Source organism: Bos javanicus, chromosome 15 (genome assembly GCF_032452875.1).
Source record: "Bos javanicus breed banteng chromosome 15, ARS-OSU_banteng_1.0, whole genome shotgun sequence".
Lineage (NCBI taxonomy): Eukaryota > Metazoa > Chordata > Mammalia > Artiodactyla > Bovidae > Bos > Bos javanicus.
This window is the reverse complement of record NC_083882.1, coordinates 63,324,163-63,468,341: the sequence shown is the minus strand read 5'-3', so window position 1 is coordinate 63,468,341 and position 144,179 is coordinate 63,324,163. Positions and strand designations below refer to the sequence as shown.

The following is a 144,179-nucleotide window of genomic DNA, read 5'->3' as shown; positions in this document are numbered from 1 at the left end:
TTTATGATAAGTTTTAATTTATGATTTTAGCATAGTAAGAGATTAACAACAATAATAAAACTGAACAATTATAATAATGTACTGTAAAACAGAATGTGGTCAACCTTGGAATATTTTAATGCCCCTTTATCTGTTGAGGATGTAGAATCAATAAAATCATGGGCTTTTTTTCTTAGCAGCTCAAATGATGCAAATGTATTAACTTAGAGTTCTGAAGTTCTACATAAACTTATGTACAGGTAATACATATCAGAAGTCTGATGTGTGTCTCACTGGGCTAACATCAAATTGTGGCAGGACTGGGTTTCCCTCTGGAGTACTGTGCCTAGTCACTTCAGTCCTGTCTGACTCTTTGTGACTGCATGGACTGTAGCCCTCCAGGCTCCTCTGTTCATGGGATTTCCCAGGCAAGAATACTGGAGTGGGCTGCCATTCCCTCCTCCAAGGGATCTTCCCGACCCAGGGATCAAACCTGTGTCTCCTGCATGGCAGGCCAAGTCTTTACTTCTGAGCTACCAGGTCCTTGCTTATTTAGGTTGTTGGTGGAATAGAATCCTTGCTGGGATCTCCATTTTCTTGCTGGGTGTCATCTGAGGGCTGGTCCCAGCTTCCAGAGTCTGCCTGCATAGCCACATGATTTAGCCTATGGCCCCCTTTCCTCTATTTTCAAAGAATCAGGGGCACTCTTAGCATATCAGAAACACTGGCAGGTTTGGAAGTATGGAGTAATAAAAGTCAAATATATGCAATGAGTTCTTAAAATGGTGAGAACATGAAAGTATTAACTAAGGATAGTGATATTAAAGCATCTCCCCAGATGCCTTATTAAGAAAGCCATTCTTACATCCACCATGAGAACTGGCAAAAGGTCAGTTCATGATTTCAAGACATATTGATAAATCACATGGGCATTCGACACTAGAAACCAAGACAAGAGATCTGGAATTTAGGACAAAGGTATAACTCTTGAAAAGGCTCTGAATAAATGAAGAGAGATTCTTTAATCAGTTCTCACTGATTCCATAAAAGACATATAACTTTATGATTCTTATCACAAAGTGCAGCCACTCAAGTCTCAGTCACTTCAGTTCAGTCGCTCAGTCATGTCCTACTCTTTGCAACCCCATGGACTGCAGTACGTCAGGCTTCCCCATCCATCACCAACTCCCAGAGTTCACTCAAACTCACATCCATCGAGTCGGTGATGCCATCCAACCATCTCATCCTCTGTCATCCCCTTCTTTAATCTTTCCCATCATCAGGGTCTTTTCCAATGAGTCAGTTCTTTGCATTAGGTGGCCAAAGTATTGGAGTTTCAGCCTCAGCATCAGTCCTTCCAATGAATATTCAGGACTGATTTCCTTTAGGATGGACTGGTTGGATCTCCTTGCAGTCCAAGGGACTCTCAAGAGTCTTCTCCAACACCACAGTTCAAAAGCATCAATTCTTCGGTGCTCAATTTTCTTTACAGTGCAACCCTCACGTCCATACATGACTACTGGAAAAACCATACTTTGACTAGATGGACCTTTGTTGGCAAAGTAATGTCTCTGCTTTTTAATACGTGGTCTAGGTTGGTCATAGCTTTTCTTCCAAGGAGCAAGTGTCTTTTAATTTCATGGCTGCAATCACTGTCTGCAATGATTTTGGAGCCCCCCAAAATAAAGTCTCTCGCTGTTTCCATTGTTTCCCCATCTATTTGCCATGAAGTGATCGGACACGATGCTATGATCTTAGTTTTATGAATGTCGAGTTTTAAGCCAACTTTTTCACTCTCCTCCGTCACTTTCATCAAAAGGCTCTTTAGTTCTTCTTCACTTTCTGCCAAAAGGGTGGTGTCATCTGCATATCTGACGTTATTGATATTTCTCCCAGCGATCTTGATTCCAGCTTGTGCTTCTTCCAGCCCAGCGTTTCTCATGATGTACTCTGCATATAAGTTAAATAAACAGGGTGACAATATACAGCCTTGACATACTCCTTTCCCAGTTTGGAACCAGTCCGTTCTTCCATGTCCAGGTCTAACTGTTGCTTCTTGACCTTCAACAGATTTCTCTGAAGGCAAGTGAGGTGGTCTGGTATTTCCATCTCTGGAAGAATTTTCCTTTGTTGTGATCCACACAAAGGCTTTGGTGTAGTCAATAAAGAAGAAGTAGATGTTTTTCTGGAACTCTCTTGCTTTTTTGATGATCCAATGGATGTTGGCAGTTTGATCTCTGGTTCTTCTGCCTTTTCTAAATCCAGCTTGAACTTCTGGAAGTTCATGGTTCACATACTGTTGAAGCCTGGCTTGGAGAATTTTAAGCATTACTTCGCTAGAATGTGAGATGAGTGCGATTGTGCAGTACTTTGAACATTCTTTGTCATTGCCTTTCTTTGAGATTGGAATGAAAATTGACATTTCCAGTCCTGTGGCCACTGCTGAGTTTTCCAAATTTGTTGGCATATTGAGTGCAGCACTTTCACAGCATCATCTTTTAGGATTTGAAATAGCTCAACTGGAATTCCATCACCTCCACTAGCTTTGTTCATGAAACTATGAGCCATGCCGTGTAGGGCCGCCCAAGATGGATGGGTCATAGTGGAGAGTTCTGACAAAACGTGGTCCACTGAAGAAGGGAATGGCAAACCACTTCAGTATTCTTGCCTTGAGAACCCCATGAACAGTATGAAAAGGCAAAAAGATAGGACACTGAAAGATGAACTCCCCAGGTCGGTAGGTGCCCACTATGCTTCTGGAGAAGAGTGGAGAAATAACTCCAGAAAGAATGAAGAGATGGAGTCAAAGCAAAAACAACGTCCAGCTGTGGCTGTGACCAGTGATGGAAGTAAAGTCCGATGCTGTAAAGAGCAATATTGCATAGGAACCTGGAACGTTAGGTCCATGAATCAAGGCAAGTTGGAAGTGGTCAGACAGGAAATGGCAAGAGTGAACATCGACACTTTAGGAATCAGTGAACTAAAATGGATTGGAATGGGTGAATTTAACTCAGATGACCATTGTATCTACTACTGTGGGCAAGAATCCCTTAGAAGAAATGGAGTAGCCATCATAGTCAACAAAAGAGTCTGAAACGCAGTACTTGGATGCAGTCTCAAAAATGACAGAATGATCTCTGTTCGTTTCCAAGGCAAATCATTCAATATCATAGTAATCCAAGTCTATGCCCCAACCAGTAACGCTGAAGAAGCTGAAGTTGAACAGTTCTATGAAGACCTACAAGACCTTCTAAACTAACACCCTAAAAAGATATCCTTTTCATTATAGGGGACTGGAATGCAAAAGGAGGAAGTCAAGAAATACCCAAGAATAACAGGTGAATTTGGCCTTGGAGTACAAAATGAAGCAGGGGAAAGGCTAACAGAGTTTTGTCAAGAGAATGCACCCATATCTGGGAGAAGGCCGTTCCTCAGGCAGGGTGTGCCTACTGGGTTTATGGACTCCCTGAAGGCCAGGGTGGCCCAGGTGACATGAACGAGGGGAGAGTAGGAAGAGATGAGGGCAACTGAGGAGCAGGAACAGTAAAATTGAAGTTCAGGGAACACCTTCTAGAGGAAAAGGTAATGGTGGGAGAAAAGTAAACGCTAAAATTAGATGACAGGCTTTGCTCATAGGCTAGATCTCAAGTCAAATCTACATATTCAAGGGCTTCCCAGGTAGCCCTAGTGGTAAAGAACGTGCCTGCCAAAGCAGGAGACACAACAGACGTGGGTTTGATCCCTGGGTCGGGAAGATCCCCTGGAGGAGGAAATGGAAATGCATACCAGGATTCTTGCCTGAAAAGTCCCATGGACAGAGAAGCCTACAAACCATGATGTCACAAAGAGTCAGACAGGACTGAGCAACAGCATGTACCCACTACATATCCCACATTCACTCCACAGCCAGGCAGGTGCCAGGTGTAAAAGATGAATGAATAGTCTGGATGTCTAACAGGTTCTGTGTGGCTCACAGATCCATCTTCCACGAAATACCCCAGAGGTTTTCAACCATCTTATAGATACAACTAAAACTCAAGCCACCCTTTTAGGGGCTGGGAGGCCATGGTGTAAGGCTGTATCAGCAAAAAACCAATTTAAACAGGGTCATCCCCTACTTGCCCTCAATGAAACATCTCCTTGGAAGGAGATGCGAGGCCTGGCTTTGGATGCCCCCAAACTCTTGGAGCTCTGGGGCTCTACTTCCGGGCCCCACGCCAGGGTGGAGCATATGTGAGCTGCTGTGCGAGGCTCCCGGAGTTCAAGGGCAGGCCTGGCTTTCTTTTCTAAGCTTGCTCAGATCTTCAGCCAGCTTACCCACTTAGGAAGTTCGCCTTGCCCTTGTGGAGAACAAACATTTACAAAAGATGGCCTGGAATTCTGCTCCGGTGTCATTTAGGGAGGCCAACTGTTCCCAAGGCTGCCGGCCAATTTTTCCTCAGTGAGAAGGCCCCTCTGTGTGGGCCCCTCATGACAGAGCTCAGGGTGCAAATGAGGTTGACGGTTTTCTGTTCTCTTCCCCTTACCCTTCTTATCTCCCATAGAAAACAAGATTCACGGTGTTTTCCCTCATTTTGCCTTCATTAATCTTACTAGGCGTCGGCAAAGCTTGTTCCCTGAACGCCCCGATGGGGAATGTTTTCTTTACTGAAGTTCACGATTCTCCTATTCAAATCACTAATTTCCATGGTTTCACCTCAGTGCTTTAGTGCTCTCAGGCCTTTCAAGAATGAGCTCAATTATCAACCCTGAGTGAATCTGAAACCTGATTCCGTCTTCTTATGATCTGATGAAAGGAATGGGGTTTTATAAATGTCACTAAAGAAACAGTCAAACCTAGACTGCTAGTGGTTGGCGAGGCAATAATTCCCCCCTGTGAATTTGTGGCTTATTAGCTTTCGAATATTTGAAGCAGATCAGTGGTCCGGTGGTCATTGTGTGTCTTAGGGGGTTAAGATTTTACCCTGAAAAACATTCCTTATAATACTTGGCATGCACATTCCAAAAAAAAAAAAAAATCCTATCACAAGACTGGCAGTTTTTAAATTAATTATTTGAGCTTGAACAATTCAAAAGCATCATCAAATTAAAACAAGGTAATTTGGCACAGAGGTTATTGCCCATCATGTCTTCTAATTACTTTTCTGTATTTTGAAAAAACAAAAACAAAACATTAAATGCTGAGATAATGAACTTTGGGGGCGGCGTTCCGCAGCAATCCCCTTGGTGATGGAAAAACAGGGCTGACTTCCAAACAGACCCAACTCATCTTTCCCAGAAAGATCTGTTTGTAGGAAGTGGCAAGTCAAAGACTCAGGCTCCTTAGGACATCTTTACAGCACCACAGCCACAAATTGCCCACACAGTTATGGAGCAAGGAGAATTTTTAAAAAAATAGACACAAGGGTGCTTTACAAAAAATTCAACTTTTAAAAGTAGAATTTACATATTATTAAGTAGATCTATTTCAGGTGTGTAACTTGAGTTTTGACAAATGTACACGGCTGTGTAGCCACCAGTGCGATCAAGATAAAGCACAGTTCCATCACCCTCCAAGTCTCCCTGTGTCCCTCACAGTCCGCACCCTCCCCCACTCCACTTTTCAGGCCCAGGCAACCACTGATCCATTTTCTGCCACTATAGATTAGGATCTCATATAAATGGAATCATAGAGTATGTACTCTTTTGTGTCTAGCTTCTTTCATTCATCAAAATATTTCTTTAAAAATCTGTCCATATTTCTATGTATGTCCATAGCTTGCCCTTTTTATTGCTGAACAGTATTTTATGGTATGCATGTACCAACATTTATTTTTCCCCCCCATGTTTTCTGTTTTAATAAAGTTACTATGAACATTTGTGTACAAGTCTCTGTGTGGACACAAGTCTTTTTGCAAGAATAAATGTAAGAAACAGAAAAGGTTTGTGTAGAGCCCATAAGTTCAGTTGTCAAAGGGGAGAGGTGGGTGATGTAGATGAGGAAAGCAGGGTAGGTATAAGCCAAAAGGGGTGGTGGGGACTCCAAAAATTTACCGTAGGAATAGTTTTCACTCCTGGTGTGTAGAAATCATGTTAAGAAATATGAAACAGTAATGGATTAAAAATGAGAGCTTTACAGATCAACTCATTCCTTTGGGTCAAGGAACAAAGCACATTTTCCAGACTTTCCCTTTCCCACAAGCATCATGGCATTAAGAATCAAGAACATAAAATTTGGGCTTAGACAGTCTTGGGTTTGAATTCCTGATCCACACCCACTAGCTATTCATATGATCCTGAACAAGTCTCCCAACTCTCTGAATCTTACTTTCCTTATTTGTAAAATGGGGGTGATTTGATAACAGCTGTCTCATAGAGGGTGATAAAGAATAAATGAAATAAAAGCTTATTGGGGTTAGTCTAAACATTTCCAGAAAACACTGATTCTCTCCCTCACTTTGGCATAAGTTGCATGCCAGTCCCAGACACATTACTCCATCTTCTGTTATTAAATCCTCATTCTATTTTATTAAATAGGAAACGAGTTTCAGAGTGATGAGAATGCAATGATGAGTCCAATGATGAGGGTGGAGGAGGAGAACCACCACCTCTAGCTGGACTTTGTGATGCTTCCTGAAAGCACAAGCCCTGGCCCGACACTTTTTGAGACCCTGGATGTCTGTCCTCACACATTTGCCGTGAGTCTCACCTTTCCCGCATCACTGCAGCCTCTGCCACTGTCCACAGCCCATATGTCCAATGTTCTCAGGAGTAACTGGAGGCAGAACTTCCCTAAGAGCAGCTCTCAGGCTAACCTGAACCGGGCTTTCAACTCAATTACTGCTCTATACCGTTTTCCCAGGACCTGGTTCAGTGCCTGGCATGTGGTAGGACCCAGGTCTACGTGCCCTGAAGGAAGGAAGAAAGGAGGAAGGGGCATTCTGGGAACAACATAGCTGCTCCTAACGAGAACATTCTTCCTACTGCCTGTGTGTGTGCATTCATGCGTGTGCACACACACACACACACAGCTTGAACCCATGAATGATTGCAATAAAATATAATTATATCCCAGTAAAAGGACAATTAGGCAGATTATTTCTATAGATGTGGTGTTGCTTTTGGGCTTATATAGTCTCTATTGAAATTTTTAAAGTCTATAGTCGTTTGCTTTAAATTTTATATATTTTATATGTGTACACACACACACACATACACACACACCCACACACACACGTGTCTGTCTGAGCTGACTTACCAGAGAATAAAAGTTCAACTAATAAAAAGATTATATTTAGTTAGGATATTAAGGAGTATCTGTGTGCTAAACATTTTCATTCTAATGAGATAACTTTCAACTCTAATATTTGTTGTTTGGTTTTCATTTGCTTATGAAAATTTGGGAGCAACTCCTACAAAGAACACATTTCTAGGAGTTTTTTTCTTCCCACATTAATGGTGGATATAAAACAGTACCAAAATTTTCAACTCCAGGCTGTGTTTGGCAGGAGAGGACCCATTACAAGAAATAGACCAAAGATCTTAAATGACCAGGCATTTGGTGACATGCTCAGCAGAACAATTTTTTGAAGAAACAGTCTTAGAAACCAGTAACTTCTTTCTGCTGTCCCTTCTTATCATGCTGGGGCTAGGTTTTTCAGTGTTGTAAGAGATTGACTTGTGAGTAACACAATCACACCTAGAGAGCTAAAAGAGACTCAAGGCAGCCCTGAGTTCCAAAGCTTCACTTTCCTGAAAAAGAAAGTGAAATATGGACTCTAAAAAACAAAACAAGTGAATGAACACAAAACAGAAGCAGACTCACAGAGAACAAACTGGTGGTTGTCAAAGAGGAGGCAGAATGGGAGATGAGTGACATATGTAAGGGAATTGAGAGGTCCAAACTCGTAGTTATAAAGTAAACAAGTCCCGGGAATATAAATGCAGCAGAGGGAATATAGTCAATAGTATTGTAATAACTTTGTATGGTGACAGATGGTAACTAGACTTATCATGGTGATCATTTCATAATGTCTAAAAATATCTAATCTCTATGTGGTGCTCCTGAAGCTAATATAATATTGTAAGTCAATTATATTTCAATAAAAAAAAAAAGAAAGTGAAATGACTCCTTTAGTTCACAAAATAAATAAGTGGCACTGGTAAGTCCAGAAGCCCAGATCTTCTAATAGTTATGCCAGTGTTAACAAATGTTATACACCTTTCATTTCGAAAAGTTTCAAACACAGGAAAGCAGAAAAAAGTAGTACAATGAACAATACACACTCCATATACATTCAACAAATGTCAATATTTGCCACACTTGCTTGATATTTTTCTCTTTCTGTCTGTACACCTGAGAAAAGTGTAAGACTTACATACAATTCTTTTTGTCCTTACAATATATCCCATTAAAGAATGGTGGATGGTGGTTTAGTCGCCAGGTCATGTCCAACTCTTGCGACCCCGTGGACTGTAGCCCACCAGGCTCCTCTGTCCGTGGAATTCTCCAGGCAAGAATACTGGAGTGGGTTGCCATTTCCTTCTCCAGGGGACCTTCCTGACCTAGGGATCGAACCTGCGTTTCCTATATTGCAGGTGGTCTCCTCACTGCAGGTGGATTCTCTACTGCTGAGCCACCAGGGAAGCCCATTAAAGAATACTATACTCAGAAGTTACCTTAAAAATTCTTTTATCTGTATGGTTATGTATCAGTTTGATGCACAGTTAAGATCATTTATTCCTGTTTTGATTAAATTTGAGGGCTTGTTTCTTTCCATTTGATATAAGAATTTTTTAGAATATAAGCATTTACAGTGTTCAAAAGTCCAGGTGATACAAAAAATGTCCTTTCCTTTTTATATCCTTATAGAAGTCTCACTCCCTTCCTCAACCCCTCTCCTTCATAAGTAGATATTTTAATCCTACTGCAGTTTGTCCTTCCTGTAGTTCTATTTTAGAAAAATAAGCAAATACAAATATCTTAATATTAAGTCTTCCTTCTTTCTTACATAAAAGGTAGAAATTACTATTCCTATAATGCAGTTCTGCATCTTCATTGTGTTTCATTCAACAATATATCCTGGAGACATCTCTGTATTGGTTCATCGTTCTCTTTTATGGCTGCAAAACTTTCCATTATGTGGATGATCCTGACAGCTCCCTTTTAATGGACATGTGGGCCATCTCTGATCTTTTGCCATGAGATAATGCTGCAGTGAATAACTATTCTTTCATGCATATGCTGTTTCAAATTTGTGGAGGCTTGTTTTCAGAGCAGACTCTTAGAATATTGCTTGCCAAAGGGTAAATGCATGTATAATTTTAATAGATATGGCCAAAGTCTCCTCCATAGGAACATAGCATTTTGCATCGTACCAAAACTGTATGAGAAACTTGTTTCCACACAGCCTCACAGTGTTATCAAGCTTTAGGATTTCTGCCAGCTATGGATGTGAGAGCTGGACTGTGAAGAAGGCCGAGCGCCGAAGAATTGATACTTTTCAACTGTGGTGTTGGAGAAGACTCTAGAGAGCCCCTTGGACTGCAAGGAGATCCAACCGGTCCATTCTGAAGGAGATCAGCCCTGGGATTTCTTTGGAAGTACTGATGCTAAAGCTGAAACTCCAGTACTTTGGCCACCTCATGCGAAGAGTTGACTCATTGGAAAAGACTCTGATGCTGGGAGGGATTGGGGGCAGGAGGAGAAGGGGACGACAGAGGATGAGATGGCTGGATGACATCGCTGACTCGATGGATGTGTGTCTGAGTGAACTCTGGGAGTTGGTGATGGACAGGGAGGCCTGGCGTGCTGCGATTCATGGGGTCGCAAAGAGTCGGACATGACTGAGCGACTGAACTGAACTGAATAGGTAAGAAATGGTGTCTCAGGGCAGTGTTAGTTCAGAGCTCTCTTATTATGAAAGAACTTGAGCATTTTATTGTGTACTTAAAGAGTTATCTGTTTATCTTTTCCTATAAATAGTATGGTCATGTTGTATGCCCATTTTTTATTAAGTTTTTCTCTTTTTCTTAAGAGCCCTTTATTTTTAGAGAATTAGTCCTTGTTATAAATAAAAGTTGCAAATATCCCCACCACCATCTTTGTCTTTTGTTGTTATTACTGATGTAGTTTTCCTACGGTGTTATTTTGTTACTCAATAAAAAGTTTTTAATGCATTTAAATTTATTATTTTTCCTTTTATTACTTTCAGCCTTTGAGACATAGTTAGGCTTTCTTCACTGCAGATTATAAAGGAATTTCTTTTTGGTAGTGCTCTGGCTTTATTTTTTATTGATACATGTAGATCTTGGGTCCATTTAGCATTTATTCTGGTAACACTGTAAGTTTTTATACAAATTTCATTTTGGCATTTGACTTTTTCTCTATTTCATAGCATTTTTAAGATTAATCAATCAAATGTTTTTATATTTTATCATTGGCATCTTTTCTGCTTTTAAAAGTATAGTATACATTAACTGTGGTCAGAATGAAAAGCAAAGTATAAAGAAGCAGAGAAATCACTTTTAGGACCATGCAAATTTTCATTTTTTCAGTAATATTTTTTATTATTGTGATAATACCACCTATATAGCTTTTTTGGGAATCCACTCCAGTATTCTTTCCTGGAGAATCCTGTGGACAGAGGAGCCTGGTGGGCTGCTGTCCATGGGGTTGCATAGAGTTGGACAACACTGAAGCAACTTAGCATGCATGCATGCATTGGAGAAGGAAATGGCACCCACACCAGTGTTCTTGACTAGAGAATCCCAGGGATGGAGGAGCCTGGTGGGCTGCCGTCTATGGGATCGCACAGAGTTGGACATGACTGAATCGACTTAGCAGCAGCGGCAGTAGCATACAGCTTTGTATCCTCCTCTTTTTCACTTAACATTCTAGCATAAGCACTTTCTGATGGTCCTAAAAGTGATATATTATTATGTACTTACCCATTTTCACCTTGTTGATATACATTTTTTGGTTCAGTTTAGTTCCGTCACTCAGGTGTGTCCACCTCTTTGTGACCCCATTAACCACAGCACTCCAGGCCTCCCTGTCCATCACCAACTCAGGGAGTCCACCCAAACCCATGTCCATTGAGTCGGCGATGCCATCAACCATCTTATCCTCTGCTGTCCCCTTCTCCTCCTGCCCTCAATCTTTCCCAGCATCAGAGTCTTTTCAAATAAGTCAGCTCTTCACATCAGGTGGCCAAAGTATTGGAGTTTCAGCTTCAACATCAGTCCTTCCAATGAACACCCAGGACTGATCTCCTTTAGGATGGACTGGTTGGATCTCCTTGCAGTCCAAGGGACTCTCAAGAGTCTTCTCCAACACCACAGTTTAAAAGCATCAATTCTTCGGTGCTCAGCTTTCTTTATAGTCCAACTCTCACATCCATATATGACCACTAGAAAAACCATAGCCTTGACATGATGGACCTTTGTTGACAAAGTAATGTCTCTGCTTTTGAATATGCTATCTAGGTTGGTCATAATTTTCCTTCCAAGGAGTAAGCATCTTTTAATTTCATGGCTGCAATCACCATCTGCAGTGATTTTGGAGCCCAGAAAAATAAAGTCAGCCACTGTTTCCACTGTTTCCCCATCTATTTCCCATGAAGTGATGGGACCAGATGCCATGATCTTAGTTTTCTGAATGTTGACCTTTAAGCCAACTTTTTCACTTTCCTCTTTCACTTTCATCAAGAGGCTTTTTAGTTCTCTTCACTTTCTGCCATAAGGGTGGTGTCATCTGCATATCTGAGGTTCTTGATATTTCTCCCGGCAATCTTGATTCCAGCTTGTGCTTCCTCCAGCCAGCGTTTCTCATGAGGTACTCTGCATACAAGTTAAATAAGCAGGGTGACAATATACAGCCTTGATGTACTCCTTTTCCTGTATGGAACCAGTCTGTTGTTCCATGTCCAGTTCTAACTGTTGCTTCCTGACCTGCATATAGGTTTCTCAAGAGGCAGGTCAAGTGGTATTCCCATCTCTTTCAGAATTTTCCACAGTTTATTGTGATCCACACAGTCAAAGGCTTTGGCATATAAAAAGTCAATAAAGCAAAAATAGATGTTTTTCTTTGGCATATAAAAAGTCAATAAAGCAGAAATAGATGTTTTTCTGGAACTGTCTTAGTTTTTTGATGATCCAGCGGATGTTGGCAATTTGATCTCTGGTTTCTCTGCCATTTCTAAAACCAGCTTGAACATCTGGAAGTTCAGGGTTCATGTATTGCTGAAGCCTGTCTTGGAGAATTTTGAGCATTACTTTACTAGCATGTGAGATGAGTGCAATTGTGCAGTCATTTGAGCATTCTTTGGCATTGTCTTTCTTTGGGATTGGAATGAAAACTGACCTTTTCCAGTCCTGTGGCCACTGCTGAGTTTTCCAAATTTGCTGGCATATTGAGTGCAACACTTTCACAGCACCATCTTTCAGGATTTGAAATGGCTCAACTGGAATTCCATCACCTCCACTAGCTTTATTCGTAGTGATGCTTCCTAAGGCCCACTTGACTTCACATTCCAGGATGTCTGGCTCTAGGTCAGTGATCACACCATTGTGATTATCTGGGTCGTGAAGATCTTTTTTGTACAGTTCTTCTGTGTATTCTTGCCACCTCTTCTTAATATCTTCTGCTTTTGTTAGTTCCCTACCATTTCTGTCCTTTATCGAGCCCATCTTTGCCTAAAATGTCCCCTTGGTATCTCTAATTTTCTTGAAGAGATCTCTAGTCTTTCCCATTCTACTGTTTTCCTGCATTTCTTTGCATTGATCACTGAGGAAGGCTTTCTTATCTCTCCTTGCTATTCTTTGGAACTCTGCATTCAAATGGGTATATCTTTCCTTTTCTCCTTTGCTTTTCGCTTCCCTTTTCACAGCTATTTGTAAGGACTCCTCAGACAGCCATTTTGCTTTCTTGCATTTCTTTTTCTTGTTAATGGTCTTGATTCCTGTCTCCTGTACAATGTCACAAACCTCCATCCATAGTTCATCAGGCACTCTATCAATCAGATCTAGTCCCTTAAATCTATTTCTCACTTCCACTATATAGTCATAAGGGATTTGATTTAGGTCATACCTGAATGGTCTAGTGGTTTTCTCCACTTTCTTCAATTTAAATCTGAATTTGGCAATAAGGAGTTCATGATCTGAGCCACAGTCAGCTCCCAGTCTTGCTTTTGCTGACTGTATAGAGCTTCTCCATCTTTGGCTGCAAAGAATATAATCAGTCTGATTTTGGTGTTGACCATCTGGTGATGTCCATGTGTAGAGTCTTCTTTTGTGATGTTGGAAGAGGGTGTTTTCTGTGACCAATGCATTCTCTTGGTAGAACTCTATTAGCCTTTGCCCTGCTTCATTCTGTACGCCAAGGCCAAATTTGCCTGTTACTCCAGGTGTTTCTTGACTTCCTCCTTTTGCATTCCAGTCCCCAATAATGAAAAGGACATCTTTTTTGGGTGTTAGTTTTAGAAGGTCTCATAGGTCTTCATGGAACTGTTCAACTTCAGCTTCTTCAGCGTTACTGGTTGGGGCATAGACTTGGATTACTGTGATATTGAATGGTTTGCCTTGGAAATGAACAGAGATGATTCTGTAATTTTTGAGATTGCATCCAAGTACTGCATTTCGGACTCTTTTGTTGACTATGATGGCTACTCCATTTCTTCTAAGGGATTCCTGCCTGCAGTAGTAGATATAATGGTCATCTGAGTTAAATTCGCCCATTCCAGTCCATCTTAGTTTGCTGAATCCTACAATGTTGACGTTCACTCTTGCCATCTCCTGTTTGACCACTTCCAATTTGCCTTGATTCATGCACCCAACATTCCAGGTTCCTATGCAACATTGCTCTTTACAGCATCGAACCTTGCTTCTATCACCAGTCACATCAACTCCATCTCTTCATTCTTTCTGGAGTTATTTCTCCACTCATCTCTAGTAGCATATTGGGCCCCTACTGACCTGTGGAGTTCCTCTTTCAGTATCCTATCGTTTTGCCTTTTCATACTGTTCATGGGGTTCTCAAGGCAAGAATACTGAAGTGGTTTGCCATTCCCTTCTCCGGTGGACCACATTCTGTCAGACCTCTCCACCATGACCCGTCCATCTTGGGTGGCCCCACATGGCATGGCTTAGTTTCACTGAGTTAGACAAGGCTGTGGTCCGTGTGATCAGATTGGCCTGTTGTCTGTGATTGTGGTTTCAGTCTGTCTGCCCTCTGATGCCCTCTCTCAGTGCCTACAGTCTTACTTAGGTTCCTCTTACCTTGGACGTGGGGTATCTCTTCATGGTTGCTCCAGCAAAGTGCAGCTGCTGCTCCTTACCTCTGACGTGGGATAGCTCCTCTCAGCCGCCGCCCCTGACCTTTTGGTTACTGTTTTTTTGGTTACTCTTTCAATTGTATAATTAACTCTGTGATGACTGTCTACATGGTTCAATTTGGAAGAGAGGTTCCAGAAGAGGAATTACTATGTGAAAACTTAAGCACATTTTTTTAGACTCCTGATTTATAGTTCTGAATGCTTTCTAGAAACTTACAGCCATTACCATTGCCACCAACAACATATGATACTATCACTACAGCATTTTTGAGAAATATCTTTTCCCTTCAACAAACTTTTCTTTTTTAGATCATAGAGGAAGTGACATTCTTAGCATGGAGCAGATAAAAAAGTATTATTTAGAATATCTTTGCATTGACCAGTAAATTTAGTTTTATCTTCCTTAAATTTTGTATAATCCATTATAGTGATATTTACATAATCAAAGGGCTTCCTGGTAGTTCAGCTTGTAAAGAATCCGCCTGCAATTCAGGAGACCGCAGTTTGATTCCTGGGTCAGGAAGATCCCCTGGACAAAGAGGCTACCCATTCTAGTATTCCTGGGCTTCCCTGGTGGCTCAGCTGGTAAAAAATTCACCTGCAGTGGGGGATACCTGGGTTCGATCCCTGGGTTGGGAAGATCCCCTGGAGGAGGGCATAGAAACCTGCTTCAGTATTCTTGCCTGGATAATCCCCATGTACAGAGGAGCCTGGTGGGCTACAGTCCATAGGGTCGCAGAGTCGTACACAACTGAGCGACTAAGCACAGCACATAATCAAAATACTACTAAAATTTCAGATGTATAATTTGCATCCAACTAATAAAAAATGTCTCATATTAATTCTTTTAGCAAATATTTATTGTTTTCTGTGTTCCAGGAACTACGTGGGTCATATGAGATACACCAGTACACAAAAGTCACCCCTTCATGTATTTAAGTTACTGGGCCAAGCCTTGAGGCATCTGAGTTTGCTACATCTTTTATACATCAGGCTGTCTTGCATTTATTCTTTTGCAAATATGTATCATTTATTTATCAAACACATATATGTTGACTGCTTCCATTGTGCCAGACACTCTTCTGGGATCTCAAGATAAACCAGTAAACAAAGACCCTCCCTCAGAGAATCTGTCTTCTAGAAAGGGAGCATGCAGTAAACACTAAATGTAACGAAGAAGTAAGCTACATAATATGTTAGAAGGTGGTAAGCATATGGGTAAACAGAGTTGGAGCTGTCAGAAGCAGCTTTCTACTATGTAGGCAGAGTCCTAACCCCCAGTCTCCTCCACTATTATTTCCCACTAAGTTCTCTTTGAGGGCAAAAATATTCTTACATCTTTTTAAAAACTTTTGTTTTTGACTAGTTTTAAGCTTATCCAACAAGTTGCATGAGGAGTGCAGCGTGTTCCTAGTTTCCTCAGATGTTAACATCTTACAGACTCACAGGGTAATCATCAAACCCAGGAAATTAACATTGATACAATTTGAATTTCACCAGTTTCCCTCCCCAGTGTTCTTTTTCTGTTTCAGCATCTTACATTGCACCTGGTTGTTAATTCTTAGCCTCCTTAAGTCTGTAAGAGAGTATGATAGGCTTTCTAAATCTTTTATGACCTTAACATTTTTGAAGGATAGCCGTTGTTTTGTAGAATATCTTTAAATTCGAATGTCTGATGTTTTCTCATGATGAGAGCAAGGTTATGAATTTTTGACCAGAACACTAGAAATTATGTGATGTCCTTCTCAAATCAAGGGGACCATGATGTCAGTATATTTTTATAACTGGTAATTTTAACTTTGATCATTTGGTTAAGGTAGTATCTGAAGAGTTTCTCTACTGAAGAGTTACCATCTTTCCCTTTGAAGTTAATAGATATCTTGAGGGACATGTTTTGGGACTTTGCATTTTTTCCCATTTGTATTTTCCCTGCCCTCGCCTAGCCACTTCTCCAAGGAGCCTTGGTTCCTCTTTCTGGAGGATGATGTTTAGAGATCAAATTGCCAACATCTGCCGGATTGTGGAAAAAGCAAGAGAGTTCCAGAAAAACATCTATTTCTGCTTTATTGACTATGCCAAAGCCTTTGACTGTGTGGATCACAATAAACTGTGGGAAAGTCTGAAAGAGATGGGAATACCAGACCACCTGACCTGCCTCTTGAGAAACCTATATGCAGATCAGGAAGCAACAGTTAGAACTGGACATGGAACAACAGACTGGTTCCAACTAGGAAAAGGAGTACATCAAGGCTGTATATTGTCACCCTGCTTATTTAACTTGTATGCAGAGTACATCATGAGAAACGCTGGGCTGGAAGAAGCACAAGCTGGAATCAAGATTGCCGGGAGAAATATCAAGAACCTCAGATATGCAGATGATACCACCCTTATGGCAGAAAGTGAAGAAGAACTAAAGAGCCTCTTGATGAAAGTGAAGGAGGAGAGTGAAAAAGTTGGCATAAAGCTCAACATTCAGAAAACTAAGATCATGGCATCTGGTCCCATCACTTCATGGGAAATAGATGGGGAAACAGTGGAAACAGTGTCAGACTATTTTTTGGGGTTCCAAAATCACTGCAGATGGTGATTGCAGCCATGAAATTAAAAGATGCTTACTCCTTGGAAGGAAAATTATGACCAACGTAGATAGCATATTCAAAAGCAGAGACATTACTTTGTCAACAAAGGTCCATCTAGTCAAGGCTATGGTTTTTCCAGTGGTCATGTATGGATGTGAGAGTTGGACTGTGAAGAAAGCTGAGCGCAGAATTGATGCTTTTGAACTGTGGTGTTGGAGAAGACTCTTGAGAGTCCCTTGGACTGCAAGGAGATCCAACCAGTCCATCCTAAAGAAGATCAGTCCTGGGTGTTCTTTGGGAGGACTGGTGTTGAAGCTGAAACTCCAATTCTTTGGCCACCTGATGCGAAGAGTTGACTCATTGCAAAAGACTGACGCTGGGAGGAATTGAGGGCAGGAGGAGAAGGGGACGACAGAGGATGAGATGGCTGGATGGCATCACCGACTTGATGGACACAAGTTTGAGTGAACTCCGGGAGTTGGTGATGGACAGGGAGGCCTGGCGTGCTGCAATTCATGGGGTCACAGAGTCGGACACGACTGAGTGACTGAACTGAACTGAACTAAACTGATGTTTAGAAACCAAGATCTAGGCACTGGATGTGAATGTTGAGACTGGGTACCATCATTTCTAGGTCCTCTCACAGTTAACTAGGAAATTATGTAACTATAAACCATTCATATATACTCATCAGTACCATTTATACCCACCTATATTTCTGTATGTATCTTTCATCAGGTTTTGATTTGTATATATATACATATATGAAAAAAAGTAAATGTTAGTAGCTCAGTGGTGTCTGACTCTTTGTGACCCCATGGACTGTAGCCTGCTAGGCTCCTCTGTCCATGGAATTCTCCAGACAAGAATACTGGAGTGGGTAGCCATTCCCTTCTCCAGGAGATCTTTCCCACCTAGGGATCAAACCCCAGTCTCTTGCACTGCAGGAAGATTCTTTACCGACTGAGCCACCAACATTGATATAAAATTATCAGTTTATACTGATAGCTTGGATTTCAATTCAACACCACAGGGTTCATGTTAACCCTTTCCTTTTCTTTATTTGCAACGGCTTTCACTAACAGTGAGAAATCAGGCCATGATTATCTATAACCTATTTATTTATTTGTCTCAGTAAACTTTTAATAAGACATCTTTACTAAATAGAAGACAATATTTACAGGTAGTTCTCTTTGTCTTTGGCCTGACAATATTCAGTCAAGATACTGTTTTCCATGGTTACTTAACTCAGCTCTTTTCATCCTCCTTCCTATAGTGTAGTTACACAACTCATTTGTAGTATTTGCAATCTACTTTTCCCTCTATATCCTGGTTAGTTTTTGTTTTATTTTTTAGGGCATATAAAAAAAGATATCTGAAATATTACTACGGTTTTAAAAACACGGCTATAGGAAAAGGTAGACTCAGAGATGCTATTCATCTTTTAAAATTCCTTTCTTGGTACCATATTGGCAGTTCAATCAACATTTGCTGAATAAAAGAATTAATTTATAACGTCAGTGCAAAATGTTGATGTTCTGAAAGCACAGTTATGATAGTATTTGAAACTAAAATGATGGTATTGGAAAAACATGGCTGGGAAAGAAAAATTTAGAAGGAAAAAATATTAACAGAATCAAGCTAAATCAGAGGGTAAAATGGCTTAAGAGTCTCACTTTGGCTTTTATGATTTAATTCTGTAGCTTTTCAATCAAACACTTCTAAGGAGTCATACACGAATTTGAGACGTGCCAAATTTGTTAAAGACGTCTCAAAAACTGAATAACAATCATATCAGAGTTTAAGTTAGCCAGAAAGCAGTTACCTGCAATGCCATTTTTTAATCCATGTATATATATAGATTAAATTTCTATAGAATCTCAGATGTCTTCTTTCTGTTTTCTGTGTCTCATTGTAGAATTTAAAAAACTTTCAAACAAAAGAACACATTTAATTATTTAACATTATGAATCTGCATGCTTCCTCTAAGTAAATGTCATAACAGGCCACAAATAATTTAAATTACCAAATAATTTAAATTTCATTATTCAAAAAGTGGGGGGTTGGAGGACTGGGCAAAAGTTTTATTTCTTTTTGTTATCAGCGTTTGTGGGACATTTTCTATTGTCATTTGTTTTTCTAGGTCATGTTCAAAGAAAGTCAACATAGGATTCTTCATAAAGTCTGTAAGTGTGTTTTCTTTTTTTAGAGTGGGGAGATGAGGAACTAGATATAACAAATTACAATACATACTGTAGAATAGGTTTTCTGAGGATAGTCGAATTAGATCCCTATCAGCTAGACTTTTCTTGAATATGTTCATCCTGGCTTAAAAGCATCAAGTGGCTTTGAAGTTGCAGCCATTCATATGTGTACTTTTTTGCAGGCAAATTCACCAAAACAGAACCATTTCCCCAGCTCCTCACTAATGCTCTTCCTGGGCCCTCATCCCTCCTCCTCCTGCCAAATTGAGCTCTCAGAAAGAATCTGCATCAGTTTACTCCAACTTCCACGCATTAAAGTCCACAGGGTAGGGAAAAGGAGAAGGAAACCAGCCCTGGGGGTGGGGGATAGGTGAGGGTATTTGTATATACCAGGCACTGTGCTGGGGTATATTTACTCATATCTTAAGCCTCATGTCAAAAATGAAAAAAGAGTAGAGATTTCATCATCACGTTAAAAGAGTGTAAATGGGAAAGTAAATATATATATATATATATATATATTTTAATAGAGTCATCTCTTTTGTGAAAACTGATCTACTCAATCTATTGTCAAGGTTGGAAACAGCATCTTCTTTAACTTCTGCTTGACTCTTTCTTGTGTCCTGGCTGGTCTTGTCCCTGAATAATATTCAGACTCGGAACAGTGTTAGCTGAAGATTAGGTTGTTTTCACTGACAATCAGAGAAGATTCCATTCTCTGAGAGAGTTCACTTCACAGATATTTCCTGAGCTCCTGCTTCATGAAGCTCGTTTCCTGTGAAGGGGTACATGGGAGAAGATGCACATGGAGTAAACCATCAGCCCTATTCTCAGTTAGCTCACAGTCCAGTGGTAAACATACTCAGAGCATGCTTGGGGAGTGTGCATGTGTGTCTACCAGAGTGGGTCTCCACGCTGTGCGATGTTTTCTTTCTAGTCTCCATCAGCTCCAGGAGTCTCACAAACCCCATGTTCCAATTTCCCTTTAACCTGCCATAAACATGGTCACTTTCTCTCTCTCTCAGACAATAATAAATGCAGTGGGCCAGTGATAAGTAACTATGTGAGGGCTGCCTCTTTCTAGCTACAGGAAGCTTCCTTATCCTTGTTAGTGCTGGGCAGGATTTAGGGGCTTAAGCTTGGTGTCAGAGCACCTTTTTCTCTCCCAAGATACATTACTTTTTTCTCAGCTCTTATCTTGATTCACTCAGCTGTGTCTCTTTATCTATGCTCTTGTCCCAACGCAGGGTGGATATAAGACGTGTTGGTCTCTTGTCCCTAAGAGTTGAGAGAGAGAACCTAAGTCAGTCATCCTAAGAGCAGTCTCATTCCTTTAGATGGTTTTTTCCTGCCAGGATTGCTGGGGATGAATTCAGAGGAAGGGAAGACGACCACCATGAACGTCTCCTCTTCCCTTCTGTGTCTCTCTGAAGTCCTTGGTATGGGGCAGGATTTGGCTTGATGCTCATTTTCTCAGAAACTGCCTAGGACTTGATGAGAAAGGTGACTCCTAACTACTCTTGGACTTGCCCAGCCAGTTTCATTAAAATGCCAGCTGTTTCAACAGCTGAATGTCTCGGTCACACCCTGTTTGTTGTGATGTGTTTTTCTGAAGGGCCCTGCGCTCCTGGCTGATGAGTTTGAGGGCTGGATCAGGGTAACCACAGAGTGGGCAAAACTTGTCTGCACACTCGTTTCCTCATTCTCAGGTAGGACCATGTGTTGGTAGTTGCAGAGATCTCTGAGAGGGAGATAGTGTCTTTTGCTGCGAGCTTTTCTTTGCACATGTCTCCAAATCTACAAAAAAGTTGAAGATAAAGGGAATATCTGAGGACAGGGCTATAGTGAAGTCGCTCAGTTGTGTCTGACTCTTTGCGACCCCATGGACTGTAGCCTACCAGGCTCCTCTGTCCATGGGATTTTCCAGGCAATAGTCCTGGAGTGGATGCCATTTCCTTCTCCAGGGGATCTTCCCAATTCAGGGATCAAACCCCGGTCTTCCACATTGTAGACAGATGCTTTACCATCTGAGCCACCAGGGAAGTCCAGAAATGACTTTCAAACTTGCTACTAGAGTGACTCTCAGAGATAGTCCATGGATTTCTCCGGGCCAGAATACTGGAGTGGGTAGCCTTTCCCTTCTCCAGGGCATCTTCCCAACCCAGGGATTGAACCCAGGTCTCCCGCATTGCAGGCAGATTCTTTACCAGCTGAGCCACAAGAGAAACTCGAGGACAGGGAAATGGACCATAAATAGCCACAAATACTCTGGTTTTACAGAGAAATAAAAGTTATGACTCTTTGATTTACTTCCCCCATCTCACAGGTTTTTGGAACTTAAAGCCTTGGACAGAAGAGGTTGAAACCTAAGAGGTAGTCACCAGGAAGACAAAGCTGATATTTCTATTTACTTTTTGAATGTTCTGCAGAACTTGTGGGTAAAGAACTCACAGCGCTGTCTAGAGTTTCTAGGTATTAGTCACTCAGTCATGTCCGACTTTTTGTGACCCCATGGATTGTGGCCTGCCAGGCTCCTCTGTCCGTGGAATTCTCCAGGCAAGAATATTGGAGTGGGTAGCCATGCCTTCTTCCAGGGGATCTTCCAGACCCAGGGATCCTGTGTTGCAGGCAGATTCTTTACCATTTGAGCCACCAGGGAGGTAAAGATGTCCAAAATATTTTGGACAGTATGGGAAAAGAAAGCAATATTGCAGATGTAATACTTAATCATCAAACTATATGATTGCATGTATTTGTATAAACACTTCAAAAGTATTTTTATGATATTTACAAGTCATGGGAGGACATTCACAGAATAATTTCCACTTGTTACCTTAGGATGGGGGTAGCAAGGAGAGAGATAAGGGGGTGGAGGTAGGGAGATTATTAATTTTTCTCTTATACCCTTCACATCTGTTCAAATTGTTATAATAAGCTTTTATGTTTATATTTATAATTAGAAAATAAAGCATTCTATTGTAAAAAGGAGCTGGAAGGTTTGCTTGTGCATCTGAGGCTGGCTGAAGTGGGGATTAAATGAGAGGCTTGCTAATCAGGTGGAAGAGTTTTGAGCCTCACTGAGCCCCTTGGACAGAGCAGGGGCTGCCCAATGGGCTGTGCTACCCCAGGGAGGAGGCCAAGGAGGCTGTGGGCAACAGGACTGTGGGAGCCTGCACTTCCTCAGGCCTAACCTCCAGTACGTGTTATTGCAGACACCCTCAAGAGTCTGGTTAGACCTGGAACTGGAGGGAGCATCTTGAAACCAAAGTGAGCTGATAAGCAGGGAGCACTATGGCAGGGCCTAGAGTCCGGTATTGTTCTTAGTTATATATAGCCAACACTGAGCAGGCGTCAGGGGCCAGAGAGCATGCTGCTGCTGCTGCTAAGTCGCTTCAGTCGTGTCCGACTCTGTGCGACCCCATAGACGGCAACCCACCAAGCTCCACCGTCCCTGGGATTCTCCAGGCAAGAACACTGGAGTGGGTTGTCGAGAGCATGTTAGTGCTTGGCAAAGCTCTCCTTTCATCTGGGTTTCCCTGTAGGGTCAGATGGTAAAGAATCTGCCTGCAATGCAGAAGACCTGTGTTCGATCCCTGGGTCGGGAAGATGCCCTGGAGAAGGGAATGGCTACCCACTCCAGTATTCTTGCCTGGAGAATCTCATGGACAAAGGAGCCTGGTGGGCTACAGTCCATGGGGTTGCACAGTCAGAGACAAGGGAAGCAACTTAGCACACACGCACGAGCACATATAGCCTCCTACTTTTTCCAGCACTTTCTCACACCTGGTTAATCCTCTTTGGTCTGAAGTTTCCTAAAAAGCAGCAAGCATACTGCATTTCCTTCAGTCCTCCACAGGGTCTGATGTATCACAGCCCCTCACTAAATGTAGTTAGCTGTATTTATTTGTCGGACACATTACTGACAGGACTCAGACCCCAAAGAGGGTGTAATAGAAGCTCCCCAGGTCAAGTAGGGGAAACCAGAAGCAGATCAAGCCTTGGGGAGAGCCCTGGGAACACTACTTTGTGTGGAGAAAGAGTTCTAAATTCTTCAGCCCACTCTTTCCTCATATCATTCTCCTCTTCCTCTTCCTTTCCTTATAAAAACATCTGAGTTTGTGTCCCAGGATAAGAGAAAAATGCGGGTCCTACCCAATTTAGTTCTTCCTCTACTGATCTGATTAGAATAAACAAGAGCCTCCTAGGACTTGTAAAAAAAAATCCTTACTCAGATCTTGGATGAATTATTGCTGAGAGGTTTTAATTGGCTGTGGTTGGCTTCTGACCTCTTGTACAGATTGATTTATGAGGTGAATTTGCAATCAACTGTTGGAAAAATTGATAGCTTGGTAACAGACAGAAGTTGCTATTTGAATAGGGCTTGGAAAATATTTATGCCATCTCAGCCCCCACCACAAACACCCACTTTCATATCTGAAGACAGCACTCCCTAGGAAACTGATGCCCTAAGCTAGCCTTATGTGTTCTGTTTATAAAATCAGATACATGTTGCTATTTTCAAATCTGTAGGGAGGGAAATATTCAGTTAATATGTAGGATTATCTGTTTTGCTTTTCCTATAATTGTTTTTAAGCCTCCTACACAATTTTACATATAAAAGTTTCTCTTTCAACACAAAGTGCTTGCTCTTCCCCCCGCCCCCCACTATTTTAGTGTATTTCATGTGGTTCTTTAGGAGACACGACTTCTTGTGAATCACTCTCTCAGGATTTGGACAGATTTGGACACAGTCCCTCAGACTGCAGGACGGCAAGTCCTCTTTCTTTGCATAGAGGAGGAAGTCAGATTTTGAGGGACTGTGTGAGGCAAAAGAGGCTGTGAGTCCATGCAAAGTGGTGCAATGACTCTGCATCAGTCTATGTGCCTGGCCCTAGATTCTTTTAGAAAGTGGGAGATCTGTGCTCAGGGATATTGCTCTCCAGTTCACATTTCTTCTAGGATGCAGGACACAGTTCAGATCCAACGAGCCATTCTTTGAAAATGGTTTAGAAATAAGTGAAGCATTTCCTTGCATGACTTCCTATAGCCTGTGTGCTACACTGATTCACATTGATTATTAGCCACCTGTTACCTTGTCCCTGTCTTCTTTAGCCAATAAGTTTCTATGTTCCCAGCACTTTGCTAGATACAGAATCAGAGGCTAATGACTTACTGTTAACTTTGTTCATTTATTCATTCATTCAGCAAGTCTTTGAGTGCCTACCATGAATAACCTCTGAGCAGGCATCTGGTATACAGTGGTGAACAAAACAGAGGTGGCTCTTAACTTCGCGGGGCATAGCTTCTTTGGGAAGGCAGACATGGAACAAATAAAACACATAAACACACCGTGACAGATCATTACACATGCTAAAAAAGAAAAAGAGCAGGAGGCTGTGGGGAACAATAGCAGAAGATGCTGACTCTACACTTCATAGTCAAAGAAAGACTCCCCGAAGAGGTGACGTTTAAGCTGAGACCTGAAGAAAAAAGCCAGCCATGAGAAGAAGGGGAAAACCATTCCAAGCAGAAGGGACAGCCTGTGCAAAGGCCCTGCATCAGAGTAGGACTGAGCAGGTACAACCAAAGAACGAAAAAGGACCTGTATGCATGGAGCATAGTGAGAAATGCAGAAAGATGGATGATAGATGATCAGAGACCAGTCATTTAAGGGCTATACAGCCCAAAAGTTAAGAAGTCTGGACTTTGTTCCCTGAGCAATGGGAAGATGTATTCATCCTTACAGAACCTCACAAAGACACTACATTGAATTTCTGGCTAAGATAGCCTCTTGCCAGACTTAAGCCAAATTAAATGAGGTCATGTCTTTTCAGGGAGAAGGCAATGGCACCTCACTCCAGTGTTCTTGCCTGGAGAATCCCAGGGATGGGGGAGCCTGGTGGGCTGCCGTCTATGGGGTCGCACAGAGTTGGACATGACTGAAGCGACTTAGCAGCAGCAGCAGCATGTCTTTTCAGAAAGTTTACTGTATTTCTTTTGGTGTGTGTTCAATCCCTATTATATACCATATATATATGCTAAGGTGCTAAGTCACTTCAGTCGTGTCCGACTCTGTGCGACCCCATAGACAGCAGCCCACCAGGCTCCCCTGTCTCTGGGATTCTCCAGGCAAGAACACTGGAGTGGGTTGCCATTTCCTTCTCCAATGCATGAAAGTGAAAAGTGAAAGTGAAGTCACTCAGTAGTGTCCGACCCTCAGCGACCCCATGGCCTGCAGCCTTCCAGGCTCCTCCATCCATGGGATTTTCCAGGCAAGAGTACTGGAGTGGGGTGCCATTGCCTTCTCCACCATATATATATATGTATATATACATATATATATATATTGCACAATTTAGATAGTACTTGCTTGTGTTCACAATGTATCTTGATTTTTAATGACTTCATATTATTTTAATTGGGATGTGCCATAATGGATCTAGCCTGGTTCCTGTTAGACATTTGAATCAAATAACACAGTAACAATATTAATAATTTAATGATAAATACATTACATACAGAACATAAATACATACAACATACAGAACTTACACATTAATATTGGCCCACAGACACCTTATTACTTTCTTGGGGAAAATTCCTAGGAATGAAATTGTTGGGCCAAAAGAATATGTTTACTTTTATGATTGAATCAAAAGCACCAGACTGGAAAATACCAATTTACATGCTCATGAGAGAAACTTGAGAGTAGCCATTTCAACAGTTTTCAAATGGTATGTATTGGGCTGTAGAGAAAATGAGGAGTACTCATGTTCACTAGGGTTGGAATCCTGGGTCTCATAAGCTTCGTGTAGTACAGGTAGGTACACAAACCTTACCCTGAAAGACACTTTCTTCATCAGTAAAACAGGGGAGATAATAGTATTTGCTTCATAGGACTGATGCAAAGTTTAAGAGAAATCAAGTCTGGAAAATGCTTAACAAAGTACCTACCCAGAGTAAGCATTTATTACTCTCTCCCCCTCCCTTCCTCCCTCCCTCTCTCTCTTTCTCTCTCACACATAGATACACACACACACAATCTTATGTTATGTTGTGAATTTGGATACTCTTTTAAGCAAATAGTAAAAAGAAAATTCTAGTCTTTGTTATCACATCTTTTAGGCATGAATAAAGGGTTTTTCTACTTTCTCTTGCAAACGAGAGTGTAATTTCCATATTCAAAGGTGAAATTTCTCCCACATGGATATTTCCTTTCTAAAGAGAAGACAAATCATCTTTGCCTACCACTGTGCTTAGAGACTCTGAGAAGGCAATGGCACCCCACTCCAGTACTCTTGCCTGGAAAATCCCACGGATGGAGGAGCCTGGTAGGCTGCAGTCCATGGGGTCTCGAAGAGTCGGACACGACTGAGCGACTTCACTTTCATTTTTCACCTTCATGCATTGGAGAAGGAAATGGCAACCCACTCCAGTGGTCTTGCCTGGAGAATCCCAGGGACGGCGGAGCCTGATGGGCTGCCGTCTGTGGGGTCGCACAGAGTCGGACACGGCTGAAGCGACTTAGCAGCAGCAGCAGCAGTGCTTAGAGACTATCTGTTTTGGGTTTGAACCTTTCACTATTTGCTCACGTTAAAAGGCAAAAAATGTGGCACAGAGTTAAGAGCCCCTAAAGACCTGGGTGGGAAGGCTAGTTCTTGTCACTTCCAGGCCCAAGCGTGGCCTTGGGCTGGTTGCTCACCCTCTCTGAGCCTCATTTCTTCCCACTGTAATATAGGTAATGCCACCTCTCAGTGTTATGAAGATTAAATCAGAGCAACACAAAGAAGGCCTCTTAATCTCTGCTGTGTAGGAAATCAATAAATGTTGAATCCAAATCTCATATTTAGCTTCCAAGCAACAAGTACTGAAGATGTTAGCGCAAACTTCCTACATTCATGAGAAAAGACATCTGCTCTTGAGTCTAGCTCAGTCTTTTATTCCTACGATGATCAACTGCTTCTTCCCTTTCATAGGCTGACTTATAACCAAGATAAGAAAACACAAGTGATAAGGACACCGATGAATCTCCTGACACATCGCGGAGTTATTTGAATGGTTGGGTTGACCTGCCATCTTCCTCTTTTGTCAACCTAGAAAAACTCTGAAATGGCCAAGAGGTCCAAGGCAGCCAGTAGCCCAATGAACTGAAGAGTGGAAGGAATGCCTGAGTTCCTGGTGGTCCTGAAAGAGTGTCAACAAGCAAAGAACCACCGTTTCTCTAAAGTTTACTGTGGAAACCTCCATTTCAATTGGGAGTGATGGCCAGAATCAACTTGGGTACATACAGAGTTAATTTGAGGTGGCAGGCTAGGAAAAGGCCTATAAGAAAAAGCTTGGATCAGGACTTTAAAAATCATAACTCAAACCATGACTTTTTTGGAGATTTTTCTAATTAGGTTTTTCATTCTTGTAACTTCTAGAAAGCTCTTCTTTCACACCCATAAACAGGTAGAAATTCTCAAATTCCAAGTTCTTAAGCTATTGGCTAGCGAATGGGCTTTGAGACCAATTTATACCTGCAGCCCAGGTTGCTCTACCTTTTCTTGAAGTGTAACAACCATTTTGAACCTCTCTATCCATCTCTATTAGTGACAATTCCATTCTTTTACTTGCTGGAGCAGAAAACTTCAGGGTTCCTCTTGTCTCCTGGCTTTTTGTCTTATATTTTTTTCTTATATCCCTGCTCAGTCTGCTTGGAAATCCTATTTGCTATACCTTGAAAATATATCCAAGCCAATAAGACCCTTTTAAATGAATTATTATCATTGCTACCCCTTGGCTATAACCATCTCCTTCCTGATTATTACCATATTCCCATCATTGTTCGCCCTTGTTTCATCCTGATTATTTCAGTCTATTTTCAACACATCAGGAAGATGAACCTGTTTATCTGTCCACGACAGAAAATGTCAGAAACCTCCAGGGGACTTCCCCAGTGGTCCAGTGGTTGAGAATCTGTCATGTAATGCAGGGAGCTGGTTTTGAGGGACTGGTTGGAGGACTAAGATCACACATGTCTTGGGGCAACTAAGCCTCAGTGCAGCAACTACTGAGCCCACCTACACCCTCTGGAGAGAACTTAGACTTAATTTAGGTGTGGATTCCCATCCTGGCTCTGCCAGTTCAGGCATGGGTGGCCTGCCCATGTTCCCTCCATAACATCTGTCTCCTCATCAGAAGATGAGGGCTGTAAAAAGCGTTAGCCCAGAAAAATTTAAAACATCTTTAAGAAGATGTCTAGCACAGTTTTCAGTGAACCGTAACTATTATTTTTCTTGTCCCTAAGCTTCGAAATTTCTATCAAAAAGGACAATGACCTTTTGGAATACGTTCCCTTGTGAGCTTGTCTGGGACTTCCTGGACCATGAACCTGTCCCACTACATCATGTCAAATGAAGCTGGATTGTGAGATTTATATGAAGCTGGATTGTGAGACTTCTGTCCTCTTGGAACTATGGAATACACATTCTTAAATATATTCAGGACCAAGGATTCTAGGGAGAGGCTATGAGATCGAATGGAAGGGATAAAGTGAAGGCTTCTGATTACTTCCCAATTGCTACTTTTCATCCGGCCTTCCTTTGTTTGTGTCCTCCCTCCCTACTCCTCAAAATTTGAAGGCTTATGAAAATGAGCTGAGAGATCAAGGAAAATATTTGATAGACTTAGATATATCATGTAGTATTTATAGATTCTTTCAAGTCTTCAACATTTAAAACTTGAGTTTACTGTTATTAGTAAAACATCCCTGGTTGATTCCTGTTGGCTCACTATATATATATCTATGTATTACAGTTAGAACATGAGACAAAACCTTATATTAAAATGCTGACTATTCATTCAGCCTTTCAGATGTGGGTTCTTAGATGCTGATTTACAACTGCTTGATTTGTAAGTTGACTTTTTACTAGCAAGTTCAAAGATCATCTCTCACTGCTTTTATTTTTTTATTTCATTAATTTACAATTATGGAGATGGAAAAATCAATAAAATATGGGTCTGTCCCTCAAGAAACTTTCATCTACCTACAATATGATCTGCTGAATCATAATAATCTATTGTTACAGATTGTCTTGATTTTTGTGATGTATTTGAATACTGTCCTCATTTAAGAATACTGGGAAACTTTTTATCTACCAAAGGAGCATGTGTGTGTGTTTGTGTGTGTGTGTGTGTGTGTGTGTATTCACTGCCCTCAAATCATTTTTTCGTGTTCTAGACAACCTTTTAAAAAAGTCCCTAAGTCCAGCTTAAGGTTTGGGAAGACATGTCCACTTCGGTTTCCTATGATGTTTTGTATTGCAGTATTATAGGCTAGATTATTAAAAGTTTCTTAGTTGTTTCCATAGTTTTGAAATGCAAAAGTCTTCTTATACCTTATGAATATTCTTTTATAAACTAATCCTTTTGTTCTTGGAAAATGTTTATAGTATAGATAAATAGACCCATAGGAGAACTTAAAGACTCTTAGTCTCTCACATAATGGAAAATATTTTATCCAGCTATTTTATTTATTATTTTATGAATTTTAATACTGTGTGCTTATTGATTTTAATTGCTTTTCTAGGTGATACACATAATTTGCAATGAATAAAAATTATTTTCTAAACTTTATTTCTCTTATTTATGTTTTATGTTTTGCTGCATTGTACAGAACAAGGTTTTGCAAGCTCAGCACTGTTGATATTTTAGGCTGGAGAGTTCCCTGTTGTGGGGGCTGTCCTGTGCATTGTACGATGTTTACCAGCATCCCTGGCCTCTACCCACTAGACCAACAGTTTCCCCAAAGTTGTGACAACCAAAATTGGCTCCAGACATTGTCAAATGTCCCCTGGGAAGCAAAGTTACCACCAGTGGAGACCCACCGGTCTAGAATATCCAAAACATTCTGTAAAGGTAGCAGTGATATGGGTATCCCTAGCTTGCTTCTGATTTTACAGAAAATAATGCTTCCATTATAATGTTTTTCCATTAAATATATGTTTAACATAGGTAGTCTTTGTGAAGTGAAGGAAATAAAAATTTACCCTTAAAATAAATAAAATGTAAATTTGCGATGAGTATTGATTGTTAATAATGTAGGATAAATTCTTTGCAATCAAAAAGAATTAGTACACTTCAGTAGACCCCTAAGGACCCTGTCAGCTCAGATGGTAAAGAATCTGCCTGCAGTGCAGGAAACCTGGGTTCAATCCCTGGTTCGGATAGATCCTCTGGAGAAGGGAATGACAGCTCACTCCAGTATTCTTGCCTGGAGAATTCCATGGACAGAGGAGACTGGTGGGCTATAGTCCATGAGACTGCAAAGAGCTGAACACAACTGAGCGACTTAACATTTTAGGACCAAGGCTGGGTGGGGAGTATGGGTGTGTGTGTGTGTGTGTGAGTGTGAAGGAGCTGGATAGGGAGTGTTTGTTGTGTAACTCTTGATTCTAGACACTTGATCACAAAAGCAGAAAAGAATCTGTGCTAAGAGAACACAGCCAAGGCTCTTGCACAGTGAAGGGAAGGAAACCAAATACTGGATTATTGCTATAATTGAGAAATAGCCCCCAGGTATTTTGAGTAAAGGAGTTCTTTAGCCACTCCATTCAAATGATAATTTATGGCTCTTTTTGTTTTTCTGAACTTATTTTATTAGGCTTCTGCTTTCAACATTTCAAATATAATAATGAAGCTGACAGTCCCTGTTATTCACTTCCAATGGCCTTGAGAAGTCTGCTTCTGTGACTAAGGTGATGATGGCAGACTTGGCGAGGAGCTGGAAGGTTCTAATCAAACCTTCAAAAATCGCCCAGAGTCGGGGCCGCAGACAGACCGCACAGGTGAGAGGAAGCATAAATTCTGCGCCTTTGCTGCTCAGACTCCACTTGGCCTGAAGGGCCTCCCTCTGTGGGGGGCTTGGAGGCCCCCTGGGCTGGCGGATTTATGTCAGCAAGCGCAGCGCAGTAGAAAGAGATTAAGAACACTTTCAAAGGGTGCGGGAGTGGGCTGCTCCTCCGGCTGAGCGATCTGGGACACAGAGCTCAGTCTGTGAGGACCTGGGCGGATGCCAGCGAAGGGAGTAGGGCAGGCCTGAGGAATGGAAGGCCACTGGCCAATTGGGTGTTGTGATAATTATATCCTTGTTTCCTTGAAGGTACCAGTGTCCTTGATTTTCCAGCTTCAAAGAGCGCTGCCTCTGAAGTGGGGGGACGTTCACACCTGCTTTGCCACAGTGATTTCTGCCTTCCTGGCTGCAGACTCAACAAGACAACAATAGTTCAACAATAGGACATTCTCAAGGCCATATTCATGCACTAGGCAAAGCTTCTTTCCCACCCTTTCTTCCTAAATGGAAAGGAAAAGGTTAGTGTACTCCGCGAGAATTCAGCAATGAATACAACAGAATAGTTTTACCTTAAATTTAGATACTTTGGAGGTTGTTGTAGTTGTTTAGTTGCTATGTCGTGTCTGACTGTGACCCCATGGACTGTAGCCTGCCAGGTTCCTCTGTCCGTGGAATTCTCCAGGCAAGAATACTGGAGTGGGTTGCCATTTCCTTCTCCAGGGGGTCTCCCCGACCCAAGGGCTGGACCCATGTCTCCTGCATTGCAAGCAGATTCTTTACCGTCTGAGCCACTAGGGAAGCTAGGCACTCTAAATCATCGCACGCACCATCTTTATCCTCCCACCCTCTGATTCTCACCCCTCACAAAGGGACTATCACAGGACCAGAAGTCTAGCAATAACTGGAGGTCTCAGTATACAATATACCTGGAATGTTTTGGTCTTTTCTTTTTCTCTATCTCATTCATCTTCAGAGAAGCTGTGCAAACGATATTTAAGAAGTATCAGCATAGTTCTACCTTCTATATTTTTCTTAAAGCATTTAGATTTCCACGAGACCTTTCAAGAGGAAAGTGATGTATTTATTTATTTTTAATGGGACCCTGTTTGTCTACCAGGTGCAATGAATGGGATCTAGAAGTGGGGGATTTCCACTAAATATACATTTACTGCCTCCCACCTAATCTTTCCACCCATCATCTGAACCCTCCCATCATTCAATGTACAAATTTAAAACCATATTCTGATTAATAAATTCCCTTTGTTAAAGATGAGATGACTGGTTTCTGGCATATAAAACTTTCCCAAGAAGTAGACTGGATATTACACATAACTCCCTAAATCCTGAGCTCTAATGTTTCTCTGCTGTTGCCATCAGTTCTGGAAACCAAACCTTCCTTCTCCATACAAAGGCGGGTGCTAGTCAAAACCTGGAAAGAAGAATGAGGGAAATACAGTCTATTTTTGAAAGTACTTCTTGTTCTGACCCTTGAGAGTGATAAACAGTGGTCCTGTATACAAAGTATTCCCGCTTTTTAACTTTTGCTCTGAGATGGTGCAAATAAATGCTGTTAAGTTGATGAGTTTACAACTTGGTGTTATGTAAGTAATTAGTCTTTCTTCGTTGAAACATGCAGTCAGTCAGTCTGTCTCTCTTCCTCCCTTCTTCTGCCCTACCCTTCCTTTATCTCCATTGTATTAAGAGTGTTTCACTTCCAAGGATCTGAAGTAATGACTGCTGTGATACCTGGGGGCAGCAAAAGCTCTGTCCTTCAGTCTGCTCCTACCCGTCACTTGGGACCCTGGGATCCTGAGCTCTTGCCTGTGATTTAATAATGAGACCCAATGGGGCAGCCCAGGTGCTGTATCTCATACCCTTGCCGATTGCCAAGGGAACATTTAATCTGTTGGCTTTATTCAGTTATGCTAGTCTGGCAAACATACCTGGAGCTATAAATTATTTAGATGTTTAATTTATTTGGTGTAGAAGGAACTCTCTTATACCTTAGTTATCTAATAGCAGATGAAAAAACACTTTGTTTGCAAATCATAAAAGCTTTAACAGACTTGTGCCTTAAAGAGTAAAAGAGACTTTCCTGACCTGAGAAGTGTAACAGGGATCCAAAAAGCATTGTTAACACATTATCCTCTAAGATAAAAATTATGGTATAAATTCCTCTGGATTAGAAGTGAAATGTGAAACAAATGCCTTCCATCAGATGCTAACAGACAACCAGTCTGAAGTGAATTCGAGTGTGAACTGCCAAGAGGGATCAGGAGGGGCACAGCAGGGTCCTTTGTCACAGTGCCCATCTCCTCTGTGACAATGTATATTCATTATAAGGACCCAAGGGAGGGGGATATTTTAAATTGTTGGAAATATGATATAACCTAAACCCTATTAGTATACAAAATTACCATCTAACAGTGAAACATATCATTGCTTTATTTATTCTTTGACTTTGCACCTAGCACATTTCATTAAATTAGAAACTCAGTACATGTTTCATTAAAATAGAAACAGATAGCACAAAGATATTATCTTATAGAGCAACCATTGTCACATCAGATAGGTCCCCCACCCTGTTTTACCCATTCTCTTGATGAAAAATGACTGATCTGAAGCAAAAATAAATTATCTATAGCAACACAGAAATATAAACAATATAATAATAAATAATTACAATTAATAATATAATACTAAATATAATAATAATAAACAATGGGAGTACAGAAATTCTTTGTAAAATTTTTCTTTTATTATTGCTTTGTTTTCAAGTTACATCTTGAATCAGGGAGTATTATTGGGCTTTTGTTTACCATCATCCAAATATTTAAACAATTTTCCTTTCTCAGTAGGAAGCAGCAGAGTTTTTAGATAAGAATGTGGTTTCTGCAGTAGCCTGAGTCTGAATTCTTCACTTTATTAGACGTGACATTGGAGAAATTATTTAACTTCTCTATGTCTCCATTGTCTAATCTGTAAATCAGGGACATTATCTTTCTCATAGAGTTCTTACGTAGTAAAGTACATAAAACAGCATCTCACCTTTAATAAATGCTAAATTGCTGCTATTAGTCACTCACTAACGTGCTTTGGATTCATTTCTTCGTATTCATATAATAAACAATTCTATGAGGTAGTTATTATTCCGTTTTACTGGAAAAGACATTTACTCCTGGACCCACAGTTAAGCACATCCAATTCACGTCTTTAAGTCCCTGTGGCGTTTCTGATTTCTGGAGCCGATTCTGAGACACAGATCTTGGTAACCGGAAGTATAAGGGGCGTGCTCGGGGGCGACATCTGTTGGCCGAGGGAGCAGATGCACGATTATGCAGCACCTGTGGCCGCAGCCAAGGCCACCCTACAGGAGCTCCAGCACAGGCCTGGCCCACCAGCGTTAAACCTCAGTGGGGCAAGAGGTTGGCTGTTTGGCGGAATCTGCCGTCCTTGGATGTAGGCTGCTCCGAACAGGGGTGTGGGTTTGGGCAGAGCAGCTCTCTTCAGCCAAGGGCTATCTCCAGAGAGGGTCTCAGTTGAAGGGGCGAGCAGCAGCCAACACTTGCAGCAGCTGGGGGCGTAAGCACTTGGGTCTTCAGGGCAGGGATCTGAGCAGGGGGTCAGGAGGGCCACACCTCTTCCGTCTTTGGAGGGTGCCCAAGGTCGTCTCATTGCCCATGGCGGTTCTTTTGCCCAGAATCTCTCAGACCCCATTGGTGTTGGGGGAGTCTAGGAAGCATGTGGATGGACTGTCTTTGTGAACTCCACCAGGTGCTTGGTGACTTGAGATAGCACAGCTGCTGCCAACCAGCATCAGACCTGAGTAAACCACCCATAGGCCCTGGCTGCCCAAGTTCATAGTCTCCTTACAGCTGGCTATAGGACTGCTCATTTAAAAATGCTTAAGTAAAACAAATTTTAAAAAATCCAATCTTCGAGCAAGCACTTTTTATGGTGTTTATGTCATGATCCATAGGCTAGAACTACAGAATTTTAAAACCGGAAGGGGCCGGAGAGATCCCATTCCTCCATTTGGGTTGGGTTGGCGGGGAGTGATTTAGTCAAGGTCACACAGCAAGTTAACTGTTACACACAATGGGATTGGGACCATGAGCATGAAAATTGATATTCTCAAGTAGAGGTTAGCTGTTTGCCAAAGAAATTATAAAAACAAATTCTTGGCTGAAAACTTGAAAGGATAGGTTTGGAATGTTATCTTAATGCACACTACAATCTTGAAGTTTCTTGTCATATCCTAGATAAAGCACTGTGTTTATATTTTACCCATTTCCATGCAAAATGGCTTCTAAAACTAAATGCCAAGAATTCTCACTGACACTGTGTGGTTCACGTTTCATTGATTGTATTTTGTTGTTTTACTATTTTACAATTAAAACCATCCTCTACTCCTAGCGCTATAGTTTTTCTCTATGTAATTGATACAATACCATAAATACTATGTGGTATTGGCAATCTTTGAGGAATGAATTTTAAGTTTGAGAGTGGAGTCTTATCTTAAAATTACTTTCAGAAAACGTATCAGACACACAGAGCTGTCAGGTTTAAAACTGTACCACCAACTTTATGTTAACTTATTATCTCAATATTCTCTGGCACATGGATACACTTACAATCACAAAGATTAGTGCTCAGCCCAAAAAAAAAAAAAAAAAATTTTTTTAAGTTTTCATTACCTCCTCAGTACACTACCTGGTTGGAGTTAGACGTTTAAAAATCCCATATGATTGCTCAGCTCTTCAGCAATGTTAACCCTTAAATTTTCAGCAGAAAACCTACTGAACAGTATTTGATGACTAGGAATAGTAAGAGTTTAAAGTTGAGGTTCAGAGCACAGACTGCCAATCCATACTGCCTGAGGTCAAAGCCTAGTTCTACCAGCTGTGTAACTTTGGGCAGGTTATTTAACCTCTATAAAGTGGGAATAATATTTGTACTTGGTTTTTGGGTTTCTTGTAAGGATTATATGAGATAATACATGTAAAGGGCCTAGAATGGTGCCTATATACAACAGTGCTCAGTTGATGCTCTGTCATTTAGAATTGCTTTTTAAACTATAGAGGATTAAGCCTTTTAAAGGAAAGTTAAAGATGCAGATTTGAAGACTAGATACATCTAAGTGATCCTGTTCAGTTTTTGATGCTTACAATGGAGCTCCTAGGTGAAACAGAATTATAAGCCTCGTTAAGATTCTAAAGATTCATTCCACAGCCTGATGTACATAATTTATGAAGCAGTAAATTCCCAGCTTTTAACTGTAAGACATTTGATTCTGGAAATCCAAAAACCACGTTCTAATAGTGAGCTCTAAAAATCATTCTCAATGTAACTCCATGAAAGCAGTGACTGCCAACCTTGTTCACCAGTGCATGCCCAGCCTTTTACATACTGGCATTAGTACGAATTTAGTATGTGTAGAATGACTGACCAATTGACTATAAAAGGTAATGCCCTTTAATTCATAGAATTTTAGAGTTAGAGGGGGTCACCTGCTAATGGAGTCATAAATAAGGAATCTGAGGATAAATGACTTAGAACTAATTAAACAATTAGCTGTGTAGAAGCAGGATCCAAGATGTTGACTCCAAACCTTGGACACTCAAACAAGTAATTTCCTTCTGCAGGTTTTTGCTAAATGTATTCCTAGAAACACCAGTCTCTTGGGATAGTCACGGAGTAAAGAGTGGAAGGAGTTGTACTGTGGGCAAAACTTTGGGGAAGTGTGGGGTTAAACTAATTAAATTGTGAATTTCAGCATTCTGGAGAAGGTTTGGCTATAAAACCCCTTTAGAAATGAGGATCTTTCGGGATTGATGGTCCATGAAACACATGGGAGAAGACTGACCAGTAGGTTTCAATAAATACTGATCATGCCCTGACTATATGCATCATGATAGAAACTATACAAAAAGTTAAGGTGAGTTAGACACCAAAGAGGTCCTGGGGCATTTCTGGGAGTGGAGCAGGGTCAGAGAAGTGGCAAGGGCAAGAGAGAATTATAAAAAGGCATGTATAATTTCAGTCTATGTCTGAATTTGGGAACAACCATGAGAAAGGCTCAAATAAAAATGCTACAGGGATTCAAAGTTGAGAGTGCCATGGAAGAAACAGCATTTGAGATGAATCTTGAAAGATGGATGTGAGTTTCTTCAGTAAATGTGTGCTAGTTTTTGTTTATCTGAAACTAACTTTATTTTACTCTCATTATGAAATGTGGCTTTTCTGGATGTGCAATGGATAGTTATTTCTCTTCAACACTTTGAATAATTATTCCACAGACTCCCTGCATCCACTATAACTCTTGATAAGCCTGACAGTCTAATTGTTAGTCCTTTGCAGTCCTTTTCTCTGCAGGTTGCTTTTAAGATTTTCTCAGTGTCTCTGGAGTTCCCCAGTTGCCCTATAACACATCTAAGGCATAAATTTCCTTTTTAATTTATCTTTCTAGGGATGTACTGTATTTCGAAAGCCTAGGTCTTTCTATTGGTTCTGAAAAATTCCCAGCTATCTTTGTTTCAGATATTATTATATTATCCAGCCTCTCTACTCTCTACTTTCAAACCTGCAATTAAAATTTTAATTATTAGGTTATTAAATTATTAGAACATCTCATTCTATCTTCCATATCTTTAAATTTCTCTTTATTTTCCATTCCTTTTTTCCTGTGCTACATTTTGAATGTTTTCTTCAAATATTCTTGAATTCACCAATTATCTCTTCAGATATTTAACATGTTCATTAAATGTTTACTTTCAACCATTTTATTTTGTCTCTTTTTTATTCTTTTCCAAATCATCTTTTGTTGTTTTCTTATCTTTGGTTTTCCACTTCTTATTTATTTAAATTTGTCAAATGTAGACATTCTATGTTAGTAAGTCAACAGAATGTAGTGGGAAGAGTGCAGACTCTAGAACCAACTGTCTGAATCCAGATTGTAGCTCTACCACTAAAGCTACCCAGGTGGTGCTAGTGGTAAAGAACCCACCTGCCAATGCAGGAGACATAAGAGACATGAGTTCGATCCCTGGGTCAGAAAGATCACCTGGAGCAGGGCATGGCAACCCACTTCAATATTCTTGCCTGCAGAATCCCATGGACAGATGGGTGGGCTACAGTCTATGGGGTTGCAAAGAGTTGGCCATGGCTGAAGCGACTTAGCATACACACACCATTTAAGAAAAGTTGACCCGGAATAAATTACTTAGTCTCTCTGTGCCTCAGTGTTTTCCTTTATAAAATGGGGATAACAGTAGTACTTGCTTCATAGTGTTGTTATGGGAATTAAATAAGTTAAAATTGGGAAAAAAACTTTACAACAGAGCTAGCACTTAACTGAAGAAGTGAAGTGAAGTTGCTCAGTCGTGTCCGACTCTTACCGACCCTATGGACTGTAGCCTACCAGGCTCCTCCATCTATGGGATTTTCCAGGCAAGAACACTGGAGTGGGGTGCCGTTTCCTTCTCCAGGGATCTTCCCAACCCAGGGATCGAACCTGGGCCTCCCGCATTGTAGACAGACGCTTTTACCGTCTGAGCCACCAGGGAAGCCAGCACTTAATAATTGCTCTAAACACGTTCATAAATGAAAATATACATCCAAATTTCTCGGGATCTAAACTAGATGCTTGTTTTTCCAGTGACTCACTCTCTCTTGGTGGTCTGCCTCCTTCTGTGCTTGGTGATCTTGGATTCAAACTCATACCTGGTGACTCTTGGCTTTCCCACTGAGTATTTGATTCTGTTGGGAACAGAAGGAAAACACCAACCTGAGAACATACTTCACCCTTTTTGGAGGGTCCTGGCCTAAGGAGGAAGTGTCAGGCTCTTGGCTTCCCGTTCTTCTGATACTTTCGGGTTCATGCTGTGCCACAATGGTTCCAGCCCTTAGGATAACCCAGTATTCTTATTTTCTTAGCCCTCTTGGTTCCCAGTTCTGGTTTCAGCTCATATTTGAGGATAAGAGCTGTCCCTGGACAATGACTTTACTACTTACAAACCCAACAGTCCATTTAAAAAGTGATCCAGGAAATTCCCTGGTGGTCCAATAATTAGCACAGCACTTTCACTGCCATGGCCTGAGTTCATTCTCTGGTTGGGAAACTGAGATCCTGCAAGCCATGTAGCAAAGAAAAACAACAACAACAAAGAAACAAACAAAAAATCCAGTTCTTTTGTACTTGGAAGGGCTTCTGAGTATCTAGTTATCTATACTGCCAGAAATTACCTCCTGCTTCGAATCAGTCAGCATAGGTTACCTTATGCTGCAGCAAAAAACAATCTCCGGTGGCTTAGAAAAACAAAGGTTTGTTTCTTTTTATGCTACACATCCATCCCAAGTCAGTCCCGTCTCTGCTCCATGGGATCCGTACTCAGGGATTCAGACTGATGGGGCTTTGATTCTCTGGAAGAACATCAATCCTGTAATGGGAGCGAGAAAATACGGTGACTCATACTCTGGTTGTTATGGGCTTCCATCTGGAAGTGACCCACATCATTCACTTTTAACTAGTCAAGGCAAGTTCCCCCCAGCCACACCTAACTCCAAGGAGGTGCCTAGGAAGGAGAACTGGAAATATCAGTGAACATCACTCACAATTACTACACGCTTTTTACACCTAATATTATAAACATCCTTATCATACGGGCTGCCCTGGTGGCTTAGCGGTAAAGAATCCATCTGCAATGCAGGAGACGTGGGTTCAATCCCTGGGTCAGGAAGATCCCTTGGAGAAGGAAATGGCAACCCACTCCAATATTCTTGCCTGGAAAATCCTGTGGAAGAGAAGCCTGGTGGGCTACAGTCCATGGGGTAGCAAAGAGTCAGGACACAACTTAGCAACTGGCCAACAAGAGTTCTTATATGGATCTGCTAACTAATCTTTAAAAATATTATTATGAAGCTCTGCAACTAAAGAATGTAAAAATATTATAAGGTGTGTGTGCTCAGTCACTCAGTCCTGTCCAATTCTTTGCAACCCCATGGATTGTAGCCCACCAGGCTTCTCTATCCATGGGATTTCCCAGGCAAGAATACTGAAGTGGGTTGCCATGCCCTCTTCCAGGGGATCTTCCAGACCCAGAGATCGAACCCACGTCTTCTGCATTGGCAGGCAGATTCTTTACCACTGACCCACCAGGGAAGCCCCAAACATAACATTTATTTTAAAGAGATGATGAAGGATGTTCTAGAGAGAGAGGGCAGAGGGAGGATGTCTTTGAGAACTGATGAGTCTGCAAGAAGAAATTCCCTGTCAGGAAAAAGTGCAGAATCATCTAGAGGGGATTCATCCTCTGCCTCCTGGCAGTGTCTGGAAGGTCAGCATCTGGTGGGGAGGGGCTGCACATGTTCCCAGGGAGGCTGGACCCCAGCTTCCCTGGAGTCCCTCCTGAGCCCCAGGGGAAGTACAGAAGTACCTGGTCGGCCTGGATCAGAGGGCAGGGATTTGACTTATCAGCAATTAGAGCAGGTCTTAGCATGAGGTTAGGTGTTCAATAAATATTTGTTAAGTAAATGAATGATGATGATAAGGTCAGGCCTTGGTGTTGCATAAAAACCTGGACTTCTGCATGAGCCTGTGGATTGCAGAGAGGGAGGTGGCTACCTTTCTCATAGACTAGGCAGGATGGGGACTTGGAGTTAGAATTAGCCTGATTTGGCTTCCCCAGTGGGTTAGTCCTAAAGAATCTGCCTGCAATGCAGGAGATGTAGGAGACGTGGGTTTGATCCCTGGGTTGGGAAGATCCCCTGGAGGAGGAAATAGCAACCTACTCCAGTATTCTTGCCTGAAAAATTCCACGGACAGCAGAGCCTGGAGGGCTACAGTCCATGGGGTTGCAGAGTTGGACACGACTGAAGGACTGAGCACAAGCATGAAGGAAAATAATAGCAACATCTTGCACACTTGTTAGGCATTTTTTAAAACTATTTCCCTGAATCCTTTGTAATGTGTTATGTAATATATCATATTTGTAAATGTAACTTATTTGCAAATAAACAATAGATATTTATTGACTACTGGATAAAGAATTTTCAGCACATTACTCATGAACAGGGTGAAGTGAAGTGAAGTGAAAGTTGTTCAGTCATGTCTGACTCTTTGTGACCCCATGGACTATACAGTCCATGGAATTCACCAGGCCAGAATACTGGAGTGGGTAGCCGTTCCCTTCTCCAGGGGATCTTCCCAACCTAGGAATTGAACCCAGGTCTCCCACATTGCAGGTGGATTCTTTACCAGTTGAGCCACCAGGGAAGCCCCACTCATGAACAGGGTAAGAGCTGTAATTCTCAAAGTGAAGGTACAAAGCTTCAGACATGCTTCCCAAGGGCAGCCTTGGGTGTGAGTCTAGTCTGTGGTAAACCAACAGGCGCCCCGCTGGTCTTACCCAGGCTTTGAGGCCTCAGGTCGCAGTAGAGAGGGTTAGGGGATGAATATAGCAAACCTGGGTTCTACTCTTAGCCCTGCCACTACATTGTCTCAGGTAAATCCTTCCATCTCTTCTGTAAAACAAGTGTTGGGTTCAATGGTCCCTAAGACAAGTTTGAAGTTCAGCCTATATGCACTGGGTCTGGCCATTCCAATCATCCCCAACTGGCTCAGGTATCTACTATCCGCTGCTTAAATGTTTTGAATGTCATCCCTACTCTCAAGTCTTTGCCATGTGAGGACAAGTTTCTCTCAGGTTTGCAGCAGACAGAGGTAACCTGGCTTGTCAGAAACAGAAGAATCGCAGGAACCCATCCAAAACATTAGCTTATCCTGATTATAAATATTACTCCTGATGATTCCAGGAGCAATTGCTACGTGTCATATAAAACTGACTTCTTATCACTGACTCTGTGCTTCAATTTTCCATTCTCTAACCTCCTCTAAATTTTTTCTTTCTCCCTTTACTATAAAGTAATATTTTCCTTGGCTTCAAAATATGTGACACCTTCCCCATAGTTGTGGAAATAATGGGAGGCTTGAGCCCAGAGCATCTGAGGTTCTCTCATGGAGCCTCACTGTTGCCCCTTGGGAGAAATCAAAACACGAAAAGAAGGCGCTGCTGTAGCCAGACAGCCAAAGAGTAGTTTGCATTCTTTCATCTCCCCGTATCTTTGCCAATATTGTTTCCTCTGCCTGAAAAGTCCTCTCTACACCCTTTCTTCGGTTAAGTTTCTATCCACTCTTCAATGTCCTCAGTCTATGGTTATTTTTTCCATAACATTTGCATACCTTGATATTACAGAACTTAGCACTCTGTAGTATAAGTACTATTTGTAAGTCAACTTCCCAACTTGGAGAATCTACACCATCTGGAAAACCTGTGTTCATTTTTTCTTTTTATTTTTTTTTTAATTGGAGGATAATTACTTTACAAGTTTTGTTGCTTTCTGCCATACAACAATGTGAATCAGCCATAAATATATTTGTGTGTGTGTGTGTGTGTCTGTGTATCTCCTCCCTCTTGAGCCTCCCCCACCACCCAACCCATCCCTCTCTTCTTCACAGAGCTCTGGGCTGGGCTCCCTATGTTATATAGCAGCCATCTATTTTTTAAAAATTTACTTATTGTACATATTTTGGGCTGTGCTGGGTCCTCATTGCTGCGTGGGCTTTTCTGTGGCTGTGGTGAGAGTTCCTCTCTGGTTGCAGTGCGTGGGCCTCTCACTGTGGTGGTTGCTCTTGTGGGGCATGGGCTGTAGGGTATGCGAGCTTAAGCAGTTGCTGCATGTGGACTCGGTAGCTGTGGCTCCCAGGCTCTAGCACACAGGCTCAATAGTTGTAGTGCTCAGGCCTAGTGCTCAGCAGCGGGTGAGGTCTTCCTGGATCAGGGATGAAACCCGAGTCTCCTGCGCTGGCAAGCAGATTCTTTCCCACTGAGCCCCCAGGGAAGCTCCTGCTCTCTCTTTCACACACAGCAATGCTAGTCTCACAATTTGTCCCATCCTCTTCTTCCCCCTCTGTGTTCACAAACTCATTCTCTACATCTGCATCTTTATTCCTCCCCTGAAAATAGGTTCATTGGTACCATTTTTCTAGATTCCATATATGTGCGTTAATATGCAATATTTCGGAGAAGGCAATGGCACCCCACTCCAGTACTCTTGCCTGGAAAATCCCATGGATGGAGGAGCCTGGTGGGCTGAAGTCCATGGGGTTGCTAAGAGTCGGACGTGACTGAGCGACTTCACTTTCACTTTTCACTTTCATGCATTGGAGAAGGAAATGGTAACCCACTCCAGTGTTCTTGCCTGGAGAATCCCAGGGACGGGGAGCCTGGTGGGCTGCTGTCTATGGGGTTGCACAGAGTCGGACACGACTGAAGAGACTTAGCAGCAGCAGCAGCAGCATGCAATATTTACTTTTCTCTTTCTGACTTCATTCTGTATAACAGGCTCCAGGTTTATCCACCTCAGTTCAACTGGCTCACATTCATTCCTTTTTATGATTGAATAATATTCCGTTGTATACATGTATCATAACTTCTCTATCCATTCATCTGTTGATGGACATCTAGTTTGTTTTCATGTTCTGGCTATTGTAAAGAGTGCTGTAATGAACATCGGGATACATGTGAAAATCTGTGTTCTAATATCTAGCATGATACTCTCCCTTTTATTTCTTTACAGTAGACACAGTCTTATCACCTATGCTCCTTTGGTCAGCCAGTCCGGGTCATAACATTGCCAGAATACAAAAGCAATGGCAGAAAGGGAGCCCAGAACAGAATACACAACATACACTGCAGGACCCGTGCAACTCAGCTCACCAGCTGGAAGCAGCCACAGTACTGTGTTAAGAACGCTCAGAAAAGCTCCTTTGCTCTAGATCTCATTGGCTGACAGCAACTGATGACCCTCAAAAACTGGGACACCCACTGCAATTTTATTTTGGAAAATATCTCAGATATAAGTAGTGTTATAATGAATTGGTTTTGAAGGGGGTACCACTAAATATTAAAATTATTTCCTGGTATTTGATTCTCAGAGGTTCTATACCTGTCAACAGTAAATCTCCTTTATTTAAATTACCTTGACAGGCTTTTTGTTCCTGTGCCACCAGGCAGTCCTGTGCAAACAGTATGCCACCTGTATTAGTGTTCTCCAGAGAGGACCAAAAAGATGTCCATGTATACACAGAAAGAGATTGTAATGAATAGGCTCACATGATTATGAAGACTGGCAAGTCCAGAGTCTGCAGGGGTGGTAGGCCATATGCTGGAGACCCAGGGAAGAACTGCAGTTTGAGTCCAAAGGCAGTCTGGTAGCAGAATTCCATCTTCCTTGGGCAAGGTCAGTCTTTTCTCTATTGAGACCTTCAACTCAGTGGTACAGACCCATGTAATCTTTTTTGAGACCTACCCACGTTATAAAGGGTTAGCTGCTTTATTCAAAGATTTAAATATTAATCTCAGTTCAGTTCAGTTCAGTCACTCAGTCGTGTCAGACTCTTTGCGACCCCATGAATTGCAGCACGCCAGGCCTCCCTGTCCATCACCAACTCCCAGAGTTCACTCAGACTCAAGTCCATTGAGTCAGTGATGCCATCCAGCCATCTCATTCTCTGGCTTCCCCTTCTCCTCCTGCCCCCAATCCCTCCCAGCATCAGAGTCTTTTCCAATGAGTCAGCCCTTCGCATGAGGTGGCCAAAGTACTGGAGTTTCAGCTTTAGCATCATTCCTTCCAAAGAAATCCCAGGGCTGAGCTCCTTCACAATGGACTGGTTGGATCTCCTTGCAGTCCAAGGGACTCTCAAGAGTCTTCTCCAACACCACAGTTCAAAAGCATCAATTCTTTGGCGCTCAGCCTTCTTCACAGTCCAACTCTCACATCCATACATGACCACAGGAAAAACCATAGCCTTGACTAGACGGACCTTTGTTGGCAAACTAATGTCTCTGCTTTTGAATATGCTATCTAGGCTGGTCATAACTTTCCTTCCAAGGAGTAAGCATCTTTTAATTTCATGGCTGCAATCACTATCTGCAGTGATTTTGGAGCCCAGAAAAATAAAGTCTGACACTGTTTCCACTGTTTCCCCATCTATTTCCCATGAAGTGATGGGACTGGATGCCATGATCTTCATTTTCTGAATGTTGAGCTTTAAGCCAACTTTTTCACTCTCTACTTTCACTTTCACAAGAGGCTTTTTAGTTCCTCTTCACTTTCTGCCATAAGGGCGGTGTCATCTGCATATCTGAGGTTATTGATATTTCTCCCGGCAATCTTGATTCCAGCTTGTGTTTCTTCCAGTCCAGCGTTTCTCATGATGTACTCTGCATATAAATTAAATAAGCAGGATGACAATATACAACCTTGACATACTCCTTTTCCTAGTTGGAACCCGTCTGTTGTTCCATGTCCAGTTCTAACTGTTGCTTCCTGATCTGCATATAGGTTTCTCAAGAGGCAGATCAGGTGGTCTGGTATTCCCATCTCTTTCAGAATTTTCCACAGTTTATTGTGATCCACACAGTCAAAGGCTTTGGCATAGTCAATAAAGCAGAAACAGATGTTTTTCTGGAAATCTCTTGCTTTTTCCATGTCACAGAAACATCTAGAATGATGTTGACCAAATATCTAGGTACTGTGGCCTAACCAAGTTGACACAGAAAATTAACCATCACACCCCCTCACATTCAATCATTAGCAATGTGCCTTGAGGACCACATTGCCTATGACTGAAGCCACATCCAGGCTTAACAGGAAAGCACACTCTTATAAACTAGTGATGTCTGCTCTGAGCACAGAAGGGAAGAGAGGCAACCTGGGTCATATATTTCCTATTCCTACAACAGAAGTTTGGTTTGTATTTACTGAATGAGCAAGTGACAAATCTTGTCCATTTTGCCATTCAACCTCGGACAAGCCTCGATTCAAGATGTGTTTAAATTGAATTGTTTGACATCAATCAGGCAAGCTGACCAAATTCTCATGCTCCCTGTGTATATGCACAAGAATGCTCCCAGCAGCTTCATTATCAACATCTCCAAACTAGAAATAACCCAGAGAGTTCATCAATGGTACATGGCTAAATGAAAAATATTGTGCTATAATAAACACGAACTATAACTACATACAACCTGGATGACTCTTACAAACACGAGGTTGAGCAAAAGAACAAAAAGAACAAGGCATTAATTCCATTTATCAAGTTCCAACACATAAAATTAAACTCTGTTCTATGTAGATGCATACTTAGGTGCTAAATAATTGTTTTAAAAAACAAAGCTATGATTCCCATAAAATGTCTGATAGTGGTTATCTCTAGGAGCATGAGAGATGCTGTGAGGAGAGAATTCACAATATTACACTTCTTGATTTGGGTTTTAACTTTAAAACTACACGTTAAAATGCTTTTTTGCATGAGTGTTAAACATTCAAAAAGTTTAATTCTTCCCCCTAGGGTTCCCTTATGCCAATTCCTAAAAAAAAAAAAAAAGAAGAAGAAGAAAAAGAAACAGGCTGGTGTAGAATTAAAAGAAAACTCAGCTACAATTAGTGGCAGTTCAGGCCTATAGGGGGCGCTCTCATGCCCTCCAGGGATCCTTAATTACCTCAAACAGGAAGAGACTACCCTTATAGCTCTCCTACATCTCCCACAGGCAAGTGTAGCCTACTTCACTGTCCAACGGGAAGGAAAAAACCTCTCTCCCTGAAGGATTGTGCAGCCAATCCCAGACTGGAGCAGTCCAACCAATGAGAAGCTTCCACGCTTTGACTCCCAGCTTCCTCCCTCCCAAGTCTCCCCTTTCCCCTATAAAAGCTAGTTTCCCTTCTTTGTTCCCTGGGTTTGCCTACGGTCTTCCATAATTTAATACTCTGAGTTGCAATTCCTCTGGCTATTACCGAAAAAACTCACTTTTGCTGATAAAATAACTGGTGAAAAGTGAAAGTCGCTCAGTCATGTCCGACTCTTTGTGACCCATGGACTATACAGTCCTTGGAATTCTCCAGGCCAGGATACTGGAGTGGGTAGCCTTTCCCTTCTCCAGAGGATCTTCCCAACCCAGGGATTGAACCCAGGTCTTCCGCATTGCAGGAGGATTCTCTACCAGCTAAACCACCAGGGAAGCCCCAAATAACTGGTGGTTTTATATTATTAAAGCTGACGCAGGGAACCCCAAGAAGCTGACCCAATCCCTGTTTAGCCCCTGGCCAAAGAGACCAGTGCATTCACTCTCCAAACTACTTCCCCACTGGTGTCTACTATAGAGCTTTTTCTGTTTTGCTTCTTTCCCCAGAACAAATGTCTCCATTTTAGTAATGATTAGATTTACAATATAACAAATTCAACAGTTGAAAGTCCTAAAATTCATCCTCAGTGAAACTTGCAAAGCAGCTGCAAAAAAGATGAATGTCACTCATGGGATCAAAAGCCTAGAAGGATTTCGTGGAAAAGTTTAGCAATATGTGCATGCATGGCCTATTCTAAGCTGAAGGCTCTGTCAAAGGATAGTGGCCCCCTATCTCACCATGAGCTGAAAGTGCCTGGGATAACTGCCCTTTGGAAAGCTGCTGGTTCCTATGCAGAAATCTTGCTACAAAGGACAGGTTCTCATGATCCACCTTCTAGGATCCTAGGCTGAAAATTCAGAGTTGAGAAAAGTTCCAGAAAGTTAGAGAAAAGGCAAGGTGATTTTAAGGGCAGGTGCTTGAGGTTTACTTTCTTCATAGCTTTCAGTACTTAGAAACTTGCCGTTAAATGTGCTTTCTTCCCTCTGGAAAACAGATTTCCCCTCTCTCTCACCTCTGCCTGGGGAATAACAAATTTCATATGGAAACCTGAAAACCCAAAGAGAAATATGCAATGCTTCAGACACCTCGTGTCGGACTGGCTGTCACAGACCCTGGTTTGGGTCAGGCTGTTTAAGCTTCTTTGGAACAAGCATTTATCTACTGCGGGGTCATTTTATAGATCCATTAAATCTACATTTTCTCTTGGGCTCCTTTCCTCAGCTCCCCTCAACCCTGCTCTAGTCACACACTCTAAAAACCCCCTTAAGCCCCAGAAATAAATCTCTATAAACTGCCAAGCGTTCAATCAGGCTTTTACTGTATCTCTTTGCAATTAGAATAAATTTACTGCTTGGAGAGATGGGGGGAAATATGCAAGGTACTCCTTGGATAAATACACCGCAGTGAGAAAAGTAGAGACTCTGTGAAAGTTATCTCGGTGAATTCAACAAGAATCAAGGTCACTGGAGCTGCTACATACCAGGGAATGTTAATTAATGGGCCTGCAGCTGGTGGTACCACTTGGCTGCTCTGCTCCAGCTGCTTGCTCCATATTTCTCTCGTTTGTAGGACCATTCTTGGATCAAATCCCATCTCTTTTTTTCCTCCAAGTACAAAAAGTACATAAGTCTATCCTGGAAGGATGCCAGCCTTTCAGAGAACTGAGTAAAGTGTTGTTTCTTGGCTATTTTTATCTCCTTTTTAAAGAGAGGTCATGCTATCACCTCTGGAGCTGGATTACTTGTAATCGGGCGCTCAAGCTGTGGTCTGAGGTCACCACTCTGGCACCATCCACGCGGAGGTGTCCTGAAGTCAGAGAGCAGCGACCGGCACTTGTAACTTCCCCTCAAACAAAAGCGGAAAGCACCTGAAAGGATGCACCTATCTCCTTCACTGCACAGTCTGCATTTTAAGCCGGGCTGAAGGCAAGGTGAAAATACAACCCAAGGCACTCGATGTTTCTGAGATGAAGAGGGAGAGAGAAAGAAACAGGAGAAAAAGAAGAGAGTGACAGAAGAGGCAGAAAGTATTTCCAGGGTAGTTAATATCATTTGAATCTGCTGGGAAGCCTTAAATGAGACCAGGCATGTAAACCACTTAGCTGGACACAGGCAGCTATTGTTAATTAAAATAACAGTTCAGATTTGAGGTAGAACAGACGTGTTCAACACGAACTTGGGGCTGCACTGGCTTGGGACTGTATTTAGGCAGTGCGTTATTCTGGTTAAACCTGGACTTTGGAGTCAGAAAGATCTGGTTTGGAGTCCCTGCTCAACCATTTAAGCCTCTGCGTGTCACTTGAGTGCTTAGTTATTTCTTTAGACCTCAACTTTCTCATCTGTATAATGGGGCTAATAATAGTATCTGCCTCAAGGCTGCTGAGCAGATCTCATGAAATACAGCATGTGGGACCTTTGGCACAGTGCTTGGTACGTGTTAATCTCAATGAATACTCATTGTGGTAATTGGGGCGTTTATGACTGTTTTCATAGGTCAGAAAGGGAAGAATTACAAAAAGTGTTTCAGGAAAACAGTTTGCCTCTCCTGGCAGGTGAAGATGGCTTAAGAAGAGCAGTTTTTCCAAAGCAAGTGAAAATGGTCCTGCTAGCCTCTATTGCAGCCCGGCTTGTTTTTCTTCTCATTTGGAAACTTTCTTTCCTTCAGTGTTACACAGTGAGGAGACTGGGCGTTCTTCCCACAATGACAGACATGCAAATCTCGCCCAGAAATAACAGGGAAAATGCCTGACTCTGCTTCTTGAAGGAATTCTCCAGGTAGCCATTAGCCATAAACTCCAGGCTCAGGGCCCTGGAGATGGCTGCGCCCACTCCCCCCAAGCCAGGCGGGCTGTCTTCAACTTGGGCCGGCTCCTTTATGAGAAAGACCAGCTTTACTGAGCTTTACTTTTTAAAGGGGGGGAAAAAAAGAACATTCTAAAAAATTAGGAACTGTTCTCCATTACTACTTCCAAACTGTAAAATGATATTTGGGTCTTTTAAAAGACTTGGGAAATTTACTGAAATTAAGGAATATGGATTTAAAGGGAACCTTGGGGGATTAGATTTTTTTCTTCTCTTTGAAGCATTTGAAACAACTTTAATCTGCTTTCAGAGTGCTATGCAATTTGGCATGGCATTCTGGGAGAGTGTTGTTGCGTTCTTCCTGGAACTGATACTTTTGTGCCCCTTTTAAAACCCATTTAGAGAAATATTTAGAGTATAAAAAAACACTTGAATTTAAAGAACAAGACTATTCAAAGTAAAGGAATGGCTTCTAAGATGCTTCAAAGAAAATTTTAAATTTCTATTTTGGGCAAAAGAAAATCCGACAGAAACCTAGGTGGATATGCAGCCACGAAGATATAACTAATTCATATAGAATTTCCTGGTTGTTGGTCCTCTTATGTAATTATATAATGATACGTACTTTACAAAATGCAGAACATTGTATACACACTCATGTAACAGCAGTGCTATAGAAGGCAAGTTTTATAATTTTTATTTTATTGACAAGGAAACTGAGGCTCAGGGAGTTCAAATTTTGCTTAAAGAAAATGTTGGGTTGGCCAGTAAGTTCATTCAGGTTTTTCATAAGTTATTACAGAATCCAAATGAATTTTTTGGCCAACCCAATATATTAATAGTATGCCGAGAACTTCAACTTGGGACTCTAGGTTTTAATCCCAATATTTTTTCCATCACCCTGCCATGTGGTCTAGGCAGCCCCAGTCAACCTTGGATGGCTCAGTTTCCTGGTCTGTGAGATGAGAATAATCCCTCTTTAGCTTGCTTTCAGGGACTGGTGGATAGATTTTCCAGGGCCAAGTCCACCTATGATGTGACCAAGAAACAGTGAATGATACACCTGAATGAAATACAATTGGCCTTCGTTATCCGTGGGGATTTGGTGCCAGGAGCCTCTGCAGAAGCCAAAATCAGCGGATGCTCAAGCCCCTTATATTAAACAGTGTAATAACTCAGCCGGAGTTATTGAGAGGTTTCCCATTCATGGACATGAAGGGCAGACTGCTGAGCCCAGAGAAATATTGCTAACACCCTGTTACCCCAGGAATGCTCCAGAGCTCTGCAGAAGATAGACTCTGAAGCTTTAAAATGACATTGGTTTCAAAGGACAAGTGCAGAATAGTTACAAAACTCGTAGGGTACCTGGAAGCTGTGAGTAATTGTGAATCGCTCATGATCCCAGGGGCTGGAGAACCCGCAGAAGGGGCAAATAGGAAAGTGAGGGCACAGACTTGTCCGTCTGGGGCCTTAATTCCCTGAAGCCATAAAAGAGATAAGTGTATTATCAAAAGGAGTGGAAACTCAACAGCTATGTGATCCTAGAAGAATGTACGGTTTTAAAATGTCTAGGAAAATAAGATATTTCTCCTATTTATTCAGTTATTGCAAAAGTATATCTATTGTCAACATAATTGATAGAGAAGTGTAGCATGAGAAAGTGACATTTCTCCTTTCATCTGCTCCTCCCCTAACTCACCCACTAAACTTCACCAGTTCCCAGTCACGTACTCCGCGTCTCCTATAGTTTTTCCCTTTAATACTGTGTGTGTGTGTATTCAGGCGCATGTTATACAGATTCACATATGTGTTTTCAAGCCGAGTCTCATGGCACCTAGTTTTGCAACTTGCCTTTTTCTAACTTTATAATGTATCATAGATACTTGCTCCAACCGACCTCTCATTCCCTCCCCCCAGCTTTACTGAGAAACACTTGACAAATCAGAGTGGTATGTATCTGAGGGGCTCAATATGATGATTTGGTGTTTATATATACATTGTGAAATGGTTACCATAACTGAGCTAGTTAACATGTCCATTACCTTACATAGTTAGCATATTTTTCTATGTGGTGGAAAGCTCTATTCTCTCAGCAAACTTCAAGAACACAATACAGTAACTAGAGTCACCATGCTGTCCGTTAGATCTCCAGGACTTATGCATCATGCAGGACTGAATCTTTGTGCATTTTGATGACTATCTCCCCATTTCCTTCAAACTCCAACCTTAGGCAACCACCACTTTAAAATTTCTGCTTTTATGAGTTCAGCTTTTTTAGAGGCCTCCCTCTATTCTTTTTAAAGCCTGGAGAGGGTTCTATCATATGGCTATTCCATAGTTTACTTAACCCCCTTTCCATGGATGGAGATACAGGTAACTGCTGTGCTTTTTTTCCCGTTAACTATTACAAATAATGCTTCAGCATATAACAATGAGGGGTTCCCCGGTGGCTCAGGGGTAAAGAAACCTCCTGCAATGCAGGAGCCGCAGGAGCCATGGGTTTGATCGCTGGGTCAGGAAGATCCCCTGGAGGAGGGCATGGCAACTTATTCCAATATTCCTGCCTGGAGAATCCCATGGACAGAGGAGCCTGGCAAACTATAGTCCATAAGGTCACAAAGAGTCGGACACAACTGAAACAACTTAGCATGCACACATAAAATGATGGTTTATTAACATAAAAGAAAACAATCTAGGGATAAATGGGCTAGGGCAAATTTGGGAAGATAGTTCATAACAAAACTCTTACTGTTTGAGCCCAGTGTGGGAAATCAGAGGTGAGCAGAACCTTCTCAGTTTAGCTCTTCATCCTGTCACAGTGACAGCTGGCATGGAAGAACGAACCCAGGGGGAAAAAAAGAAGTTAAAGAAAGGAAAAAATAAAGCATGGCAAGATTTTGAGAGATCAGGTGAATTGAATTAAGGATCATTATCAAGTGTACAGAAACTGTACAGAGAAACTATCTATAAAGCTCAGATTGGTGGCATTGTAAGATGGAAAATGATGGCGAGGTGGGAAAATGTTTGAGCATATAGTCTCCATGACAATCCCTCCCCACCCCACCAGGATAGGGGCTGTGTCTAGTCCTTCATAGCCTTGATACTGGGCATAATTCCTGACAAGTAAAAAGTGTTAATAAGTGCTTTAAAAGCAAGGAATACTTCTCTCCAGAGAGCAAAGCCTTTTGGACATAAGCCAGCAGAACCTATCTGAACATAGATAAATCTTGATTTGTGATGTAAAAATTAACTTGAAAATATAAAAATATTATCTTGAGTTGAATTGCAGTAAGTTAAAAAATAGTTTCACTAAAAAGTCTGTTTGTAATTTACCTGACATATGTTTCTCTGCTTACTGTTCTTTGTGTTTTAATTCATTGCCTGCTCAAAAATATATTCAGTTGTAACTGAAGAATAAATTTAAAAAATTTTAAATTGACCCCATCTTCTTGAACCCATCACTAAGTTGTTTTGTGTCTAGTTGCCACTTCTGTCAGTTGGCTGATTTCTGCTTCTTGGCTTCAGCATCCATGCTCCTAAATGAAGTAAAAAGAATCAAGTGCCCCATGGCACATCTTCAGCCTTGTTAACCAGGAATTCAAGAGAAAAGTTTAAGACATAATCCTGTGTGTGATGGTCCTATTGATTAGGTAACTATGTTCCAGTCAACAGGAGATCAGATAACTTGACTTGGGTGTGTGTGTACATTCCCGAAGATATTTTTATGAGAAAAGGATAAGTGAAAGATAAGCAAACTGATGTGAGGGATTTACTTTTAAAGGAGAGAGAGAGAGAAGAGTCAGCTTGATCATCCTCACCTTCTGCATCAGAGTCAGCAATTTACCAAAAATACACCAACGGGAAGATTGCCAACTCCTGTTCTTCATCAGTTGACTTCTCCAGAGTGGAAATCCATACTCATTATGACCTTAACATACCAGGGGAAGAAAGATGGAATTAAATTCAGTAGAATGGCTGGAATTACATTTCAAAGCTCCATATATTCATTCATCCCATAAATATGAGCAAAACCACTGGATAATCAGAAAGACCATTCTTTCGTCATTCTGAATCAGCAGGATTGTTCTGCAGTGTCTTTTAATGAGTTCAGTACCCCCTCAACCCCGCACCCCCCAAAACTCGCTGAATCCTCTTTCTCCATTTGAACCGAAGTCCTGGTTCATGATGAGACATGCTTCAGAGTGCTCTTGTCTCACTGGCAGGGCAGGCAGGGCGGAGCTGGAAGAAGATGTGAGGAGCCGTAGGAACTGCAGAAATTCTTAAGTCACCTTGGCAAAGCAGACATGCTTTACCCACTAATGGCTGACACAGTAGCAGCAACGACTACTATGAGACTCGACTCAACACAACTTGACTACAAGAGCATTTCAGGTGGTGCTTATATAGGTTATGAGACGGCACAGTGCTATACAAATGATCTCAGCTCTTACATAATCATTGTTTGCAAAACGTGGGCCAAGAGTGAGAGGCTGTGGGGGTGAGAGAGCCTGACTACTGCTGTCTTGGCTAATTTGCTCTTTCCCTACAGCTCTGAGTTGGCTTATGGAGTGAATTATCTGCAGTGTGGTGACCCAGTGGCCTTGTAAAAGAGAGAAGGAGTGATCAGGAAGTCATCCTTTAAATTGTCATTTTGGCAGGGTGGCTCAGAGGGTAGAGAACTAGGCTGGGGTCAGAAGTCTTGGGTTCCAGGCCCTTATAGCGCTGTGTGACTCTGGACTTCAGTTTCTTCATCATAAAATGAAGAGTTCAAAGAGGTGACTGGGATATGGAGTTTAGTGCCTTCTATTAGTGTATTGTTGTTTTCCAGTCGCTAAGTCATGTCTGACTCTCCAAACCCAGGGACTGTAGCCCAGCAGGCTCCTCTGTCTGTGGAATTTTCCAGGCAAGAATACTGGAGTGGGTTGCCATTTCCTTCTCCAGGGGAATCTTCCCAATCCATATCTCCAATCAAATCCGTATCTCTTGTATCTCCTGCATTGGCAGGCAGATTCTTTACCACTGTACCACCTATAGGATAAAGGATGCTGATAAAATCATATCCAGGTAAGTTTCCAAATCCTAAAGACTTATGAGTCTTTATAGAAATGAAAACAAAACTCTAGAGATTCTAAGGGGACTTTTCAAGGACACCAGCCCTGGGGTGGGTTTTTCACCCCAAATCAGGTGTTCTTTGTACTCAGGGATCCTGGTGAGAGAGCTCCTTCCTAAACTAGATCAGCTGTAAGCCCTGTTCTTCCTGAAGGCCAAGATAACCTGAAGTTTGCATCAAGATATACATCTGGCATAGGGTGCTATGCCAGCAGTTCCATTTCCAGTGTTCTGCCCAGAAAGGGCTCTACTGGTATCCCCCTGAGCTCTATGAGACCCACCCAGGGCACTTAAGCTGGGCTCCATCTTCCCTCAGCTCCCATCTCAAAAGGAAACCTGAGTCTCTCAAAGAGAAGTCTTTCATAGGACAGTTGATTGGGGTTGAAACTGAACTCCCTGGCCCTGACTGAAGACATCATTTGTCTCATAATTGTGACCCATTTGGAGGAGTTAAGAAAGCCTCAGCTCTTGGACTCTTTACTTCTATAACCACTGTCAGGCAGGTGATGTCTCTTGTTATCTTTTGGCAATTTTAGGTACCTGAGTTGTTCTAGAAGAAGAGAATCATAAAGATGAGTTTTCTGAATTGTTTCTCTAATCTGATTAGATTGAAAGGCACTAAGGACTGTATTTTCTGTAATAAAGGGGATACTGACAGTCCATGGTATGTTGCGGCAACAGAGATATACAAAATAAGATCACTGAATACTCCGAAACAAATACTTGTAAAAGGCAAGTTTCTTCAAAGGAAATCCATTGCTGGCTCTTACATAAAAGAGTTGTCCTCTCCTACCCTCAGCCCTTGCCCGATAAGACAAAGACTTAATGCTGCCCTGAAGAATTTGACTTTGGAAATGGCCGGTTTCACTTTGCTGAAAGCCCTGGGGCTGGGAGCAGCAGCCTGGAGGCAGCCTGTCTTGTGTTACTTGGCCAGGAGAAATCTCTTGAGACAACATGAAATTATGTCTCTTTGGGTCATTTACTTTTCTCCTAAGAGTCAGTAAAATAATAACACCAGCATAACAATAGTGATCACTCACATGGCCCTTGCTATGTGCCAAGCACATAGCTCTTAGCCACAGACAGATTCATGTTTTTAATTTTTACAATAACCTTATGAGGTAGGTATTATTATTAATCCCATTATACAGTTGGGGAAATGGAGGCAAAGTCAAATAGCTACCAAGGAGGTATGTAGGATTTGAACCCAGGAAGTCTGGCTCCAGAAGGCAGGCTCTTAGCACACTTGGGTGATGAACAGGTTTGGACTGAATCCTGGCCCCAGGGATAGGGTCTTGGACTAGACCCTGAAACTTCCAGCCTCTGCCTCTAAATTTTAACATAGGAATGGTAACAGCTCCTGCCTGATAGAAATGCTGTGAAACTGAAACGGGTTGATAAATGTAAAGGCTTTGGTCCAGGGCCTGCCACATCGTAAGGGCTCAATAAATGGGCTTCCCATCCTCTGAGATGCTAACGTGCAGTTGTTGCAAATAATATTTTCTCCCAGTTTGGAGCCTGTCTTTTCATCTTCTTAACAATATCTTTTACAGAGCAAAAGCTTTTAATTTTAGCAAAGTATAATTTATAGATTTCTTTCCTTTTATCAACTGTGCCTTTGGTGTCATATCTAAGAACCCTTTATCAAGTCCTAGGTCCTGCAGATTTTCTCTTAAAATTTTTATAGTTGTGAATGACTTTTTGAAAGGGCATTTTTTTTTTCAAAAAAAAAAAAAAAAGAAAGACCTGCCTACTGTAGACCATTTGGAATATAAGGAAAAACTCAATGAGGAAAGCTAAAATCACCAGTCAAACCAACATACAGAAATACATTTGGTATTAGATTTAAGGTCTTTCACCTTTAATAAAAATGTCACGTCTTTTATAATGGGGAAACAGAATCCTCCAACAGTAAACTGCATTATTGAGTACCAACCGGAGTGCGGATGGTAGGTGCTTCTCTTAACGCCAAGATCAGCTGGGGGAGTTGCCATTCAGAAAACACTAAGAACTACTGACCCAAACAGTGAAACTCATGTTTATGAACTGCAGCTGTTAGTCACAGGCTGTAATTGCCCCACCAGATAAAGAAGCTATTTAAGAGAGCAGGTTGCTATAGCTGAAAAGAAACAGAAAATAATCTTTTTGGAAATCACAGGATTGTAACTAAGGGGAATGTCAGGTTTGAGTGTGGAATGGATCTTTGTGTATTTGCTGACTTGGAGACGGACAGGCTGATCTGGCAAGAAGACAGTCCAGCCCTGGCTGCTGTTCTGTTTTGCTGGAGAGTAATAGATTGAGGAAGGCTTCCCTGGTGGCTCAGCGGTCAAGAATTCGCCTGCCTGTGCAGGTGATGCGGGTTCGAGCCCTGGGTCGGCAAGATGCTCTGGCAAAAGAAATGGCTACCCACTCTGGTATTCTTACCTGGGAGATCCCATGGACAGAGGAGCCTGGCAGGCTACAGTCCATGGGGTCGCAGGAGACATGACTGAGCAGACACACACACATACACACAGTTGGCTGAGGATCCCTTTTCCAAGTCCAAGTATGTGGGGGCTTCCACAGCCAGAATCCCTCCAGCCTACCCATGTCTGATTCTGATACCCGGAATTCTGCCTCTTGTCCCACCCCCATCACCTGTCTGACTTGTCAAGTCAGCTGGTAACACCTGTGATCAGAGCACTGGCCTTTATCAGTGCACTCTCGCCCCCTGCCCCTCCCATCCCACCTCTGCACAGAATACCTGAGGTGGTCTTAAAATAAACCATTAGACATTTCACGAGACATCCCTCCCTACCTTCATTGCCAAACTTCTGAAAAGCTGATACATTTCGAAAGGGCATTTTGAGTGAAAGAAGTGAGATTTGCTATTTAAATTGTTTAGTGAAGTTAAGGAATAATTTTGAAGTTTAGATTTTCATGTATCAAGTTTGCACCCAGTGGAACATATACCTGCAAAGAAAATTCTGTTTCTTGATTACCAAGTAAGTATCAAGTTGGATGAATTTTGAGGAATCAAGTATAATCCTAGGATGGTGGCTGATACAAAAAATTTCATGAAAACTCAGATTAAAAGTTAATTATGTGCTGAAAATTGAAATCTAAATGCTCATCCAAATATATATAATTATAAATTATTATATATCCATTCAGAAGCTTGAGATTTATTGCCATAGAAAGGTGCCTACATACACCAAGTTTTAAAAAATTGGTTATAAATGAACAAGTAGAATCGGATCCTATTTTTTAAGAGGCATTGGGAAAGACATACGGTTGTCTCCCTTTATCCAAGGCGGTTACAGTTTAGGACTCCCAGTTGGATGCCTGAAACTGTGGATAGTGCTGGATCCCAGATATACTTTTTTTTTCTGTACATACAAACCAGTGGTAAAGTTTAATTTATAAATATATAAGGTACAGTAATACATTAAGGACAATAATAATAAAATACAATAATTATAACAATGCATGCATGCTAAGTCACTTCAATCGTGTCCAACTCTTTGCAACACTATGGACTATAACCTGCCAGATTCCTCTGTCCATGAGATTCTCCAGGCAAGAATACTGGAGTGGATTGCCGTGCCCTCCTTCAGGGGATCTTCCCAACCCAGGGATCCAGCCCTTGATACATCTCCTGCATTGGCAGGAGGGTTCTTTACCACTAGAGCCATCTGGGAAGCCCCAATTATAAGAACACACTGTAAAAAAAAAAAAAAAAAACGTGAATGGTCTCTCTCTCTCAAAATATCCTAGTGTACAAATTTAATGCTTTTTCCATCTTAACTCAGCACTCTCACTCACTATGGCCCTAAGTTTTTCAGTTAGAGGTGCAACAGCAAAACTAACATAAATTTCTTTTTCCTTCGTCACAATTCCATGGATAGAAAACTTGTTCTTACCATTGATCTGAGCAACTTCAGCATGGTAAAGATTTTTTTCCATTACTTATTAAATCTAGAACTTTCACCTTTTCACTTTGAAGGAAGTACTTTATCACTTTACTCTGGCATGTCCAAATTGCCAGCATCACTACACTAATGAGCTTTGAGGTCATTATTAACTAGTAGGGGTTTCTTGAACACAAGCACTGTGATGCCTGACTGTTGGACTGATAACCAAGATGCCTACTATGTGACTAAAGAGCAAGATTTCACGGACAAAGAGATAATTCACATCCAGGGCATGTCCGAGCTCTGGGCCCAGTTTTATCAGGCTACACAGAGTTTAAGACTTATAAATTGTTTATTTCTGGAGTTTCCCATTAATATTTTTGGTATGTGGTTGACTATGAGTAACATAAATTGTGGGAAGTGAAATCTTGACTAAGCAGGGACTTCTGTATACCAAGAGAATATTAGTAGTAATCTCTGGGTCATTCAGTTATGACAAATTTTATTTTTTATTTTTTCCTGAGTTTTCCCAAACTAATTGCATTGCACTTGTACTGCCTTAATAATCAGAAAACAAGAAAGAAAGCTAATTCCCAGCAATGGTCATAAGGTGGCGTGTTAAACAGAACTGTATCTGTAGTTTACAATTTTAATAGTTTTGTAAGTTATAAAAAACTCATAGTTAAAAATATTCAAAAGGGAGAATAAGATGAAAAATAAGACTCTTCTCCTTGCAAATCCTCAGACCCCGCCCCCCACATGTAACTACTGTCAGCAAAAAAATATATATATATAGGAGAAATTGAATAGACAGAGCAGATCTGAAATATGGACGCTAATGGGAAGAGGCCCCAGACTATCTTGAAGAGAAGCAAATAAAACTCACCAGCCGCCACCTAGCCCACTCTCAGGACATTCCTTCATGATCATATGCCACTTCACATAAAGGAAATCACCCTCTTTACACTTTGAACACATGGGTTCCTATAGACACTGACACCTAGCCAAGCATGCAAATTAGCATGGATTCTAAATTCCAAATGAATCAAATCAAGTTTGAATGTTGTAGCACATTGGGTAGAGAGTCACAGAAGCAGCAGACCCTGCCCCGGGGTGTGGGGAAGGCTCTTCCTTCTCTCCCACACCCACCACCCACCCCATCCCCCGCCTTGCCCAAATGTGCTTATTTACTAGCTTAATATTTGACACTTTCTCATCCCTGTGTGTGTGTGTGTGTGTGCTCAGTCGTGTCCCACTCTTTGCCACCCCATGGACTATAGCTGACCAGGGTATTCTGTCCATGGGATTATCCTGGCAAGAATACTGAAAAGTGAAAGTGAAGTCACTCAGTCGTGTCCAACTCTTTTCGACCCCATGGACTGTAGCCTACCATGCTCCTCCATCCATGGGATTTTCCAGGCAAGAGTACTGGAGTGGGATCTTCCCAACCCAGGGATCGAACCTGGATCTCCTGCATTACAGATAGACGCTTTACTGTGGGTTGCCATTTCCTCCTCCAGAACATCTTTAGATGCAGGGACCAAACTCAAGTCTCCTGCACTGGCAGGCAGATTTTTTACCACTGAGCCACCTGGGAAGTCCCACTCTCATTCCCCATGCTTTAGCTTAAATGTCAGTTACCCAGAGAAGAGACAAATGGACTTGGCTAAATTGGTGTCACTCCCCCATACCCTTTATCCTCTCACCATTCCTGATAGTATCCTTGGGAACACCTATCACCATTTGTACTTTGTGACTTTATGTATTTATGCCGGACCCCTATCTCTCCCCTCTCCCCAGGTTGTAAACTTCACAAAAGCAGGGACCCTGTGTGTGTGTTTATGTGTGTTTAACAGCTGACTTTGTTTAGTCAGCTTTCAGTCTATAATAGGCATTTAATAAAACAATGTCAAAAAGATGGAAAATTTTTACAAGTCCATTTTCGAGCTGATATTCTAATTTTATAAATGTTTTAGATAATGGCTGACCCTTAAATGCTAGGTTCATTCATTTCTTCCTTCAGTCAAGCAACAGATTTCTGTTAAGAGCCTGGTATTTGCCAGGCCTTGTGCTAGGTGTTGGAGATAGAGGTGCCCAGCAAGGAAGACAAATCAAAACAGGCAAATACGTCCTAGGGAGACATGAGCTGTAATACAGGTTTTAGGGAAGCACTGAGTTAGCAATTTCCTGAGCTTTATGAGAACCACAGCTGATTTTTTTCTTCACTCACGTCACCCTGTGGCATCCATTTAAACTCAACAACTTCATATCCAAAATGTTGATTGGGGTTATCTGTGTATCTGTAAGTTTGTATAGAAAAGATGATAATCAATTTTTTTTAACAGAGACTAAATAGCGTAAGAGAGTGACACCATAGCAGACAAGTGAGAAACCAGACAAATAGTTTTAAAAATGACCTCTGCAAAGTAAGGCTCTATAAAATGCATTCTCTCTCTTTCCTCCATCCTTGCCTCGCTCCCTCCTACTTCCTCTCTCACACACAGTTCAGACACAAGACATGGAGAAGCAAATGTTTTCTGACTCGATGACTTCAGCGGATTAACGCTCCTTTGAAAGTGATATTGCTACAGCCATAACGTGTTTATGTGTAACACAGACATCTTTATGTATAATGCAGACGTGTCTGCGCGGGGAACATTAACATCCTGGCCTTGTCATTTAGTGAGGTAGGAAGTTCAGCCTAGAACTCGAGATCCCCAAAGCCTTGGGAAATCTTGATATGGGAGGAGGCAGCGGGAGAGAAGAAGGGAGATTATTTTAAGGGTTATTTCTCTTTTTTTTCTAACCCTCCTGGGCTTAACTCCTACTCTCAAGAAACAATCCTTTGCCAGCACAGCTGGGATGGTTGTCAGGCAGAGGTATCCTGGCTGAGGATAGCAGTCATCCAGAAAGAGAGTCAATTAGAAGATGCTGGTAAATCACAGAGACACTGAAGTGAAAGTTCCATTTTCTAAGAACTTGATGGCAAAATATTTATTTGAGACCTTGACACTCCATCCCCAAAGAAACAAATTAAGAGTATGTTCTCAAGAATGTTCTTTACATATCAAAATATATCCTGGAAATTATCTTTTTACTTTAATACTTTAAAACTATCTTTCTTTGTAAATTATGAAAGTTACCCAGGCTTACTATAGCAAAATCAAACAATTCAAAAGTATATCAAGTAAAAAGTTAAAGTCTAGCCCTCTCCTCTCTCCCAGTACCCAAAGCAGCCCTGTCCCACAGAAATGTAACGTGAGCCACACGTGCAATTTAAAATTTTGTAGCAGTCACATTGAAAAAGTGAAAAGGAACAGGTGAAATTAGTTTTATATATTTTATTTAACCTAATGTATCCAAATATTATTGCTTCAACATGTAATCAGCAATATCAAATTATTCATGAGCTAAAAATGATTGAGATATTTTCCGTTATTTTTTGTACCAAGTTTTCTTGGTACAAATCTGGTATATGTTTTGTACTTATGACTCAATTTGGATACTAAATTTTCATTGAAAAACGACCTAGGATTGAGATGTCTTAAAATATACAGTTGAAAAAGATTCACGTATCCAAGTTGTTGCAAACACTACAAAGTTTTCCAATAACTGAAGTACCAGATTTTAAGTTAAATCTGAAGTAATTAAAATGAAATAACATTTAAAAATGCGATCCCTCTATTTCACTAGCCACATTTCAAGTACTCAGTAGCCATATGTGTTTGTAACTACCATATTGTAGCACATAGTCCTGTGGGAAATGTTGTGAGTTTGGTCTGGAACCTTCTTCACTTTGTCTCCATTCACATATACATAAATGTATAATTTAACACACATATGTATGTTACACATATCTGTATTTAATTTCAGAAAATTGTGCTATATATTTTATTCAATCTATTTTTTCAATTAAAGTTGTATTTTGGATATTTTCCCTTTTCATTACATGAGGATCTGTATTTTTTAAATAATGCTTGTGTAGTAGGTTTACTGAATCACTTCCCTATAAAGGGCACATAAGTTGTTTCTGATGTTTTTTTACATTTATAAATATCTGTGCTTGCCTATTATGCTACTATTTCCACAGGATACATCCCAAGAATTGACTCTTCTGAGCCAAAGGGTATATACATCAAAAAATCTGAACGCTAAAGCCAAATTATCCTCCCAAATGGTTACGCCAAATTTTATCCTACATTTTTGACTGTCATTTCTTGTCAGCACCTGTAAATACTTGAAATGCCAGAATCATAAAACATGAAAAAGATCTTAGGGATCATCTATTCCAGTCCCTTTATTTTATGTCCCAAGACGATCAAGCCAAAGCTATGGGAAGAGGCCATGTAGCTTATTTGTGGCCAGGCTGGGACCTGAGAAGCTCCCGGGCTCTTGCCTTCTGTCCTGGTCCCGGGGAGCACGGAGAAGCCGGGCAGCACCTTTCCAGGCATCCTCAGGAAGGTCATCTTTCTCCGGCTCCCCGTGCTGTATCATCATCAAACCCACGCTGGCCAGCTCAGCAGGCTTTTCAGTGGAGCGTTGCATTGCGCCTCAGTAAACAAGGAGCAGGAGTCAAAGGAGCCTTTCCTTGACATTTGTATCCAAAATTGAATTCAGTCTGCTCAAATGCTCGCTACAATTTCAAGTGTGCCTTTCCTGCCTCCCTTCTGCTAAGCACAGCCAAGTCATGGACTCAGGCAGAAGGAAAGAAAGCGATGGGTGGGGGTGGGGCATGTTTTGTTTCATGCAGAAATAAACTCCACTGGTCAGCAGTTCCTGGCTGGCCAGCTCAGAAACGCTGTCTTTAATAGGAATCACTTTGGGAGGCCAAGGCAGAAGGGTGTGAAGGTCTTTTGCAGGGGAAGGTGTTTCCCTCTAGCCACCCTTAAGCTGGTGGGGCCCTTGAGATGCCTGAGGCATCTTACATGTCAGTAAGATGGGCTTCTCCCGGGGAATCCTACCCTACAGTTCCCTACAACTTTACAGAGCCCATGAACACAGGTGCTGGCCCACAGAATCCTTGCAGAGTAGGCGCCATGCTCGAATGTGCATTGGTGGCAAAGGGCTGGAAAGGATTTCTATTGACTCCAGCTCCAGGATACCTCCCTCTTCCTCATCATTCAGCCCCCAGCCCCATCCCACACCCTGCTCAGCCACCAGGCCCCCTCTCTCCTCTGTCTGTTGCCTACACCCTCAGCTCAACTTCATTACAGACATTAAAAATAAAAAAACCCATTTGCTTATGCTAACTCATTTATTTAAAAATCAACTCAGACATCTTAATTCTATTTAATTTTTCTTTCTTTCCTGTCTTATACCTCCACTTCCTACCCAAATATGATGCTTTCTTGACATATGGACACCAAAGAGCCAAAATCCAGATTGAATGCTCCTACTTTTATTATATATGGGCCAAGTAGTTCATACTCCTGCTAAACTTGGAGATGCCTTTTGGTCCTAGTTTTTCTTTTTCTCATGTTTCTTTATTGGAAGAAAGGAAAGAGGCATCACAGTAGGAAAAGATGGAGGGTGGGGAGAGCAGAAAGCAAAATAAGGATTTATTTCATGCTGTTTTAGCAGGCCATTGTAAGGCTTCTAACTTTGTCATGCTTGGCACATCCTTAGCCCCTAAATGCAGTTCATCAACTGACCTTGCTGCTACAATATCTTGATCTCTGCAATATCTCCAAGTCTACACAGTTCTCTTCCTTTTGACCATCTTCACTCTAATTCAGTCTTCCCTCAGTTAGCTCCTATGATACTGTACCCACCCTGGGCTGTTAAGTGTTATGTCTCACACTGTAGGCAGAATGACTGCAAAGGACTTTTAAGCCTCATGTTAACCCCTGTAGGGAATAACGATAACAATCACGAGCAGCATTGTTAAAATTTGTTGAACACTGACTTTGTGTCAGGCACAATTTTTAAAAAATTTTTATTGGGGTATAGTTGGTTCACGATGTTGTGTTTCAGGCATACAGCAAATGAATCTATTTATACACACACACACACACACACTCTATTTTAGATTCTTTTCCCATATAGGTCATTACAGAATATAGAGTAGAGTTCTCTGCTATCCAGAAGTTCCTTTGTTGCTTGCTAAGTCACTTCAGTCGTGTCTGACTCTGTGCGACCCCATAGACGGCAGCCCACCAGGCTCCCCGTCCCTGGGATTCTCCAGGCAAGAACACTGGAGTGGGTTGCCATTTCCTTCTCCAATGCATGAAAGTGAAAAGTGAAAGTGAAGTCGCTCAGTCATGTCTGACTCTTAGCGAACCCATGGACTGCAGCCTAACGGGCTCCTCCATCCATGGGATTTTCCAAGCAAGCGTACTGGAGTGGGGTGCCATTGCCTTCTCCGCCAGAAGTTCCTTATTAGTTATCTATTTCAGGTACTTTTTTTTAATGCTTAAATATCTGAGTCATTTAATCTTCATAACCTTAGAGGTAAATATGATTATTCTCACTTTAGAGATGAAGAAATTGAAGCACAGAGATGTATGTAATTTGCCCAAGGACAAAACAGTTAAGTGGTGGAACTAGTTTAGGAATCCAATCTGAAAGAATTATCAAGAAATACCCAAAAAAGAGATGCAGATGTATAGAACAGTCTTTTGGGCTCTGGGAGAAGGCAAGGGAGGGATGATTTGAGAGAATGGCATTGAAACATGTATATTATCATATGTGAAACAGATCGCCAGTCCAGGTTTGAGGCATGAGACAGGGTGCTCAGGGCTGGTGCACTGGGATGACCCAGAGGGAGGGGATGAGGAGAGAGGTGGGAGGCGGGTTCAGGATGGGGAACACATGTACACCCATGGCTGATTCATGTCAATGTATGGCAAAACAGTTACAATATTGTAAAATAATTAGCCTCTAATTAAAATAAATAAATTAAAAAATATACATATTTCCCCCCCCAAAAAAGAAATACCCAGTGATTAATATTTACGTACGTGACAATGACAGAAGGGTCACAGGCAGGTGTAAATTTTTATACAGACCCCACAGGATGGCAAGTGAGTTGCATCTCACTGATTGATTGGGAGGAACTGCCTGGGCCGCTGGGTTGAGAAAGATCACAAGGCTACATCTGGACCCAGTGGGAAACTATGAGGGATTAGAGATGTCTGTCCTGGGCCAAGTCATGGCTGGAGTGGGGAGTGCGTTTTGTTTCTTTGTGCAAGAAATTACCACAAATTAGTGCCCTAAAACAACACACATTTATTATCTAATAGTCACAGCCATCAGAAATCCCAAGTGTGTTTCCTTAGGCTAAACTCAAGGCATGAGCTGGGCTGTACTCCTTCTGGGGGTTCTTCCCTAGTTGAGAATCTGTTCCTTGCCTTTTTCCGCTTCCAGAGGCTGCCTACATTTCCAGGTTTGTGGTCCAAATCCAAGAATTGCATCACTCTCAGTCTGCTTCTATCCTTACTTCTCTGTGACTCTGCCCTTCTCATCTGCCTCTGTCGCTTAAAATTTTTTTTTTATTAGTTTATTTGGCTGCGTGAAGTCTTGGTTCCAACACATCAGGATCTTCATTCTTCCTTGTGGCATAGAGGATCTAGTTCCCTGACCTGGGATCAAACACAGGCCCCCTGAATTGAGAGCATGGATTCTTAGCCACTGGACCATTAGGGAAGTCCCCCTCTTTCACTTTTAAAAGGACCCTTGTGGTTACATAGGGCTGATCTGGATGATCCGAGATAATCTCCTCATATCAAGATCTTTAATTTCATCATTCTACGAGTCTCTTTTGTCATGTAGGGTAATAGTCAAAGGTGCCAGGCATTAAGCAGTGGCCTTCTTTGGGATGCCATTATCCTGCCTGCAATGGGGAATGATGGCATCTTGTGGTGTGAGTGCTCCCCTGAAACCAAACTCTAGCAGTGTGGGCACAGGAACTTCAGTCTTCTTTGCTTTTATATCTTTCACTTCTATCACAAATATGCAAATCTTTGATGAATGAATGAATGAGCTGATTTAAAAAAATACATAGAATAATAGAGTATCTGTCTTAAGAGTGTGAGGAAATTCTGTTGTTAACATGGAAATTTGGAGGGAACCTTTAAAAAACTTGTATGGGGTCCCACACTTTGGGCAATGCCAAAATTTATGGTGGTAAACTGAGGTTAATATGAAGCAGACCTCAGTGCTGAATGAATTTCTGGATTTACCAGTTGTCTTAATTAGTTGGGCTTGTTGTTGTTCAGTCACTAAATCATGTCCGACTCTTTGAGACCCCATGGACTGCAGCACACCATGCGTCCCTGTCCTTTACTACCTCCCAGAGTTTGCTCAAACTCACATCCATTGAGTCAATGACACCATCCAACCATCTCATCCTCTGCCTCCCCCTTCTTCTTTTGCCTTCAGTCTTTCTCAGCACCAGAGTCTTTTCCAACGAGTCAGCTCTACGCATTAGGTGGCCAAAGTATTAGAGCTTCAACTTCAGCATCAGTCCTTCCAAAGAATACTCAGGGCTGATTTCCTTTAGGATTGACTGGTTTGACCTCCTTGCAGTCCAAGGGACTCGCAAGAGTCTTTTCCAGTTTGGGCTGCTATAACAAGTTACCATAGATTGTGGCTTATAAACAATAGAAACGCATGGCTCACAGTGGTGGAGGCTGGGAGACGGAGATCAGTGCCCGGTTCTGGTGAGAGCCTTCTTCCAGAATGCTGACTTCTCATCGTGTCCTCACATAATGAAAAGACAGCAAGCCAGCTCTCTGGCCTCTCGCTAATCACATCTGTGTGGGCTCTGCCCTCATGACCTACTTACCTCCCAAAGGGTCCACCTCCGAATACCATCACGTTGGGGATTAGGATTTCAACAAAGGAAATTTGGGAGTGGGGGTGGGAGCACAAACATTAAGTCCAGAGTGCGAGTCTTTTCTTGACATCGCTATCTTTTAACTGCACCAGGGGACAGAGGTCTGATAAGAACACAAGTGTGCTGCATCCGTTTACTCCTACAGAAGACAGTGGGAAGGAGGGGTGAGTTGCTAGCCTTGCAACAGCTTCATTCTTCCACGAAGAGAATACCTGTCCTTTCCCAGCAGTAGCAGCTGGGATTAGAACAATACCAGCCTGAGTCCCAGATAAAGTCAGGTCTTTCAGGAGCTCTCACTCTGCTCAGGATATAGTTCTAGATTCTCAGCAAAGGTGCCCTGTGCTCTAAGCCTTGCCCTCTTCTCCAGTCTTGTCTCTTATCCCACTCCCCCTACCAGCAATCCAGCCTCCAAGTCCAACTCCTTCTGCCTCAAGGCCTTTTGATGTGCCATTCCCCAATTCTGGAATACTCTTGTTACCTCCTTGTGTCCAATTAATTCCTACATATTCTTAGGCTCAGCCTAAAATTATATCCTGGAAGAAACTTTCTTTAACCCACAAATCTAAATCAGCACCCCTTCCCCACTCAGGTCATAAAACATGGGGTAGTGTCAGAAACTTGGGGCCTGGACTTAACTGCTGTGACCTACTATCCTAGGCCCATCTCTCATTAGCTTGGGCAGGACATGCAGACCTCCATACCTCTGACAGCTTCTACTGCAGAGTATCACCATGAGGATTAAATGAGATAATTCATGTAGAAGGTTTGGAAGACTGTACTATGAGTATAAGCTATTGTCTTCCTTTATAGCAGTTATCCAAATTGTAATTATAAAATCGCTTGTGTTATTATTTGTTTTATATCTGTTTTCCAACATGTAGCAGGTTCTGCAATGGCAAAGTAGTGTCTCTCTTGTCCTCCACTGTACTGGCAGTACCCAGCATGCTGCCTTCCATGCTGAAGGCTCTCAGTAGGTATTTCCTGGATGGATGGGTGTATGGCTGGATGAATGGGTGGATGGGTAGATGGATGGATGGATGGGTGGAAGAACATATTACCTATTCCTGGAGTAGGTCCCATGAAAAAGTATCACTTCATCAGAAAATAATCAATATAATTAAAGAGCAGATTCTAGGCTGATTAGTAGCTTAAAGTTAGATGCAACACTCACCGTCTCTCCCTTTCTGGGGCCTGTTCTCACCCAGGGCCTTGTGATGCCCATTGCTGGGCAGATTTATGAAACATCTCAACCGACGCTTACATTCCATATGTCACCATTTACACATTCCTGCTGGGGTCAAGGTGGGGAATGGCATGCGTGCTAATAGCTGCATTTCTCACGTGAACTTTCTCATAAACCCTCTTCTCAGCTCATTTTACTGGTACATTATAATATGCTTTTATAAACAAGTTTTCAAAGTCATGAATGAATGCTTCCTAATTTCCATTTTTTTGAGGACTACAAATCTTGCAAGGACAACTAGAGGTTTCTTAGCTTCACCCTTCCACAGGCCAGAATTCCATCCGAACCATTCTAGAGGCTCTCTAAGGAAATAGGACAACATTTTCCAGTGATTCTAAGCTCTCGCCAGATCCTCCTTCCTTAAGTCTCAAGGATATTACATCTCTATGTGTTAATTGTGCACTTCTTACTCTCATTCTGTTTGAAGTCCTAGAAAAAGTGCTCTTTTGCCAGAAAATAGCCAACAAAATCGCCAGATCCAAATAGCCACCGCTGAGCTTGTTGGTCAAGTCGGTGGAAACCTCCCCCGGAATGTTTGCTTCTTGGCAAGGAGGCCAACCAACATCAGTCTTCCTGTGCCTTCATTTTCTTTCTGACCTGAATGGTCAGCCAAGCCCTATCTTTGTTCCATTTGTCAAAACACCATTGTTCTTTCTCCTCCCTGTGGCAGTTTCATTTCTATTGTTAAAAAAAATCAGAAGTCAGAGCAGCCTTGGGTTGACAGACACAGGTCTTGTTGACTGTGCAGTCTGATTTGTGGCCGAGAGCCAGTCTCATCTTTGGTGCTCAACTGACCATGGAAATCGTCTCATGCTAACCAACTCCGGCTCCATCAGGAGACTACAACCCACAGAAGAATTTCCGTCACCAATTGTTCTGTGCTAGGGGGTCACGATTTATCAGATGGTGCTTTCTACAACAGGGCAATCTCTTCTTCCAGCTATAATATCCTCATGTAAAACAATAAGATCCTTAAGAATAAAACAGACCATTTTTCTAAGAGAAATGCCTGATAAATCTGCATTTCGGAGAGTAGGTGGCCTCAGGTTACTACTGAAGAAACGCACACAGTTCAGTGCTAGCTTCAGCCTGTTTTATTCAACAGCAGTTCTCATGTGAGGCTAGGGCGACTGAGGCCTTTTTAGATGCTGAATAGAAACACTATGATTTTGGATGCTCCCAATACCATGAATTTTTTCTCCTCTTCTCTGAACATTATTTGCCCAGAATATGTATTTTAAAACAGAATTTATAATTCAGTACCTATGTTAGATTGGGTTTTAGGTGCTACTTAAGGGGAAAGGGATTTCTATGAAAAAGGGTAAGACAGTTCTTCTGTCTTTATAAATTCTCTTTAAATTGTCATTCTAAAATAATTGTTGGGACAATTTATTTAATAGATAGATTCTTTTAAACAAAGATTATTGGGAATTGAACCGGGAAGCTTGGGGGATTTCTGAAGAGAAGATCCTACCAACCATCAGAGAGAAAAAGCATATTTCATACATGGGCTCAAGAATCAGATGACTTTGGATTCCCCAAAGACAACTTCTAGAAGCTAAAAAGCAAAGAGCAATGCCTTCAAAATCCCAAGGGAAAATGATTTCCAACCTATCATTATTTACCTAGCCAAATATCAGTCAAGAAAAAGCTAGATTTAAATTATTTGCAGACATTCAAGCCCCGTCCAAGTCCATCTCCACCTTTCTTCCCCCTACCCTGGGCCCCTGGAGGCTAACCTGAATTGACTGCATCCACGGGTGGAAAATTCTTCAAGAGATGGGAATACCAGACCACCTGACCTGCCTCTTGAGAAACCTATATGCAGGTCAGGAAGCAACAGTTAGAACTGGACGTGAAACAACAGACTGGTTCCAAATAGGAAAAGGAGTATGTCAAGGCTGTATATTATCACCCTGCTTATTTAACTTCTATGCAGAGGACATGATGAGAAACGCTGGACTGGAAGAATCACAAGCTGGAATCAAGATTGCCGGGAGAAATATCAATAACCTCAGATATGCAGATGACACCACCCTTATGGCAGAAAGTGAAGAGGAACTAAAAAACCTCTTGATGAAAATGAAAGAGGAGAGTGAAAAAGTTGGCTTAAAGCTCAACATTCAGAAAATGAAGATCATGGCATTTGGTTCCATCACTTCATGGGAAATAGATGGGGAAACAGTGGAAACAGTGGCAGACTTTATTCTTTTGAGCTCCAAAATCACCGCAGATGGTGATTGCAGCCATGAAATTCAAAGACGCTCACTCCTCGGAAGGAAAGTTATGACCAACCTAGATAGCATGTTAAAAAGCAGAGACATTAGTTTGCCAACAAAGGTCCGTCTAGTCAAAGCTATGGTTTTTCCAGTGGTCATGTATGGATGTGAGAGTTGGACTGTGAAGAAAGGTGAGCACAGAAGAATTGATGCTTTTGAATTGTGGTGTTGGAGAAGACTCCTGAGAGTTGCTTGGACTGCAAGGAGATCCAACCAGTCCATTCTAAAGGAGATCAGTCCTGGGTGTTCTTTGGAAGGAATGATGCTAAAGCTGAAACTCCAGTACTTTGGCCACCTCATGGGAAGAGTTGACTCATTGGAAAAGACTCTGATGCTGGGAGGGATTGGGGGCAGGAAGAGAAGGGGACGACAGAGGATGAGATGACTGGATGGCATCACTGACTCGATGGACGTGAGTTTGAGTGAACTCCGGGAGTTGGTGATGGATAGGGAGGCATGGCATGCTGCGATTCATGGGGTCGCAAAGAGTCGGACACGACTGAGCGACTGAACTGAATTGAACGGGCTCTCTTACCTTCCATTTCTCATAGGATTTGGTCAATCGAAAGTCCTCGCAGAGCTTGGAGGGAGAAAGATGAGATCAGGTTTTTTGTCCCCCGCTCCTTCTTACCCAAGGCCAGGGTTCATGAAAGGTGGGCCTCTCCACTCTTTCCAACAACTTCAGTTTCTCTGGGTTCGAGGAACCACTCTCTTTGCTTGCCCCCGTCCTCAGCCCCAGGGATGGGAACAGGATCCCTGCAGTGACTACGGCTGGGATGTTTCCCTGCCCCTGTTGGTTTGCCTTTAACCCTGCCCATACCTTCTTAAATAGACTCTTCATTAGACATTCCTCAATTACCCCATGGGAGTGTGCCCTGTTTCCTGAAGGACCCCAACCTACGCAGTTGCCTGGATGACAGTAGATGGTTTCCCTCACTGCTTGAAGGCAGTATATTTGCAATGAAAGGCTTCAGCATCATGTCAACCTGGATATGTATTCCAGCTCTGCCATCCTGTACCTGTGGGACTTTGGACAAGTGACAAGCTCTCCATGCCTCATAGATAAAATGGGGATGTTTATGTGACTTTCCTCCCAGTTTCTATGAGGATCGAATGAAACAACCTAGGAAAAAATGTATTGCAGTGCCAGTCATTTAATGAGGACTTCCCAGGTGGCACTAGGGTAAGGAGCCCACCTGCCAATACAGGAGACATAAGAGAAGTGGGTTCGACCCCTGGGATGGGAAGATTGCCCAGAGGAGGGCATGGCACCCCACTCCAGGATGCTTGCCTGGAGAATCCTATGGACAGAGGAGCCTGGCAGGCTACAGCCCATGGGGTCGCAGAGTCAGAGACAACTGAAGCGACTTAGCATGCATGCAGGCACAGTAAAAGTAGTTATTATTAATTATTAGCCATGTGCCATGTCTAGCCTGCCAAAGGTTGCCCATACTTCTAAGGGCCAAGTGACCCAAAGGGCAGAGATACCACCCTCATAAGCCTCAAAACCTCCCTTGTGAATCCTGAAGGGATGCCAAAGGAAATGGAACCACACAGGGACCCACATACCCAACCCTGAAGTGTGGTTTGGGTTGAGAGGGCTGCTCTTGCTTTTGGTGGGAGGTGGACTCTGACGGGCAGGGTGGGGCATCCTCTGGCACCTGGCTCCAAGTTCTGCCCACTGTTCCCAGGTCATGACCACAGTGTTCTTTGCCAGAGGTAAAGGGGAAACTGAAATCACGATGTATTTCTCAGCAGAGTTGTGATCTCGAATACCTGGATGAGGGTTCTGGTTGTCTTCCTTTTGAGGGCTTGACTCCCTGCCTGGGATACTTAACCCCTCTCTTCTACCAACGTATGATAACCTCCAGAAAGTCAGTTTTGATGCAGTTCTGTCTTTTAGTGTAATTGCAAGTTCCCAATTTGCCCCTGTGAAGTCATCTTCTTTTTTAAAATTTGTAATATTCCTTTAGTTCAAGACTTGAGGATTGTTTGTGTGAAGGGGAGTGTGGAACGGAGATGAGGTATAAACAGAAGTTGCTTTTTCAGGGGAGGTAAAAATGAGAAAGCCCAGGTCTGTAAATGTCAGAAACGTGCATACGTTTGTGTGCCTGTGTGTAAGCATGCTCGTGTGAATAGCTAAATGTACATATGAGCTTCTGGGTTTCTATAGGTGCATTTTCTTCTTCCTGTGATCACCAGAAATAGCCTAGCTCTGAGATCTTTTGAGAGTCTTCTTGCTAAAAACTTAGGTAGATTCTTCAGTATAGCTGCCGCCTGCCTTATTTAGACAGTATTGGTGTGCGCCCACATTTCGCCTCTGCTCCCCAACCATCCTGGCATATGAAAAGTCAAGTCTGGAGACAGGGAGAGAAACAAAGAGGAAGACAGAAGTGATTCAGGAGAGAAAAAAAATCAACTTGAGACTCCTTGAAATAGCACATTTCTTGAAATAGCACATCCCTCACAGTACACTGACACTAATTCACGTATGTAACAAAAAGAATTAATTTCAGGGACACAGCCATTGTATGAAGCAGGGTATGCCAGAGTCTGACATAAACAGGAAGTGGGTGGGTCAGACTTTAGTTGACACTGTGTGGTGGAAACAGATTCTGTGGCAAAAATATTTATTTTTACGTTGGCCCATGGATCTTGTCATGATTGGTTAGGACATGAAGTCTGATTCTGCGGATAAACTCTGTGCCAAGCGCTGGTGCTGAAGTGGATCCCTGAGGTTTAACCACTTTACTTCCTTCCAGTATTCAGAAGTTAGACTGTACAGAACGATGACCGTTGCCCTGGTTATACAGCCTTCTGGACGGGCAACCGTGGACAACCCAAACTTCCTGGTGTCTATTTCCTCATCTTGGGCATGGTGATAATAACTGCTAATTAAAATGGGTGTTATGAGAAAATACAGAGAAGCATGAGAGAGCCTACGCACTTCATAAATGATGGCAGATAATAACTATTATGCAAAGGAGAGGAGGAGGAGGGAAGGAGGAGGGATGGAGAGGGGAAGGAGGTGGAGAACTAATTAAATAAAAAAATCACCCAGAGGGCCATCTGGGGAGCATAAGAGTCATTTTATAGTACCCTTTAAAGAAATCGTGTTCCACATTCTCTTAAATAAGCTTGCTAATTTCCCTGATGGAGCTATTTCTTTGTTTCTAAGCTTCAGCATTTTATTCTGTTGTAATTATACAATATTTCAGGTCTGACATCAAAAAGTGCATCATCTGTTTTTATCTTTCTCAGCCTCATCCACATCCTTAGTGACGGTTGCCAGGTATCCTGGGGTCACCCAAAGTACTTTTATTCCAGAGACCTTGCAAAGTAAGCCAATGCAGCAATTTAGAAAGCTCTTGCTTGTGGACAAAAATACATTAAAACAACCAAGGGAGTGATTACTCTTCGGGATAATTATTTTTAATGCCTTACTAAACACGTTTGCAATGCTTTTCAGGTCCTTTGGGATTCAAATTAGAAGAAAATCTTTTTTGTTTGTTTGCTTTATTTTGTTGTGTATCTTGGAACTTGATCTTCGATCCCCGGTAAATGTCTGTGATGTTTGCATATTGTGTAACAATCAACCCTCCCACCGCCGCTCCTTGCTTCCAAATGCTATCAGGATTTCATCAGCTTTGAATAGGCAACAATATCAAAATACACGGTGGAGAGACTTAATGGTTTCTTTGTGGCTTCCTGGTTATCTTCCTTTGACTATGCTACCAAATGCAACTCTGAAAGAGGCTTGTTGTGCTTTGGCATTTGATCAGCCACTCACTTCAATTCAGTTCCAAACCAGAAGAGCTCCCCCTTGGGGTATCTTTGTTTCTAAACCTGTATGAGGCATCATTGACTACTTTTAAGTGAAAAGATGCTGTCAGCATATTAGGTATCTTGTCAAGTCCTCCTTAAAGTACAATGATGCTTTCCTAATTTTAATAATATTGTGGTTAGCTAATTATGTCACAGGCCACTAGAGGCCCTCTCTCTAAAACCCAACAAAGTGCCCTTTAGTCTCCCTGATCACCATACTGAGGAGTTTAACAGAATTCTTGGACTTGATCTAAGTGAGACCTGTTACAGGGAGACTTCTTATAGTACAAATTCCACATCCTGCCTCCACTGTGATTGAGTCCTACAGCATAGCCAGTGAGCAAGTTGAGAGCAAGAACTGTGTCTTGCCAGTTCAGTTGCTGGGCCCATAACAGGCACACAGTAAGTGTGGATGAGTGGATAATAAATAATACGTGTTAATCGCTCACTTGGGGCCAACTCCTTGTGACCCTATGGACTGTAGCCTGCCAGTCCCCTCTGTCCATGGAATTTTCCAGGCAAGCATACTGGAGTGGATTGTCATTTCCTACTGTGAGGGATCTTCCCGACCCAGGGATTGAACCCATGTCTCTTGGGTCTCCTGCATTGGCAGACAGATTATTTACCACCGCAACACCTGGGAAGCCCTGGATGAGTGAATGCTATTATACAAAGATGGTTCTCATCCACCACCAGCTTGGCCTTGGGGACAGCTCTACCACTACTTAGCTGTGTAATCTTGGGTTAATTATGTAATGTCTTATCTGAAAAATAAGGGGTAGGGCTAGAAGCTTTTTAAAGTTCCTTGCAGCTGGAACCTGCTGCAAACTGCTGCTTTACCACAGAGAGAATTTATCTTCCATATCCTGTATGCAATGAGTGGTACCTGGTAAGGCACCATATTGAGTTAGGAAAAGGACATGGTGAAAAACTTCTTAGTAGGTGATATTTAGATTCCTCTTGCCCCAAATGATTACTTAAAGCACGTGCAACATGAAAAAGTCCAGCTGTCTCAAATATTCTCATCTTTTGAAAACGGTTCTGTTAATAGACTCCACAAGGTAACTGAAGTCTCTACGGAGTTCTCCATGCACGTAACCTATCTGAGAGGAGCAGGTGAATTTTTTTTTTCTTTTTTAAATCCAGCCTCAAACAGAGATGATCAAGGAGCAGTTATGGCATTAATAGATCCACTTTAGATCTATCTGTGATAGACATAATTAGAACTGTGTTTAGCAAATACAACTGCCTTGAGGAGATGGGGCTAAATTGACCTAACAGATGTTCATGCTTCTCCAATAATAATAATGATACACTGTGTTTATTTGGACGACGATGAAACTGTTCCTGCTGACTTCAAGGTCCCAGTGCAATATCCTGGATTCAGATCCTGTGGATTTATCACACCCACCGGAGGACACTGGCTCTCTAAACCTCTGAATGGATTATCCTCTTCCATTAGAGTGGGCTCATCCTTTCCAAAAGATAACATCTTGTTTCTCTGGCCTGAATTTCCCTTGACTTCTTTCAAAATACAATTTGTGAAAACAATGTGTGAGAACACATGACAATGGGAAGTACTCAGTGGGAATACTGCAATAAACATGTCAGGTGTATAAACTAGCTGATACTATTTATTTGGTCCTTAAGAAGAAAGTACTGGGATAGGATAAACTGCAATCATTTTTCAACATCTTAGATTTCTCCAATAACGCATATATGTTGGCAGACCTTAGTAGATCATGTTAATTTATTTGCAAGTCATCAAAGGAAAGAATAAAATATATGACTTCAGGCAAATGAATGGACTGGAAAACCAAATTTGGGGAACATCTATATTTTCTTACGCCAGAAATAAACATGTCGACCCAGTAAGGAGGGTTTTGTCCCACTCCTGGCTGAACTTTTGAGGGCTGAGATGGCTAATATCGAGGGGCCCAGCTTTGTGGTCTTTTCTCACAAATTGTTCCACGATTTAAGAAAAGGACAATCTGCAGCGTGACACAGCAAACGAGGTCAGAATAATATTTCTTAATGGCGATTCCTGCAGTGTTCTATTAATTACAGCAGCGGTTCAGAATTCTCTGTGCCTTGATGGGTTGTATTTTTAATAAACAGGCACCCATTTTAAAAAATTTAATGTGATATAAAACTGAGTTCCAAGGAATCTCTAATATGTAAATGATGAAAAATGATGTGGGGGAGAAGCAGCAGACATGTGCCTGTCTATATATACACCATACACCCGTGTCCAAAAGATGATCTTCGTGAACATAAAAGTTTATGCTGCCTCTGATTTGTGTGGCTTTTAAAATGCACTCGCAATATTTAGGGATCTTGGAGCATAACATTAGAATAGAAACTCTTTGCCCTAAATTTGCATGTACTCTCTGGCTTTCTCTTACTTGCTCCACATGGATTCTCTCTCTTTTCTAGCCAAATCAGTGTACCCACAATTCCCTTTGTAGATGGCATCTCTACAACATGGCTCAACTCGCAACATTCTTACCTGCCTATTTCTATTGCCACCATTTCCTGAATCTGGGGACAGGGATCCTCCAGCTCCTCTGGGGTAGGGTGGGGTGGGGTACTCTAGTTCAAGGCCCGCTCCTCTACGAAGAATTTTCCTTTCTATCCCAGCTAGAAATAACGATCTCTTCTACTGATAATATTCTAGGGCAGGATTTCTCAACCTCAGCACTTAACTATTTCAGGCTAAATAATTTTTTGTCGCGGGGGGAATGCTCTGTGCATTTAAGAATGTTCACTAGCATCCCTGGCAGCTACCCACTAGATGCCAGTGGCATCCACCTTCCTACTCCCACAGAGTTGTAACAATCACAGATGTCTCTAGACACTGCCAACTGTCCTTTCCCCTCACCCCAACCCCCGGCGGGGGGCAAATCACCTCAGTTAACCACTGCCCTACAGTTCTTCCCAAATCAGATCACTGATTCTGGAGAACAATGATCAGGTCCTTAGCAGTACTTTGGTTCATGTTCTAAGTTATTTGATGATTAATGAATAAAAGATGTTTTTAAAAATTATCAGTGGGAGTTTCTAAAAATTAACACTAGGTTAATTTGAATCAAGTTAGATATCAGAAAATTTTAATAGGAGTATATATTATCGCCTTGTCCCTCTTAAAAAAAGCTTTATAGAACTATAATTTTAATACCACACTACTGAGTTGAAATGAGAAGCCACAAGTTAGAGACTGTCTCTGCAACTTTAGAAACATTATTGTTGAAATTATTAACCATTGCTGATGACTCTTACAGAAAATTCAGTGATATAAGTTCCTCTTAAATAATAAGCTCCTTTTGTTGCTAGAAAAGTTGGTCTCTTCTGAAAAACTGGGTTTCTTCCTTCTATTGCATTAAGAGAGATATGTAACTAGTTTTATTTTCCCTTTTTGAGTTGGCTGTCGGGAAGCTCAGAGCTAAGATTTATGTTCAATTACAGTAGCTATTCTCATTCTTTCATTTCTAACATCAATCCAATCTTTCCTTCTCACTAGCTCCACTTAACTCCTATCTTTCACTTTGCTCTGACAGCTTTCTTAAATCCATCTTTATTATAAAATAAAATTTTAAGCAAGTGGAGTCCTTATCACTTACCATCAAAACCAGGATGCTTTTGGAAGTAAAGGGAAAATAATAACTAAGCTGGGACAACAGCTTAAACTGAAGCTGCCCTGGGCAAAATCAAAATGTGATGTCACTCTAGAAACACATAATAAATAGATAACAGCAATTACTCCATTCCCAGATTGGGGATAATTAAAGATAAACATGTACCCTAAATAGAAAGTCAAAGCTATGTGCTTCTTTCTTATTTATCATGTGTCAATCTGTTGATTAGAGTTTAACATTTATTATCCCTTGGGAAATGTTGTAATTAGCCTCTATATTAGTAGAGGGAAAAAAATTTAGGCATTCTTAATCTATTTAATGTCTACAAAAGGGAAGAGGGGGATCCTTCAGATCTGGAACAGTGATCACAACAGAAGTTTCATCTGTTCGTGACTTATGGAGACTTGGAATTAAATGCACTATTGACCAGTATCAGATTTCTAATGACTCTATCTTGTTTTTCCTAAGCAACTTCTCATAAACTTTTATAATATCTTGAGCAGCCCAGCTAATACTATGTTCAAGCCTGTTTATAGAACTATTAATAAATGCTGTGTGGTAACTCCAGGAAGACAGTCAAACTGCTTTTTCTCTCCACTGGCTGAAAACAGTTTCCTGCTTATTTTGAAAAAGCATGGGATGATCAACATCTTTGATATATGTTAGATATTCTGCAAAGATCCCAGTGGAACCAAATAAAATTCTAATTTTTATCCTAAAGAGCTCATAGTCAAAAAGGAAACACTGTCAATGCCTTGACTGCAAAGTCTTTCACAAATGAAAGAGTGAGATATCTATGCAGCCCCAGGTAGTTTAAAAGAAGATAGGAATTTGTTTCTGTGTGAATGCTCATAGAGAAGACGAAAGTCACCCAAAGTCTACAGAAAACAAGTAGCAGAGGAGGACTTAAGCCCCAGCCATCTTATCCGTAAGCCAGATTCTTTATACTAGTTTGTGCTTCCAGAGGAAGAAGCTACTGCTGTGAAAGCATAAGGCTCACCTCTGAGCCTGTGAAAATGACCAGAGAAGGGTAACAATAACAGTACCAGCAGCATCCGCATAGCACATACTCTCTGCCAAGTATTGTGTACACGTATCTCATTGAGTTCTCACAACAAACACAAGAGAAAGGCTCACTTTACAAATGAAGAAAAACATGAGAGCAAATGATGGGCCCCAGTGCTTCCAAGAGTATTCCTTTCCCTGTTAGTTCTCATGTTACAGATCACCCTGATAGTTCTGTGCATTGCCTAGCACTTCACGGTTTTCAGATCACCCTGCATACTTTATTTCATTGTTTTCACCATCCTCCTTTTCCAGATAAGGGTACTGAAAAATCAAGAGCCTAAGTTATTTCTCCAAGGCCATGGTCATTGGCAGAGACAGGATTTGAGTCCAGGTTTTCTTGTAGCTAGCCTGGGATTCTTTATTCTGGACCTGGCTACATACCTGAAATGTGACTACAAGAAGGCAATCCTAAACTTTTCAAGCTGACTTTAGCCTTAAGCCTTCTGTACTGAAAGGAGAGAAGTTGATTTTGAAGGAAAGTTACATATTTCTCGTTTCAGGGCCCAGGTGTAGGGCACAATGATTTCAATTTACTTTAAGGTGGCAACATCCTTGCTTGAGATCAGACTCTTAAGCAAAGGGCTTCCCTTCCTGGCCTTCTCCCTGATCCAAAAACACCAAAAATTGCTACCTTTTCTTAACTCACACCAATACCAGCTCTAAGTCTAGAACTCATTAGTTCTTCATAGTTAGAAGCAAAAGGCAAAGCAAAAGAAAACCAGACTGTATGTTAATATAGATAACAGCCACCATTTATGGAGTGCTTCCTATGGGCTAGAAAGTTTACACGCCTTATCTCATCTGGTTCTCACAACTTGAATAGGTATTGTTATTTTTACCTTTGAAAAGGAGAGAGTCAAGTTTTTCAGAGTTTCAGTACCTGTCCCTCAGCTAGCGCTGACAATTTTAATGCAGCTCCACCTAAACAGCTACCTGACTGATTCCGCAAAGTCCAGCCGCCTGGTAGGCAGAAACTTATCTAGACCAAGTATTCCAAATCCTTCAGAATCTCCCTGTGTCTTGGCAATAGGGTGGGATACTTACTAAGCACATTAAAATACGGCAGTGTGGGTAGAGGGCAGAATGAAGGGAGAGTGATTTGGTGCTGCCATCCCCAGGCCTCCTCGTTCCTCATAGCAGTTATCACGATATGAAAGCACGTGACTTGCAGCTTGGCTGTCATTCCTACTGGAATGTAAGATCCATGGGAGCAAGGCAGACCTTGTCCCCACATTGCTTTAGTCTCAGTCCCTGCTACAATGCCTGTCATATAAGATGTGCCAATGAATAGCTGCTGTGTGGTGAAAAAATGAATAGAAATGAAAGGATAAGGATGCCCCTGCTGGAGATAAAGGGGAGATTATTCCTTTTTTCTGGTTGACTCCATGATTTAAAAAAAAAAGCTTCAGAGCAATCATTCTGAAAACAAAACAACAACAAAATGCCCTGCTTTGCCAAGATTTACAGAGAGCCTTGGTTATGGGTTTTTCAAGCCACTGCTCCTTAAACATTTTATCGATTTTTGTCTTGGGTATACCTCTGCTAGGAATTCTGGCAATTCCCTTCCCTCGCTCCCCCACACCTCTTCTCCCAGTCGACCTCTAGTGAACACACATCCTTCTCCTGCTGACCAGCTGCATATCCGGGTTTGCAGACGAAGGCCCAGGTGGCTCTGCACTAATGGCTCATCCGTTATCTGTATGAAGAGCCAGTGCCTTTCTGAGCAGTTTTTTTTTTTTTTTTTGAAGCTAAACATTCTATAGAAAGCAACGTCTTTTGTTCTTTATCTCTTCTTTCCTTACTCCTGTGCTTCTGATCAAACATATCCTTAAAAAGAAAAAACGTCTTTTCTGAATATTCCAAATGCAAACTGTTCAGATTTTTCCTTCCTGTCACACATCTTGAGCACCACAGTGCTAACAGGCTTCTCTAAAGAATATTCCCTTCGTGCCCTGCCATGGCCCCCATATTCCTTGCTTAACATTTGGATATTTTTACAACGTATTCAGTTTGAAAGATAATACTGATACCTTGTTTTATATGAACATTTATACACCAGGACCCTGGCGAGGGACTGAGTTCATTGGGATATTTTATGGCTTAATTCATCTGAATGATTTATATCTCGTTTTGTCTAAGTATTTGTGCTAATAAATTTAACAGATTCCCCCTTACTGCCTGGTCCTTCGTTTTCTTCAGGGGGTCAAAGTGAGAGGAAAATAAAGCAGCGTGTTACTAAAGAAAGAAGGAAGAAATTGGCACAACTGATTTAGAACACAAATAAAATTACAACACAAATAACATCTCTGATTACAGTTAAGGTGGGGCAACTAAAAAAAGAATCCTAGATTCAGATAGATTTCCGTAATTAAGCTATTTCTCAAAGGCAGAATCACAAAAGTGACAGAATATTTAGCAAGCTAATTTACTGAGGAAAGTTTTGTTCCTATATAATCAAATCCAACATTGAGGGAAAACTGACAACTATTAAATCGAGTGCAGCCTGGAGATGGAAAGGGGATAAGATAAAATCCAATCTATAAAATATATTCCATTATCTTTTATAGGTTAAAAGAAATTCTTGGAAAGAATCTTCTAAGATGAGAAGATTTTAAGATTGTGTGAGGATATTTTTTTTTTACAGGTGCAGAGTAAGTTTGGGTTTTTTGTTTTTTTTTTTTTCCTCTTGGTCTTTTTTCTTTTCCCCATTTTTTTTTTTTTTCTCCTGTTGTTTGCAAAGTTGAATCTGGGGTCAGGAGTTCTAATTGTAACCTCAGACTGGAATTCCAGATGGTGCGCTCAGGACTAGAAGCAACTCTCAGCTCATCAATTTCATAGGCCTGCGTATCTGCTCTGGCCACGGCCCGGCCTCCATCCCCACTGTGGCATTAATGCAGAACAAATTGAGACATATCCTCTATATAATTAGTTCCAGAATTTAAAAAGATTTACGGTATAATAATAGAGGCAGCGCTGCGGAATCCTCTCATTGGGGACCCTCTCGCGGTGGCATCAGAACAGACGGGTAACCCTGACCGCTTTAGACACTGCGAGCCGGGGGTGGAGGAAAGGGGAGTTTTGCTCTGTGTACCCGGTAGCGCGCACCGGTCCTGGGACCCCAAACCAACTGAGTCTGAACTGGAGATGGTGGATTGGCCAAAAAGTCCAGTTAATTTTCAAATGAACGGAGGAAGCCGGGGGGTAGACAATAACAAAAGCCCTTCTCTTTTTTCTTTTTTTCAATTTAGATAAATGAAGCTGGGATTTCCACCGCCGGCGCGGGGATGGAAACCAGCCTAAGCGCCTGCCGCGGCCTGGGGTAGGCAGACTGCTAAGAGCTGGAGTCGGCGGGGAGGAGAGGAGCAGCGGTCAGACGCGTGGAGCTCTGGCACTGGCCTCTGCGCGAGGCGCTAAAATCGAGCGCTGGTTCCTCCCGCGCAGCCCACCACTCATTTTTGCTGTTTGCGGCCCCGGGCGCGGGCAGGCGGCCCCAGCCCTTGACAGATCGCAGCGACTCGGTGTGTTTATTCAGTTGTCGGCGGCCCCGCGGGGGTGACGCCCGGAGCGCGGCTCCGGAGTACGGTCTGGTCCCTGGGGCCGCGGCTGCAGGGCCAGGCTGGGCGCTTGGTCAGATCCAGTTGACAGCGCCGGGGTCAGAGTGGGGGTGGGGGTAGGGATGGGAGTTAGAAGACCTCCCTCCCCCTCCCACTCAGCCTCGATTTTAAAATCTTGGAATAATTAAACCCCTTCCAGGCCAGGATGAACTTTACCAATGACACCAAAGCCACGTAGGTTTCCAGCATCTCCTTTCCTTTACTCCCCATTCCATTAGCTCTAAAGAGGCAGAGGGTGGTGGGTTAAGTTCTGAGAGGAACCTGGGTTCCAGCTCGGTTTTGCCACTAATTTGTTCAATGTCCTTGGACAATAATAACAAGAAACTGTAATGTTCATCGAGGACGTAGGCCAACACTGTTTTCTGTCTACTCCTGAAGACCCCTTGAGGGTGGGTACTGATAACTCATTATTCCATGTGACCACTAAGGAAACTGAGGCTCCCAGCGGCTACAGACCGCGTCTATGATCCTCAAGCTGCTGGTTACCTGGTGGGGAGCTGCGATCCCTTTCTCTGTTCACCAATCCCTTGCTCTGCACGCCACTGCACGCCACAGCTGCCTCTCCTCCCTCTGCCTGGGCCTCAGTTTCCTTTTCTGTAGAACAGGAGTTGAATTTCTAGCTCTGCCAATCGGTGGTTCAGACCACATCCTCTGCCAGAGGTCTCCTCGCTGTCTGGGGTTGGGAAGGTGTGTGAGAGAAAGAAGTGGCCAGGTCTCCGCAGCCCTCAGATCCCTGGGACCTTGGGCGGGTCTCGAGCTGCTGGAGATGCCGCCGATTGCCCTACCTGCTGGGGAGGGCAGAGGCTGGACCTTCTTTCCCACCAGACTGCTTGCCCAGCTCAGGGCACAGAGGCTAGCCCAGCGGGCGCGTCCGCCTGGGGAACCGCCGAGCGCCCGCTGAGAACGTTGTCTAGCGGAGGGAGAAGTGGAGAGCGTAGGGCACCGGCTGAGCGCAATAGTTTGCGGGTTTCCCAGAGTTGGCTCCGGGGCGCCTGGGCTCAGGGCACGGACGCGGGCGAGGCCGAGGGACCTTCGAAGACCTCATCTCGGGGGAGGCTGCGGCTTCGGATGCACAGCACTTATTTCTCTGCGCTGTGGGTTGCAGGGGACTCCTCCCACCGCTTCGGACTACAAGGTCGGGGCGAGGGGGTACCCCAGAGTCGAAATGGGGATCGCATCACTGCTTTTCCCTCCCTCAAGAATTTTCAGGCAACAAGTAGAGTCCTAAATTTCCTAGCCCCCCTCCCCTCCTTTCACCACACCCCCAGGCAAAAACTTTTTTTCCCCCCTTAGAGAGTTAAGCGCCCTTGCTCTCTCTAGGATTCAAAACCACAAAAGGTCACAATCAAGCCACCCTTCTCCAAATACCCCCAACAAACTGCAAAGAAGGATAAAAAAGAAATAATCTCAAGCTTTCCCGTTTAGAAGTGGAAATCCCTGGCTTTTCATAAATGGCTTGCTTTCCCTCACAGCACTAGAGCGAGTCCTCCTGAAGAAAAAACGACTTCGAAGTATAAGTAAGAGCGAAGGGTGTGAGACAGAGGTCTGGGGCGTCCTAGGGGGCAACTTGGCCTGAGAAGTCTTATCGCGAGGGGCCTTTCTCCATCAAAAAGACATAAAGCCCATGTCCTCTGCCCAGCGCTGGAACCCCGCTCAGGTTTACAGATGCGGCGTGCGGGAGAGGAGTGGGCGGCCCACAACGAGTGTGGACGAGAAGGAGCTGGCCTTGAGAGCCTTTTCACTTCTTTAAAAAGAAAAGAAAGAAAAAGCTTCTGAGCGCAAACTTCGAAAAGTCAGGCACCAAAGTCGCGCAGAAAGGTGTCTATCACTGCGAACGTGGTCCGGCCATCAAATGGGTAGCGCTTGTTCCCGACCTTTGCCCTCAAGGTTTCCTGCGCCTCCAGGACAAGCGACCTCCAGAGGAAGGACCTGTACTTAGCGTGTAGGTGCCACACACGCTGCGGGTCCGCACCCAGAACTCCTGGCTTTTACTTAGTGCGAATTAATTACAACCAAAGCTCCTTGTGAGTAAATCAAGGCTTTAAAAACGCCCAGGTTCTTTATAAAACTGCAACCACCTTGATTGTTGCAGAGAGCTTGGCTGAAAATCTTCGGGCCCCATCCGCGGCCAGTTTCACGTCAGAGGCCAAGCGGCACCCGGCTGCTTCGCGCCCGGCGCTCCTGGCAGTCCCAGGCTGCGCCGTCGCCGCTGCCTCCTGGGCGTTTCCACGCGCCCCTGAAGCGCACTCCAATCCAGGTTCCCGGCGCTTCTAGCCTAGGGTCTCTTTTCCGATAGAAGCCGGCTATTTTAGAAAAACCAACAAAACTAAACAAAACCTCAAACACCTGTTCTGGGGCGCGGGACTCCCAAAGAATGACTAGGTAGAGCCAGGAACCTGATTTGGCTGCGCCAGGCTCTGGGAGCTCCCAACGGTAAGAACCCTGCCTTGGGCCGCTTGAGGTTCTCCGTCCCCTTAACCTGCCTTGTGCCTCTTGGGCAGTCACCGCGCATCCAGAGTGGTACTCCCGACTGGAATGAGCGGAGGCAGAGCTCAGCAGGAGCCGCTCCGGGAGCCAATCTCACCTCCAAGGACTTGTATCCAAACCTTCCTCACCCCCTACCCTCCACATTCGGCGCCAGGATTCTCCAACCGGAATCTGGGCATTTCCCTAAGGGTTTTCTTTCCTCCCAAACTAGCCGCCATTCTGTTTTCCCGGCGTCACCGTCGAAGAGTTAGATACTCCTCACTAGAAAGAGAGACGAAGTGTCGCTGGCACCGATTTCAGGTACGTGGAAACCGCCCTTCTCTGGGCGCAAACCTCACCATGTCACCAGTCAATGGAATTACGCTCCGTTTATTAAATTGATGCAACCTCCAGGTCACCCACCTACGCCTGAGTCTGGCCTCTGGAATCCACAAAAAGCCACCCCGCTCCCCAGTGACTCTGAGATTATGACCACCAGTCCAGTCTGACGGCTCTAGAAGCAAGAGCCGGACTCGCGGGCGCAAAGCAAGGAATCCTCCTTTTTGAAGTCCAGGAAAAGTTCTCTGCAGCTATTCCGAAGTTCCGCCCTCGTGGAGCCCCCTGCCCCTCCCTCCAACCCGCCCTCCCCGATTAACAACCCCATCCCCACCCTCACCACACAGGGATGCAGGGGGGACATTCCCTGCTCACCTGGAGCGGCTCGCCAGTGCCCCGAGGCGCCCACACTCGCGAAGGCCGAGAAGGGGAGGTGGGGGGGAGGCCTGTGTCCCACAGGCCAGCGAAGAGCGCGTGGCGGGTAGGAGAGGAGGGTGTCTCTGAGAGGGACGCTCCCTCTGGCCCGCCCCCCACCCGCACTGCGAGGACGCCCCCAAGGAGTCGCGCGCCCTGCCTGGATCCGCTAGGGCTGCGGTGTGAATGGAGCCGCCGAGACTCCTGACTCCTCCTCCTCCCCCGCCGCCGGCCCCTCTTATTTGAGCTTTGAGAAGCTGGGGGCAGCCAGGCAGCTGGGGTAAGGAGTTCAAGGCAGCGCCCACACTCGGGGGCTCTCGCAACTCGACCGCCTATCCGCTCCCCCCTTCCCTCCCTCCCTCCCACTCATTCACTCACCCACCCACCCAGAGCCCGGACGGCAGCCCAGGAGCCGGGGCCCCGCCGCCTCCTCGCCGCGATCCTGGACTTCCTCCTGCGGCAAGAGCCGGCGTCCACGTGTGCCCCGGAGCCGGCGTCTTCGCACACGCTCCGGCCCGGGCCTGGGTGCCTTCAGCAGCCCCAGCTGCCGGGGATCCGGGGTCCGGAAGGCATCTGGGCCAAGTTAGGCGAGGCGGAGTCGAGCGCCGAGCGTCTGCAAAGCCGGAGGGCCCGCGGAACGTCCGGGGTTGAGTCACAGCAGATGGGCTCCGACGTGCGGGACCTGAACGCGCTGCTGCCGGCCGTACCCTCGCTGGGCGGCGGCGGCGGTTGCGCCCTGCCCGTGAGCGGCGCGGCGCAGTGGGCGCCAGTGCTGGACTTTGCGCCCCCGGGCGCCTCGGCTTACGGGTCCTTGGGCGGCCCTGCGCCGCCGCCGGCTCCGCCGCCACCCCCACCGCCGCCGCCGCCTCACTCCTTCATCAAACAGGAGCCGAGCTGGGGAGGCGCGGAGCCGCACGAGGAGCAGTGCTTGAGCGCCTTCACCGTCCACTTCTCTGGCCAGTTTACCGGCACGGCTGGAGCCTGTCGCTACGGGCCCTTCGGTCCTCCTCCGCCCAGCCAGGCGTCGTCCGGCCAGGCCAGGATGTTCCCCAACGCGCCCTACCTGCCCAGCTGCCTCGAGAGCCAGCCCGCTATTCGCAACCAGGGTAAGCGGGCTGGGGAGCGCCCCCTACACGCGGGGCGGTGGCGGCTGGGCTAGGGGTAGGACAGGGCACTCCCCTGTCCTACCCCTTCCCTGACCACAGCTCTTACCCGGTCACCTCCCCAAGGACTGTGAGGGTAGAGGAAGCCGCAGCTGGGGGAGACAGGAGGCCCGGGGAGAGGAGGAAGTCCACGGCGTGGGTTCCCGACATCCTCCAGGGCGGGGAACCGGAGCCTTCGCTTGAGCCGGGAGGTCATCTGGGGGCCCTTGGACCCCAGGAAATTCTCAGATCCCCGTGGGGATGGGAAGCGGGAACCCGTTCAATGCCTGGCTCTACCTCGGGAAGAAGTTTTGTCGCCTAAGGCACCACCAAACTGTCGGCAAGCATTGGCGTTTTAAGACCCTGGATTCGGAGTGGGACCAGCGCGTGGTGAGCAGCCCTTGCTGCGTCTGCCCGCCAAAAATGCCAGGAGCCCCTCTGGCCCTAATGGAGGCACCATAAGTACCTTGGAGCCCTAGGATGAGTAAATGAATGAGCTGGGGACAAAATAGTGGCTTTCCTAGATCCATGTCCCTGTTTGCGTTTGGCTCCAGTGTATAGTAGTGTAGAAGTGGATAGCTCCTGGGTGCCAGGTCAGGTGCGGCCACGCGGGCTCCAGGGCTGGAGGAGAACCCCGTTTATCCGATTCCAAACCCTGCGCGACGGGGTCCTACCACAGGCGATGAAATGAGGCCAGAGCGCCGGCTTCCTTCCAGCCCGCCTCAGGCGCCTCCTAGTCGTTGAACCCGGGTTGTAGCTGGAGAAAGGTTTTTGCAAGACTTGAAAGTTAAAACAAAGAGAGAGGTTTATTTTCCGTTTTCAGTCCTCATACAGCAAGGGACACAGCCGTAGGTTTCTCATCTTGAGCCGTCGCCGGCTTTTTCTCAGGGACCAAAGTAGAATCAATTACGCCGAACTTCTGCATTTTATTTTGTTTATTAGACATATGCGCTGTTGTCAACCTAAACCAGTTCTGGTTGATTCGATGTTTTAGAAAATGCTTTAAAAACGCAGGAGCGGATGCTTTTCCTAGAGCAAAAATTCGCTTGGGCCTAGGACTAGTCTGTTTCTGGAATGCTTCGGTTGGGAGCAGAAGAGTGCGTTCTGTTTGCAGGAGGTGCTGGGGCGCCCAAGGAGCGCGGAAGAAGGGCGATGTTCTTCTCGTCTTCCCGCGCAAGTTCTAAACGCGTATCTTCTTTCGCGCGACCCTATTCACACCCAGCCGAGAGCACCTGGCCCGCCAGAAGCCCTGGCGAAACCGAAACCACCCTCCTCTCTTCGTTCGGGGAATCTGGGATCCATGTCCTCAAACCTCAAACCCACCCATGAGGTCCCTCCACTCTAAGTCTTTCGTAAAGGAAAACTAGTGTTTGGAACTCATGGAGTATTGGAACAGTTCAGTGAGGATTGCAGTCTCTTGTTCTCTGATCGTACCACCTCTAATTAGCACGTTGGTGTAACCTTTGGTAAATCTCCAGATCTCAGTTTCTCTATCTTATAAGATGCCCAACCTGATGTCTGACTCTGGTTTGAAGTTCTATGCCACATAAGTCCGACCCCTCCCCCCGCCCCCCCAACCGGGATTGTAAACACAGAAGGCAGCAGCCGCTTAAACTTGGCTGGACCTAAAAGGGCAAGACTGGCAGGCAGGTGTATGAGATGAGTGAGTCTCTGGTTGTGAGCTATTTGAAGACACCTTAGAAACCATTTAAGTACCCCGTGTGCAAAATACCATTATCATTTTGAGTCCATCTAGGTTCTGTAGGGTTTTTGGAACCAGGACTCTTTGGCTTTGGTTGGGTCCTTGTGTCCAAGCTTCTACAGGGTCATCTGATGCCCAGAATTCCATCAACTCAAGTCTCAGGGTTGAGACTGTGGGCTTCCTAGCCAGCCAGCACTACACGTAAGGGGAATAAAATCTCAATTCCTCTCTAGAGGATAGGCCTGAGATGTCAAAGAGAAGGGGCTTGGGAGCTGGGGACCACGACTAATAGGTAAAGGAGCCTCCCCCGCCCCAACATCCTGGGAAATTGCTCAGTAGAGAGGCCACAGACCCAGGCCACAGCCTGTAAGCTGGTTCCTGTCTTTAGGCTTGGGTTTTCTCCTGTGATAAAAACATAAAGGGTCATGCTCGCCCAGTCTCTGTAAGTCACTTGGCAGCTGGGAGTTGGGGTGGAATGTCAGAAGCCACTCATGGCTCAGCCCTGGCGTTGTCAACAAGATTGGGCCCTGAGATTTCAGATTTATTCTCTTGATTTCTGGGCTTCCTGCAGCTCCCCTAGAAATGCAGAGTCTTGGCAGGAGGCATGAGTTGGGGAAAGCAAGGGCAAGAGTTCCTTCCCCACAGCCCATCAGCTGGCCAAGGCCAGTTCCAGGGGAGAGGAGTCAAGATTCTGGATCCCAGTCTCTAGGCAGGGCAACCTTTAATGGCTCAGGGGAGTAGACAATTGCTGGCACTCTTGCATATCCCCCCACTCCAAGGTATCATACCTCAGTTGGGGTTTTTTCGAGTTTCTTAAATATAATACCTGGTATTCTAATCTTGCTTATAAATACTCATTCAGGAAACATTTATTGAGCACTTATTCTGTGCCAGGCACTGGTGACTGAATGTTAAGAGAGAATGTCTTAGCCTTTGCAAGAAGCTCACAGCCTGACACTGGAGGAAATCTAGACTCTAAGAGATAAGGTGTCCGGGAGATCTCTCTCTGGCAGAACCTGGACTCAAACCCAGACCATTCTAGGTTATTTCAACCTCCGTTTCTGGGGATCTTGGCCCCCCTGTTGAGATGGATTTCCTCTTCCCTGCTGGACGGGCACCGAACCCACTGTAGTCTGTGTGTGACCGTTGGGGAATTTGTCAGGAGGGTGAGGACTTGCGTTCCCAAACTTAAGTGCGAAGTTTGGGAAGGGAAGAGGAAGACTACCTGAGAGTCTTGAGCGATTTCCCCAGCCCCTCTGGCGCGCAGAACCCTGTCCCTGGAGGATACCTGGTTATTACTGGGCCACCTAGTGTCACACGGGGACACCAGCACAGCCCTAGGGCCAAGGGCGCCCCCCTCGGGTCGCTTTGGAGAGGGTATTTCGTTGCTAGATAGCCTTCCCCATACGCTGCCGCTGCCACAGCTGCGGAGTCATCATTTTCAGCCCTTGGGGACCACCTTCCTGATTGAGCCTGCTGTGCCCTCCACCCGTCAGCTCCCGCGGGGGCCTGGCCCAGCCAGGCTGTTCCCGGACTCCTCCGCTGCGGCGGGCGGGGGAGAGAAGCGCAGAGCCTGTGTCGCTGCTCCACGCGGTCAAGGTTGCGCTGCTTTGCCGGGCCGAGAGGAACCGTGGGAAAGGCGCTACCTTGGCCGCTCGAGCCTCTCCCTCTAAGGCCTGTAACAATACAAGGAATCTTTGAATAAGCTGTCCCCTTTGGCCGGCAGCTGTCTCTCCTCCGGCCCCTGGCCCCCGGCCCCCGCCTCCAGGCTCTCCGCGCTTGTCTCAGTGCAAGGCCCCGGGACCACGCGCTCTAATCAGTCCCGCATCCGATAAGCTTCTAATTTAAAGGGCCCTCTCCCCTCCTCTATGAGGGCGCTTTTACCGATGTGCACCCCCTCTCCGGAGAGGGGGGGGGGCGGCTTGGGAGCCTCGCGGGGCGCGGAGTCGAGGCGATCCATGCAGGAGCGGCCTCCCAAAACCCCTTGCCCCTCGCCGCGCACCGATGGTGGCGGGGGGCCGCCTCCGGGGACAGCACGGTGCTCCGGCCACCGGCTAAGGAATGGAGAAGGGTTCATCTAGAGACAACTTCTTTGTCGCTCCTGTTTCTCTTTATTTAAAAAACAGTTCTTTCAAAATTCGGCCTTCCTCCTGTAAAACTGGGCGCTCCGAGCCAAATTTCCCTTGTCAGCTGATTGGTAGGCCTCAAACAGCGCGGCCTCCGTTCCCAAAAGGAAGTGCCTGGAAGCGCCAGCGTGCTCACCCACTCCTGACAGCTAGCGGGCCGGGGGTTATCTTTGCCCACTTAGCAGGCCAGAAATAGAGGCCTCTGGGGTCATGCAAATTGCTAAAGCTGGTGGCTTCTTAAGTTGTCAACCTGTGGCGCCAATTGGTGCGAGAGACTTGTACAATTCGTTTAATAAGACCTGCTCCAACCTTCCCTCCGACTCTTTAACACATCACATTCCCCGAAGTGGACTGTAGAAGCTTGGTTATGGTTTTTTTTTTTTTTTTTTGCGGGGTGGTAGGGGGGCGTTTAAAAGACGTGGGTATTACCTTTCACTGTTCAATCTAAGTCTTCAGGGACGTTTGTTGTAGAGCCCTGATTATGCCTGGGCCAAGAGTTGGAGAATGGGGGTTGTTTGACTCACCCCACTCCCAAGAATTGAGGAGGGGGCTGGTTGGAGGCTCAGCTCAGTGCAGGAGGCGGGGCCCAGCGAGGGCGGGGTGGGGGGACTGGGTTCAGCCCAGTGGCCCTGCAGGGAGCCGATGTGAGCTTCTGGACTAATATGATTCCTCACTTGGCCAGGACCTCAGTTCAGAGACTACGGAGCCTGCGCACAGGAAAGGACCCCACCATTGGGTTCAGGACTCAGAACTGATCCTAATCTTAGCTGGAGGATGCTTTTCCCCCAGAGGCAGCTACAGTTTTGCAGAAGCCAGTGGGGTAAATATTTTAAGTACTTTGGTGACAGTAATCACAGGAGACTACGTTTTTTTTCAACCACCAACACGTGTTCTCCCCGCCCCCCCCTCCACCTTCGGAAAGCTGGGGAAGAATGCCGCGACATTGCCTTCGGTTTCTCGGCAGGGAAACTGAGGCATTGGACCCCGTGCGTACCATGTAGGGAAAGGGAGGTACACTGTCAGACACACTCTGAAACAAACAGGTTTCCCGGCCTGGGACGCGAGGAAGTCGGCCCCTGCAATGATGGTCACAGTCCGATCCTCAGGGCGCGAGCTGGGTCCGAGGAAGGCGCAGGGTCGAGGCCCGCAGGCCCAACTTGAAAGGCCACTTCTTTTTTGCCCCTCACCAGCTTTCCCGAGGGCTTTGGGTGTCAGTGGTGTCGGGTCGCGCAGCCTCAGACAGATAACATTACTCAGTAATTACTCTCCCCCATTTAAAGCCCAGGCCGTTTAACTGGCCCCGAGTAATTAATGAAAGTTGGTGCGCGGGCCTCTGATTTACGGCTCCGAGTCAGCGCCGGGTCAGCCGAGCAGATCCATTTTGGTCGCCCGCCGCTGCCCCTGCGGGAGAACCGAGCTGTTTTGTTTTGGGGGGAGAACGACTTTCTCCGCCGAGCGGCTGAAAGTTTTCATACTGGCGAGGTTCGGTGCAGAAGCCGCGGACGTCGTGAAAGACAAGGGCGTAAATAAATTGGGAAACTCTGGGGAGGTCTGGATTTTACTCGGGAAAGGGCGGGGAGCATGTCCCGAGGTCACACTGGGCCCGGCTTCCCTGGGGGCTGATTGACTCGGGATCCGAATGCGGGGCTGGGTGCTCCTCGCCCGGTTTCTGGTTCACAGGGTCCCTGACTCCCCGCTGACGCTGTTTCTCTCTTGGCCTTGTCCGCAGGATACAGCACGGTGACCTTCGACGGGACGCCCAGCTACGGTCACACGCCCTCGCACCACGCGGCGCAGTTCCCCAACCACTCCTTCAAGCACGAGGACCCCATGGGCCAGCAGGGCTCTCTGGGTAAGCCGGGGTGGGGGTGGGGGCCTTCTCCCCTTCTTCCATGCCACCCCTGCCTCCCCAGGACTTTCCAACTCACAGCAAATTGGGGAAGGGAGAAGAGGACAGCTAGAAGAATTTTAAAAATAGCCTAATCTCAAAAGAAAAGATTGTTTTCTCCCACTCCCTAGTATGTTAGCCCCATTCCGCCGACACTGCGAATGTCCAGAGGGTCTTTTTCCGTGTTCTGTGCGGTGACTGCTTAAAAAAGAAGGTAAAGGGAGAAGCTTAGCTCGCTGTGATCTGGACACCCGTCTCTCGGCACGGCCCCGGCATCCAGGCCCCCGTGCGCCCTGCACAGCCTGGGGGCCCAGCCACCCCCCCCCCCGCGGCCCCGCACCCCCAGCCCTCCGCGCGCTCACCCGGCTCTCCTGGCTCTCTGCAGGGGAGCAGCAGTACTCCGTGCCGCCCCCAGTCTACGGCTGCCACACGCCCACCGACAGCTGCACAGGCAGCCAGGCCCTGCTGCTGAGGACGCCCTACAGCAGGTAGGAAGGCGCTCCGCACCGGGTCTGGGTCCCCGCGACCCCGGAGGGGGCGCTCGAGCTGGAGGGCGGTGTCCGCCGCCGGGCGGCCCCGCCTGCGAGTCCTGGAGGCCACGGGCGCCTCGAACCCACTGGGCTTCCTGAAGCAAATTAAAGCCCATCTCTTGGTTCCTATCTGAAAGACGTAGGTTTCCCGGTCTCCTGGTGGTCTTACTTTGAATATCAATGAGGGCGGTTACCGTTTGGAGCTGAAGAGCAGAACTTTGAGGATTTTATTTTTATTTTTTGGTAAGGGCTCTTTGCTAGGAGGACTTCAGCCTCCTCGGGATCAAGGATTAAACCCGGGGTCCACTCCCACCCAGTCAGCCAGTTTGTCTCCCTTTTCTAGCCCCCTCCTTGCGCGCTGGACACACTCGCCAGCCTTCTCTGGGACCATTTCCAGGGCGCGTACACTCGGGCCACCACCTTCTCCCCACCCCAGTCCCCCAGACTCTCGGGTGCGGCAGCGCCCTGGGGGCGTCTTCCCCAGAGCCCCGTGCCCCAGACTGGATGCGGGATTGCAGGCGGGCGGCTGCGGTGCCTCCGGGGAGACAGCTCCAGTCCGCGCCCGCCCTTCTTCCTGATCCCGGGAGGCGGAAAACCAGCTTCTTCTCCCTCCAAGCTCTTTTCCTGCCCCTCGTGCCTCCTCTGCTTTTGCTCCACCCTCCACCTTCTCTTCCCCCAAATTTATTCTTCAACTTTGGGTGAACTTGGCCGGCATCCCGCGTCGCCGATAGGGTTGCCTAGTAACTACACCCGCCGGAGCCGGGAGGGAAGTGGCCGCTAGCGGCCTTTTGAGGCCGGGGATTGGGCGCGCATTACCTCATTTTCCACCCCTACCCCCGACCCGGTGCTGCGGGGATCCTGATACCGACTGCCCCAGACTCATCTCCATCTTCCCTCCCCTCCTTTGGAAGACCCGGGGCTGACGTCAAGGGAAGGAGGTAGTGAGGTAATGAAGGAAGGAAAAGCGCCTGCCCTGGGAGATTGGTGGAAGGAATGGCCGCGCCTGGGGGCCCTCCAGTCCCACAGGTGGAGGAGGGGAAGGGGTCTTCGTTTCCGAGCTCGCAGCGGCTCATCCCAAACCCAACGCCCCGGAGTATTTAGGAAACCGAGCCTAGAACACTGGTCTGATTCTCCCATTCTGGGGAAGGACTGGGTCCAGCCCACCTACTTCTCTAGGCCTAGAGTACACAGACTTCGGAAACCTTTCCTTTTGACTGGGGAAATCCGGCATATCTAATCTGATCTTGGATTCAAGATCACGTTTTGTTATTTATTTTTTTCTTTTTTTACGCCCGACCTCCACTAGATTTTTTTTTTAAAGAGGGAGAGGGCAGAAAAAAAAAAAAAAAGCATACAGTTTGCCCAGGTTCAGGAAGATTTCCTGGAGAAGGGCATGGCAACCCACTCCACTGTTCTTGCCTGGAGAATCCCATGGACCTAGGAGTCTTGTGGGTTACAGTTCATTGGGTAGCAAAGAGTCAGGACACGACTGAGCTACTAACACTTGCCCAGGTAGAGATTGAATGATCACACCTTCTCACCCTCCTGTCTCCCTCCCTAGCTGGCAGAACCCAGTTCTGTTCTTGGTACAGCAGGCTCAGGGATCTGCTCCTGGCAGACATCTCTGCACTTGCCCTTGGTGGTTCAGCTCACTGGAATGGGTACAGAATCTGAAATCTCTGTTGTAAAGCACCTCCCCAAGCAAAACTGAGATGGTGGGATCATTGCCGTCTTTTTTAAGGAGCTGCTTCTGCCTGTTTCCAGATTGGCATTGCTCTTATTCTAGCCTTGGGGTGGGATGGGCTTTGGAATGGTTCCTGGTGGGATGACTTTGGCCCAGTCCTTCCTCCTTGGCTCCTGGTTGATGCCTCACCCCACGCAGAGAGGAAGACCTTGATGCTGGAATGGGTGCTGTTTAAATGGGCTGGGATACCTCCTTGGAGGTTGGGGACTGGGGGGCTTTGGAGTCTGATTCAGTAGTGACACAGCTACACACGTTTCTTACTCCCCCCTCTTTCAAGCCTAAGTCCACCCTGTGGGTCTCTAAGAAGGGGCTGAACAGCCTAGAAAGGAGTCAGGGATAAAGTGATCACAACCTCTGGCTTAACAGCAGTTCTTCAAACTGAGTCCCTGTGGTGGATTTTGACTTGCATCTGAATTTGTGGTTGCTATGAAAGTAGGAAAAGTCACTTGGATTGCATTTTATACATAAAAATTTCACATTTTCGAATCCATCTTCTAACTGGCTCCTGTATAAAGCACTTTTGTCAGGTTCATCTTTCAGAGTTATTTGCTTATTCCTTTCTTCTTTCTACATAATTGGAACTTCTTTGCTCACTTTTGTATGAATGTCATAAAAATACCATTTTCTCTTGTTATAGAAAAATTTCTAAGTAATAACATCTCCTGAAAAAAAAATTTGTGACCCCTGTAGGAAAACTTTGCTCCCTTGAAGTTGGTGCTGCCTGAGTCTTTGAGGCTCCCTTGAATTGGTGCTGCCTGAGTCTTTGAAGCTCCATCCACCCTAAATTCACAACGTTTCTAATCACCTTTCAAAATCAGATACTTCCCCTGCAGTAATGATGGATGTACAGGTGTAGGGATGTTTTAGAATATGTGCATCCACATTACTGCTGTTGTGTCATTTCCTTCTTTCCTACTTCTAAAAAAGTTTGAAAGGTTATTTAAATGCTTTTGTGAACACAGTTTTTGAAAAACATAGGAAATACAACTAAACTTTAATCACTTAGATATTCAGTGGTTCTTCTACTGGTCCCTGGCTCTGTTCCCTTTTCTGTCTAAAATTGGGACCTCCTAGGAAAGGCTTGCTTGTATTTTTTGAATTTGTATTTTGTTTGCCTTGTTGCACTTGCTAAGGCAGCTTGCCAGGACTCTTTGTCCTGCCCTTCCAAAGCTCCTTCTGTCTCCCCAGTCTTGGATTTAGCCTGGGGTTAGTGTATTTGGTATATACACTGACATTAAATAAGCACCACACAATGTGAGTTTGCTATGAGAAAATTCTCAAAATTCTCTATTTGGAGAGAACGGTAAAGTGACTCCTCTCTTTCAGGTAACAGATCTGAGGATGTACAGCTATATACAGATGTGATGAGTAGTGTATAAAAAATGACCCCAGTCTACTTATGGAAAGTGTTAAGAGATCATTTTCTCCATCCTTCTCTGCCCCCCTCATCCCTCATATTGAGGGTGGGCAGAGCTTATTCTGAAGGTCACTAAGGATTCTGGAGCCAGATTTCAGCCCTTCTGGAGCCCAAAGATCATGCAAGCCCCGATTACATAATCGCTAGGCTTTATTGCATATTTTATGCTGTGGCATACTGTGCTACAGCTTCATTCAACTGACTCATTTAATTCTTCTGATTACCTTTGAGGTCGATACTCCCATCCCCACTCTGCTAAAGAAGAGATAGGTTCAGAGACTCAAAGTAACTTGCCCAAGTTACCTAGCAGTGAGAATCAGAACTAGGATTTGATTCTCAGTCTCTCTTGTCTTTAAAGCCCACAGGGATTCCAGGTCACTCACTGTCCTCCACCTGAAACATTCCCCTTGTATAGCACCTTTGCTAATAATTGATAAAAGCAAATGCTTATATAAGCTTACTACCTCCCAAAACCATTCTAAGCACTTAATCTTACATTTAATCTATAATTAAATGTAAGACTTACATTTTAATCTGAAACTTTTTGAGAGTTTCAGTAGGTTATCACCCCCATTTTGCAGGGGGGTAAACTGAGGCCTTTGGAGGTGAATTTGCTTGGTGAGACGCAGTATGGGACAGAACAGGTGTGAGGCTCTGCATCCATCCTCTCTCCTGGCACCCGGCTGCCTGTCCTGATGCTTAAGGGCGCTTTCCTTTCCAAAGGTGCTGTCTGCCCTAGGTCTTGCTCGAGGAAGGTCTTTATTCCTCACATCTGTGAAAGAAACCCCATTATCCTTTGGTTTTACCCATAGTTTTCAATCAGAATCGCTCTGTGGATCAGAGGCAGTATTTTCATCAGTCAGTATTGTAAGAGCTAACTTGAGCTTTCACTCCAAAAAGTCTTTAACTTACCAAGCCTCCATCTTTCAAACTCCCGACTCCTCCAGCTTTGCCTTTACCAGTAGTGAGAACTACTGAAGTTCAGTGCAGGCGCCTAAAGAAACACGCTGAAAGGGCAGAGACCTTTCTCTTCATCCATCCAGACCCAGGGGGAGCAACAGCTTCCAGGGCCACCCTGATTTGTGCTTGCCCAGAACAAGGTCTCAGGGAAGGTGGGACCTTCATGCTCCTATGAGGGGAAGAAGTAGTGAAGTCCAACTGCACTAAGCACAGTTTTCTCCTGATGTTGACCTATAACAGGCAGCTAGCAGGGCTTTCCCTACTCACTTCCCTTGAATCCTCTTCCACAAGTCCCCTCTCTCCTGCTGCTTGCTGAGCCCCTTAAAGCCAGCAGTCCTTGACCATGCCCATTTCATGGGTTGATTCTCACAGCTACTTTGAAAAGGAGTTCTGGGCCTGAAAAATATTCCCACATGCACTAATCTTTTTAGACATTATAGTTTCCTTTTCATTTTGTTCTTTTACTAGGTTTGTGTATACATTTTTAGTAACTGTGCTACCAATTTAAACGAGAATGCTTATTTCCTTTGGCCCCTTGTCAGGTAAAACTTCAAATGCAGAAGCAGTAGTTGCTGATTTGAATACTTTTGATTGAATGGTGACGATTCACCAGTGATGAAGTTGACAGTGGAGTCTATTACCATACAGATTGTCTTTCATGTGAGAGAAGCTTCTAGCAGCTTATAGAGCTTCTGGGGAATCCAGTCAGTGGGAAGTACATGATCTGCCATTTAGGTTGGCCTTCAATGTAGAATTAAATCAGAGAAGAGCGCTCACCTGAAGAAATAAAATCATAATTAATAATGTCTCTTTTTACATGTACGTCTAAAAATACTTGATATGCTGTACAAGCTTCACTTAAGACAATACTTGTTTCCCATATAGGTAGACATGAAGGCAGAAAGTCTGAAGTGGTTTCCAGGGTGGTGGGCAGTGTTATCAAAGAAAAGTTTGACTTGAACTTGTCTCCAGGGAGCGGGAAAAACCTAGTTTCAAATATTCCTGCAACTTTTGTGCTGATCAAGTGTTTATGAATAGAAGTTAAAGTCCCGGTGGGTTTTTCTTTGGTTCACTGGTGAGCTAGAGAGAAATGACAATACCAAGAGATTGACTGTAAAATGATTATTCACCATAGCCTGCTGGGCAGAAATTATTGAACAGGCCGCCTCCATGGCGCCTCGGAGGGAAGAACGCAGGAAAAGGTCTGCATGGAAATTTGGCTGCAGCCTCTGTGCATGGGCCTTGGTTATCAGGTAGAAGTTTGGGGCAAAGCTATTACAGAAAACTCTGGGAACATGAATTCTGAGCACAGATGCCACTTACATGTGCCTTTTTCTTATTGGGAATTTTTTTTTTCACCCCGGGAAACACTTTTCTTCCACCAAGATGCTGGTTTGCCAGCTGATAACCATCTGGCAGGGGGCTTCCTTGGTGGCTCAGTGGTAAAGAACCCACCTGCAGTGCAGGAGACGTGAGTTTGATCCCTGGATCAGGAAGATCCCCTGGAAAAGGAAATGACAACCCACTGCAGTACTCTTGCCTGGGAAATCCCATGGACAGAGGAATCTGGTGGGCTACAGCCCGAGGGGTCACAAAGAGTCAGACACGACTCAGTGACTAAACAACAACCGCCGTCTGGCAGAGGCAACTCCGGTCGTAATCAGTCTTCGGCAGCCCTATTCCAGTGGCAAAAAGAATGTTTCTACCTCATTCTTCTGAATATACTTAAACACACTTAAAGATGAAAATGTACTTGAATTACACATGCATTTGAAGAGTGAGGGAGTTCTGGTCCAGATAATAGCAGAGAGCTTTTCTCTTCCTTTCTCTTTGTGCAGAGGTCGAGAACTCAGTAATCCTGGAGTCCAGGCCAAAACAAACTCTATATGATCTACTACTGATTTCCTTTTAAGTTCCCCTTTTTGCTAGGACTGACTTCCTTTTATTTTACTCCAACTTGCATTAATCCCAGTTATAGAAGTTTCTTTCCTCTTTCCCTTGCTTTCAACTTCAAACATTTCTTACATAGGAAACCAGTAACTTTTTTTTTTTAATTTCAAGATCTACTTGAAAGAAAATATAAAAGACACCATGACCATATATTTTGGAATATATTTTGGCAGCCGGCAATTTCAGCGTTCCTTTCCGAGCAGACAGAGTTAGATGGGGAGCTGAAATGCCTACGTGACCACTGTGGTCGCTGTGAGCCAAACCACCTGCTTATCTGATCTCCTCTGGGAACGAGGTGGTCGACACCTCCAGTGGTTATTTAGTAATTAGATGCTTTGTTTGCCAGGGGTCATATATTCCTTAACTGGTGCTGCCTCTTTCTGTGGGTTTTCATGATGAGAGCTGGGTGTTGACCGATCGCCTGAAGAGATCAGAGCTTGGGCCTGGTATTTTTAGCTCAGATTCACATTTTGTCCTCTCCCAGCAGCAGCTATTGTCATTACTGTCATTGACTTCCAGTTGGAAGATGGTGCCAACCAAGCTGACTGACTGAGCCACTGAGGAGCCCCAGCCAGCAGAAGGCAGGATGTGGTTAAAATTGTGCTCTGATTCTATGGCCAGCCTCAGGAAATCTATTTGTTTTTTTTTTTTTTGGTTTTTGCTTGGGAATTTTCTGAAAGCCCTTCTCCTTGGGCCCTTTCCACCTTCTGTCCTCTTAAGAGGATTTGCAGGCTGAACTGTCAGGACTACTGAAATCCAGCAGTGGGGGTCCTCCTGGGACCTTGGCACACTATCCTCTTTCACCTCCAGACTCCTGTCTGCACTATTATCATATTGTTTCTACTGTTGTTTAAATAGCAGTGAGAGAACAAGGCTCAGAGCTCAAATAATGCCAAGAAGCCATTAAAGGGGCAGGGCAGAGTAGAGGTGGGGGCATCAGGCAGGTCAGCACTAGGCAAGTCTCTGAGCCTCTGTCCTCCTCTGATAAATGACGACCATAAGGCAGTCACAGTTATGCCTGCCTCACAGAGTTGTTGTGATGAATATCGGTGATGTGTGAGTGGACTGTACAAAATCTGATGGATTAGAAAAAGTGAAATATGTTATCTGTGTAGTCTTGAAAGAGTTATTGTCAGAGCTTCACAACATCCCTGTAAAGTTAGACTGATTGAGATTAAAATTCCCATTTAACAGATGAGAAAACTGAGGTGCAGAGACTTGAACTGATTTGCTCAAGGTCCTAAAACCTTCAGAGGAACCCTGTTCAATAGAAACATAATGCAAGTCATCTACTTAATTTGAAGTTTACCAGTAGCCACATTTAAAAAATTAGAAACAGAAAATTTAAAAATATTCTATTTAACCCCAAAAGCCCAACTCTTATTTCAGCCTGTGGCACTCTCCATATTTCAGGTTCTAAACAGCCAGAAGATACATATATAAGGCATAGATTCTGTATTTAAGAAGGTTTGCTTTCTGGGGGCCAAGAAAATGTACTTAAAAACTTATTTTCTCTTTAGGAATCTGTTGGACTTATTTTTTAAGTCTGTGAGAAAATTCCAGAATCATAAAGTTAGATATTTGGGACTCATTGACCCATATGTGTAAACTCCTGTCACCCATCTTGCTTCTCAGACCTCTTGAAAATTACAGTGTTGTTAGTCTTATGCAAGGATGAAATAATTTCAGAAAGATCCCAATCCCAGTAGGACCTAGGAAAATTGTCATCTGGGGCTGAGTGATTTTAGTTGGTGAACAATTTTTAAAAAATCAGTGACAAAAACAGAGAGCTGCCTGGGGAATACAATACCGGTTGGCTGAGATTAATGGCAAGATTAATAAATGGATTGCTTGATGAAAAGGCACAGGAGAACAAAAACCAGTAGAGATTGTGGAGGAGGCCGCTTATTAATGAACTGTCAGCCCAAAGAAAGTTCAAGAAACTCCTGTGTTAAATGCAGCAGGCTGGCACTTCTAATAAAAATTGGGGTCCTTCAGGAATTAATTACACTGGCCTTACAGCAAGAATTCGTGGAATTGCGAAATGTAGTGGCACAGACCAGCACCGGCCGCTGCTGCGAACAGAGAAGCTGCTGGAGAAACTAATTTTTTTTTTTTTCATTGATATGTAGTATATTGTAGTAGCATAATAGCTAGTTGGACATGGGGATGAATGATGGGGTCCAGATAGGCACTGACTAATGAAACTGCACATACTTGGAGTTTGAAGTCACTTCACATTTCATATGTAAAATTCCCTCCTGGAATCTGACTTCCTCCTTATTCTGTGTGCCCGCCACTAAGGAGTTCCAAATAATTTTCAGAGTCATTCTATGAGAGGCAGATGGACTCTACCGTGATTTATCAAGCGATGTTGAGAGAGAGCACAGGGTTCATTTATTCCAAGGGATACATGCTGTTACTTCCCTCACCCCTCCACAGGTTCCCTGTTTGGCTGGCCTGACAAAACCTTCTCTTAATTAAACTTGGTGTTGCCTCTGCCCGCTGGATGAAGCAGCCCAAAGGAATGCGGTGACAAGGTGGAGATTGTCCAGAATTTGCGATCTGGTATCACACACATTAGATACTGAAAGTTTCTTACCTTCTTTCCCTTCTGCCATGAAGGTGGAATGGAAATGGTCTGTAATGTGTTTAGACCAAAGGTTCCCAGACAAAACCATTCATCTCTTGGGCCTCAAATTTCATAATTAACCATTTTACTTCAGGACTAAATGTATCCCTAATAGAACTTGGCTATGTAGGAGATTTCTGGTGATCGGTTGGTATGTTAATTTTCTAGGAAGGAGATAAATATGAAATTAATGAATTAGTAAAAATAAAAGCATGTAATAAAGATGTTGAGTTATACCATGCAGGATACTTTTGAGAAGAGTGTTATTTTAGGAAATAAATACGCTTTTCTATAATGCATTTAGAGAAGTGTTTTAAGACGTATGCAATAAACATGGTTTTAAAAGTTGTATGTGAAAAAAAGAGAATAAGTTTTGGTTGGTTTATATGGTGATACAGTTTTCCTTTGGGATCTTAATGTAAATGATCAGCCATTGTTTTCCCTTATATAATAAAGGTCTGGGTTGGGGCCTTTGAAAAAAAACTCCGTTTGACTTATACCATGACCATAAAATTTATAGAGAATGATTCCTTGAGTTGTATCTAGAGTTTATCATCCTCTTCCTTCTGCTTGTCACATCCTTGAGTATTAGACCATCCATCACCCATCACTCTTTGACTTTTCAGGCCCTCATAATCCACATGATACTTATCCTTTTGATTAAAACAAGTTAATGGCCTTTTCACGAATAATTAATCTGCTGTCTTTCTACTTTCAGCTCCAGGCTTTTAACTTTAATGTTGAGCTATCCAGCCTGTGTTGCCTTTCAAAGTTTCACTCCCTTTAGCCTCTTCCCTTCAGAGGTTTAATACCTCTTTAGAAACTTCAGTGTTTGCTCTACTAAGGTTTTTTAAAGGCTTCCAAATTGTTCTCACATCCTTTCTTGCTGTGTGTGAAGTGAATGACATGGAGATCAGTGGGATGAAATGAAAATCATTTTAGACTCATGTATTCTGTCCATTCTGGAAAATATGGAGGCTTTCACTGTAAAGTTAAAAGTCTATTGCTTTTTGGAAAAAAAAAATTGCACATATACATATGTTGTATACTATGAATTTCTAACTCTGGACGTTTTTCTGACAGTGACAATTTATACCAGATGACCTCCCAACTTGAATGCATGACCTGGAATCAGATGAACTTAGGAGCCACATTGAAGGGGTAAGTTCTCTACTCTGTTTCCCGTCAACAGTAACTTACACCTGTTTGAACCATTTTCAAGGTCCTTATTCCATGGGAAGACAGCACAGTTGTAGAATAGGCGTGGCTCTCTACAGAATTAGGATGCTTGCCTCCTTCTCCCAGTTGGTCAGTTTTGTTCAGTATTAAATTTTTATGAATATGGTTAGGGGATGTTTTTGTCTAGAATGTGTGGGTTGAGAATACTGGGAAAACTCCATATGGCCTTTCCTTATTGAATGTTTTAGAGTTCCTCAAAGTTGTGTCCATTCAACCTTGTTTAATATTTATGTTTGGCTTGTGATATCACCGAGGTTAATCATTACATCATCTTCCCGAGAAATGCTTTGAGTTTACAAAGTCCAAGATCTAAGCTTGTATCTGAAGGTGATTTGGACCATCCAAAGTCAGATGTGGTCACACCTTGTTGCCTCAGGAGGCTTTTATCACATTTGATACACAACCAGAATACAGAGAACACAGCAGTCAAACATAGGTAGCGGCAATGCTTTGCACCTGGAAATGAAAAAATCAAGGTGGGACTTAACAGTGAAAGAAGTCACTTTCAGTTTTGAATCTGAGTGGATAGGCCGTCAGATACGACAGTCACGAAGCCCCTGTTGTGTAACAGGTACTCATCTGGGTCCCCTCATCCTGTCTTCCCAATGGCATTATCATGCCTCCTAGGCACTGTTATCCTGTTTTTCAAAGAAGTTCATCAAGCTCAGAGATTTAAGTTATTTCCCAAGCTCACATCATACCATGTGTGCGATAGAGCTGAGATTCCAAGTCCACTTCTGATTCCAAAACAAAGGCTCTTTCCAGTCTCCCTGTGGGGCCTTCTACTCCCCACCCCCACCATCAGCCCGGGTGGGATCAGGGTCACAGTTCAGCACTCTTGACTAGACAGCTGGCACCTCGTCTCCGTGTATTTAGTGGCTTCTCATTGGATTGTGGGATCTGGGCTTGCTAGAGCCATGCATGCTCCAGTCCCCATTCCCACCTCTTCTTCTTTTCTAGAGTTGCTGCTGGGAGCTCCAGCTCAGTGAAATGGACAGAAGGGCAGAGCAAGTGAGTGGACAATGCGATGCTGGCAAAGCAAACCATGTAGGCCTTGTTGACTGGCAGCTGGGGTGATGTAGGAGTTAGGACTGACGGCGGGAAATCAGGGCAGCTGCTGGTGCACAGGGATGGGAAGAAGTGATCCATTTTTTTTTCCCTCTCTCTCTCTCTGCCTCTTATTTACTGTAGATATGTATGTGGGTAAAAATGGAGGTGGTGACATTTCTCATCAGCATACCCCTGGAAAACAACTTAAGAAATGATGCCTTAGGAACCCTGCTCATTTCCTGGCAAATGTTTCAAAAAAAATATTTAATTTGTAGTATTACACATATTCTTGTTACATCGGTCAAATCTTTCAGCCATACTTAACTTGCCTTTTCTCTATTTACCTTTAAATCTCTCAGGGAGAACTTAATTTTTACCCCAAATCTATGGTCAGACTTTTCTGCAAAGACTTTTTAGAATTCCTAAACATCTGTGTTTTCCAGTCTTACAGCCTGCACCCTGGGACATTTTTGTAACTGTTTCTTTTGATTTTGTTTTCTCTGCTTAAACACCAGAACCAGCCTCCCTCTTCTGGCCCTTCTTTCTTTTGTTGGTTCTGTGCTGTTTTTTGGATCATCCTTTGGTGATCAGCAAAGTTGTTTTTCATCTTCTAAAACTATTAAAGCCTTCTTTCCACACTCCAATTTTTCAACTATTTTAACCAAATCTCCACTTCCTTTCTCTAGACCTGAAGTATAAAAGTCTGCTGTTTATTGGGAATTTTTCTCTCCCCACTTCCATCCAAGGGTTGATGACAATTTCAGCATTGTATCTTTCCACCTACTTGCAACTTATGTTATCTTTCCTGGTCCCAGCCTTTCTTTCTGAATCCCTTACTTTTCTTCTCCTCCTCTCAGAATTCAGTAACTCTCCCCAAACTACATGCCAAGAATAGATAGAACATGATTGCGAAGTGAGGAGTATGTTTCAGTTTTTTAAATTTCTTCATGATGGAATATAGGCTTGGTTTGTTTACTTAATTACAAGAATTATGTATAAGGAATCTTGGCATATATTTTAATCTGGGTCTTTCCATTGGTGAGATAATCTTGGTATCTTTTAAAATCTTCAGGCACATGGTATTAGTCACTTGCTAGAGAGTCAGAAGCTATAAGGATGAAGTTCAAAGTGAGAATAAATTTGTTCAATCCTGTATAAGAAACAAAAACTAGAAGAGTTTTCATTGATCTGGTGTTTACATTTTGGAAAAGGATTCTTGAAATCAAGTGACTCCAATAGATAGTCTTATAAGAGTACTGTAACTCTTTGGAGAACAAAAAGTTACAATTGTCTAGTTTATCTTCTCTCACATTGGGTTTTTGATCTCTTTGGCACATACTGTAAGTCAGCTAAATGTTTGCTTCTGTGTGGGAATTGAATATTTATCTAAAGATGGGTGTGAACCTTATTGGGCCAGATGTGAAGGGCTTTATGTACTTCTCTTTTGTTTTCACGACAATCCTGTAGTCACACACATCTTTCAGATGAGGGCTTGAGAGGTTACGCTACCTAACCAAGTTCACTTAGCGAGTGAGTGTCAGAGCCATGTTGGAACCCACTTCTGTCTGACTACAGGATCTGGGCTCTAGCTTAGAGTTTCTTAAACTTTTTAGACTGTGACCACAGTTTAAAATACCTTTACACTGAGACTGAATGTACACAACACACACATACACACACATTTTCACAAAACAATACTACATGCTTTACTTACTGATGTTTTCTACTTTATTGCACATCATCTTAAAAAATGCTGGTTGTGATTTTACAACTCACTAATGTATCACGACCCACAATTTGCCTGTCTTTTAGCTCTGAAAATAGCAACTCCTTAGCTCTTTCCTTCAAGCCCATGAACAGCTGAGAACTGGATACAATCGAAACTAATATCCCAGTAGAAAGTGGTTTTCCCCAGGGGGTACATAATCTGAGTAGGTGTCTTTATTCTCTGTACCAAATTTGTTTCCCTTTGTCATGGTATGAAAAGGCTGTTCATGGAAAATTTGGGAAAAGATACTCTGCAAAGAAAGACAAAGGGAACTAACTGTATTTTTGCATTAATCCATAACTAGTGTCTGGACACTATCTGAAATCAGTGGTGTGAAAAGTCAAGGTGACAGCGTAGATCGGTAACAGGGAAACTGGACGTCTGAGTCATGTTTTGGGGGAAAAAAAGATATAATTTCTAAATCGCTCATAAAAAAGAAGCATTATCACATTTTTATTAAAAGATTGTGTACCTGAGACTAATACCCACTAAATATTTGTTCACATCTTCTTTCTTTGAAAATCATACTTTTTTAAAAAGAATAAGCTTGTTTCCTTGTGTCCTAAGCAAGTCCACAGAGACATCTTTCATCAGATGTTGGGAAGCAGTGTTATACTGGGTGGGGATAGAATTTTAGGGATAGCAAGGGCAAGATAAGAAGAAAACATGAAACATGGGCGAGGAGGGGCTTCCCGATCGCTCAGCCAGTAAAAAATCTGCCTGCAGTGTGGGAGACACAGGAGATGTGAGTTGGAGCCCTGGGTTGGGAAGATTCCCCTGGAGGAGGAAATAGCAACCACTCCAGTATTCTTGCCTGAAAAATCCTATGGACAGAGGAGCCTGGCACGCTACAGTTGATGAGGTTGCAAAGAAATCGGACACGACTGAACAACTAAGCACCCACACAAGGGGGAGGAAAGAATCTTGCCACTGATTTACTCCTCTCTCTCCTTCTCCCTTTACTCACGTTCATATCTGCACGCCCGTAAGGATCAGAGCTGCTTTCATGACGTCAAGTGGGAGAATGTTGTATTTCAGTTTAAGTCAAAGAGAAGATACCTTATGAAGCTACTTTGCTCACTCTGACCGCTTTCCTTACCTACAAACAATGAGATTAAATTTTCTAAGTGGGTCATTGGGAGAAAAAATTGCAGGGAACTCTTTCTCAGCGCTAGTCCACTTTTCTGAACAATTCTGTGTGTGGCACCTTGCAATGTTGTCTGCTTTGTATTTCTTTCGAAGCATTTTTTGTGTGTTCCTAATGCCTGCTGATTTCCTAACACTGCTCCCAAGCCCAGCTCCTCTGTCAGCCTCTGTTTTGTCTCTTCTGAAGAAAATATCCTGCAAAATGGAGAAACACATCAACCTTGACCGTGGTCCAAGTTGTTAAAACAAGGAAGAAGTTATTCTCTGGGGACTTGGGTAGGGGGAGTGGGAAATTGAAGACAATAGCAATGTGAAAGGAGTGCTGAGCAAAATGAATGTCCCCTTGGCTGGTCCAAGAAGTTCAGACTGTTGGGAACACACAGTATTTGACCTGTGGATGCTTGAAAGGAAAAATGAAAGATCTCAGGATGAGTGATGTATGGTGAAAACAAAGCTGCGTGTTTGGGTAGGGCCAAGGCTGTCGAATCTGGAGAAAATCCCCACTAGACATGGTCTCATCCCTGAGAACCTGTGCCAGAAGAGATAGCTGTCTCCTCTGGCTGGGAGTTCCAACACATAGCCCAGCACCTTCCCTCTCCAGCCCGTGAACAGAAGGTATCCGTCCAAGAGATTTACTTCTCGAAAATGGATAGCTTGCTTTTCAGGGGCTCCTGGAGCTTGTGATGCAAACACAAAGGTGGAGAGAAGCGGCTCTAGGAATATCAGCATTCCTGAGGGCACTCCTCCACCTCCACTCCCAGGATAAAGCTGTTAATTTCTTCTTTTATATGGTTACACTTATGCATTTCAACTGTGCTGGACTTGGCTAGAGTCCGTTAGCTGGACTTCCCAGAACAAAGCAGGGGACTCTCTTGGGTTTGCAGGATAGAGATGAGGACTGATTTAGTCCCGTCTCTCCTGTTCCTTTCAGCGTGGACTGGTGCAGTGGTTTCTTTGTCTTCACTTCACTTCCCTGCTGCTTCTTTCCCTCCTCTAGCTTTTCATCTTTTCCCCCTTTTCTCTTGGGGCATATATTCCATTCATGTATAAATTTATAGAACAGAAAATCCAATTTTATAGGAAAGGAGATTAACACTTCCTGCAGCAGCCCCGATGAAACTACTGTTAATATCATGTCGCATACCCTTCAGACCTTTTCCCATTTGTGTCCTTTTCTTTTTTATAACAAATGATTGGCTTCGACTTAGATCTGATTCAGCAAAGGTAGTTCTGTAGGCCATTGCAGAGTTCTGTGTTTTGACCTTCATGAGAGCGCTTTTGAAAATATTCTCAACCTCTTAAAAATACTTGGCTTTAAAAAGTATTTGGGGCTTTATAGACTTAGCGCCTCCATACTGTGTTTCTAACTATTCTGTTTTAAAGCAGGGAATGAGTTTTATCTTGTAAACAGAAGGATAAATAACAGATCTGTTCAGGTCAGGAGAAGAAAGAAACTGAGCGGGAATCATACAAAAGGAAGGTGGTGATGAAGGGGGTCCAGCTGGGAATGAGGAGCATGGTGGACTCAGTGCAGGAAGGGGTTAATGAGGGTCCCAGTCTGTTGATAAAGGTGTGTGTTGGAGTTTCACAAGGTATATAAGGTGAATGGAGGATCTCTTTCATGACCTCAAGGAGTCTTTTGGACCTCTCATGTCTATGGTTCCATCATGGGCCTTTTTGAGACCCTCTGCTTTACCATTTATTATTCTCCCTGTCATCAACCCCCATCCCCCATTATAATCTCTAACTAGAAAAACATCAGTATAGAAGCTGCACTCATGAAATGTCATCCAAATAAATACACCTCTGGAATGAGGGGCTGCTGCCTATGTTAGTAGGGTTTTTTCCTATTGAAAGTGAACATGTTCATTTATTCTAGTTTTATTTCTAACTCTTCACTTTAAAAGCAAAGCTACAGATGTAGTGTTCTTAAGGCTAAGATAGTAACTTTATCAAAATGAAAACAGCTTTTCCCCCCTTTATTATAAAAGTAACACAGGCTTATTATATAATGAAAAAAATTCAGACAGTACCAAAACATTATAAAGGAAAATAGAAAAGTCATGTGTTATCTCACCACACAGAGATAACTAGTTTTTAAACATATTAGGGTATATTTGTATCTGCAGAGAAAAAAATTCTGGAAACATTTACTGAACTATTAACTGTAGTTGCCTCTAAAAAGATTAGAGGGAAAGGGCAGAAGCCTGATAGAAATGAGTTTAAGAGATCCCTGGCGGCTCAGCAGGTGAAGAATCCCCTGCAATGCTGGAGATGTGAGTTTGATCCCTGGGTTGAGAAGAGCCCCTGGAGAAGGAAATGGCAACGTTCTCCAGTAATCTTGCCTGGGAAATTCCATGGACAGAGGAGCCTGGTGAACTACTGCCCGTGGGGTTGCAAAGAGGTGAACAAGCCTGAGCATGCGTGCACTAGAACTAGGAGGAGACATGCTGGAGACATGGTATTAAAACAACACACTTCCCTGGAGTTTTGCAGCAAAAGGAAGCAAAGAAGTGGGGTTCTAGCTCAGTAGGGAGAGAGGGTCAGGAAAAGTTGGGTTTTTAAAAATTGTTTTATTTATATTTAGATGGAAGCACTTGCCTGTTTGCTATTGAGACATGATCAGGAAGGGTGAAATTAATGATGGGAGGGGATAGAATTGCTAGAACAGGGTCCTTGAAAGAGAAGAGGCTTCATGGGCACCTAGGAGCTGAGATAGTTCATCTAGTGGTAATATTGGTTACCAAGAGCTCTTTGTTTCTAAGGATATTAACCCTTTGCTTGTCATATATACGGCAAATATTTCCTCTCTTTTGTATTACATTTTAACATTATTAATGTTTTTCTGTTAAAAATTTTTATTGTCATAGTAAAAATGATCAGCTTATGTTTCATAGTTTCAACTTTTGGCTTTTATATTATGCCTAGGAAGATTTTTCCAATTCCAAGTTGTTGTTTTTTTTTTAATTTACTTTCTATCTTTTGGTATATTTTTTTGATTGACTTCTTAACATTTAATTTATTCTGAACTTACTTGACAACTGGATTCCACCTTAATTTATTTCTAAATTTATTTATAACTAGTCCTATCCCCAAACTGCTTTGAATAATCCATCCTTATTACCTTTATCAATTCTTGTCTCATTCTATGTATGTCAGATGTCCCTATTTTGAATTTCCTCCTTTTCAAGATTTTTTAATCTTGAAAAGATTCATGATCTTAATGCTTCTGGCTTCAAACATTTGTTTGAGAACGAGTGTGATTCCTTTTAACGTATTACAAGGTTTTTCTTCTGTTTCTTCACCTTGAAATACTTTATGTTACTAATGTCAGCTGAAAAAGTGAAAGTTGCTCAGTCGTGTCCAGCTCTTTGTGACCCCATGGACTACACAGTCCATGGAATTCTCCAGGCCAGAATACTAGAGTGGGTAGCCTTTCCCTTCTCCAAGGGATCTTCCCAACTCAGGGATCAAAGCCAAGTCTCCCACATTGCAGGTGGATTCTTTACCAGCTGAGCCACCAGGGAAGCTCAAGAATAATGGAGTGGGTAGCCTATCCCTTCTCCAGGTGAATCTTACTGACCCAGGAATCAGACCAGGGTCTCCTGCGTTGCAGATGGATTCTTTACCATCTGAGCTACCAGGAAAGCCCTAATGTCAGCTGTAATGTGGTGCCTTTGAAAGAGATAATTATGTACACTGGCCTTCACATGTACCAATCTCCATTTCAACTGGAGAAGCAGGAAAGGGCTTAGTCTTAACACCCCTGAGCTTGATTCTGAGGTTTTAGAGAGGATTTTTTTTTTTTGGTAATTGAGAGTACTTGAATAAAAATTTTCAGATTTAATTTAAGAGTGTATGAGCAAGCTGGGTGGGAGCCTTTGAGAACTCAGGCTGAAAAAGATCCTGCTAATTTTCCCCACATAGAATTTGTCTATCATGTGAATTTGGGACGCCTGTTCTTAGGGTGAAGCTAGGAGCAGTCTCTGGCCATAAAGCCAAAGCACTGAGAATATAGAACCCAGTGAGTTAGATGAAATTGGGACTCTGATGAACTAGCACTTCAATACCAGACACATGTAAGGGGAGACCCAGCTCTTTCTTTTATGGTCTGGTGAGGTCGTCTGTGAGAACATGAGTTCCTGTGTTTGTATGTGTTGAAGTAGGAAGCATGCCTAAAAATATTCTTCCCAGCAGTAGCAGTCAGTAAGTAGAGTGGGATTTCTTTTGAAGGGGAGCTGTATTCTCCCCAAACTGTTGTGGGAAACTAGATTTTAAATTGCTTTTAGCTCTGCTCTGAGTGTAAAGTAAGAGAGAAAAGGCAGTTGGAGGAGGTTTGTATACCATTTCAAATGGTGAGGAAAGCTTGATGGTTCATAATGGCTGATTTATACAAACGTTGTTATCAGGCTATTAACCACTCAGCCTATATTCCCTATTAAATCGTGGCCAACGACTAGACTGCATGAAAGTGAAAACATGAACTGTGACTGTAATGAAGCTCTTGAAACAGGAATCCAAACAAGTTTCAGTAGTAATAGCTAACATGGTTGGAACAAGTGGTCATTCTCCAGAAGGTAATACTTTGAAGAACCTTTCTCAGTACTCACTTATAGGTATCGTGTTTTGGTATGTTTGTTGAAAAATAAATCCGGTTACTTTTAGATAACTGTTATATATTAGCAGGGCTTTTTCTATAGCAAGTGGCACAACTTCAGTTGTAACTGGCCTAGGTCAAAGAGGGAATTTAAATTTAGTGGCTTACTGTATTTTAAATCCCCGCGTATGGATTCAGGAGCTGAGACAGTGTCTTTAGGACACTTTCATTGTCCTTTGCCTCTGCTCTCCTTTGTGTTGGCTCTCTTCTCAGACAGGCTCTCTTTGTTGTGACAAAAATAGCTGTTTTTGGCACCTACAGTTTCATAAGAAGACTGCCTCCCTTTTGGTCTTTCTCCACCAAAGGACCCAGGGAAGGCTCTGATTGGCCAGGATTGGGTCGTGTAGCTAGAGAATACGGTGATCTGATTGGCCAAGTCCTAGGCATGTACTCACTCCTGGAGCCTGAGGGTGGATTCGAGAGGGGTGGCTCCCTGAATGGAGAAGAGGTCTATTTTTCCAGAGGAAGGTGGGCAAAAAGATAAAGGGACACTCGAGGGATTTGAAAAGTCAGACTTAGTGAAAGCGGAGTGGGTCCTCTTCCCCTCCAGATATGATGTGGAGCGGGATGCTGCAGGGATGTACAAGACCTGGATAGAAAATAAGGATGGAGTCGGGATGGGGAGCCTTCTTTCTAATGCTCATGAAAAAATGTTCATTAAAAAGCATAATAGTAAGAATTATTAGTATAGTATAATTTTTAATGGAAAATGATATACAAATATTTTAATTACACATAAAAAATAATAGGTCTTTTTCTTGAGGTCTGAACTGAAATGAAACACCTGAAGGCAGGAAGAAAATAAATTTTTCAAGTAAAAATATGGCTGATTGTTTTTTGCAGACTACTGAGGAAATCTGATACTCGTAAATTATCACTTATTTTTTTTTTAAACTCAGTCAAGTTTAACTTGATTGTTTCATTTTTATACTCTGCTTTCTATGTTGGATTAGTTAAAGAAACTGCATCTTTCAGCCTTTGTTTTCAGTATGCTTGTTCCAGCTATAGGGAAATTATATTTTCATTCAGTAAAGCTTTAAACCCAAGCATTCTGTTGTGACCACGGAGGCTTCCCAGGGGACTTCTTGACCCTAAGCCTCTAGGACTCATCAGTTCAAGTCCGACTGCCTCTGGCTGGTCCGTGTATATGGTGAGCATTTGTGCATAGGGTTATTGTTTTGTTGGGTTTTTTGTTAATAATTGTTCTCTCTTGTCTCTTTTGGAGAAGGCAATGGCACCCCACTCCAGTACTCTTGCCTGGAAAATCCCATGGGCGGAGGAGCCTGGTGGGCTGCAGTCCATGGGGTCGCTAAGAGTCGGACCTGACTGAGCGACTTCACTTTCACTTTTCACTTTCATGCATTGGAGAAGGAAATGGCAACCCACTCCAGTGTTCTTGCCTGGAGAATCCCAGAGACGGGGGAACCCGGTGGGCTGCTTTGGGGTCGCACAGAGTCAGACACGACTGAAGCGACTTAGCAGCAGCAGCAGCAGCAGCAGCAGCTTGTCTCTTTTATGCTGTAACTGCCCTCCCCGCCCCCACCTCCTCTCTTTTCTCATACTCTGATTTGTTGAAGATAGCAGGTCAATTGGTCAGTAGAATATTTCACAATCAGGCTTGGCAGATTGCTTCCTCTTAAAGTCTTTTAACTTGGGATGTCCATGCCCTGTTTTTCCTATAAATAAGTAGTTAGATCTGAAGCCTTGATTAGATTTGGGTTCCTCTTTTTTTGGCAAGAATAATTGAGGAATGGTGGTATGTTCAGTTTCATCTCTTATGTTTAAACTTTCAGGAAGTGAACTTTTAAAACGTGATTCCATTGCTCTTTTCCCTCAAAACTGGCACACTAGACAAGGGTGATGGTTCTCAAGGCTTGCAACAAAGTATATTTTCTTTTTGCACAGTGTATTTTCAACACCAAAAAAAAAAAAAAAAAAATCAGGCATCTAAGCATCTCATATATAAGCCTAAGTAGCAAAGATGGAGCCAGAAGGGTTGATGAGTAAATTTCATTTTCTAGATACACCGGAGTATGAGTTTTTCCCAGGTGTTTCCCTTTAAATCTGATTAATTCTGCAGAGACAAGAAGAAGGAGGTGAAGAATGGGGGGTTATTCACCTGGCCAAAGATTAGAGGTGGGAGAGAGAAATCACAGGTGGAGGTTTCCCCTTTTTGAATATGCATATCAAATGCTAGTTGCCCTCAAAAGGCTCTCTCTTTTTTTTAAAACTTCTTCTGTTGATAAGGGATTTCAGGGCAGCTCTGGTTTTCCTCATCTCTAAAACCTCAATTCCTTTTTATTAATCTTCTTGTGCCTGTGAAATATCAAAATTAATCATTTCTAAAGAAGCTGCTCTTAAAACATTAAGTTTTTTCTGGGTCGAACCTCAGTGTACAAGTTTTTAGCAGGAAGAGGGCTCATAAGTTGTGTTATATGAGGGACATTTTCCTGTTTTTACAAACTTTCTAAGGTCACATGATTATGTATTTTAAAGCTGTCTAGGAAAAGCAAACTTTCTTAGGATACATTTTAATGCATTTTAAAGCTGTTTAGGAAAAGGTACAGTCCGTGTCACAGCCAAAAGTGGAGTCATGAGATGTATGCTCTGCTGGTAATTTCTTCTGCTTAGTTTATTTTCCTAGTTAGGTAGAAAGAAATTTTCTTGTAAAAATTTTGTTCACCATCAACTGCTCTATTGCACACAAGCAGACTGTTTCCTTCAGCGTACTTTGCCCTTTCTTATACCAAATAAATATTGTGCCTCCAAGCAGAAGCTCAGGTGTGCTAAGAGTACATATTTCAACTTGCCCCTCACAGCCCCCATTCTCCTATCCCACTCCCACTGCATTTTTCAAACCTTCAGACATGGATAATTTCATTCATACTCCAGGAGAAAGGAGCTAGGGATTATTCAGGTGTCATGATGATAGAAGTGAACCCAGGTTGGGCTTGCACCACCAGAATTGTCCAGCTGGCTTTGAAGGAAGACGAGCTACACTGACCTGGATGCAAACGCCCTGTCTGCTGCTTGCCATCTATCTGACTTTAGGCACTTAATTCGATCTTTCCTTAAACCTCAGTATTCTTTGCTTTAAAACGGGGATCGCACTGTTAAATGCCATTTGTTGAGGGCATATCATGCACCAAGCAGTGCTTTACTTACCTAATCTCATTTGTAACAGTTTGATGGGGAGTACTGTTTTTCTCATTGTGCACGAAGCTGAGGTCAGAAAGGCTAAGTCATTTGCCTCAAGTGATGCCCTTAGTGACTCCTAGCATTGTGCTAAGGATAAAAAGTGTTTTATAGATCTTAATCGGGCTTCCCTGGTGGCTCAGATGGTAAAGAATCTGCCTACAATGTGGAAGACCTGGGTTCAGTCCCAGGATTGGGAAGATCCCCTGGAGGAGGGCATGACAACCCACTCCAATATTCTTGCCTGGAGAATCCCCATGGACAGAGGAGCCTGGTGGGCTATAGTCCATGGGGCCGCAAAGAGTCGGACACGATTGAGTGACTAAGCACACACACAGATGATCTTCCCGACCCAGGGATTGAACCCGGGTCTCCCGCATTGTAAGTAGACACTTTACTGTCTGAGCCACCAGGGAAGTCCAGATCTCAATTACCAGGCTTAAAAGAAGCATATGAGAAATAATTTCTGGGGTTGTTAGTAACCTCATGCATATAACTGTAGACCTGAACATTTTGTTAGGATAAAGTTACTGAGTGATTTTTTACTTTTGCTCCTCATATAGCTTAGCTCTTTGGTTTTCAAGCAAGTATATAAAATTGGTTATTGCTTCATTTTACAGAGGAGGAATCTGAGTCACAGTTTAGATGATTCACCCATGACCACAGAGTAAATAAATGATAGACGTGGGCTGGAACACAGGCATTCAGATGCAAAACCCATGTTTTTTCAGACTGATCTTTTGGGTTAATCTAAAGAATCTAGGTTAATTTAGCTCTGTCAAATATATCTGAAAGAAACCAACAAATCCAGTTCCTTTGGTATGGTAGCCTGAATAATGACTCCCAAGGATATCCAAGTCTTCATCCTTGGAGGCTGTGAATGTTGCTTCCTGTGGCAAAAAGGGACTTTGCCTACGTGACTAAGTTAGGGATCTGGAGATGGGGAGACTGTCCTGAATACCTGAGTGGGCCCTCACTGTAATGAGTGTCCTCATAAAAGGGAGGCAGAGGGAGATTGGACTACAGAAGAGTGACTGGGGATGTGGTGAAGGTGGCAGGAGGTCAGAGTGATGTAGAGATGTGAAGGAGGGGCCGAGAAATGCGGGTGAGTTCTGGAAGCTCAAAAAGACAAGGAAAGCGATTCTCCCTGAAGTCTCCAGAAGAAAATAACCCTGCCAACACATAAACTTTAGTGCAGTGAAGCTTATTTTAGACTTCTTGTCTCCAGAATTGTAAGAGCACAAATTTGTGTCCTTTCAAGCCACCAAATTTGTGGTAATTTGTTACAGCATCTGTGGAAAACAGATACACTTCAACTTGTGTGTATGTGCGTGTATGTGTGTTAGTCAACTCTGTTGTTCCAGATCTGCTACCCTAAGGACTGTAGCCCACCAGGCTCCTCTGTCTGTGGAATTTTCCAGGCAAGAATATTAGATTGGGTTGCCATTCCTTTCTCCAGGGAATCTTCCCGACTCAGGGATCGAACCTGGGTCTTCTGCATTGCAGGCAGATTCTTTATTGTCTGAGCCACCAGGGAAGCCCCATACTTCAACTTACTGCGCAAGAACTGCAGTTTTCTGTCTGTAAGTCAGTGCTTAAGCCTACTTTGAAATGGGCCAGTGATGTTTAGAGGTAAACCGCTGACCCCTATAGATGATAACTTCTGGATTTTGGTCTAGGAGCACTGACCATTCCTGCTGTTCAAGTATGCATCCTTTCAAACTTTCAAGGGTTTGGAAGATTCTAATGACTCAGTACTTAAAGAATCAGACACATCGCCAGCTCCATTCTGTTGCCAGGTAGGAGGAGGCAACAGAATCCAGAGGGAGTTTTCCAGCTTGCAGTTTAAACTTCACTGCTCAACCTTTAAAGCAGAGGTTACAAATTGATTGCCCTTAGGCCAGAGATAGATTTTGTTTGACCTGACAGTGATTCTTTACAATTTCAGTTATTTCCCAGAATTTAAAACTCAAGTGATCTCACATAAAAGCTGTGATTTCTGACTTTTCTGGAGAATGGAAATATCTGGCAACATTGGGGTTATGTTATCAATAGTACTTGGCTGGTAGATCGGGTTCCTCGCTGCCTCCTTTGGGCAGGGGTGGGGTGGTTGGGCTGGCTGTCCCTGTCAGTTTGATGCCATCTTTCTTTCCAGGACCTTCGTCATTTATTTTTCTCACTTGCTTGGCCCCTGTAGGTACCTGAGTTTGTGGCTTTGCTTTAAGGGAAAAAGACCAAATCCATATTCTGAACAGTTTAGCAAAATCATTGACCATTGGCTGATAATCATGGAAATTCATGGAGAGAGGTGACTGAAGAGTTGAGACTTTGGCTTAGTTTTTGCTTAACTGAGGCAAATACCTTAGTTTTTAAATAGGAAGAAACCCCCCCCGCCCCACAGTAGATGCTGGAAACCATAGAGCAGTGAGATTAGCATGAGTTGTTGGTAAAGCTATTAAGCTGGATTTTGGAAAGCACATAGGGAAGAAAACAAGGGTTTAGAACAAAGATGTGTTAATCATGCACAAGGCAACGCTCAAGTCTGTTTCTAGAATTACTAGTCTCTGTGGAAGGTCACTAATGTAGTTGATCTTTATTGCAAAAAGACACAATAGTTATTTTTTGATGTCTTAGTGGATAGTTATAAGCTAAGTACTTAAGTGAGTGATTTGTGCCTAGTTGAACAACAAAACCTGAGGAGCGGAGTTAAGTGTCTTTATCAGCCTGATGAGTGATTTCTCGTGTAGTGCTCCAGGGTGGGAAGAAAGCAGCAGTTGCGTTACTCTCAGCTTCCTTTTCCGTATGGACCCCTGCCTGCACCAGACCCACCGACTCTTCTCACCTGCTGGCCCCATGGCTGCCCTCGTGACACCTCACTGTCCATCCCTGTGCGTCCCCCTGCTCATCTTGGCCAAAGAGTCATCAAATCCTTTTTCTCTGCCATTCAGCCGAGTCCAGTATTTCATCTATCAAAGAGTATTTCGCGAGGCAACAAAGCATGAAAACATTTTATGCACCATTTTTTTTTTCCTAAGAAAGTCCAGCTTCTCTCAGGCTTGGGTCACGTGCCACGCTGTACGTAGTGCCAGGGCTCCTTTACCTTCCTCTCATTATTTGGTTTGCAAGGAATCACTGTGTGTGCATTTCGACCCCAAGGGAGATGTGGGACTGGTGCAATTCATGCTGTCTCTAGAACCTGCCTTCTGATACCGATTGTCTCCATGAATGATAATACCCTTGTCTCTGGGTCATGACAAGTTTTTACCCCACCTCTGGGGCTCTGTGATTCCTTTCTTGAAAGGAGCATCTTTGGCCCCAGAAATCTCTTCTCTAGGCTGGTAACTCCTTGCCCTTCTTGAAAGGCTTAATGGTTTCAGACCTCCAGGAGTCCTACTCTCATTCCTGTTTGGTTCATCCACAACATACTTACTATAACTTGTACTGGCTGATCTCTTTGGGGATAAAGCTTGGTTTCACTTGACTATCTAAATTAGCAGCTGGTTCTTAACAATGGCTATTGATGCAGCGGCAGCTGCTGTCTTCCTGAGCCCTTTCTCAGATTGATTCCTGCTGATGACTTTTGCGCTCTTGGACTTAACCCCATCTAAATGACTAGATTCTTTATGATAGCTTCCCTCAGGTCGTCTCATGGAGAGGCCTTTTAGAATCTTTTCACTGCCTGAATATCAGAGACCAGTTTTACATACTGTAAATATATGCAGCAACAAGGAAGAGCCTTTCTTCTTATGAAAACACTGAAAAGGTACTTTTAAAATATTGAAATAACGTGTAACAGGATGGAAAGCAAATGCTTTGGAAGCCAAAGCAAAAAGATTTCAACAGTTGAGGATGACTCTCTAAAGGAAATAGAATGGAATTTGAAGGATAAATGTGTGGTCCTGAATTGCAATAAAAGACAAAAATCATGCCTTCAGGTTCAAGGTTGGACTACCTGGCTTAACTGTGGTACATGCTAGGATGGGAGTTGGAGATTTCATTTGACTAAGAAGATCACCGTGACCTGAGTGCTAAGAGAGGATGTGCTCTTACGTGTGTTAGCAGCAATGCTTTGTCCAGGTTGAGAGGGGAAGCCCCAGACCCTCTACCCAGGGATTGAGCCCTGGCAGCTGGTGGTCATAATGCATCATATTGACTAGCATATTGACTTAAACAATTTTGGAATGAAATTTCTTTCTTTCTCTCCAGTGTTAGGTGTTTGTCACTTCGGTGATTCTCAAGACTTCTGTGATCCTCCCTTCTCAGTCCCTTATATAAATACAGTTCTCCGGGACTAAGGTCCACCCTAAGCCTACTCTTTGAGAGGGACTTAATAAAATGAAGGGGATGAAGAAGAGGACGTTCTGGATGGCATGGAAATTAGATGCCAGTTCGTGTTGTTATAGTTGAGAGAGCCCCAGGTCTGTAGTCTGGAGAGCTGTCTTCAGATGCCTGAAGGATTGTCATGTGGAAGAGGAGTTAGATTCGGTCCATCTTAAGGAACTGTTTTAGACTGTGCACCTTACTTGAGTTAAAGTTGAGAGGTGCAGAAAGGAGCAGCTTGGTCTCTGTTTTCAAGGCTGTGTTTATGGTACAGTGGAGGAGACACACACAGATGGCTGTAAAATAGTGATACTCTGGGTCTCTAGGAGACACAAATGAAGAGGCAGATTTCTGCCCAGTTTAGAAAGGCCTTTCCCAACAGTTAGACTTCCCTGGTGGCTCAGACAGTAAAGAATCGGCCTGCAACGCATGATACCCAGGTTCCGTCCCTGGGTCGGGAAGAACACAAGTGGAGTGGGCTGCCTTGAAAACTAGTCACCAGTCATGTTGTCCTCCTGGTAAAGAGGAGCTGGAGGAAGTCAGAATAGATGACTTTTCTGCCTCTTATTACTCTATGGTTCAAGCCCCTCAACTGGCTTTGCTTTTCTTAACCAGAGAGAGTCATTGCCAAGCTGAATGCCCACGGGTTGAACTCAGTGTTCTGGGTGGACCGTGCTGGAAAGAGTGTGAGGTGGCATAGTTTCCACCAGGTGGAATTGCATTGGTGTGTTTGTTTTATGGGGCCAATGAGAACGGACCTGGCTGTTTTTCTCGTTCACGGACCTGCTAGAAGAATCTAGTGGCACATTTGGCGGGTACAGTCTTGCTGCTTTTGTTTGTTGGTTGCATCTGGTTGTGAGGATCATGGCATCCCATTTGAGTGGGGCAAAATTTCATTTCCTGGGACAAGTAGGCTGAGAAAAGTCGGTTTCCCGTATTTCTCACCTCCAGGAATCCAGGTGACATCCAGAGATGAGCTGCTGAGACTGGAGGTTCCAGGTTCTTCCCGTTTGATTTGTTATTGTTGTTTAGCTGCTCAGTCGTATCCGACTCTTTTGCGACCCCTCGGACTGTGGCCTGCCAGGCTCCTCTGTCCATGGGATTTCCCAGGCAAGAACACTGGAGTGGGTTGCCATTTCCTCCTCCAGGGGGATCTTTCCAACCCAGGGATCAAACCCAGGTCTTCTGCATTGGCAAGTGGGTTCTTCACCACTGAGCCACCAGAGAAGACCTTCCCTTTTGATACTGGAACTTGAAAATAATTCAGACTTCTATTGTTGGGTCCCTGAGCCCTAAAAAACATGTATGTCACATTTGGGCTCCGTGCAGAAGGCTGAACCAAGCAAAGGCAGCCTGGGAGGCAGAATGTTCTGGTAGCACCATTCTCGTTCTGTCTTCTTTTTGCTGCCGAGCCACCATTCTCATCAGCTCTCCCTTCCCCACCATCGATAGAATGCAGTTGTAAGGAGGCCAGACGGGACCTTTTTCTTTTGGCAAACGCGTTCTAAAGTTCCAAAAGGCAGACATTACCTGAGTTTGGCATTTCCTCCCAGTTTTGTGTGTCGTCTGACCCTGGGTCAGCTCTTTGGGACATTTCCCCCCAGATATGTCAAAAATCACCTGAAGGATGTGGAGATGAGGTGTAGGAGGTTAGAGGGAGCAGAACTGCCACCCACCGCCCCCAACTGCTCTCATCACTTTGTAGGAAGGAGACAGGCAGTTCTTTCTTGAAAGCCTGGAGCCAGAACCAGAGGTGAAATGCCACAGCTGCTGTGGCCGCAGGGTGTGTGGACGTGTGCGTCGTCCTGACACTCTTCCCTTCCAGGAATTCTCTCCCCTGGGTGAGTGAGAGTTGAGCCAGCCTTGGATGGAGTGGGCTACCTGCCTCCTATATCGGGCCCCTGGGACTCTCTAGAGTAACAGAGGCAGAGCGTGGGAGTTCTCAGTTCTGACAGTTAACTTTCACCCAGAGGCTTAAAAAAATGCATGGACCCCAGTCCCCAGAGGTAATTTTTTAAAAAAATAAATACTTGCGATTTAATTTTTTGGCACACTTTAATTTTTATTAAGCATATGGTTGATTTACAATGTTATGTTACTTTCTGCTGTATAGCAGTGTATCAGTTATACATACACATGTATCTACTCTTTTTAGATTCTTTTCCCATTAGGCCATTACAGAATATAGAGCTCCTAGTAGGTCTTATTAATTATCTATTTTATATTTGGTAATGTGTGTATGTCAGTCCATCTCCCAGTTTAGCCTTTCCCCCACCTTAATTTTTTAAGAGCTTTATGTATTTCCACAGTGTACCTTTCACCCATTTGCAGTGTACAATTCAGGGGTTTTAGTATATTCACAGACTTGTATGAGCAGTACCACAATTGGAGGACATTTTTAACAATCACGGGCTTCCCTGATAGCTTAGTTGGTAAACAATCTGCCTGCAATGCAGGAGACCTGGGTTCGATCCCTGGCTTTGGGAAGATCCCCTGGAGAAGGGAAAGGCTACCCACTCCAGTGTTGTGGCCTGGAGAATTCTGTGGACTATAAGAGTTAGACACCACTGAGTGACTTTCAGTTTCACGTTACCAGTCACCCTCCATTTCCCTTCAGAATCCTCAGTCCTCAGCAATCAACCACCTATCTACTTTCTATCTCTAATTTGCCTCTTCTGGACGTTTCTTGTAAAGAGAACCGTATAGCAAGCGGTCCTCTGTGACTGACTTTTCTCTTAGCATAATGTTTTCAAGGTTTGTCACGTACTTCATCACGTATTTCATTCCTTTTATCCTCAAATAATATTCCACTTTAGGAATATGCCATATTTTGTTTATCCACCATCAGATGACAGGCGTTTGGGCTGATTCTCATTTTTGGCTATTACGAGTAATGCTGCTAATGGCTACAAATTTCTGTGGGGAAATATATTTTCATTTCTCCTGGGAATACACCTGGACACGGAATTTCTGGGTCACATGGTAACTTTACATCTAAGCTTTTGAGGAACTGCCAGACGTGGTTCAAAGCAGCTTCACCATTTTACAGAGGCATTTCATAAAAGCTCCCCATGGTGAGTCTAGCTGCGATTATAATGTGCTGCCCTGTGGGTTGCAGTTCTCACCCTGCCTCATTTGGTGGTGGTGGTTGTAGTTTTCGTAATCTTTGACCGCACCCTGCAGCCATGCGGGAGCTTAGATCCCCAACCAGGGATCAAACCCACTCCTCCTTCGTCTTAAGCACTGGACTCCTGGGGAAGTCCACTTGGCCTCATTTGAAAGTAAAACAACTGAAGAACAGAGATCAGCTTTTACGCAAAGGAGAGAATATTTTTAGAGCAGAGCATCCACCCCTTGCAAGGTGTTCTTTCCAACCTTCTCCATCCCTCAGCTCTCGCTAGTAGTCCAAGGCTAACTGAGCTCTGGCTCGGGGACTGGTCAGTCTAATGCTGGAGGAAGTGTCCACCTAGGATCTGGCTTGGCTGTAAAGAGTTAAGTTGGTCTGGAAACCTGATCTGCAGTTGAAGTGGAGCAGAGCCCCAGATGTGTAATCCCCGCTTCTAAGGATGCGACATCTCTTCTTGTAAGCGTCATCGCTTTCTTGGTGCTATCTGGTAAAAACTGAGTCATGAGGTGCCGACAAAAAATCCCTTGCATTCAAGTGAAATTTGAGGCATCTGCTCATTCCTGAGATATTCACAGCTGTCAGCCCTGCTGTCTTGATGGTAAACAACTTGCTGGGAATGAACTCCTGCCACTGTGACTTTTCCCTGGCTTGTCTGAGAGAGGCATGGACCCAGATGGTGTGCCCTGGAGAGTGCGGGGGTAAGGGACTGCCTGGGGGTCACCCAAGGATCGGGCAGCTCTGCCTTTCACAAAGCACTGCTTCCAGGGCAGCCCCAGTGGAGGGAGGCAGAAGCCAACCGAGTTGTCCCGAGGGCTCTGAGAGGACATTTGTCTCACTGCAGAGGCACGTTGCCCTGATGCCTGTGAAGCAGCCTGAGTCCTGTTCTCCCTTCTCTGTGTTTGCAGCCACGGCACGGGGTACGAGAGTGACAACCACACCACACCCATCCTCTGTGGCGCCCAGTACCGGATACACACCCACGGCGTCTTCAGGGGCATTCAGGTGAGTACACGGGGCCCCGGCTGCCTCTCTCCTTCCCAACAACCTCTCACGTCCTCGCTGCTGGCCGTTTGGCCCTGGCAAGTCTGTTCCTAACCATAGGCTCCTGTGTCAGCAGGGATCCCCCCTCTTCCACTGGGGCAGGCTGGGAGGTCTTCTCCTTTCCAGAGGCCGGTGTGCATGCAGCCGCCTCACTCAGACCAGGGTGCTTTCTGCAGAATTCCCTTCTTTCCTCCTTCACTGTTTAATTCGCCTTCTCTAGGGTAGGCTATGCACATCTTACGTTGGGGCTAAATGAGCTTGAATTAATGACCTGGACTGTGGACTTCTAAGACTTGTTCTGCACGGTCAAGTGCCCAAAGGTAGACTCCGTCTTTGCTAAGGGAGAGTGAGGAAAGGAAAGTAAAATGGAAATTGGACGGAAGGCCATCTCCCGGAGCCTCTTTTGGGCATTCAGAACCACGCACAGTTACCAAGGGCTTGTGTTTGTGCCTTTTGGCGTGTGACTCTGTGGTTGCAACAACATGAGTAACGGCTGAGATACTTTCTCCAGAGTAGTCAGCACATTAGAAATAAGTTGTGTGTGGGCCAAGTTCCCACGTGATGTGTGGAGCAAGTGCTCTGAGATGTTCTGAAGAATGTTTCCAGAGGCATCATGGGGATAGAACAGCGTGTTCCCTCATCCCCAAGCCTTCCAGTGGTGAGAATAAAAGTGAGGGTGACAGAAACATGGACATCTGATGGAAGTCAGACAAGTAATGTCAGCCTTCTCCACCAGGACTGGCTGACACTGACAACTCTGTTTTATTTCCTGTTGCACGGTGCGCTGCCTCTGGGGTGAATTAAAGGACCTGTACGAAACTCCTTTTCCCTTCCTTTTCACCAAGCCCAGTTTATCAGACTTACTGTCGTGGTCTGTGTTAATTTTCCTCCAGAGCGGACCAATCAGACACAGCTGCCTCCTCATTTAAACTTATTCCATCTTTTGCCTTAAGACACTGTGGCCCGTCAGTAGTAGAGCCGTATGGTATTGCTGCTGCTGCTGCTGCTGCTAAGTCGCTTCAGTCGTGTCCGACTCTGTGCGACCCCATAGACGGCAGCCCACCAGGCTCCCCCGTCCCTGGGATTCTCCAGGCAAGAACACTGGAGTGGGTTGCCATTTCCTTCTCCAATGCACGAAAGTGAAAAGTGAAAGGGAAGTCGCTCAGTCGTGTCTGACTCTTAGCAACCTCATGGACTGCAGCCCACCAGGCTCCCCCGTCCCTGGGATTCTCCAGGCAAGAACACTGGAGTGGGTTGCCATTTCCTTCTCCAATGAATGAAAGTGCAAACTGAAAGTGAAGTCGCTCAGTCGTGTCCGACTCTGTGCGACCCCATGGACTGCAGCCCACCAGGCCCTCCGTCCATGGGATTCTCCAGGCAGGAACACTGGAGTGGGCGCCATCGCCTTCTCCTGGAGTGGGGTGCCATCGCCTTCTCCAGCCGTATGGTACTACTGTATGTTTACTTCAAAAAAGATCGCGCAGCAAGAGGTGAAATAGGAACTTGAACGTATGCTTGTGGGCGGTGGGGGAAGTGCCCAGGGCAGGAGTGGGTAAGCTTAGAAGTGGTCCCGGGTCTTAAGACAAACTATGGATGTGCTCTAGGGGCCCTGACCTGCACATCTGTGTGAGGACGAGGAGGGTTCAGTGGCCCCTCAGGCACTTGCGTTGCTTTTGCTTATGACTCACTGGTCCCTGGAGCCTAAGGGGCATTTGCCTCACTGTTTCCCTCTAGCTTCTTCTCATGGAGGACCAAACCATGCACACACACTCCTACAGGATAAAGGTGATCCACAGAATGCCCTGTGATGGACATAGAGTGGGCAGAGGGCACACACACGGTGCTTCCTGGTGTCTCTAGTAAAGTATCGTGCTGGCAACGCTGTGGGCTTCCTGTGGTTTCAGCTCCCTTCACAGACAGAACCCTCACCTCCCAGGATGTATTCTTCTTCCTTGTCATTGACTCACACGTGGAAGGTTGCTCAGTTGGGGGCTCATTTTTCTCTAATAAGGACTTCCCAACCCATTGCAGATAGGGCCCGAGGTCATGTGGCCTGGTGTCCGAGTGGGAGGGAATAGAGTAGAACCTGGGGCTTTGACTTCCAGACCTCTCTGCTTCAAGATTGAGAAGCTGAGAGACAGGAAAGATTGGGAACTCTCCCAGTGTGCAGCATTTCTTTTCCAGATGCTCTGGATCAGCAGCCCTAAGACTGACTTCATCTCAGGTCCCGGTTCTGGTTGATCAGCAGTGATGATCTTAGGGCAATGCACTGTTGAATGTGCTGCTCTGTCATCCACTAGCGATGTCTGCTTTGGGCACCTCAGATGTTGGGGGGAGTGGTTTCAGGCATCACATCCACTATCCCTCCTTTGGGAATACTTCAAAGCTCACTTTCCTTGGGACCAATGTGAATGTTCACATGTGGCTTAAAGCCTCTGTTCATCTTACACTCTGCTTGCAGGATGTGCGGCGTGTGCCTGGAGTGGCCCCGACTCTTGTCCGGTCGGCATCTGAGACCAGTGAGAAGCGCCCCTTCATGTGTGCTTACCCAGGCTGCAATAAGAGATATTTTAAGCTGTCCCACTTACAGATGCACAGCCGGAAGCACACTGGTAAGTGCATTCACCGTCCAGTCTTGGTTCTGGTGGCTCAGGGGCGGCTTGGCAGCCCCTGCTTCCTGCTGTCACTGCCAGGACACAGGTGATTTCTGGAATGCAAAGTAGACACTACTTTCAGGGGATGGAAAAAGGCTGCCAGACCATTATGTATCCTGAAGTTCTATCCTTTATTTAAAAAGGGAAGAGCAGAGTAGGTAGAGAGAGAATTTCACAGAATTAAAGAGACCTGGCTTGAAGTCTGGTTTCACCACCAGGTGGTGTGACCTTGAGCAAGTTACTAACCACGCTTCAAACTTCATCTGCCTTACATGGAAAATGGAGATGATAGCCTCCCTTATACAATTGTTGAGACTAGATTAACTTCTAAAATCAAATTGAATGAAAGGAATTAGAGATATGAACCATCTCTTCCAGTTCCCTGTGTCAGTAAGTCTGAATAAACGCTCTAACTTTTATAATAGTATTAGCATCTCTTACGGGAGAGGAGCTAGCCTTGGGGCTTGGTAGTTAGATGATTCTAGGAACTTGATGTGCAAGATTATTCTGGAGACTTAGAATGAGATGGTCCAAAGAAGAACTTAACTGCTTGGGTTAGTAATAACCAACCAGGTAGGAGTGGGGAAATGGCTTCTAGGTTTAATTTTTGTTTTCAACCCCCCTGAAAAAGATGATTTTTGATGATGTTTTAAAGAAAACTGGATTTTCCCACAGGTTACAGGGTCTGCCTCTGGGAAAGAACTGGCCACGTTTGGTTGTTGGCCACAGGGAATGTGAACATCGGTTTCACAAATGTCTGTTCTTGGTTGGCCTTGTGGGCACTAGATGGGAATGTGACTGAGTTTTCCTACAGGAAATCAGGGCAAAGCGCAGGCTTTCCTACTGGGGAGCTGGTACCATTTTTCCCCACGATTTAAGGTAGCTTCTTCGTTTTAAGTACCATTATTGTTTATTATTGCTTCCCTCATAGCTCAGTTGGTAAAGAATCCGCTTGCAATGCAGGAGACCCTGGTTTGACTCCTGGCTTGGGAAGATCCGGTGGAGAAGGGATAGGCTACCCACTCCAGTATTCTTGGGCTTCCCTTGTGGCTCAGCTGGTAAAGAATCCGCCTGCAATGTGGGAGACCTGGGTTCAATCCCTGGCTTGGGAAGATCCCCTGGAGAAGAATAGTGGCTACCCACTCCAGTGTTCTGGCCTGGAGAATTCTGTGGACTGTATAGTCCATGGGGTCACAAAGAGTCAGACACAACTGAATGACTTTCACTTTCATTGTTTTATTGTTACTGCAGACTTTTCTTTGGGGAAGCTGAAGAAGAAAATGAGCTGGGTTCAGATCTCTTTAGACCATTGGTCTTTGCTAAGCCATTGTGTCTGAAGGCTACAGTGAAGGCTACAGTTCTGGCATAGACCTGAGTTTATACTCAGTAGACCGCCTGCTTTAAGCTGAAAATGAGAAGTTGCATGTTGTGTTGTTATGTATTTCCCCAAATGAGATCATTTGAAAAGTATCTGATTATCGGAGAAGGCAGTGGCACCCCACTCCAGTACTCTTGCCTGGAAAATCCCATGGATGGAGGAGCCTGGGAGGCTGCAGTCCATGGGGTCGCTAAGAGTCAGACACGACTGAGAGACCTCACTTTCACTTTTATGCATTGGAGAAGGAAATGGCAACCCACTCCAGTGTTCTTGCCTGGAGAATCCCAGGGACGGCGCAGCCTGGTGGGCTGCCGTCTATGAGGTCACACAGAGTCGGACACGACTGAAGCGACTTTAGCAGCAGCAGCAGCAGCAGACCGCCTGCTTTAAGCTGAAGATGAGAAGTTGCATGTTGTGTTGTTATGTATTTCCCCAAATGAGATCATTTGCAACGTATCTGATTATAAGGAAAATGATAAAGTAAAATTCTGCCTAGATAAATACAAGAGAATACACTGAAGTCAATATGGTTGTAGAAATTATAATGGAAAAGAGGCACTTAGAAAACAGTAAGGGTTAGATGTCTGTGGGAAGGGAAGGCAGTAAGAAATATAGCCATGACCTTCAGACCTGCCGGAGCCTTTAAGAAACTCTTCCGTGCAGAAGACGAGGAGGGAAGGGTATTTAACATCACTGAAGTCCCCTTCTTGAAAGAGTGCCATCTTTTTGTATCTATTCCCAATAATAGTTCAGTTCAGTCGCTCAGTCATGTCCAACTCTTTGCGACCCCATGAATCGCAGCATGCCAGGCCTCCCTGTCCATCACCAACTCCCGGAGTTCACTCAGACTCATGTCCGTCGAGTCAATGATGCCATCCAGCCATCTCATCCTCTGTCATTCCCTTCTCCTCCTGCCCCCAATCCCTCCCAGCATCAGAGTCTTTTCCAATGAGTCAACTCTTTGCATGAGGTGGCCAAAGTACTGGAGTTTCAGCTTTAGCATCATTCCCTCCAAAGAACACCCAGGGCTGATCTCCTTCAGAATGGACTGGTTGGATCTCCTTGCAGTCCAGGGGACTCTCAAGAGTCTTCTCCAACACCACAGTTCAAAAGCATCAATTCTTTGGCACTCAGCCTTCTTCACAGTCCAACTCTCACATCCATACGTGACCACAGGAAAAACCATGGCCTTGACTAGATGGACCTTTGTTGGCAAAGTAATGTCTCTGCTTTTGAATATGCTATCTAGGTTGGTCATAACTTTTCTTCCAAGGAGTAAGCATCTTTTAATTTCATGGCTGCAGTCACCATCTGCAGTGATTTTGGAGCCCAAAAAAATAAAGTCTGACACTGTTTCCATTATTTCCCCATCTATTTCCCATGAAGTGATGGGACCGGATGCCATGATCTTCGTTTTCTGAATGTTGAGCTCTAAGCCAACTTTTTCACTCTCCTCTTTCACTTTCATCAAGAGGCTTTTTAGTTCCTCTTCACTTTCTGCCATAAGGGTGGTGTCATCTGTATATCTGAGGTGATTGATATTTCTCCCAGCAATCTTGATTCCAGCTTGTGTTTCTTCCAGTCCAGCGTTTCTCATGATGTCCTCTGCATAGAAGTTAAATAAGCAGGGTGACAATATACAGCCTTGACGTACTCCTTTTCCTATTTGGAACCAGTCTGTTGTTCCATGTTCAGTTCTAACTGTTGCTTCCTGACCTGCATACAAATTTCTCAAGAGGCAGATCAGGTGGTCTGGTATTCCCATCTCTTTCAGAATTTCCCACAGTTTATTGTGATCCACACAGTCAAAGGCTTTGGCATAGTCAATAAAACAGAAATAGATGTTTTTCTGAAACTTTCTTGCTTTTTCCATGATCCAGCGGATGTTGGCAATTTGATCTCTGGTTCCTCTGCCTTTTCTAAAACCGCTTAAACATTAGGAAGTTCACGGTTCACATATTGCTGAAGCCTGGCTTGGAGAATTTTGAGCATTACTTTACTAGCATGTGAGATGAGTGCAATTGTGCAGTCATTTGAGCATTCTTTGGCATTGCCTTTCTTTGGGATTGGAATGAAAACTGCCCTTTTCCAGTCCTGTGGCCACTGCTGAGTTTTCCAAATTTGCTGGCATATTGGATGCAGCACTTTCACAGCATCATCTTTCAGGATTTGAAATAGCTCAACTGGAATTCTATCACCTCCACTAGCTTTATTCGTAGTGATGCTTTCTAAGGCCCACTTGACTTCACATTCCAGGATGTCTGGCTCTAGGTCAGTGATCACACCATCGTGATTATCTGGGTCATGAAGATCTTTTTTGTACAGTTCTTCTGTGTATTCTTGCCATCTCTTCTTAATATCTTCTGCTTCTGTTAGGTCCATACCATTTCTGTCCTTTATCGAGCCCATCTTTGCATGAAATGTTCCCTTGGTATCTCTAATTTTCTTGAAGAGATCTCTAGTCTTTCCCATTCTGTTGTTTTCCTCTGTTTCTTTGCATTGATCGCTGAAGAAGGCTTTCTTATCTCTTCTTGCTATTCTTTGGAACTTTGCATTCAGATGCTTATATCTTTCCTTTTCTCCTTTGCTTTTCGCTTCTCTTCTTTTCACAGCTATTTGTAAGGCCTCCCCAGACAGCCATTTTGCCTTTTTGCATTTCTTTTCCATGGGGATGGTCTTGATCCCTGTCTCCTGTACAATGTCACAAACCTCATTCCATAGTTCATCAGGCACTCTATCTATCAGATCTAGGCCCTTAAATCTATTTCTCACTTTGACTGTATAATGATAAGGGATTTGATTTAGGTCATACCTGAATGATCTAGTGGTTTTCCCTGCTTTCTTCAATTTAAGTCTGAATTTGGCAATAAGAAGTTCATGATCTGAGCCACAGTCAGCTCCTGGCCTTGTTTTTGCTGACTGTATAGAGCTTCTCCGTCTTTGGCTACAAAGAATATAATCAGTCTGATTTTGGTGATGACCATCAGGTGATGTCCATGTATATAGTCTTCTCTACTATTATGTTAAGAACCTTTTATTAAATACTTTCCATGGGCCAAATTCTCTACATTCATTATTTCATTTTATTATCACAAACAAAACAATTATCCGGTGGGTAGGATATAGGGAAGACTCAAACTCATGCCTTTTAACTCCAAGTCACAAGCCCCTTGCTCAAAGAGTCGATGGTCTGTTTTGGAGGCAAGACATACAAAAGTGAAAAGGGAGAAGAGACTGTGTGATGATTGAGTGAATCTGGAGGCTCTGTAAAGATTCATTCAGAGGGTATTTTTCTGAGTGAGCATCGTTTGTTTCTTGAAGAAGGAAGGGCTTGGATTAACCAGTAAGGGGTAGGCAGGGTCAGGCAGAGAAAGTAAAGGATGAGCATAAGCAGAAAGGCAGAAAAAAGACATGAGACTGGATAGAAGTGTTGCTTTTTCCAGCTTGAAGAGCTGAAGTTAAGGCACTAGGCTGGATATCAATAGAAAGTTGAGGAAAGTTTCCTGCTCTCAGGATTTTCCAGTCGGTGGCAGACGGTGGATCTGACAAGGCCCCATGTCAGCCATTCTGTAATGAGGGAAGGAAAGGCTTTCTATGTGAACAGGAAGCTTCCAAGAAGGCATCACAGAGGAAACAGCATTTGAGAGGGACGTGCCATAGAGTTTATGATGGGTTAGGAATCTGGAGATGGGGATGGAGGATGTTTAGTGTGAGCGAAGTATAAGGCAGGGTTCAGGAATGGTGAGCTCTATAGAGCAGGAGTATAGATGAATCAGGGAAGCAGAGGAGGTCTTGAGGCTGGAAAGGAACCAAGAACTGCCCAACAACAGAAAGAACCGGCTGATCCTGGGATCGCTTGCTCTCCATCCCAGAATGCTGGTGACTCAGAATTCTCATAAGAAGGTGGGACGGTCCAGGGTTGCTCAGTGCACTCAGGGGGCGCAGTTCCTGGGATTTGGCTGAACTTTTCCTGCAAAGACAGGGGCAGGGCTTCACTGTGAGGCAGGAGGTTGTGTAATCCCATTCCTGTCTTCTCTCGAGTAAAGGGATACCCAGAACTCTAAGGCTCTGGCTCCTGGTTTAATTTGAACATCTTACAACCCTGGAGTTGTTTATACCTAACTCAGGGTTGGGAAGTCAGTAGCAGAGAATACCAGAGCTTTAGGCCATAAAACATAAAGTACTTACTCCACGGGGCCAGCTCTAGGGGACATCCATCCCAGAATTCTGCCACAAACTCAAGTCTTGGACTTAAGACCGCTTTGGTTTATTATTTGTTTAAATATTAGCTGCCAGTATTTTTTGAGCACTGCCTCTGTGCTAGGCTCTAGGCTAAGCCCTTCTGTGGATGGTCTGTTGTAATCTGTTTACAAGTCCTTGGAAGCTGTCAGGTTATTGGCCCCGTTTCACAGTGAGGAAACGACACCTCACCCAGCAGATTGAAAGAGCTGGATATTCCCCACCATGTCAAACTCCAGAACCCGAGTTCCCTTCGCTTCCAACTCAGCCTTATTCACCCATCCCCTAATTCCATGCCTCCCGCCCATGAATATATATATGTAGGTGGGACTTCCTCCTAACCCTGTGGTTTGGCATGCATGCATGCGAAGTCACTTCAGTCGTGTCTGACTCTGTGACCCTAAGGAAAATAGCCCGCCAAGCTCCTCTGTCCTTGGGAATTCCCCAGGCAAGATATTGGAGTGGATTGCCATGCCCTTCTCCAGAGCGTCTTCCTGACCCAGGGTTGAACCTGCGTCTCTTACCATCTCCTGCATTGGCAGGCCAGTTTCTTACTGCTAGAGCAACCTGGGAAGCCCCCTAAGGTTGACAGCATATCCCTGAAACCTTCCACCCAAATGCCTTTCAGCATTTTGGGATCCTTTCAGTCCCAATAAGAGAAGTTGCCTCTAATGAGATCTTTATTTCCAATATCATTTTCCAATGGAATACGTATCTTCCCCAAGGTGAGAAACCATACCAGTGTGACTTCAAGGACTGTGAACGAAGGTTTTCTCGTTCAGACCAGCTCAAAAGACACCAAAGGAGACACACAGGTTTGTAGGCTCCCTTCTCGTTGCTGGCAGTGTGTTCCCTTGGGTCATTGTTGATTTTGTGATTCTTTTTATTGTTCAATATGGGTGTGAGAGGGTCAGCCCTTTTTCAAGTTTCTCCAATAATTTTCCCTCCTAATTGCTGGGGATTTACCTTCTCTTAAAAAAAAAAAAAAGAAAAGAAAAGAAAAGGAAACGTCCCACATTTCCCCTGAAAACCACAGAATCATGATATTCCCACTAGCAATTTGCTGATGATACACTGAGTGTCAGTAAAGAACACGGGTGAGGGGAGAGCAAAGTCCCATCTGTAGTGTGTGATTCACTTTTTCAGTCTCAGACACAGCTGAAACTTCTCTGAGAAGCTGGACACTTGTGGTTAAGCAATAGTTGTTCCCAAGACAACAGGTCTTCAAGGATTACTGTGCGGTATTAGGTGGCTCCTGCTGGGCCTGGGGTGTTGGGGAAATCTGAGGGCGAGCCAGACACTGCAGGTATGGCTGGAAATGCCCAACTCCTCAGGCCACCGGGAAGCGGGCCTTGTGGGCCTTGCTATGCCCCCACACGGTTAGGGCCGCGGCTAGACCTTCTCTGTCCGTTTAGGTGTGAAACCATTCCAGTGTAAAACTTGTCAGCGAAAGTTCTCCCGTTCCGACCACCTGAAGACCCACACCAGGACTCATACAGGTAAAACAAGTGCGTAAACTTTTCTTCACATTTATTTTTCTTTATTTTTTTAAACTACTGTTGAATGGGGTTGCTTGTGATGCGAGAGATTGGAAAAGATGAGTGGGAAAGTTCTAAACAGCTTTAGATTCAGGAGAAAGAACAGTGCATGGATGTCTTTAAATAATAACATTGTTTAAGAAGGAATGGGGGTGGGAGGTATGGAGCAGAAGAGATGTGAAAAGAACTGCTTTCAGGAGTGTCCAGAATGAAGTGAAGAGATAAGCTAAGTCCCTGCTGTTCCCAGTTTGTTGCATCACATCTTTATCGCTCAGTTTGATAGGATAATCAGCCTTGGAGGAAAATAGCAGAAATTCTAGCAAGCCAATCACTTGTACTCCTGAAAGTTTGCATTTTATAACACTGTTTTCAGAGACCTGAATCTTTGCTCTGCTAAAAGTTAATGCCCCAGGAGCAGGCATGGTTTCTGCCAGACTCATTTTGGTGTGTGGGTATTATTTCCTTCATAGTAGAATAGAGGGAGGCACTTCCCCTCCTTCCCTCTGGCCCAGTGGTTAAGACTCAGCATTTTCAATGCAGGGAGCACAGGTTCAGTCCCTGGTCAGGGAACTAAGATCCCACATGCTGCATGGCCAAAAAGTAAAAATAAACAAACAAAAGGAGTAGAGAGAGAAAAGACATTTATTCACAGCTGCTGAAAGTTTTTGCTTCTCCACAAGGCTGGTATGATTCAGAATGAAAATAGCACCATCTTCGTTGTGTATTTTCTAGCTTTAGAGGGAGGACCAATGCTTAGTTTATCTCATTTTATCTTCACAACATCCTCAGAAGATAAGTAGGATAGGTAACATTTCATCCCCATTTTACAGATGAGGAGACTGAGGCACAGAATGATGAAATAACTTTGTTTAAAATCCCAAAGCTAGTAAGTAGCAACCCCAGATCTGTCTCTTCCCAGCCCACCTGCCCACTGCTTCTTTACTGGGGAAAGAGTCTGTGTTCACCTTGTGGCCCAGGGAGGAGAGAGAATCAGGAGGAGACCCCCTGGTCAGCAGAGTTGAGTTCCCTCGAGAGTTTGAGGAGGATGATGACCGACAGGAGAAGTGGTTAGGATTTGTCCATTAGGAGGTGACCTTTGACAGCACGGTTGGCCGTGGGAGCAGGGGACAGGAGCCAGATCAGGAAGGGCCGAGGGACAGTGAGTGGGAGGCGAGGGAAGTATAAGGCGTGATCCGCCGTGCAGTCCTGGATTCTCAGCCCCAGCAGGCTGTACTTGTAGGCAGTCAGAGTACCTGTGGCCCAGAGTCAGTGGGATGGACAGCTCATTTCCTGACTCGAGTACCTTTAATGTCACTTCTTTGCCTTAGTCCTGAGCTCATAATTTGGTGGGGAAGAGGTACCCTGCGCCCCACCTCATGCGTATCTGTCGATGTACAAAATGACCTGTGTCACTCGCAGACTGTTGAATATCTAACTGGGAGCTATAGTTGATTAGCCTCCAGTTCTGACCCGGGGACAGTGCCTCCCCTGGGATATTTCTCAGTGCTTATCCCTTTCAGTATTTCTCAGAGAAGGCTAGCTATATCCTGAGAACCTCCCCAGGTGGAGGAATTGGCTCCTGTGATGTTTTTACTTAGGATAAAGCCACAGCTGTATTTCCATTATGCCGAGGCCCAGGAAGTGTGTCCTACAGACAGACCTGGATTTGGAATCAGACAGACCCAGGTTTAAGAAGTCTTGCCTGTGTCTGCACTCACCTGAGGTTCCAGCCTCATCTGTAGAATGCGGATAATAATGCTTACCTTACAGGTTGTTGGAAAGAGTACATGAAATTATATATATTATGTATAATTTATATATATATATATATGATAACCCAGCACAGAGCTTAGTACATAGATAAGCATTCAGAAATGCTAATTATCTTTCCCATCCAAAATGAGACTTGGAAGAAACTTCTGAGGCCTCCTTAGATGGAGAAGCCTCGATTTTTTGGCAAGCTTTGAAAAAATCTTGAAACCATGCCTCACCTCCAATCTCCTATATAATGGGTATTACTCTCTAAATAACCCTTTAAGGTAAAAGAAGCAAATACCATGTGTACTGAGGTCAGTGATTTATTTAACACGCCCAGCCCGTCCAGAATATGTATACAGACAGAGATGTTAAAGCTCTAGTTGCAGCTGTGCTACTGGGTGGCGGTCCATTAACAGTATCCTGCGTGATGATCCTAAGGCCCTTGCCTTCCAGTTAAGCTCAGTGCCCTCCTTAAACAGCAAACGGGAAGCGTTTGCACAATTCACAAAACCGTCTAATGACAGGGGTTGTGTTTTACCAAGTGTTTTCCCCCCTTGATTAAATATGAAGCGCCCAGACATTTCCGTTACCTTGATTCGCTCCGTCTCTCCCATTTCCCAAGTCTTCTGACTCAGTGACATTTCGTAATTGTCACAGCATTTTAATTCTTGAGGCCCCAGAGGTGCTGCCACGTCAAGGCCGCCTCGTGAGATGAACTAGATGTGTGAGCTTAGGGAAAAAGCTAGAGGGAATGTGGAGTGGGTGCCTTGTGATGATTTAACTCAGGCCTCTGGTAGTTGAACTTACAGCTCCGTCTCTCCACGGCAAGTGTCTCTGACTGGCCATTGTGTCAACAGGTGAGAAGCCCTTCAGCTGTCGGTGGCCCAGTTGTCAGAAAAAGTTTGCCCGGTCAGACGAATTGGTCCGCCATCACAACATGCACCAGAGAAATATGAGCAAGCTGCAGCTGGCGCTCTGAGGGGTCCCCACCGGCCGCCGTCCCGCGCCCCAGGCAGGCCCGAGTGCGCGCTCCTCTCAAAGCTGACTTTCAGATTCCTCCTCACTCGCCTGTCGGAGAAGGAAACTGCGGTTGATCTTTCTTCATCCAACGTCTGAGACAAGATGCCTGTACTACTGGATTCTACCAGGTTTGCCCAAAGGAGTTGGTCTCTGCTTAGCCAACTTTGAGTTGACTCGTAAGGCCCTGGAGAAGTGGCTCTCAGTGTCCGGTTAGTTAAAAGCCCGTCACCATTTGGTCTGGATTTCCCACTGTAAGCAGAGCCACTGTTGGTGATGTTCCCCTGCCCCTTCTCACTTTACGCTCATTTTCAAGAGGAATGGAGTCATTGTACCATTTTCCATCATAGAATATTTATGGGCCCAGGCATGTGGATGTGTCTGCTAATGTAAACTTTGTCATGGTTTCCATTTACTAACAGCAACAGCGAGAAATAAATCAGAGAGCAAGGCACTGGGGGTGAGTCCTGTCCGACATTCCGGAGGTTAGGCAGGCTGCTAACCTGGACCAGGCAACTTTTAAAACTCAAGCATTTCAAGCAGCTGAAAAAAAAAAAAAAAAAGAATCAGAACTAACCAGTACCTCTGCAGAGATATCTAAAAGAATCTTAGCATTCAGTTAATTCATTGTTAATGTTAGCACAATGCTCTTAAGAAATCGTGCTTGAGGATCTGAGATTTTGTTTTTGTGTTTCTGTTTGACTTTTGAGTTGTAATCATATACATCTTCAGAGATGTACATATCTCCTCACACAAAGGAAGTGGAATTCATTTTTATCATTTGGGGTGTCCTTAGAGTATACAGACCATGCTGGTTATGTGGCTTCAAGTTGTAAAAATTAAAATGACTCTAAAAGAACATAAGGGCTGGTCCAGAATTTCCACTGATAAGACTGTTCTTAAGTAACTTAAATAACTTTGGGTCTCCAAGTATATGTGAAAAAAAAAAAAAATGAGACTTAATGGTGTGAGGAAATCCATTGTTTAAAGGTGGTTGGGTGTATGTGTGTGTGTTTTGTTTTTATTTTTTAAGGGAGGGAGTTTATTATTTACTGTTGCTTGAAATTATTGTGTAAATATATATATCTGATAATGATTTGCTCTTTGACAGCTAAAGTTAGGATATGTATAAATGTTAGATGTATCACTGTTTTGGTGTTGATCTTCCAACATATTGATGATAACACTAAAAATGTAACCTGCATTTTTCACTTTGCTCTCAATTAAAGTCTATTCAAAAGGAAAGTGGTAAGATTCTATCAGCTGTATTGTGTTCACATCTTGGGGAGAGTTGAGCCTCTTTTCCACAGGTAAGGTGCTGACACTGACATCAGTGACCACTTAAGACTAATCAGGTCCTGACCATTCTTTGTTTCTCTCTGTTGAAACTCAGGAGGCAATTACTGACCCTAGAAGCAGCCAGAGAGCACTGCCCCCTCCTCTCATCATAAAGTAATTGTGATCACAAGGGCTCATGGCTGGATGGGGGGACTTGTGTGTTCCGAGTCATTTTCATCAGGCTATCATTGCATCACTTCTTATTCCATGTCAGCAAAAAAAAGCCTAGAGAGATGCAAATAACTGTTCTTTTTTTTTTTTTTTTTTTTTTAAGTTCACAGGTACACACTGCAATTAGGAGGGTATAAACTGAACACCTAGTACAACTGAACTTGCAATTGTAGTTGCTATGAAGTAGCTCAGCAGGTTGGAGACAGCTCAGGCTTTCCAGGGCAGCCGAGTGTGAAAGCAAAGATCTACATTATCTATAAACTATAAACTCTCTTCCTGGTTCTGGTGGATAGTTTTTCAGTTGTAAATAAGGAGATTAATTTGGTGCCGCTCCTCTCCACTCCATTATCTGGGAACTTGCATGCATTCCAGGCTTCATTTCTTCATTTAAAATGTATCTTGAACAGACAGCAGCTCACCGCAGGGATTTTTCTGTGTTGAAGAGCAGCTCAAAGTTTGGGGCCGCCTGAAAGTCAGGTCCTGAGGCCCCACTTGGTTTGCATCTGGCTCTTGCATCACTGTTAATTATAGCAAATGTGGTGACTCATTTGTATCAGCAGTTTTTATCTTTTCCTGCCAGAAGACAGCATTTCTCTGGAGAAGCTCAGGACAAGCATGGCAAACGTCAGCGAGTCAGAACGAGCCAGGTTTCACAACAAAAGCGGCCACATTGTTTCAGCTGCTCGAGGAAGCCCAGAGATTCTCACACCACTTCAGCAGGTTAGCTTGCAGTTAAGGTCATGGGCTTTGGAAAGCCGACCAACCTGGGTTCTGATTGTCAGTCCTTGTTTTCCTCATCTGTGTCTGACAGATAGTCGTAGTGAGGATTAAATAGGGGGAAAAGCATTAAAACTTCAACCACATAGCAAAGGCTTCATAAACATCATCTAGGAAAATGATTACCCAAGAACTCATGCTAATTTCCTTTCCACTCCCCTCTCCCACCTCCCCGCCCCAAACACTACCACCACCTCCAGCGTCCTTTTGGGGTATCCAGATATCTTCACAGGTCAAGTCCACCAAACGACAAACAAATCCATTTCCATGTACCACAAACCAGAGTTAAGGTTTGCAGCAACAGAGCTCTTGTCAACCTCCCCACAGAGACCACATCTGTTGGTTTTGTGTTTGGTAATGTACCCGGTGGCATTGAGTATGTGTTCTGAGACCTGCGGTGTTGACCATGAGCAGAATGTCAGGAAGAATGTTGGTCACAGGGAGCTCTCTGTAGTTCAGGCTAGAGGCTATATATAGGTGCAGGTGTCAAAATGTACATTCTCCCATCTCACTTTAGTAAAGTGTCTGGTCCAGTATCTTTAAAAGGCCACCTCCAGTCCTTCAATGGTTCTTCCCAGACTCTCTCATCCTGGACCCTCTGTAGCACTTGGAGTACATAACATTCAATAGCATCTTAATATGGGTGTTGTGCTTTCGCATCTAGGACCGTCTGTCAGTAAGGTTGACAGGGTAAGTATTTTTCCCACTTTACAGATGGGGAAGCTAAGGCTCAGTGACAGTAGTGGCTGAGGCTGGTCTTGGTATTCCATATCCAGTTTTCCTTCCAAAATGTGTTTGACGATGTAGACATGCACTCTGCTCCATGGTTTTATATCTGCAAGTTATACCTTCCTAACCATGTGTGCAGAGAAGGCAATGGCACCCCACTCCAGTACTCTTGCCTGGAAAATCCCATGGACGGAGGAGCCTGGTGGGCTGCAGTCCATGGGATCGCTAAGAGTCGGACACAACTGAGCGACTTCATTTTCACTTTTCACTTTCCTGCATTGGAGAAGGAAATGGCAACCCACTCCAGTGTTCTTGCCTGGAGAATCCCAGGGACGGGAGAGCCTGGTGGGCTGCCGTCTGTGGGGTCGAACAGAGTCGGACACGACTGAAGCGACTTAGCAGCAGCAGCAGCAGCAACCATGTGTGAACTCCTAGAGGAGTGGATCATCTCCCTTCCTGTGTTACTTCCTCAAGGACTTCTCAGCTTTTACTAACCATGCTGCTGCTAAGTCACTTCAGTCGTGTCCCACTCTGTGCGACCCCATAGACGGCAGCCCACCAGGCTCCCCGTCCCTGGGATTCTCCAGGCAAGAACACTGGAGTGGGTTGCCATTTCCTTCTCCAATGCATGAAAGTGAAAAGTGAAAGTGAAGTCACTCAGTCGCTCAGCAACCCCATGGACTGCAGCCTTCCAGGTTCCTCCATCCATGGGATTTTCCAGGCAAGAGTACTGGAGTGGGGTGCCATTGCCTTCTCCATAGACATTCTCTATGGAATGGAATTTGTTCAAGTACAGTCTCCCATTCGGAAGTTCTGGGGCGGGGCCTGAGACCACATTCCTGACACGTTCCCAGGAGATGCCAACCCTGCTGGGCTGTGGACCACACTTCGTGTTAGCTGCTCAGTCATGTCTGACTCTTCACAACCCCATGGACTGCAGCTGGCCAGGCTTCTCTGTCCATGGAATTCTTATATTTCTGGTGGCTCAGATGGACCACACTTTTTGCAAAAACCTGAAGGCTGGGCTCCATAAATACTTTCTGCTGAGTTTTGCACCTGACAGTCCTAGGAATACCCTGAACCTTCTTAGCCTGTAGACAGTGACCATGAAGTTGGCCTGGGGCTCTGCTGTAATGGGCCCTGGGGCTGAGGGCAGGGCACTGGTGTTGAATGTGGTCAGAAGTGCTGCGTGCAGGCGAGTCCATCTCTGCAGAGGTTTGTTTTCAAACACAGCCTGCCCATCCTCTGTCAGTGACGTTCCACAGGCAGGGGAGACACCCTCTCCCCCAACCCAAGTCCAGGTAAGGAGAAGCACGGTGCACGGTCCACCTGCATATCCAGTCCTCACTCCCCGCCGGGCTCACATTTCCACCGCAGGCCTGATGCCATCCTTGCCAGCGTCCGTAGACCAAAACCTTCCAGTTGTTTGGAGAGGATTTATTTCCCACGAACCAGGCAGGAATCCCCCATGTCTCGTCCCTACTAGGGGCCAGTGTTTAGCTCTTCAGATACCAAAGGGAAAAGGGAGAAGGCAATGTCTTCCAGAGCCCTGTGCCCCCTGCGGGGTGTTTACACCACTGACTTTGGACTAACCAGGTCAGGCGTGTCAGGAACAGGTGTGTGTGTGAGTATAAGTAGAAGAGTGGTTCCCAACTAGACACATTTTTCTTCAGAGCCTTGCAGCCAGCAGAGTGGCTCAGGAATTGCTCACAGGTAAATGTGTAAGAACCACAATGAACAAACGAATCGCCAAGAGAATGTGAAAGGCTTGGCCCTTTTTATTCAGGTCTTTGCTTCTGCTATGCTAAGTCACTTCAGTCGTGTCCGACTCTGTGCGACCCCATAGACGGCAGCCCACCAGGCTCTCCCGTCCCTGGGATTCTCCAGGCAAGAACACTGGAGTACTGGAGTGGGGTTTGCTTCTAGTGATTATTTAGTTGTATTTCAAATGATTGAAATCTGTGCAGAACTTAGTAAGTGATCACAATGATGACCACATGGTCTGATTTTTTACACTGAGAAAGTAGCTGCCTCAGTGGAGGGTTCTAGGTTCTTCTCCATTTTTCAAGCAAAATCCTGATTTTGTGAATTCTCAGACTCATCTTAAGAAGGAAAGAGATCCAGGCGGCATAAGAAGGGTCACCTTTCAGAGGGCCAGAAACCCAGCAGACCACACAGCCATACTCAGTGAGGTGCTACTGAGCAAAGTTTTGTTGCAGAGACTGGTGAGGAGACGAGGACAAACTCCTGAGGACTCCAAGAAGTCCGCACCTTTAAGCACAGATTGAAAAGCAGCCTGCTGTGAGTGGGAGCCTCAGACAGAAGGATGTCAGATGTAAACAGCTAAGGCAGGGAAATGAGCAAATGTAATTTTAGGAGCTCACAAGGCATTTTTATGGAGCACAGAAGGATTGAGAGATGGTCCATGAGGGTGGGGCTGAGATCAATGTAGAGGGTGGGTTGGTTGAAGTGAATGGCATCTCTTCCTCTTGGCATCCTGGGAGGATTGATGTTGACACAGGGAAATTGCTTGACATGGTAGGGACTCGGAGGAGGCATTTGGAGTCCAGGAGAAAGAGGAAGGAGGCATGGAAAGAGGGGGACAACTCTGGGAAGAAAGATGAGGGATGGAGTGTGGATGTTAGGGAAATCTGACAGGAAGAGGGGGCTTCTGTCTGACAGGGCCCGACACCCATGGGAACCCATCCCAACTCTGTTAACAAGCACCCAGGGCCTTTCCAAATGGGAGGTGCTCGGTGATAATAATGGGGCCATTTACTACATCTTTATGTACAGACCACTGCCGTGGTACATGCATTCTCTTACTGAGAATGTGCCCAGTTTACAGATAAAGAAACCGAGGCTCTATGAAACACCTCACACAGGGTCTCACAGCTCTTGTACGGCAGAGATTCAAAGCCAACTCTGACTCGGAGCCCACACTCTTAACCCCTTCATTTTACAATACTTATCCCCCTTGTCCCAGAGCATGTTGGCCCCACGAACCAGAGGATAGAAATGCTGAGAGAACACAGCAGTGATATCTTCTTGCCCACCGGCTTATTCAGATACTAGGAATGTTTGCCCAGTGCCTGGAGGAAGGGTAGGTGTGATTGGTAAAATGTTCCTCCCATATCCAGTGATAGAGCCTGTTTGTGAAGTATGTTTTTATTCAATATTTTATATTAAATACCGGAACTTAAATGACATAGCATAATGTTAGGCGGACAGTGATAAAAGGGCAAAATTGAGAAACACATTTAAGAGTTCAAGGTCAATGAGTACTTTTAAAAAGCAGCATCCTGCTTTCCCAAGCAGCTCTACGTCAGAGGGAGGGGGCGGGGGAGGAAGCTGCTGGTGTCTGGTGATGGTGAGGGTGGGGAGAAATCTTGGGAGTGTCCCGTGGACAGGTTTGCCCCTTAGCCTCAGCAGGCAGCCTTCATGTTTCGAAGACGTCTTTGGGCCCTTAGCATCCAAAGGAGGAAGTTCCAGGGAGACAGACTCACAGCTGTCTCTTGTCCTAATTTTTCTGAGGTCTCCAAATACAATGATCCATGTCAGTGGGCTTTATCACTCAATGCGGGCATAGCCTTCCTTCCAGCCACCACTGCAGCAGAGCTGGCCCCTGGCAGGGGAGGAGGGGCACACTCTGCTTGGAAGGGTTTGTGGAGGTCTCATGGGGGAAGAAGTCCACCAAGCCACACCTGCCCTCCTGGCAGCAGCAGGCTGAGTGAGGCTGAGTTGACCCCCTCTCGTAGGCTCCGCCTGATAAAGATGTCTGAAATCTCTGGGTGGACACCATAAAGTTTGTTTGAGGAAAACTCCCGATGCTGCCGTGTGGAGATAAGCTGCCACTGTTTTTAGACGGGGACTCCTGGGCCCCGGGAGAAGCAGCTGAGGTGCTATGAACCATGCAAGATGCGTCCTCCACCTGTGTCTAGTAAATTCTAACTGCTAGTGGCAAGACACGATGGTTCTGTTTGCTGATCCAGCCTCTGGCCCATCCCTCCGTTCTCCTCTGACAGGAGGGGTCTAGAAAGGTCCAGAGCAGAGGATGAGGATTGTTGAAAGAGGCCTTGGGGTCGGCTTGTCCTCCAGGAGCATCCCAGCAATGAGATACAGGCTGTGCAGCTCAAACCGAGAGATCCAAGACTCCTGAACCTCAGCTTCTGCTCAGATAACAACACTGTTCTCCTCCAGAGTGTTCCAGAAGCCTGAAGGGGATGCTCAGCTGGCATGCTCAGGCAGGGTAGCCAGGTCTCTAGCTGTGCAATGATCAGAGCAAGGCCTTTCAAGAAGGACTGAGGCAGAGCCTGTTCCCAGTTTTCCCCCGCACTGGCCCCAGGTCATCCTGCCAGCAAGCCATGGCCCATCGCACTGCAGAGGGGAGATGTGGGCAGCGCTGGGCAAAGCCAGGAGGGGCAGGGTGTCAGTCACTGCCAAACCTCACTTACGCCACAGTCGTCTGTGTGACCCTCCGGGAGACCGAAGGGGCTGGGACACAGGTCGCCCTGGAGAGAGAGCGGCTATCAGTGGGACTGGCTGGGACCCACCTTCATCAGATGTCAGGTCCACGCCCTGGTGTCCCGAGGCCTCTTTCGTATAAAGGTCCTCGCTGAACCCATCAGAATGCCCCCTGCTGGTTTCAGCTTCCCAAGTAAGAGAAGAGGAAAAAAGTTTTCAGAAGCCTTGGCTCAGGCACAAAATGTGGGACGTGTCAGCAAGAGGGACAGGACCAAGGAGTCTGGAGAGCTGTGGGGCTCAGTTTTGGGGTCT

The 144,179-nt window shown here is 44.1% G+C and overlaps 1 protein-coding gene and 1 long non-coding RNA gene across 5 annotated transcripts; one reads left to right on the top strand and one right to left on the bottom strand.

The window, feature by feature from the left end:
• Positions 1-33,328: 33,328 nt before the first annotated feature.
• On the bottom strand, positions 33,329-86,215 carry LOC133226931 (uncharacterized). 2 transcript variants are annotated; one of them, XR_009729668.1, is made up of 4 exons: positions 86,132-86,215; positions 53,271-53,380; positions 39,183-39,345; positions 33,329-38,665 (listed from the first exon to the last, which is right to left on the bottom strand). It is a non-coding gene; the product is annotated as an uncharacterized LOC133226931 (long non-coding RNA). The 2 variants fall into 2 exon arrangements; XR_009729667.1 differs by having other exon boundaries at positions 33,329-39,345.
• A 236-nt stretch (positions 86,216-86,451) lies between these two features.
• On the top strand, positions 86,452-137,633 carry WT1 (WT1 transcription factor). 3 transcript variants are annotated; one of them, XM_061381047.1, is made up of 10 exons: positions 92,183-92,662; positions 92,870-92,992; positions 93,414-93,516; positions 103,345-103,422; positions 104,461-104,511; positions 123,669-123,765; positions 126,266-126,416; positions 132,801-132,890; positions 133,491-133,583; positions 136,229-137,633. In XM_061381047.1, the coding sequence occupies exons 1-10, from the start codon at positions 92,452-92,454 to the stop codon at positions 136,348-136,350; spliced, it is 1,119 nt and encodes a 372-aa protein (XP_061237031.1). In that variant the 5' UTR covers positions 92,183-92,451; the 3' UTR covers positions 136,351-137,633. The 3 variants fall into 3 exon arrangements, with proteins under 3 accessions (XP_061237030.1, XP_061237031.1, XP_061237032.1); XM_061381046.1 differs by lacking the exons at positions 92,183-92,662; positions 104,461-104,511 and adding an exon at positions 86,452-87,276; XM_061381048.1 differs by lacking the exons at positions 92,183-92,662; positions 92,870-92,992; positions 93,414-93,516 and adding an exon at positions 94,280-94,504.
• The last annotated feature ends 6,546 nt before the right edge of the window (positions 137,634-144,179 follow it).

Excerpts from the sequence above, each read along its gene's own strand:
- WT1 (XM_061381046.1), top strand. The coding sequence starts at position 86,832 with ATGGGCTCCGACGTGCGGGACCTGAACGCGCTGCTGCCGGCCGTACCC. Across the intron at positions 103,423-123,668 it reads TTAGGAGCCACATTGAAGGG|CCACGGCACGGGGTACGAGA; the intron begins GTAAGTTCTCTA and ends CTGTGTTTGCAG. Across the intron at positions 132,891-133,490 it reads ACACCAAAGGAGACACACAG|GTGTGAAACCATTCCAGTGT; the intron begins GTTTGTAGGCTC and ends CTGTCCGTTTAG.